General features: G+C 36.9%; 8 protein-coding genes across 10 annotated transcripts; 6 read left to right on the top strand and 2 right to left on the bottom strand.

Moving 5' to 3' along the window:
• Positions 1-11,836: 11,836 nt before the first annotated feature.
• Positions 11,837-16,100, top strand: LOC116736976 (interferon gamma 1-like). Its single transcript, XM_032589891.1, has 4 exons — positions 11,837-11,986; positions 12,880-12,954; positions 14,425-14,658; positions 15,852-16,100. The coding sequence occupies exons 1-4, from the start codon at positions 11,861-11,863 to the stop codon at positions 15,951-15,953; spliced, it is 537 nt and encodes a 178-aa protein (XP_032445782.1). The 5' UTR covers positions 11,837-11,860; the 3' UTR covers positions 15,954-16,100.
• A 12,833-nt stretch (positions 16,101-28,933) lies between these two features.
• Positions 28,934-33,611, top strand: LOC116736975 (interferon gamma 1-like). Its single transcript, XM_032589890.1, has 4 exons — positions 28,934-29,184; positions 29,978-30,049; positions 31,918-32,187; positions 32,636-33,611. The coding sequence occupies exons 1-4, from the start codon at positions 29,053-29,055 to the stop codon at positions 32,801-32,803; spliced, it is 642 nt and encodes a 213-aa protein (XP_032445781.1). The 5' UTR covers positions 28,934-29,052; the 3' UTR covers positions 32,804-33,611.
• A 20,822-nt stretch (positions 33,612-54,433) lies between these two features.
• On the bottom strand, positions 54,434-79,840 carry dyrk2 (dual-specificity tyrosine-(Y)-phosphorylation regulated kinase 2). Of its 3 annotated transcripts, none has more exons than XM_032589317.1 (7): positions 79,819-79,840; positions 66,392-66,495; positions 64,126-64,468; positions 63,878-64,041; positions 61,845-62,234; positions 60,869-60,959; positions 54,434-59,923 (listed from the first exon to the last, which is right to left on the bottom strand). In XM_032589317.1, exons 3-7 carry the CDS (start codon positions 64,448-64,450, stop codon positions 59,283-59,285), a joined length of 1,611 nt encoding a protein of 536 aa, XP_032445208.1. In that variant the 5' UTR covers positions 64,451-64,468; positions 66,392-66,495; positions 79,819-79,840; the 3' UTR covers positions 54,434-59,282. The 3 variants fall into 3 exon arrangements, with proteins under 3 accessions (XP_032445208.1, XP_032445206.1, XP_032445207.1); XM_032589315.1 differs by lacking the exon at positions 79,819-79,840 and adding an exon at positions 77,394-77,623; XM_032589316.1 differs by lacking the exon at positions 79,819-79,840 and adding an exon at positions 67,556-67,843.
• Positions 79,841-81,267: 1,427 nt separating this feature from the next.
• On the top strand, positions 81,268-89,091 carry LOC116736849 (F-box only protein 15-like). Its single transcript, XM_032589668.1, has 10 exons — positions 81,268-81,494; positions 81,576-81,647; positions 82,394-82,498; positions 82,583-82,801; positions 83,079-83,279; positions 84,607-84,727; positions 84,803-84,885; positions 85,929-86,074; positions 86,991-87,115; positions 88,535-89,091. The coding sequence occupies exons 1-10, from the start codon at positions 81,274-81,276 to the stop codon at positions 88,799-88,801; spliced, it is 1,560 nt and encodes a 519-aa protein (XP_032445559.1). The 5' UTR covers positions 81,268-81,273; the 3' UTR covers positions 88,802-89,091.
• A 1,024-nt stretch (positions 89,092-90,115) lies between these two features.
• Positions 90,116-108,167, bottom strand: LOC116737139 (uncharacterized). Its single transcript, XM_032590153.1, has 6 exons — positions 106,916-108,167; positions 103,255-103,568; positions 101,874-102,941; positions 95,109-95,188; positions 94,206-94,503; positions 90,116-92,793 (listed from the first exon to the last, which is right to left on the bottom strand). Exons 2-6 carry the CDS (start codon positions 103,541-103,543, stop codon positions 91,586-91,588), a joined length of 2,943 nt encoding a protein of 980 aa, XP_032446044.1. The 5' UTR covers positions 103,544-103,568; positions 106,916-108,167; the 3' UTR covers positions 90,116-91,585.
• A 769-nt stretch (positions 108,168-108,936) lies between these two features.
• tspan9b (tetraspanin 9b) lies at positions 108,937-119,825 on the top strand. Its single transcript, XM_032589670.1, has 8 exons — positions 108,937-109,074; positions 116,133-116,195; positions 116,385-116,504; positions 117,710-117,784; positions 117,861-117,956; positions 118,206-118,319; positions 118,430-118,513; positions 119,222-119,825. The coding sequence occupies exons 1-8, from the start codon at positions 109,018-109,020 to the stop codon at positions 119,291-119,293; spliced, it is 681 nt and encodes a 226-aa protein (XP_032445561.1). The 5' UTR covers positions 108,937-109,017; the 3' UTR covers positions 119,294-119,825.
• Positions 119,826-124,928: 5,103 nt separating this feature from the next.
• LOC116736375 (uncharacterized) lies at positions 124,929-132,953 on the top strand. The gene is made up of 9 exons (XM_032588796.1): positions 124,929-125,066; positions 128,180-128,245; positions 128,830-128,955; positions 129,137-129,211; positions 129,444-129,539; positions 129,958-130,043; positions 130,887-130,977; positions 131,057-131,140; positions 131,590-132,953. The coding sequence occupies exons 1-9, from the start codon at positions 125,007-125,009 to the stop codon at positions 131,710-131,712; spliced, it is 807 nt and encodes a 268-aa protein (XP_032444687.1). The 5' UTR covers positions 124,929-125,006; the 3' UTR covers positions 131,713-132,953.
• Positions 132,954-136,265: 3,312 nt separating this feature from the next.
• LOC116736928 (tetraspanin-8-like) lies at positions 136,266-138,272 on the top strand. Its single transcript, XM_032589819.1, has 6 exons — positions 136,266-136,945; positions 137,020-137,094; positions 137,414-137,503; positions 137,650-137,757; positions 137,836-137,868; positions 137,963-138,272. The coding sequence occupies exons 1-6, from the start codon at positions 136,754-136,756 to the stop codon at positions 138,080-138,082; spliced, it is 618 nt and encodes a 205-aa protein (XP_032445710.1). The 5' UTR covers positions 136,266-136,753; the 3' UTR covers positions 138,083-138,272.
• The last annotated feature ends 5,364 nt before the right edge of the window (positions 138,273-143,636 follow it).

The following is a 143,636-nucleotide window of genomic DNA, read 5'->3' as shown; positions in this document are numbered from 1 at the left end:
TTCAACTTATGTCTAAATTTGCTTTCTCTCTTTTTAGGTTTCTTCCACAAAGCGTTCAAAATATATGAAAGCCCTGAAGAAAATGGAGAGAAAAATAAAAAAGGTAAACATACAGACTACAGACTGACTGCTGAATGTTAGTTTAATTTAAAATCTAATAATGGAAACGTTTTATTTCACTGCAGAAAAGAGAGGAAGGAGCGCTGAAGGCTGTCAGAGAGTTCAGCTTCATCCTCAGATGGATTGATGAGCTGATATGAGAACCATCTTCTTCATCCTCAGTATAAACAACCTCATCAGCAGCAGCAACAGGTTTAACCTCATTATCATCAGTATTTTTCACCGTTACCTCCAGCTTCATTGTTTCCATCTGGTTTTACTGTGAAAAAAATTATTTTATCTGAATTTAAAATTTGATGTTGATACAAAATAGCACTTTAATTATTTAATATGTATTTAAAATGTGTTATATTAATGAAATGCAATGTTTTTATTGTATTACCATGAACATAAATTCACTTTAAAACTGATGTAAAATGTGAAAAATTCAGTGGAAACAGTTGAAAACTGAAAACTATGAGCCGAACTGTCAACATTTGTTTTTCTGAACCTCTGAGAAGAGCTTTCGCTCCCAAAAATATTTACTTGATACTTTTATTGTACTCACACAGGCTAACATAAGTTATTTTTGGGGAACATATTTAATATATTTGACAATGCACAAAGGAGTCTTGAGTTTTAGTGACTTGAAATGTTAATGTAAAGTATGAAGGAAGATGTTTTATACAACATGTGTGACATGTATTTATGTCTGAATTTATCACATACTGAAGTAAATAAAGCAGTATTTTATTTCTACTTGTTGACTGTTATCGGTTTGAGTGGCTCCGATTTTAATTTGGATTTGTCTCCCTCTGCTGGTCAGAACTTGGTACTACAGGAACTGGAAAACAAGCAGCTTTGTTTGTTGGACTCGTTTCCATCCGGATTCCTCACAACTAAACATTAGATGTTACATAATTGGTGTGAATATTGTATCTACTAATGTTTCTGTCCATGTGGGACGTTTTCAAGTCGTCTCATTTCCAGTTTTATGAAATGTTCCTAAAATCTCCAGTTGGATTCAGCTTACAGCTGGCAATGTTTTCACTATCACTGTTATCCTTTAAGTTATTTTAAAAAAGAGAAAAAATGAAAAATGTTTTTTAACTAAACTTTTATGCAAATTTGGTAAATGCTTTGACTCTCTAGATTATATAAACTAAAAAGCGGTTAAAAAAAGAAGATGAATTCAAGTGAAGGCAGAAAAACAAAAGCTCAATTAAATTCAAACCAAAGCTAATTCAGTTTTGTGATTAAAGGAATGCTTCTCTCAATCATAAAGCTGAGTCAATATCTTCCTCTTTACCTGGAAACTCCAACGAAGACATCTGGACAACCGTCGAAAACCCACAGTTGATCTCCACCCCCACATGCTGACACAACTTTGAACTTTTCAGCGTCTCTCTGCTGAGTCAGCCCCTCTGCAGAAGACGGCACCAAACCCCAAACTGTTTCGGGACACATTTTACACCCAACTCAGTTTCGAGCTACTCAGCATTTAGCAAACCAATTAACTTTAAATACCTGGATGACTGACTTCCCTCACTTTATCACTAATCTTCTGTTGATTATTGTGATTGATCCACAGTGGATAACAGAAGATTTTCATCACAAGCTTGTGCAAACATGTTGGAATTAGACTACCAACAAACTAAATGTATTTTTTCTCTTTCATAACATCATCACCACCCAAGGTAACAACCTTCGTCTTGTGAACACTCCATGTACTTGCAATACTTCCGTATGCAGTACTTGCAAATACTGAAGAAACCTATTCTGTTCAAGAAAAAAACAAGACTGAAATGTTGCAAGGATGAAAATCGGAAGAGTAAAGTTATTTTCACTGATGAATCCTCCTGATTGTTTGGGAAATCTGCAGATGAGAGTTTCTATTGGTTCTGTGTGGTTCCAGCAGAGAGAAACCCTGATATAGTCCAAGTGAGACGTTCCTTCTCTATCAAAGAGTGGGGTTCCTCCCAGTTCTGCATATTGGAAACGAGGGAAGGGAGTATTGAACGACTGTGTTTTCATTATAGCTTTGCCATTATAGCTTCTGCTTGTTCAAATTGAACTAATTTGTCTGTGGCAGTAGCAAACCTCGTTGGGGCTCATAGACTGCGGTATATACAGAAGAAGGGTCTAGCTAGCTTAGAAACCGACCCATAGCTCTGCTTTTGATCAAATCGAAAGCACCAAATCGAAAGCATCGTCTGAATTCACAGCACATCATTTATATCACCGGTTCAGCCTATGGAATGGTGACGCATTTTTTCCAGCCAACTGACAAATGTTTTTTAACTTATCCATGACAGATGCAAAAAACCTAGCTAGTTAGCAAGGGTGCACATATTAGCATCTAGTTAGCTGTAGCCTTAACCATCTCGAGCTGCAGAACACAATGAATATGTCGAATTTTTGCCTGACATAAAAGTCTGAGAAGAAAACAGACTATATAGCATATACAAGATTTAAAGTTTAAGACCTGTGATTAACATAATAAAGGCTAACTTGCATATTTAAAATGAATTGAAGACACTTCAAGGCCTTAATTTCAGATACATGAAGTAAAGACTTCTTGAGGCTGTGCAGACACCCTGTAAACTGATGCTGACTTAATTTGATAATAAATCAAATGCAACCTTCCACACTAAGGTATCTACATATAAACAGACAGAGTTTATATGAGATAAAGACTCAAGTCTCAGAACAAGAGTGTAAGTCAATTCTCAAGTCTTTAAGCTCATGTTGACTAAAGTGTGACATAAGTCTAAACCTCAAGCCATCATCTCTGTCACCTGTGAAAGTCTGCTGAAGACCTTTGCGTCTTTAGGTTCTCAAACACTATTAGTCTGCCCCCATAATTCGAGCACTCAGTCAAATCCAAAGCTGTTGGTTTACCAGTTGGTTTACACCTCCATTCTCACACTGTCATCAACTGGTATCAAAAACAATCCTGGGAAGATATGAGGCTACCTAAAGGTCTGCGGTAGAAGCAGAAAAATAAAAAAAAAGCCTGTATGAAACAATTGATTGACTAAACATAAAACTAGTTTGCGTCAGTAAAATAATTTTTGTTTTCCAAAAACATGACTTCTGCATGAATCTGTAAATCAGTAAATCCTTGACTTGAGGGATTCACCTTTATCTCACCCATTTATCAATTTGAGACTCAGAGTTATCAAACTACTGCATTGATGTTTTAAAAAAAATCTACACCAGAAGCGTTTCAGTTTCACTTTAGCAGATTCTCTTACCAACCAGAAGCATAGTCAAGCCTTCCTTACATGTTAGAGGATGTGGTGTGTCTCATGTGTCTGGCAGTTGGCCCGCAGGAACAAACAAACAAACAACAAAAAGTTACTAAGAGGCTTCTAGGAAACAATTACTGCAGTAATTCAGTTAAAAACCTAACAGATGACCACTTAGTTCCACTGAATTAGCATTTACCCAGAAAGCCAGCGCAGACTTTGCATGTGATGTGCATAAATGTGCAACTGGTAGAAATTATTCTATATTTACCAGAATGCTGCGGCACTGATTTTAAACATTCATTTTAAAATTACCCAATGCATGTTCCAACGTTGAAGGGAGATATGTGCATAATCAGCAAAATTGAACCAAAACTGCAAAATAAGAAATGTTTCATGAATAAAGCTGCACTTTGTAACATAACTTATAATTAATAAAGGACTGAAAAGTGATCAAAGACAAACAATTAACATGTGAAAGCAAAATTCAGCCACATTTATTTTCAGAACTCTACTATATGCAGATGATGCTGAAATCTACATTTATATTTCCAAAACTAACAACACTTCTATCAACACTTATATTTGTGTCACTTCATATTTTTGTTTTCCAAAAACATTCAGTCTTTGACACAAAACACCAAAATGTACCTGATTTGCAGGCCACAAGCAATTAAAAGTGGTCTTGCTTTGGTAGGTGGTTTTTATCTGAGCGTACATTATGCTTCCTCAGCTTTACAAAAGTGTGGCAACTTGTGGCCTAGTGACCCAGATAGAGGTTTCTTACAGATTGAAAGATTCTCTACTATACATTTGAAAGTTCAAACTCTGTCCAAACACCTATCCTCACTTAAAACTCCACATTCTGCTGAATTTCTTGCAGCTCAACAATAACTTTCAAATCTGAGAACAAAAGCTAGCGTAGGGGAATGATGTGGAAAAATTACAGTTGGGTTACAAATGAAGAACATTTTGTAGAACCAAAGACTGAGAGGGAGAGGGATATCTCTCTAGTCCAACACACTCCAACTTAATAGAAGGTCAGAAATCGTTTTGTTGCTGACTGTCTAAGGTGGAATAAGTCTCATTACTCCAAGTCCATTTCTGATTGGTCAATCAATCCTTCTTGATGACTCCTTCCCAAAAAGCGCATTCTCCCAAATCCAAGAATCTACAAAGAACATTTTCCAAAACCAATAGTTTGTGTTGCAAGCCAAAAACAGAAGTAACTCCACTTCAAGTGATTCAAGCCAGGTTGGGTAGACAGTGGGAAGAACCGTCCATGTTGGACCAAAGTAATGCATACATATGAGTTATACTGTGGTGGTTCTGTTAAATCAAGACTGGTTACGGATTTTGGTGGTGGTAGCTCCTTTTGGTGGGTATTTTTTACTGAGAGATTCACAATGATCTAATTATACATGGGGATTATCTCTAACTTCCTTAACTTCATCTCCAATCAACAACCAGATGGCTGTAACGAGGACACAATTTAATATTTTTATAGGACAAGAATCCCAAACTATCCATTTCAGTTTTTGAAATGGATAAAGCTGGTTAACACAAAGCTTGTGAGTTGAGTTCCCCAATCCTCCAACCAAAACGCGATTGATAACTTATAGTCTGTGCTTAGAAAATAAGCATATGCCAGATTCAACTTTGGAAAAAAAACATTTAAAGATCAAATTTAATACGAGATTACATAATGAGTGGATGTAAACTTCTGACAGCACCTGTACAAAGTAAGGGCTTCCAGGAAAAGCTAATAACTGCTGATATGTCACATACAAATTAAAATACTTCATTAATTGATTATCAGGCTAAACACCTGATTTTCACAAACATATTTGATCAATATGGTCAGAGTAGTTTGGTATAAAACACATTTTGTTACTTGAAAAGTAATATAAAAGCAATACATACGCTGATTCTAATTTGATCGAATTAAATGCATCGGGGAATTCTTAGAGAGTTTATTTTTACTCGGGAAAACTGTGATCTTGCCACAGTGACGAATCAGGTTTCGTTGAACGCCTCGTAGTGGCATTTTCCAGCTGCAGAAATGATGCGCCGATTCCATTTTTATTTAGTCTCCATCCATTGTATTTTATAATTACCATTTTTAATTTCAGTTGTGGAGTCCAGAGACAACGTTAAAAGCTTCTGTAGCTTTATAAAATCTGCGATTAATTAAATAGGTTTAAAAGTGCAGAATGCAGCGGTCGGGAAACACCAACTCTGACTGCCACAGTGACGACCAAGGTTTCGCTACACTCACTGTGGTGGTATTTCCACATGCAGAAATGATGCAGGGATGGTGCAGCTTACTAACGCAATCAATTTCTACTCTCAGAAGAGATTTGGCTTCCAGAGATGACTTCTTCCACTACTCCTACTCAACTCTATGATTAGATTTTTTCCAGCAGCTAATAGTAATACCAAAATCTAAAAATCATTAAATCATTCAGGAAGTGTCTAAAAACTGAGATGGCAATAATAGGGAAGCCACATATTTGTAGAGGTATAAATATATATTGGTATGAAAACAAAAAGTGTGTATATATGTGTTAATCTGACTGTATAATTATTCTTAGTTGAACAAATGGTTGAGGGACAATAACACTCCTTTTTGACATTTCTTTTTTCTTGGATATGGTGTTTTACAGTTTTCATTGTGCTTCCTTTACTTTTTATTTTCTATTGTGAGATTATTATGCAACACGTGGGAAGCTAAGCATTATTTGCGTATTAAAAATAATCAGATTTTCTAAAAAAGTGTAGTAAGGAAATGCAAGAAAGAAAAACAGGAAATTTGTGATGCCTAGTCCAAGTAAATGTTAAAATCAATGCAATGTATAAATATTTAAATAATAAAGTATGTTTCACTTGTACTGTTCCACCCAACTGTCTACATGTGTTTTGTGATAGTTGCAATAAACCCCACTGACAACTGAAACCCACAACTGAGTGGGTTTACTGATATCTTTATCAACAGACAGAAGCACACACTAAAGACGAGCAGTTATGAAGTAAAATAACTGCACAACTTAAAAGTACACACTTCAGTAAAAGATATAAACATTATACTAAGTGTTATCTTTTCTTTTCTCTTATCAAACAGAAAAATTATTTCTTAATTCTATATTTTTTATAATTCAGGACTTATTGGTTAACAATTAAGGAGTTTAACAATTTGCCATATTGTAAATATTCTTATTTTTGGCTCTTAATTAGAGCCAAATTGTGTTGTATTGAGTCAGACTCGACTCAATACAACACTGTGGGTGTAAGAAATAAGTTTCTTACACCCACACTTCTCTATCAAAGCAGTAAGCTAATGCTGCATGTAGTTTCTGTTTCGATATGATTAAATGATAATACAGCTTTCCCATTCCACTGTAACTGCAGTCAATCATGTGCTTACAGCACTTATAGAAAAGTTATTTTTCTGCTTTTTAAACTTAGCAATTTTCTGTGAATATTTGAAAACTTAGCTGCTTTTTGTTATCCACATCCGATATCTGAGTTGTAAGATATGAGCAGATGAAAAACTGCACTAGTCTCTAGCTAAATAATAATAACTAATAATATTTCTATACTCTAAAATGCTGGATGTTGCTAGTTTCATCTAAGTTTAACAAGCGTCAATGTTTGTTACAACACAGTTAATCGCAAAGGCACTTTATAAAACAAGTCATTTCAATTCATTCATCCATTCCAATTGAAAAATAAGCTGTCAAGTTCAGTTTATTTTTAAAGTTTGTTAAAAACAGGGCTTCTGCAGGTTTCACCAACTCAAATGTAACTTTTTAAGATCATTTTGAATTAAATTTGAGACCCACATCATGACAGAAAAGTACAAAAGATCATCGCAAATAAATAGATTGTATGGGTTAGTCAATGGCTAAGATGAACATCATCCATCCATCCGACTGGCCATAAATTTGAACTTACCCATGGTGGAAATAAAAAAGCCAGCTAGCTAAGCCCGGGGATATTAGCAGCTAGTTAGCATAGCTGCTACTACCTTGAGTCACAGAAGATAGAAAAAATTATCAAAATACGAGATTAAATAATCTGGCAACAACAAAATAAGATCTGTGATTAATATATTTAAGGTGTAATTTATATATAAAATATATATTTAATATATTTTAAAAATTAAATTAAGACATTTTAAGGGCTTTCATTTTAAATACATTAATTTAAGACTTTTTTTTTTTTTTCTCCGAAGAGCTTTTGCGGCGCTAGTGGCTCGTATTTTTTCAACAGTAGGCAGACAGGAAGGAGGGTGAGGAGAGGGGGGAAGACATGCGGCAAAGGTCGTCGGGACCGGGAGTCGAATCCGCGACGTCCGCGTTGAGGACTAAGGCCTCCAAACGTGGGGCATGCTAACCCCCTGCGCCACCACAGCACGCCCCAATTTAAGACTTTTTAAGGATGTGCAGACACTATGGAAAAGGTTTCTGTCTAAGGAAACTCAGCAGATTGAGATTCACTCCTCCTGGACGAGCATGTAGTGACAGTGGACAGGAAAAAACGCCCCTTTAACAGGAAGAAACCTCCAGCAGAACCAGAACCTGGCTCAGTCTGAGCTGCCATCTTTTTACATATTAGCTAAAAGTCATCTCAGTGTTAAATACCTTCATGAAGGGATGAGACTTCTGTAGCATCACGCTAACGCTTTTGATCAGACGCTCAGAAACATAAACTTTTACATTATTATAGATCTTTAGTTCACATGTCTAGCTTTAGTCTTTTCATCTGGTTCTTCAATTAATAAAGAATATTTTTTATAATGCCAGTTCTCCATTTCTCTGCCAACAGTTTTGTTTTTCTTCAGCTTGTAATGCGCTACCAAGTTCTGCAAGTTTTCTTTCGTTAACCATTACGCATGTGTTCAACTCTTCATACCAATATGGAAGCAGCAGGAAACGTGTTATACTACCCCCAAGAAGAGTTAGCTTTCACTGTGAATGATTTCTACAGCTGTGCTGGAAATGAGAGGGGTCTTTCCTGACTGACCACGCTCAGCTGTAAAGACTACAACTCGGGGTCCGTACACGTCAGAGCACCCACTCTGACCTGATTACTGCATCCACAAATAGGTATGATTCTTTCCCATCTAACGTCTCTCTGCTACATAGATGACTGTTCTACTCTTATCCCCATGTGGCACAATACCACCAAGCATCTGCTTAAAGACCCCAAAAAGGCACAAATTAGTCCAACAATTCATAATTCAAGGTTAAATCAAGGATCCCGATGAGAAAGCAACTCAATAAACAATCTGTGTATCAGCAGAGTCTAAATCTCATGAACACAACTTTCAGTGTGTGTATAATATGACAACTAATCATAATCTGGGTCAGAAACAAAACCTTTAAAGATTCTAAAAACTCTAGACTGATGAAGTTTCTTTAGTCTACAGAAATTTAACTAATAACAGTTTCTATTAAATAAAACAAACTGTTAATCCAGTGCATTTAAAAAAAGGTTAACTTACTGAAATTTAGTTGTGAGATGTTAGTGGGACAGATCTGGCTCTATCTTGTGATGTGGTTATGATGAAATATGATTGAGAGAGATTTGGTTTAAATAAAAATGTGATAATTGATCAATTATATAGTTCTGATATAATACAAAATACTTTGTTTGCAATACAATGATGTGATATGTTGTGTGTTTGCTTAATAAGTTAGAAAATAAACTGAATTGTTGGAGTTAGGGTTGGGTTATTCACCCAGTTGTTCATTCTGATCTTGAATTTGATTTCCTTCTTCTCTGGTTGTAATCCAAGTTAAATTATAACTGTCCATACTAAGGCGGACAAATCCTCCAAAAGAAACCCAACAACATGGAGTAGCACTTGTTGGTGGATCTAGTTCTCCTAGTTGTTTTGGTTTAACTGAAACAGTTATTTTATCAGATTTTCTGGAGCGCTGAGCAGTTATTTTCCCCAAAAGGCCACATATACGCAAATGTTGAGAAATGGACCATCTTCCAAACACAATGTTTCCAGATAAATAATTGATAATAAATTCTAAATATAAGTTTTATTGTCTTCTTGTAAATAAGACATTGCAACAGATCATGGTCTGCCATATTGACATCTGGAGCCGTATATTCATAAGTAAGCCTGTCATGAAAACAAATTTTCCTGGACGATAAATTGTCACAGAAATTATTGCGATAAACGATAATAATGTTATTTTAAGACAATTTTCAAATATTATTATGGTAATGGCATAATAACTCAAAGTTCAATAAGTCTAATGAACATTCAACACTGGAACTGGAAGACATTTTAAATATCCAAAATAAATAAAAGTATAAAACAGAAACAACAAATAAAATTATAGTCTGTGTAAACAAAATTGGTTAATTGAGACCAAAGCACCGAACTAAAGATCTGTTTCAGTTTTTGATAGAAAGAAAAGAGAAAATCGATAAATTATATAAGTGGAAATTATTGAGCTTGTTTTAATTAACCATGATTAATTGATGTACTGCTTATAACAGGCCTATTGATAATAGAAACTTTGGGAGCACCTTTTTTTGTTGAACTTTAGTTTTTTCATGGATGCAAATCTTATCTTAATAATTATTTACGGTTTTCTGAATTTCTAAGACATTTTTCAAATTAATGTTCTCTATTCTGAGCAAAAATGACTGGACATATGCTAGGATTGAACCCTTTACGCATGCTTGATTTGATCATTTTCCAGTGGTAATGGAGGACATGTTGAGTTGGAAGTAGCAGACATGCTGCAAAATGCCCAGGTCTGATCTGGAAGAAGCCTCTGACAGCCAACAAATTCATCCACTCAGAAAAGTCGGATAGATTTTGAATATTTTCTAGCAAAAATATTAGGTTCACACACTAGAGGAGGAACATCTACAGTATGACAGAACAGTCTGAGAACCTCAGCATGGCTTTAACTGAAAAGAGGGAACACAACAGACAAAAACTGGGACACAGTCACCAGCCTCCGTTGGAATCAACCCAACCAATCCATGCATTGTATTGCAAATGGATTGGTTGCAATAATGATTATCAATGTAACCATTAATATTCTTCTACAAAGTGGTCGTTTGGTCGGGGTGCAACGGCATCTTATTGTATAAGATCTGGAAAAATTAAAACAAGACAAAATTTCCTGTTGGTGATTATCTCGCTAGCATAGATGCAACAGAAAACGCTTCATCTACCCTTAAATAATTTGTTTGCGTTTCCGGTAGGAATGCTGACAGAGTGACAGACAAGACAATAAGTGAGCAGTGCAAGCAGTTCAGATGCTGAAGGAGGAAGAAGGCACCGTGCAAACAGCTAATAGCCGGATGTCTGAAGGGTATGTTGAGCTAAATCACAATCACAGTGAAAACTACCAACAGGAAAATGGTGCGTTTTGTCCTGCAGACTATGAACATTTGAAGTCCTTTTGTAAGGTCTGAAGAGATAAAAGAAATCAGAAAAAGATTGTTGGGTTTGTGGCAAAAATCAAAGAATAAAGGCTTTCTTGCAACATAAATCAGACACTTGATCTTGAAAATATTAAAATCTCATTTTGATCTCATATGTTTTAGGTATCTTTACATCCCTATTGTTTGTTTCTAATTAAGAATTTAGAGAAGCAGCATTCAGCCTCTATGCTAACAAACTTCCAGAAAACTGCTAAACAGCTGAAACACTGAGTTCCTTTAAATCCAGACTAAAAACCCACCTGGCTAGAGTTGCTTTTGAACCATAATAAATGAAACATTGACCAACTTATTTGATGTGAATTGATGATTTTGCTGATGGCACTCATCAAAATGTAATGTTTGTTACTGGTGTTCCCAATCGTTGATTGTATGACTTTTCATATTTTTGGGTTTTTATGATGTAAAGCACATTGAGATGCCTTGTTGGTGATGTGCTACACAAATAAACTTAAAAAAATAACAACTGTGCAAGAAAAAATTAAAATAAAAAAAACAACCGTGACTCAACAGTTTTGCAAAACCAGAGCGTTGTGCGACGTGTTTTCAGGGGAAAACTGGAGACTTTTCATAGACTTCGAGAGAACCTGCAGATGCAAACATGTAAGATGCACACCAACGAAGTTCTGCAACCTTTCAGAAAGCATGCATGAGGTTTGTGCAACGTTTAGGGCACCACAAAGATGTTTCAATGAATTCTGGTGGTCTTTCTGCAGTAAAACCACCAGGTAATCTCCTCGCTGCGTGTTTGTGTGCGCACTCTGAGAATGGGAGCGTTGGAAACGCGACCAGGGAGTCTCCTCTGTGTGCAGATTTAGAAGCAGCGAAGCGACTTTTTGAAGAAAACTCATGTCAATGCTGCAGTTTCTGGTGCTGCTGCTGAAAGCCCACAGACCACAACCACAACATAATCAGATGTACCATGAGGCACTTGGGAATGGAGGTAGCTGTATAAGTACAGGTACAGGTCAAAGCAGAGCATCAGTCGGTCCTCTGTTCAGAGCATCTAGTGAGTTTAAAGAACCAACATGCCGTCTTGCAGCGTCTTACTGGGTCTACTGGTCTTACTGGAGGGCGTGCTGGCTTACGCTCTGCCGCTTCAGGCCGTTTCAGAAAAGCTAAAAGAAAGTCACGAGTCCATCGCAACTGATCTGGTAAGTTTACTTGTTGGTGTCCCACAGGGCTCGATTTTTGACCCTTTTTCTTTCCTTTTTAAAGGTGGATGTTGATGTTATTAATTTTCAGTTAGGACGTAATTGGAAACGCAAGACAAGATGCTGAGATGGAACAAGGATTCAGAATAGATTAAAATGTTTCTTAAATTTCCAACAAGCTGAAAAATAAGCATTGCGACCAAATGATGTTTACAAACTACAATATTATCTGTTTATTTGTTAAATACAGAGAATAATATCTGTAAAGTGACTTTGAATTGAACCAACTTTGACACTTTCCCCATACCAGTCTTTTGCAGCGGTTTTCTGAATGTTATTACTCAGCTTGTGGTTTCCACCCAGTACAAATGAGGTCATGCATGTGACCATTGACTGACACTTATACTTTTAATTAATAAGCTTTCTGTAGCCTTAAAGCTACATAAAGTTATCCTACAGTGTCATGTGGTAAAGGTTGACAGGGATTTTTATCTGCAGTTTTTTTTGTTTCACAGATTTTATCAAATTGTTAGAGGAAGCACTTTGATCCCAGAGATAAGTTTACATCATGTGAAAGCGAAAACACAATCTGAACTTTTATGTATTTTCATCAGATAAGTTATCTCAATAATCTGTGACCAATCAGGGAAATTTCCTTGCTCTCACATGGCTTTATTTTCAATTTAGATTTTACTTCAAATTATTAAAGATATTTCACTGTATAGTTTCAATCTTCTTGGAAAGCCAATATATTTGGTCAAACTTAGTAAAAATACAAATAGTGCATTAATTAAAGAACAAATAATCCAGATTTTTAACTTGTTTAGATGTTTGGTCTCCTGTTTGTAATGTTGGATGGAAGTGAGTGTAATTGTGCATCATGTTTGCTTTAGGGCCTGACGCAGCTGGAGATCAACAGAGACCCTCTCTTTGATTTTATCATCAGAACCATCAACACCTCCTGCCAGGTAAACAAACAACATGGTGGTCGTTGTTTCACCTCTTTGTCATTTAGACGTTTTTGGGTCTGAAATGGAGCCGTTTAATGCAGGACTCTTCGTACCAAACAGCTTCAGAAGAATCCTTTCTGATCCATAATTCATGAAAACATGCAGCTGAAAATTTAATGTACTGAAAAACATCCATCATCTTCCACAGCTTACTGAACAATCTGTGAAACTACAAGAAGGAAAAAGCTGAAATAGTTTTCTTTTTCCCCAACATATTTGTGAACTAGTAAGAAGGAAAGTTTATTTCTTACTCTGATAGTTTTATTTTAGATTTTGTTTTTAGTTAAGCTCTTTAAACTCTGTCTTACAAAGCCAATACATTTATAATGTGCTGATATTATCTTTGTTTTATTTAACTGCAATCATTTGGGACTACATGACACATAAAAAAGACTCAAAGGCAGGTTAGTACATTTGTATTGAACATTTAAAAAAAAAAGTCAGGCAGCATTTTAAATATCATCTGGTCCTCGTATTGCCATATCTCTGCTGTTATGAAATGAGATTTACAATAAATCTAAGCATTAATGAAAATAAGTAGTATCAAGATTTTGACCAAATAGAAGTGGAAGAGCTGGAAGTTAAAATGGTCTGTAGCGCCGGGGTGTCCAAACGTTTGCCATGTGGGCCAAATTTCTTGACTAAAAAGTATTTGCGGGCCAAAAGAAAGATCCAAAATTTTAAAGTAATTTTTATGGCTGTGAATTACGGAGCCTTTATAGATGAAAAAAATGAATACATTTCTGCCAAAAACTCAGAAATTTTTCAGAAGGAAAGTTTTCAGCATTTGAGATTTAGAAATGTTTCATATCTTCTTGGAGAAAATTTCTGATACTAACCTAAAAAAATATTTTTTTCTATATCACATTTGCAAGTTTGTTTTTCTCCAAGAAGGTTTTGGGTATTACTCTCAACATGTTTTGGCAGAAAACTTTAATTTTGCATGTTTGCTGTATTAAAACAAAGACATCTAGTTTTCAGTTTGTTTTGGGTTCGATTGAATACTTTTATTTTCAAAACATATAAAAACAGGATTTGGGTCACTTTCTTTCAAAATGTTTGCTACATTTAGCCAAGTTTTTGCTGATTTAGGTGCAGCAAAGTTGGCTTTTCAGTAAAAGTCTCTTGGTTTAATTTTTTTTTTTTATAAAACAAAAATTAGAAGTCTCCATCTAGTTCTATGTGACGCACTTTGGACACATTTGTATTAATGTGATTAATAACAATTTAACTGGACCCAAAACTGAGCCCTGAGGATCTCCAGCCTATGCTTATGAATGATTAAATGTTTAACAATATATATTGTAATCTTTTCAAACAATTCTGCTGTAAACATCCGTTACTTTTGGTGTTATTTTAAACAAACGTAGACAGAAAAACAAGCCTTCTCTAATTCCCAAGAACTGTCTCTTCCTTCACGTCCCACAGAGAAAAGAAGACATGCAGCTGATGAACGCCACTCTGGACGTCTACCTGCGAGTCTTCTCCCATGTCCGGTATCACCACGGCAACCACCTGCTGGACAGGCTGAGCGAGCCGAAGCGGACCGAAGTAATAAAACATCTGGCCAAACTGGAGAATAAGGCGAAGGAGCTGAAAAGCCGACTGATTTGTCAAAATCAAAACATAGAGGATGCGCTCAGTGAGCTGGAAAGAATCAAGGTAACGTTCATTTTTCAATATTTTGGTCATATGAGAATCACAATTTTTTAAAATGAGAAGTCAAGATTTTGTCCAGAATTCTCTGAGGAAAAATTATTTAAATTAACTTTTTTTTTTTTTTACTGCTGTTGATGTGTCTTCTGGTTATTTCACTATCTCATATGTTCAGTAAGAAATTGGAGTCATCTAAAGTGAACTGATCCCAATCAGTGATGCGTCCGTTCAAACATGAGCGTCTAGAAATCCACCATTTTTATTTGTGATAACTTTTCTAAACAAGACTGTGTGACCTGTCTGGATTCAGCCTTCGAAAAGCAGAAACATGACTAAATAATATATTTACAACATGTTTACTAACAGAAAAAAAGGTTGTTTTGTTTTTGAGATCATTTACGGACAAAATTAAAAAACTGAACTGAACTAGTTTACTTATACAATCACTACTTTTATGAAGCGAGAACAAACTGCTTTAATTTAAACATGAAGGAGTCTTCAAGAACGTTTATGACTGTTGTAATGAAGTGTCATTTGGTAAATAATGACACTGTATGCAAAGTTGCCCTAAAAGTTGACTTGTAATCCAAATTTTAATAAAACATTCAAGTGTCATTATTTACCAAGTAATGCAAAATTGACACATTAGATCAACTTTTAATGCAGGCTTTAGTACAATTTTGCAGTAAAATGTCATTACTTATCTAATAATGCAAAGTTGACACTTTAATGGACTTTTAATGCAACTTGAATTAAAAGTCTCATTACTCACAAAATAATGCATAATTGACACTTTTAAATTACTTTCAATGCAACTTTTAGAGCAACTTTGTATCAAAAATGGCAATAATTACCAAATAATTAAAAGTTGACACTTTAAATTACTTTTAATGCAACTTTCAGTTCAATTTTGAATTAAAATTGTAATTATTTACCAAATGACACTTCATGACAACAGTTGTAAATGATTATAAAGACTCCTTCATGTTATATCAGTCTTGTGCGCAGCCCTTTAAATAAAGCGTTACCAAATCTACTTGATTAAATGTATCTGTAGATTAAATAGAAAACGCAGCGTTGTTGTTTTGATTTACACTCTTCCCTGAACCTTTCTGTAGCAGCAGAAGTTATTTATTGGCTGTAACTGATATAATAACGTGATTTTACGTGAATTAACCCGAGGTTTTCTCTGTCTGCAGGTGGATGACCCCATGGTGCAGAAAAAGGCTCTGGCTCAGTTCCTACAGATCTACCAGGCAGCTTCTGCTGTGGCAGAATCCAACGCTGCTTCTGCAAAGTAACCAGCAATTATTCACCAGTTTGACTAAAAATCGCTCTGCGAACCAACCAAATCGTTCTCTCACTTTAACTTCTTATTTATAATTATTTACCTTTGTTTTTATTTTTTTAAGTTATAACTTGAGTTGAGCTGCCTTTAGGCCTGTCACAATAACCAATAAATCAATTATTTACATGATAAATTAAAACAAGCTCAATAATTTCCATTCACATGATTTATCTCTGATAAAAGTCTTCAGTTTGATGCTTTGGTCTCAACTATCTTCTTTTTTTGAAGGATAATTTTGAACAGAGACTTCAGTATCCATTTTATTTGTTGTTCCTTTGTTTTCTTTATGTATGTTTGATTTTTAAAATGTCATCAGTGCTAAATGTTCATTACAATTGAAAGTTTATTGACCTTTGAGAACGTGTTCTTCTATTACTATGACATTATTACCATTATATTACTTGAAAATGGTCTCAAAACAATAATATTATCGTTCATCTTAACTTCTGGGAGAATTTATTGTCCATCAAAATTTGTTTTTGTGACGGGCCTAGCTGTGTTCGGTGTTCATGTCTACTTCCACTTTCACAATTACTGTAACTGCAGTTTAAGTATTTAACAGGTTACTTGAAGTCATTTCACATTCTAGTGTTTCACTTGACTAAGTTATATTTATTTTATGATTATTTATTAGGAGTTATTTATTTTTAATTTATTGTGTCGTTTTTATTTCAATAAAAGCAAAGAACTTTACCCAAAATGTTGATTTGTGACATTTTTTTAAAGTTACATTTGACACCCAGATCAATCGGTTTCCTATTAAACAGTTTGCCTTGTTGGATTTTAGGGGCTGAATGAATCGTATCAGTAAAGTTAATGTTAATCTAATCTACCCGACAGTCATTTGAGTATTTCTGAAGATGACAGAAGTCTGTTTTGTCGCTTTGTTCTGTTTTGTTCTTGAAATCTGAGTGAAAAGGAATAGTGGGAGTACAGGTCCCTGTGGTGCTCCTGTGCTGTTAGACTCACAATCCTTCATTCTCACTAATGCTGTTTTCACACCAGACAGTCCGAAAGACTCGGTTTGACATGGGACCAAAACTGCAACATTTGTTCCATCTCCAGCTGCTGTGGTTCTCTTTCTCTCTGCTCTGAGACAAATCAACCAAACCCTCTGAGCAACCTGTTCCCCTCCTGGCCTGTGGGGGCGCTGCACCACGAACCACTGAAGGACACAACTGAAGACACTGAGCGCACCTTCACTACTTTACCAAATGGAAACAAAAATTTAGTGGCGTCAAATTTTAGCGGTTGTAGATTTTTCTTTTGTCTTTGGTAATAAACCAGGAGTCATTTCTCCCGCTAGCGCTAGGCTAGTTTGTTTTGGTTGAATTTACCCAAAATGCCGAGCAATAGTCAACTTCCTGCTTTTGGAGACCGGACCGCACTTTCTGGACTAACGGACTGGAGTTGGATAAAAGCGGACTGCACAGAAGTGGTGTGAATATACATGAAGAGTTTCTGACCAAAAAATCAGGCTGACTTGTGTTAAATGCAGTGGAGAAATCAAAGAACACGATGCTAACGTTGCTGCTTGATTTACCCAGAAGGTAAATACAACCAAAACAAACACGCTAGGCTAGCAGGAGAAATGGCTTGTGGTCTTTTACCAAAGACAAGAGGGAAATCCTACAACCACAAAAATCTGATGCCATTCCATTTTTATTTGCATTTGGTGAAGAAAAGGAAGCAGCAAAATCTTCTGATTTGGTTTAAGACAAGTTTACTTTTACCTACGTCAATGTTTCTTTTTTAAAATTTTAAATAAAGTCAGTCTTGTCTTGTTGAAGTGGGTGTGGTGTTCTTCTATAGAGGGAATCGGTCTCTAAAGTTTAAGAACCAATTATTTTGTGAATTATTTAAAGTGTAAACTCATTTCCAAACGTATTAATTCAACAAACTGATTTTGGTTGAGTAATAGGGCAGCAGGTCTGCAGGCATATAAAGACTAAACAGGATATGAACTTGACAGCCGGTTTCATTTTAAATCTCGGCAACTAAAAGGAAACTCTAAAGTATGTGAAATATATAAATAAATAAATGTCTGAAAATATCAGCGGTACTAAATCCCACCTTCTGAAGGAAAACATTTATTCAGTGGAGTAAAAATATTTAAGATGAACAGAAGAAAAAGTGAGTGGAATGACTCTCCTGTGACATCAGACTGACATTGACAGGTTTCCCTTCTCTTCACCAATCATGTGAAGGGATTTCCCCTCCACTGCATGATGTAATAAAACACTACGAAGAGGACGGTAGTGGCTAACAACTGGTTAGAATATGTAACTATATAAATAAATAAAAAAAACAATCTATTTAAACAATAATCTAAACAACAAAATTAAGGTTTCTTCAAATTTCACCAACTCAAATTTAAGACCATTATAAATTAAATTTAAGACGTGTCCCACAATACAAATGTATGAAAAACAATAAGTTTGCACTTAGCCATGATGCACATAAAAAACTAGCTAGATAGCTAGCAAGAGCACATTAGCAGCTAGTTAGCGGTAGCTTCAACCGCCTTGTGTCAGAGAATGCTATTGTATTTGTAGTACAGAACTGACTGGTTCTGTACTACAAAAATCATATAAACAGGAATAGAAAATGTCAACAGATGAATAGACTATATAACACATGTAACCAGTTGAAAACAGTTGATTTTTACACATTTTTGCCCATATTTAATAATAAATCAATCGTTTTAATGAAGTTTGTGTAGAGTTTGAGCTGATTGGATGCAACAGGCAGCTGGTGTGGGACTCCAGTGCCAGTGATGTTTCCACTCAGATTGACGTTGTTTACTGTGAATAATCCAGTTAAATCAGAAATTCTGTTTAAGTTTTACTGAGTCTCCATTTAAAAAAAGTAGATTTTTAGCATATATATCTTGCTATCCAACAGCAAGCGTGAAGGGATGCCAGGTGTGTCCTTGAGTTTGGCTAACAAACCACTTTACCTCCCCTGTTTCTGTTTCCATTCACACCTCCTATGTCCAAACGCCCGCCAGTCGGTTGGTTGGTAATTCTTAATGTCACAGTTTTGGTATGTCGACGTCAGCGTTGGCGAGTCTTTAGTTAATTTGAGCTATAAGCACATTTCTTCAGGTGGGAAGGAAGAGGTCAGTTCTACAGAAGTTCTCGAAATTATGTTTGAAAATTTGCAGTATAAATAGTCAACCGTAAACCTGGATCTTAAGAAAAAGCAAACCAGCCCACTTTATTCTAAACTATTCATGTAAAACTAAATTAATTCTGCTTCAAACTGATCATAGACGTGTATATTTTGAATTTATTTTAAAGCGCTAACAACTACAGCTTCTATAGTAACACCTTTCAAACTCTGACATAATTTCCCCACTTCTTTTCGAATTGTGTAATGTTTTAAAAATAATGCTTCTGGTTGTGTTGCATGTTGAAGTCTGGCCAGCGATTACGCCTTCACCACGTCACTTAACTCATTTCACACTCCTCTGGTTTATGGTAAAAAGACCTTTCGGCTTTTTCTGTCTTCCTGCTGTCGTCACCTTCCTACACTGAGGAGCATCTAAATGCAGCGTCAAACCACAGCCTTTGACTCAGGCCTCGTCGTACAGGGGCAGCCCTCAACGCAACTCCGGAATTTCGCCTCGTTCACACCAAGAAAAACGTCCACTCTCCAAAAGTTTAGAAAATATGATTCATCAAAATGGACGATTTGTTGGCAGGGTCGTCAACAAATAAATAAAAATCATGATTTTTAAGGTATTCTGGTAACAGCATTAGATAAGCATGTAAGTAATAAAGCAAATTTTCACAGACAGTGATCACAAAGTGTTTTACTAGAAGAGTAAACCCAAGAAAATAGCCATAAAGAATGGAAAAAATAAACAATACAAACATGAAAGAATAAGTTTAACTAAATAAAACTCACTAAGGGTGATTTCACACCTGATAGTCTGGTAGACTCGGTTCGTTTTGGGACCAAAATTGCAACATTTGTTACATTTTCAGCTGCAATGGTTCTCTTTCTCACTGTCAAACCAACTAAACCCTTTAAACCAGTGGTCCCCAACCTTTTTAGTCGCGCGGACCGGTCAGCCCTTCGCAATTTTGCTGCGGCGGCGTCGTAAGTATCGAGTCCGGGGCAGGGGGCGAAATCCGCGAAGTAGGAACCTTTATTTTTTTACAATTATTATACAATGAAAAACTCCATAATACATTAAAACCAAATAACAAAACCTATTTACAGGCCCAAACATTTGTTTAATAAATAAAAAGTACTGTATAAACTTTTTTTTTTTTTTTTTACAAATAACTACTGTACTGTAAAATAATAATTTTAATATGAACTGAAAGCGGATTCCCGTGCCCGAATTGCGAGATCAGCGCCGCCCCACCGCGACCTGAGTCATTGGATTAGAACGGGAGAAAATAAAAAATGATTATGAAAAAACAAAAGAAAACAAAGTACAGTAGCACAAATAGTGACTCATGTGTATTTCACTGCTCTTCTGACTGAGCCGCTGCAGCCTGACTCCGCTCTGTAGCGGGTTTTTTTTTTTTTCTTCTAAAGCCCGCGGTGCAGGTGTGTTTTTTCGAGAGAAGAACATAGTTATCGGTAGCTGCTGTCGCTCTTTTTTCTTCTGGGCAAAAAGATTCTTATAAACCGACATGCCACCATCGATTGTGTTAAATATGGCAAACTGTTTTACGTACGTGTGCATATTATACCGCAACGTTGTTGACACACAGGTAGAGAAGAAGCAGAGAGACTGTTTAGCCAATCAGAATGCAGAACACAACGCACGATGCAAATCCGTGAAGCAGCGAGACCGCGAAAGGTGAACCGCGAAATAGCGAGGATTCACTGTACTCCGATGTTGTTTTGTTACTCATTCTGCTGCAAGTTGGCTCAATTTTGACGCGCAAGATGTAACCGGTAAAATCTGGTTTAGGATTTTCATAATAAAAGATCTGGAAGTAGTTCATTATTTCTTGCGTGGCCCGGTACCAATTGGTCCGCGGACCGGTACCAGTCCGCGGCCCGGTGGTTGGGGACCACTGCTTTAAACAACCTGTTCCCCTCCTCACCTATGGGGGCGCTACACCAAGAATCACTGAAGTTAAACGACACAAAACTTTTGGCTCAAGTCCACAAGCTATTTGTCCCGTTAGCATGAGGTTAGTGCTTTTGTTTTGGTTGTATTTACCCAGAATGCTCTGCGCTGTAGTCCACTTACTGTTTTTGGAGTGGTTAACGTTCACACATGCATTCAAACCGAACCAGAGTTCACTTCAACAGGAGGATTTCAGGCGGACCGGAGTTCGATGACGCATTCATACCTCACCAAACAAAACGGACTTTCTAGAGAAATGGACTGGAGTTGGATTAAAGCGGACTGAACATCCATCAACCCTTTACTTACAGGAATTTACCAATGGCCTCATTACTTCCTCTGTTCAGGACATAAAGCACTTAACTGCTCTTACATTCCAGCATTCATAAACAGTACTAATTCAAAAAGTTACGAGTTTATTTCAAAACTTGTCTGGGTTCTTTTTGATAAGAATCACCCAACTCTGACAAAGGTCTATAAGAAAACAATCAGAAACCATGGCAACCAGACTATCAAATGAAGCTTGTTCCACAAATCTGCAGCAGCAGAAGCAGAAAAGTTCATCTGTATGGACCAGATTCCTGTTTGCTTAGGATTCTGGAATTCGCTTAACAAAAGCAGGAGAAGAGCAGACGCTCTGTCCGACCAAGCCGTGTTTTCATCTACATTTTTTTATGCGCAATTTGAAATATCTACTGATTAAAAACGGTTGATGGAAACGTTGAAACTCAAAATAACTCCCTCAGTTTCACAAAAAAGTTTTTATTGCTCGATTAACTTTGGTTTTGGCTTTTCCGAAAGAGTTAATACGGTAAAGATGAGATGGAAACACAATTACCGAATAAGTTCTGACGTAACAAACTTCTACCTCTCATACTTCCTGTTCATTACAGCAATGAGTAACATCAACGTCTGACAGAATCACCATTTGTGTAGCCTGGTTTATTCAATCCAAACTACTAGATGCAAACATTTTCTTTCTTTTTTGCAATATTTCTCAAAATTCACATATTTCAATGGAAATATAGCTTGTAGAGCAGTTCTAATATTTTGATTTTGTCATTAAAATGCCTTCAAGAATCTTGTGGTATCACAGATTACATCAAGTATAGAGATTGAGATTCAGTGGACGGCCCTTTGCTTTATTAACCAACCATCCTTTATTTCTGACTTCTCTTTATTAGCAATCAGTTTTAGATGCATTTTCTGAAACGAAAGATTCATTTTAGAGGAATACCAGTTCTACTTTAGTTTAAATTTAAAATCAATAACACAAGACAATTCAACTAAAAACCTGTTTTATGCTATAAACGTCATTTTTTAACATCTGAAAACTGAGAAAGCTGAATGAAAACGTTGGGACTGTCGACCCATTAAAGCTCAGTGTTTAAGAGTTAATCAGATACACACATTAAACTAGAATTAGGCAAAATATGCAGTGAGCCAGGCATTAGAAACACTGCAAGTACACAAATAAATTCCTGTATTTGTAGGGATTTATTTGTTCATCAGGTTTATCTCTAAAATCTGAAAAATGTCCCAATATTTTAAATCCTAACCATCCGAATAACCTGCATTGTTCTCTAAAAGTTCTGCTAATGTTATTATTTTTTGCATTTTAAAACCTAAAGTTGACTGAATCACCATTGTAGGTAAAACAGTCAGAGCATTTTACCCTTAGTTCATCAGAAGTTTTGGAAAAATAAGATGGTTTATATTCAGGATCATATTTGAGAAGAAACAGTGCATTTCCTTCAAACAGAGACAAACTTCCTTTTGTGAAACTCCAGCGTTAAGCAGGGGATACCCGTACGCTCTAACACCCGAGTGTCCTCACCTTCCTGTTTCTTTGTCTGCTTCGTCTTTTCTAGTCAATGGCAGCAGCCTCCGTCAGACAACTGAAGGCTCTCGTGTTGTTCCTCAGAGCTGAATTTCATACAAAGAGGAAGAAAATAAGAAACTGAGTTAGAATAGAATAGAATAGAATAGAATAGAATTCAACTTTATTGTCATTGCACTGTCACAAGTACAAGCAACGAGATGTAGTTTGCATCTATCCAGAAGGGCTCTACGAGATATAAATATTTATTCACAGATGTACAACCTTCAATGCCGCTTCTCACCCTGAACACAGCATCGTCACACTCAAACACGGTGGTGGCAGCTTAATACTGTGGGAATCCAGAATAATAATGTTAGAAGCTCCAGAAGAATTTAGCCCGACAGAAAAAAAGCCTCAGATACGATGGATGGCTTAGATCAGGGGTGCCCAAAGTGCGGTCCAGGGGCCATTTCTGGCCCTGTGAAGGTTTTTCAGTGGCCTTTTTGACTCTGAATTTTTATCAAATCTGACCTACAAGCACAGTTAATGTGGATGGACACTTCTTCATCTTTTAGGGCAACATTTTTTACAGAACAATAACTTCTTCAAAGAAATATTAGGTGTAAAATATAGATTCTCAGAAGTTTTTGCGTTAATCTGTGGGTTTGTCTTATAATAGACACATACCACAACAATTTATGATTATGATTTGTTTTACACAAAAATCATTTGACTTTTTTATTAAGTAGATAAAATGAAAATTGGACAACATGTTCTTTTTAAACCTTTTGAACATATAATCATATATGTGACTTTAAATTACTTTTAAAAACTTTTTTACAAAGATCTGAGAACAAACAGTATCAGAAGAGCAAAAACTAGTTTGTAGGTGTAATTTTTACTTTTTTTGTGGAGTTCACTCCGAATCTGAGTGCAAAATCCCCACATCATGATACCTGCACCACCGTACTTCACACTGCGGCATTAATCACCTACAAGTTAATTATTTATGTAAAAATAAAAAAAGACTGAAGAGGGGTTTCAGCATTTTGGTCAACTTTTACCAGAAAAAAATTAAAGAATAAAAATAAAAATTGAAAGAAACTTTGTCACTTTAAGTTACAGAAAAAAGATCTGTGACTTATTTCTCAGTAAAAATATTTTAAATTCCTCCATGAATGAGAACAGAAACCAAACCTGTTATAAATGTCAGTCTATTTCCTAAAACTCCACCAACACAGGCTCAAACTTGTTCATTCTGATAATATTTCTGCTTTTTGAGGAGCTAAAAGTTACCAATGAAGCTCAAGATGTCTGTTAAAGTTAGATAAAAAATTATACATCAAATGAAATCCACCTTGATTCTAGTTTATCTGCTGCTGTTGTGTGTTTGTGTCGCTGAGTTAACCCTTCATGCAGACGTTTAACTCTGCAGAGCATTCTAAACCGCAGGCCTACAACGTCGCATTTCACCTGCAGTCCACAGTTTGGTCTTTGTTCTGTTTGCTGGATGTGATCAGTTTACTATGCATCCAGCCTGCAGACAGCTGCAACAATTAAAGAATTACTAACACAATTAATATAAAAATATCACAAAGAATACATTTAATTTAAAAAAAAACTATATTAACCTTTAATTAGGGGTCGTTACAAAGCAACTACTGCAAAATGTTTGACATACAGGAAATATGTTCAGTTATTTAATTCCATCGATCTGAAGTAAAATGTAAAAAAAAAAAATAAAAGTTTTTTTCCCCAACTATAAAGTGAAGTTAGTTTATAATAACTATAAATAATGCACTTCATTAATCAGGATTTAGTAGAAGAAAGTTACTGGTGAGAGAAAGTCATAAGAAGTCATGTTTTCAGGATCCAGAAAACATCAGGATGAAGGTTCTCTGCATGCAAAACCCTCTACAAGCTGAAACATGGTGGTGGCAGCATCATGGTGTGGAAGATGATGGCGCTAAACCTTATTAAAAGGCTGCAGAAAACTTGAGGTCCCAGCAGGACAACTGCCAGTTCAGATCAAGGCAGAGTCATGTGTTAGAATGGCCTAGTCACAGTCCAGACCAAAATCCAACTCAGAATCTGATTCAAGAATTAAAATCTGATCTCCACAGACGTTATGAATCCAATCTGACTGAAATTGTTGTAGTTCTGCAAAGAAGAGGAGCTGAATACATCTGCAGGATTTAATATGTTTATTTGCATGTAATGCAGAAACATTAATGCTAATAAATAAGTTTTGAGTCAAACATCTCGTCTCATTTACTATAAAGCTCTTTCTGTGAAGCACCGACCCTCCTGTGGTTTAATTTCCTTCTTTCATGGTTGCAGCTGATGCATCTTGCAGCAGGTTGTTTCCCACCCAAAACACGCGCAGCAGAGATGCGATCGCAGAACTGCGTCTGTTTAACATTCCAGGTAATTATCTCACTTCATTTGCACAGAAAGACGGGCCAGAATCAGAACCGGTTCTGCTCAGGACAGAACCTTTAGCGCCACTCACAGTCGTACTGCCTTTTCTTTCTGCTCTGCTGCTTCTCTGAAATGACCCACTGCAGCACAGAAAGGTGATATTTTCTGCATTTCATTCTGTTTTTCCATCATACTATGAGTCACGAAGCGTTCCTGGTGAAGCTGAACGTCACAAGACGAGAGAAAATATATAAACATACGTAAAATTAAGAAAATTATGGAACCATTTAGCATTTTCCTTATAAAAATTTACTGTTTCTTATCATTTTCTTCCTCCTTTATTTTTACACAAAGCAAGGTATGAACTTGATCTACTGCAGGTGGATATCAGTAGGTTATATGGATTATTTCCCTTCATGTTGATGCAGATCTCCATTTCAAACAAGCAGTAATCAGTTTGGAGCGTGAGAGGAAACCAGAGTACCCAGAGAGGAACCATGCTAATTATGAATATAAGCACTGTGTTGAAGTTATTTCAGTAATTCAATTAAACAAGTTATTTATCACACAATATTTGTGTCATGTTCTGTGTTTTCTGTGTGTTAATTTTGAGTTTCCTGTGTCTCTGAGTCTCCGTGTTGTCCTGTTTTCCCCTTGATCATTCCCAGGTGTGTCTCGTTTCTGTGATTACCCTCTGTGTATTTAATGCCACCTGTGTGTCTGCGTCCTCGTCGGGTCCTTGTCTAATGTGCGTGCTGCCTGTTGTTTGGACTGTGTTTTTTCTTTATTAAAATCAACTATTCATCCTACCTGGGTCTACAGCGTCTGCCTCACCACCCCTCACCGCACCGTTCATGACAATTTGATACACTTCAAATTATTTATTTTTCACCACACGTTTTTCTTCCACTCAACTTTCCATGGGTATCCTTGCATGCAAGATGAACAGCTATGCTCATCAGAAATCAGTTTTTCCTCATTGTGGAAGATATCAGTGATTTTCTGCTGAATTACAATCAAATGTGTCACATTTTGAATCAGTTTAACTTTTTCAATAAGCTGCGATCTGGGCAGATATTAATCGCTGGAGATGATTCTAGTAAAATTAGCTTTTTCATTTATGTCTTCACTGATAAACTGAAATATTTCACAGTTTCATACTTGGTCAAATTTAATGTTTTTGCAGTTTGACAGCTGAGATCTTAAAAAAAACAAAAAAACAAAAACAAGAACCAAATATTTTCATCTTGTTTCTACTGCAAATATCTTAATAGACTTAAAACAAGACAAAACTAACTAGTAGCTTTTCAGCTGCTCTGATTAAGATTTGGGATCCTGCACAAAACAGAGGTTCTGCGAAATGCATTGTTATATTTTATGAAGCTTAATTGTGTTGTGAAATATAGAAAAATTATTATTTTCAATGTTTTTTGAGCATTAATATCCGGGGTCAGAAGTGTTCACAATACACTTCAAAACATCTATAAGTATCTGTTGTCAATACCAAAAGAAAACAGATTTTTATCCAACTTCATTACACTGCAAAAACTAATTTTACCATGTATTTGTATCAATAAGTCCTGAATATAGACAAAAGAAATACCAGTTCCACTGGCTGATTTTTACTTTTGGAAGAAAAAAAATCAACCAGTGGAAGGTGTAATTTGTATCTATATTCAACAATTATTGAATTAAAACAAGCTCCTATATCTGGTAGAAAAGTTATTTGCAAGTTAGTTTTGTATTATTTTGAATAAAAAGTGATATTTGCACTAGAAACTATATAAAATACTTAGTAAGATTTAATGTTTTGGCAGTGTAGGTGAATTTTCACTGGATTATAGTTAATATATCAGGAGCAAGACTTTCCTGCAAAAAAAATTTAAAACTCTTTTCCAAATCTGACATATTTTCTTCCTGCTTTTACTTTATTTCCTTTATTAACTTCATAACAAAATGTGATTAGCTATAACTTATGCATTATTGATTTTGGGTCTATGAGGTGCATATGATGGGTAAGCTTGATTTAAGTAAAATCCTTAATATTTATGGAAATTTACTATTTATACATGTTATTGACTTAAATCAAGCTCCTATTTCTTGCCGAAAAGTTACTTTTATGTTAGTTTTGTCTTATTTCAAGTGTACTACGATATTTGCACTAGAAATTAGACCAAAAGTTTTTGCAGTGTAGGTCTTTCCTGTCTAAGCATTTGGAAGTTGTACCAAATTGTGCATCATTATTGCCGTAAACTCCAAAATAAAAAGCTTATAAATTCCAGAATTCACAAAGTGGTTCCTGGTTTCCTGGTTTCACAAAGTGAAACCAGGAACAAAATATGTCACATTTGGAAATTAGGGGGGAGGGGGTAAAGTGCAGTAAAGTCTCGCTTCTATATGTAATACTGAAAATTTCACTTTGTTGTTGAAATTCAAAGTCTACACCACAGGTGTCAAACTCCAGTCCTCGAGGGCCGCTGTCCTGCAGTTTTTAGATGTGCCACAAGTACAAAACACTGGAATGAAATTGCTTAATTACCTCCTCCTTGTGTAGATCAGTTCTCCAGAGCCTTAATGACCTAATTATTCTATTCAGGTGTGGTGCAGCAGAGGCACATCTAAAAGTTGCAGGACACCGGCCCTTGAGGACTGGAGTTCGACACCCCTGGTCTACACTGTGAAAACATTAAATCTTACCAAGTATTTTGTTTAGTTTCTGATGCAAATATCTCATTATACTTGAAATATGAAAACAATAACTTACAAGTTACTTTTATGCAAGATATAGGAGCTCGTTTAAATAAATAAACCTTTACTGTAGAAAGATTTTAGTTATGGTAAAAAAAATATCTTGCAATAAATAACAGTAGCACTTTTTATTTATATTCAATTATTTACTTAAAATAAGCTCAAGTAGAGTAAATAACTTGAGCTTTGCACTAGAAACTAGATCAGAAATACTTTGAGTTTTTGCAGTGTAGGCCTTTCCAGTCTGAACATTGTGGATGTTGTACCAAATGTTGCACAATTAGTGCCATACATTCTAAAATAAAAAAATATTCTTAAAGTTTCTATTATGTTTTGCATCAAAAGTGACAAATAAATCCAGCCAAACAGTTTATTCAAAGTGAGATCAGCTGTTTAATTACTCCTCAGGTTTCCCAGGGAAACCCTAAACGCACCAGACTGATCAGCGTTTGTAAAAGTTTCCTTGGGGTTTCTGTTGGATCTAATGCTTTCCGACGCAGGCTGCAGCCTAAACCACCTCAGCGTTTTCCAGCTGCTTTTGTCTTCATATGCAGAACATCAGCATCCCTGCTCCTTTCTGATCCCCCAAAATAACCAGCTGCACCTTTACTTCCCACTAAATCCAGGGGAGAGGGAGGAAACTATCAGAAACTTTATAAATTGTTGAACTTGCATGAGTGGGAGACCCCTCACCCACTTCTATGAAGTTTGGTGATTTAAAGGAAACTGCACAACCACATTTTTCACACTTAGATCACTGCTGCATCTCTGCATCACTCTCTCTCTCTCTCGCAGGCTGATATAAATAAATGCTTTCATGACAAGTCAAACAGTTTGAGCCAACTTCAGCGCGAGAGACACGACTGCCGAGTCGCTCCGACAGGGATCAAAAACGACTGGCTATTGCATCGGGATCGCTCCGGGAATCAAACCGACACCTCAACAGACAGTGAGAGGAGCGGCATGATGATGAGGATGGGCGCTGTGATGAGGAAGGTGGTCTGCCTGTTGGCGTGGCTGTCTGTGGGTCAGGTCAGCGGGTCGTACCTCCCTCAGGACATGAACAGAACCCTGCAGGACCTGCTGCAGCACTATGTGAGTATGAACGGCGGCGCCGCAGCCGAGCTGCTTCAGTCTGAGTGTGTGGAGGTCTTTGCTGCTTCCTGAGGCTCTCGCCACAAACTCACACACACACATGCGCAAACACGTAGACCTGTGTGGGTTAAAGGCCAACCTGCTGCTTTCATGCACCAACTCTGTGCCTCATTTCTCAAGTTTGTTTCAACAACTAATGCAACAAGTGTCCTGTAATCCAGCTACAGTAAAACATATAAAAAGGAATAAAATTTATTAGACTTTTCAGGATTTTTACATCTGCATTACTGGACTACAAATCTATACTTCAAAAACACAAAATCGTACTAGCGCAAACATGTTTGTATACTTGGACAAAAAAGATAATACTAACTTATTATTTCACTTGCAACATGGGAAAAATGTCTGATTTTAAGTGCAATAATCTGTTAGTGGAACTAGTACTTTATCTTTAATATTAAGGAATTATTTTCTTAAATCAAGCTCCTGTATCTTGATGCAAAGTTACGTTTAAGTTAGCTTTTTCCAAGTATACTAAAATACTTGCACCAAAAATATTTTTTTGTTGCTACAGAGGTTGCTGTGAACATCTGCAGAAATCATGCTTAATTATTTCATGAAATATTTTTATCTTATTTTGAAAGCCAAGCAGAATGCAAGTTTGAGATTCCCTTTCTAACAGTGAATGCACCATTAAGGCCTTCTTTCAATGCTAGTCTGTTTAAGTGTGCAGGAATGTTAATTATTTCTATTATTATAAAAACAAATATTTGTGTTTTTGATCTCTTTGCAGAAAATCTCTAAATCGGATATATACGACGGAAAGCACGTGTTCCCCAAAGAAGAACTGAAAGGCAAAATGGAGGTAAATCAAACATCTAAATCAATAACAGCTACAAAAATAAACAATAAAATAGTGTAAAGTCCTTACTTTGGTTATAAATTATGTAAAGATGTCTAATCTAATGTGGTTATTGATTCATTTAATTATTCTAATTGTCATAGTTGTGTTGCACCATTGGTGTAGAGCCATTATATTTAAAGCGCTGTTAGCTTAAAGTACAACATAAACAAAGTTAGCACTGACATTAATAACTTAAGATCCTTAAGTTATTAAGGATCTTAATCCTTAATAAGGATTATTAAGTTTGTGTTGTATTTGATTACAACACAAACAAATTATACATAATATTTAGAGAAATTAACCTTTATAGACGATCAAAGGCTAATCCAGGATTTTCTCTTTTGTTAGTATTTCAAACTGTAATTTGTAATTTACAGGTTTTAGCTTGACCCAATTTTTTTTTTTTTGAAAATAATCTAAATCCAGCAACACTGATAAACAGAAACTTTGTTTAAAAGATATTTACTGTTGAATAGTTACAGAAAACAGCAAAAATCATTATTTTATTAAAAAATAATCTATCAAAAGGCAGAGAGTAAATATTTCTGAACTTCAGAAAAGCCAGGCTAGCATGTTCTGGTTAGCTTGATGCTAAGCTAGCCTAACTACTTCAGCTAATATTTATATAGTGAAGCTATTTTCACATATTTATGTAAAATTTGGGATTTAAAGTGTATTTAAGTGACTAAATATTCCCATTGTGAGTGTGTGTGTATTAAGGGGCTGTTGAGTATTAGAAGCTGTTTTCTTGCCGATGCTACCAAGCTAGCAGTTAGCTGGTGTTTCTGTCTGCCAAAACATTTTCAGACACTGAAAAACCTGAACTTTATCACACAGGAGTTTATGTTGAGGTTATTGTGGTTTTTCTTTCCTTCAAACTGGAACTTTCACTCTCCCCAAACTGTGACATAAAGTTGGCATTTTGTTAGTTTCAAGAGCCGATTGTAGATGATTTCAAATGTTAAGCTCTTTGTGGCACAAGCCGGCATTTCTCATGAAGAATGGTGCGGTTTTCATGTGAAGATGGAGATCAGTTTCAGGTTTAGATCAGTAGAGGAACAAAATACAAAACAAATCCTGAACACAAAGGGCTAGTTTTATCAGAAAATATAACTTTAGATCATTTCTTCACTATGATTTGGGTAAATATGTGGAATTTGGCTAAATACAGCTAACAGTTTGTAAGCATGAGAGCTTATTTGTCTTTTTAGAGCTGAATTTATTTAAAGAATCTGGTGAATGTGTCACAAAGGAAACCCATAAATAAAGCACAGACTATCTTGTTGCATATGTAGACATTATTTCTGGTGTTCACTGGAGTTTTAGCACAGCTTTAGTGACCAGCTAGCGTGCACAGCCCCCAGGGGGTTTGCCATTCACTTTTTCCTTAGAGCAAAACGTTCCTAAGACCTCCTGTGACTCATTTAATGCCTCAAAAAGCAACAATTCGATCTAGTTTTTATTCAGTCTGACACTTTTTTTCCTGACCTCTGACCCTCCCGCTGCACCTGAATATGCATCTACACCAAATGAAACTGTCGCATCCAGATGAGCAAAACTGGAATGTGACATTCATGTTTAACAGGCAGTGGGTGGCATTCCCCTTCATGGCCCACACTACACTTAGTTTAACTCTTGTGTGGGAAACCACAGAGTTTTTCCACTGTGTGAAAAAACCTTTAGAACCTCAAGGCTGGTACATGCTAGTAAAGCAAGAGATCAGCAACTTTTTTGTTGCATTTAACAGGTTCAATTAACTTATTCGGATAGTAGTAAAAGTAAAAAATGGACAACTAAAACTCTTTTTACTAATTTTTTCATCTTTTCAGTCCCAGATGTTGTTTATGGGCGGCGTTTTGGAGGCGTATGACAAACTGTTTGGACACATGCTGAAGGGGCTGCCCACTCCAAGCCCCCTGTCTGCCACCAGTGGGGACAAAGCGGACACTTCGGGCCCCAGCACCGCCGAGCCGTCGGCTGCCGGCGACACCAGGTTCAACCTGATCAAAGTTTTACAGAAGATCAAGGAGCTGAAGCGGCACAGCTATCAGGAGCAACTCAAGATTCTCCACGGACTGCAGAAGCTCAAACACATTGAGGTACGGAAACGGTTCTTCACTTGGTTCTGCTGAAATCTGGATCTGGAGAAGCGTTTTCTAAAGTTATTTTTTGTGTTTTTACTAGCGAGTATCATGTGTGGCGTCTTAAATTGTGTGAATGCTTTGTAAATTTGAAGGACTTTCAACAATATTTGAAGTTCTCAAAGTCAAGGTTGATGTATGGGTTCAAAAAGGCCCATTTTGGGTTTATTAAAACGCCTTGTGAAGTGTTTGTGAAAGTTCTAAGAGATCTTAAAGACTTTTAAAGAAGCTTTGAGAACAATTACCTTATTTTAACCAAAATAATTGAAATAAGAGGCTAACAGTTTGAGTATTTTCAAGGTCTTAAAATACAATAAATCACCTTAATTAAGCATTTACAGACGCAGCTTATCACTGGATGAACTTGTTGATATTATTTGGAAACTGACCAGTCTTTCTTCTCCAGATGGACAACATCAAGGTGCAGGGCAAAGCATTGTGGGAGCTGCCGTGGATTTACGAGAAAGCGAACTCGCTGGCGGACAACGTCATGAGGAGGCGGCGGCGGCGGCGGCGGCAGACCAGGACCGGTCTCGCCAGGGAGCCTGAAAGACGAGCAAAAGGGCAGCAATAACAGCTACAAAAACACCAGCGCAATAAGGATGTCAGATAACAAAAACTGAAATTAAAGTGCCTATTAAGGATTTTGTAATTAGGGGATTCTTTCATACACATATATTTATTGACTAAACAACAAACTATCAGGCTAAGCTTGAAACATCTAATGTTGTAATGTTTTAAGTGGGATTTAATGTTCGTTTTTTTTTTTACTTGAAAACAAGATGCTGCAAAGATTAGGATAAATAATTTTACCTGGAAATACTTGATTTATAAACTTTAAAAACATCAGGGGGTAAAAACTGAGAAGATCAGCTAGATGTAAAACATAACCCTGGATAGAGTGTGTTAAACTCTGATTGGACAGTGGCAGAGAGGTGGGTGGGGCCAGATGGGGAGGAGACCTCTGATTGGTCAGACACTTTAAATGAAAGTAAACAGAGTCCAAACCAAGTTTTATTTTTCTTTCTTTCTTGAGATTGAGTGAATTTTGTATCACCAAACTTGTTTTTACTGAAGTGCCTTGGAGAGTTGATGTTTACAGTACAAAGTACACCAAAGTTTTTCATTATGTACTGTAAAGTAATTTTACTTCTCTGGACCTTCAAGCCCAGCACTGATGTACTATTATTACAGCAGAAGTACTGCAGTCGCCAGGGATTTCATCGTTTTTGCTGACATGTTCTAGTTTTTTTGTATTTATTTTGTATTTAAGAGTTTTATTTAATAGTGAATCACGATGTTATGACTGTTGATTATTTATTGTGTATTTATTGATTGGCACAAGCTGACAGGTTAGCATGAAATAAACAGAAAGCACTTCAGTTGAACGTGTTGCCTTTATTTTCTGTGGTTCAGAATTAGAATAGTCTTGGGTTTAGTTTTAATTTTAATTCAGTTTTAATCAGGGTGTGTTTATAAGTTATTAATTAAATGTTGTTGAGTTTTAGCTTAGTTTTTATTATTTGTAGTAGTAGTTTTAGTTTTTTAATACTTTTGTTAATTTTTAGGTGCAGAATTCAAAATGACTGAAGTATATTGTTATGATTATTTATACATTGGATTGAGCGTAATTTGCTGACAGCTGATGTAAACTGTTCGAAACGCTAATAAATAGTTTTATAAACACAAAAACTGACTTTTCATAAATAAGTTTCATAAATGTACGATGTTGTTCCAGTTAGTGGCATTTCTTCCCTATTAATAACGTTTTTATTTATTTATTTCAGTTGAGGAAAATAAAATGTTTTCTTCATTTCGGATTTTGTCAGTTTTAGTTAACTATAATAATGATGGATTTAATCTGAGTCGCTGTTTTTGTGCAGACACTCATCAAAATACATTTTAACATCAGATAAAGAAAACCAGAATCAATTCAACAAGATTTTATTTATTAAGAAGAAAATCTATCAAACCAACCTGAAAAAACAAATGCTCTCCTTAAATTAACAAAATAATTTGCAAAACCTTGAGTTAAATGAGCCAGATGTGATTATTGGCAAACCTGTAGAATGAAATCAACCTGATAGGACCTGTCTGGCAGCAGGAAGTAGGCTAAAAGAGCTCAAAAAGCAGCGCAGGAACCACAGAAAGAGGATGTGAGGATGGAACTGTTTGACTTTATCAGTTTCTCCTCCCCTTCTTCCCAACACTGTTTGAGTTCATTAAATTCTAACTAAGTTTAAATTTGGCCTCCATATGCAGAGCTGCTTTCAAATGTCACCGTAAAAGTTTCCAGTAACAGAAAAAAGTGGCTAAATATGGCGTCAGTCACTAAATTGGCAGCAGTGCTTGTTTTGTCCTGACCACAGCCCTGCGACCCCCCTCCGCTCATCCCCACGACTGGCCACGCCCCTAGTGTCTCTTAGCTCCGCCCACTTTGGTGAAACTGTCATTATAATTTGTTTAGGGGTGGAGTTTTGCTTTCACAGGGGGGTTAGTTACACTTTAAGGTTTGCAGACACTCCTCTGATGCTCCCACTACAGGTTATATTGATTTCACATTGATGTCTGGACTTTGACTAGGCCATTGCACCATGCTGTTCAGCCATTCTGTTGTTTCTAACAATGTCTGGACTAAGCCTCAGCTGTCAGACAGACGGCCTCACATTTAGGATGCAGAGGAGTTCATAGTTTATTTAATAACTCCATCTGTGGATGCAAAAAGCCCAAAGCATCAACCCTCCACCACCGTGCTTCACATTTGATAGGCTGACTGATTGTAAAATGTTGCATTTAATTAATACACATCTCTAAAGTTCAATTTGTTGCCAATATTTTATTAGAGGAAAGAGTCCCTTCCCAATTCTTATTTGTTTCATCTCTTCTGTATTTTCCTGTCATGAACTTTAACCTTTAACCTGCTACCTGGGACCTGTATAGTCCTCTGACAATATGGAAATCATCTATCAGTTGTTTATCTAAAGTCATTGCTGATGTATTTTTTTCCTCCAGCAAAGCAGCAAGGATGTACTTAAAATTACACACACAGTTTTTCCATTTTAGCGCTACAATTGTGCAAAAAATAATGCAATTTTTCACCATGATTTTATTTATTTGTTTTAATTTAAAGCATTGATCTGCAGATTTATTTTAATGTACTCTTGAATAGAGATGCAGATTAACTATTAAGCTGTTTTTTTCTGTTTTAATTCGGAGACGTTTCCCCTAGCAACCAAACTCAAACTTCTGCTGCAGCTTAGATAAGCTGGACGGACCCAAGCCCTCCACCCCACAGCAGCGATGTCACTTCCTGTTACATCACTTCTCATAAACCCGTAGACGTTTCTTACAGTAACTGCTGGCTTACCCACAATGCACTGCAGGCGCTATGTGCGTTTGTGTGTGAAGCTGTGACTTCTAAGAACCCGAGCTGTGCTTTCCCACTGCAGCGGCGTCTGTTTGTGTGGTCAACGAAAACCCTGAGGCTCCTCTCAGCGCCGCTGGCAGCGAAAATAAAAACATCAATTCTAATTCAGTCGAGCTGATTATTTTTCTCCTTTTTTTTCTTTTTTAGAGCAAAAATAAGAACAGTGGAGTTCTGCAAGGCTCAGTCTGAGAGCCTCTTTAGTTTGCAATCCTCCAGCTGCTATAATCAGCTGGTTTGAATCTCTTATTGCTATTTTTAGCTATAAACTGAAGCTTTAAACAAAACAAATTCATAAAGTGTACAGCTGCATTAGTTTCCATCAGGTGTTCATCTCATATTTCCAGATCTACATCCATTTATGTTCACTTAAGCAGCTACAAAATAAAGTGGAGTCTTCTCTCCATTTCTAGTCCCAAACATAAACTATAAAAGTACATTGTCTCTACATATTGTGTTTATTTTACTAATTCATCCTAACTTACAGTTTTCATGCTATTCTAATTTTGAAAATATTTGGTTTATCCCAAAGGGAAATTAAATCATTCTCTATACTTCAGAGAGTATAGAGAAAGTGCTGCAGAAAGTGTTGGCCTGACTTTAAACTGTCACCGGTTGCCATGGTTACCCTTGGCTAGTTCTCAATGAGATGCATCAAGTTTCTAAAAACAAGACAAATGTATCCATAATGAGGAAAGGCACAGGCATAAAACATTAATAGGGTTCTCCTAAAACAGTAAAATTTCATTAAAAAAACTGAATTCATATGAAATACGATCATTTCTGCCTATTTTGGTCTCAATTAGCAGCCATTTTGACTGCAGGGACTTTCGCACAGTTCTCTGGCTGGGCAAAATGAAAACAGATGCTAGTTTTCAAAAACTATTGCAGTTTTTAGACACTCTTGCAGAAAAATCCCATGAATTTCACAAATGAATCACGACTGAAATAGTTGCATTACTTCCTGTTTAGGCATTAAGCAACACAGAAGGTTGTTAATCACCCAGTTATTAAAGTCGGGCGAGTGGCAACAGGGGAAAAAACGCAGAACCAGGGTTTAATATCACTGCGTTAACATCCAGAGGTCACATTTCTCCAATGTTTAGATGCCTCTCTGCTTTATATGAAAAACAATGCTGGTGCACCTTTCCTTACCACTCTTTTTCCTTCCACTCAACTTTCTATGAATACTGTATTGAACTTTTTCACAATATTCAAATTTTCAGAGAGAATTTTCTGCAAGACATATTTCTCAAAATTGCAAGAAATATTTCACTGTATGTGAGATGAATTTACATAAGATGAGCTTCGCTTTCTGGGATAACAAAAATGTTGAAGTGTTTCACAATATTAACATTTTTTGAGCTGTAAAAATAGAAAAATGCAAGCTCTAGTAATTTTTAAGAAATATAAAAAAACATTTAGCAAACTTGTACTTTTTTGGCGTAAATATCTACAAAATATGTTACATTTCACTGAAGAAATTGATTATTGTTAATTGATGATCATTATATTTTTTATTATAAAACCTCAACAATAACGTGGTTGCTCTTTACCATAAAAATCAAAACAAATTTCCCTTAAGAGATATTGTTAAAATCTGTTATTGGTGTAGGATTAAAGATGGTCGCCACTACAGTAACTGCTGACTGGGGGTTCAAAACAAATGCAGGCCACACTTTTCAGATATTGAATTGCCAATAATTATTTTGCAGGGCACTGGATATGAAAGGGGCCTTTTGAAAAGTGCTATACAAAAAAACCTGACTGAAAACATTCAATTATGATGAACCGAAACTATCCAGAGGCGTTCTGTCATGCGTGAAGAGCGGAAAATTCAGGATAATTTTCTGGCAGTTTGGTTCGGATCCGGATAGCAGGACAGTTGGTGACGCAGGTGCGTTCTCACTTTTGTTTATAACGCGTCAAAAGTGGCAGACGAGGCTCTTAGGGTTGCGTTTTGTGTTGATAACAACTTCACATGTAGGTGATGTGCAAGAAAATGTAGTTTCAGAATATAAAACAAAAGAGTCGTGATATGCAGAAACTTTTTTTTTGTTTTATTTTGGTAAATGTGCTTTTGGACAAAGTGGAAAAAGCCGATCTTTTACAGATTTACAGGAAGCAGGATGGAAAGTCTCAGAAAAAAAAAGTCTCTGTGTGCATCGTAGGTGAATATTTTGTCCAAAAGCAAAAAAGGCCTCAAACTCAACACCATCGAAACTTAAAGAGCCAATTTTATCAGCCTATAGGTCTGATTAGGGATATAAAGTTCTCACATTAATCACTCCATACAGATCTGGACATACAAGCAAAGTTCATCCTGAAATCAAACCGCAAGATGCTAAAAGACGTCTCCAAAAACCCTGAAAGTTATTTTCATCAGCATCTTGCTAAGAACTACCTAAAATTTGAGAGGGATACATTAATAAATCCTGAATGATGTTCTTTGGACAGGTGAGTCTAAAACTGAATTATTTGGACATGTTTGGCAAAAACCAAATACACCGTGCCAGGAAAAGAAACTCAGACCAGCTGTAAAGCATGGAGGAGGAAGGGTCATGTCAAGTGAATCTGAAAATAGTCTAAATCATGAGCCTTTAAGTTTTACATATGATGTAATTAAAATGAAAACCACTTTATTTATCGTAATCGCAACTCATGGATGGCGACGCTGTGGGCAGGAACAATCTCCAGTAGCAGTCAGTGTTGCAACAAATCTAAAGAAGCCTCTGACTGAACACTGATGTTGCATGACAGTTTGACATGCTAACAGCTCAACATCCAAGTAAAGGGAGATGATATTCCAGAGTAACATGTCCTGAAATTTTCAGATGCTTATCAGCTGCTCCCAGTTGTAAAAACACAATACTTTGTTGCCGCGGTTACGCATTAAAATTGTCCAAAAATAAAAATATAAGAGAAAAATCCAGTTTTCCTTCCTTCAAAAGAAAACATATCTGCCACTCTTCCATAGAGATCAGACTTCTAGAGTTGGCAACTTCTCTACTTTCTAAAGTAAAATCTACAAATGCAATAAAACCTATTAAAATTCATGGTTATGACAATGTGTTGGAGTTCTAGAGATGTGAATACTTTGCAAATAAGGTAATGAGCTATCTGGCGTTCTTTCCTTATTTAAACAGGCAGAGATGTGGGCTGCTAGCTAACAGCTAGCTAAATGACAGCAGAGTTTCGGAGCGTCCCGATCGAAAATAAGTTAATCTGAAACTGAGAATGAGGCAGCATCTGCACCAAACACAGAGAGGAAATCAGCTCTATCAGGAGATAAAAATAGCCTCTGAAGGCAGTAGAAGATGAGAGATCTGAATGGACAGTTGGCGATGATTAGGGTGGAGGGTCTGTTAGCTCAGGGTGCTAAACAGCACTTCAGCAGGGCTGTAAAGGAAACATTGACAACACCGAGAGAAACACTAGGAGTCAACTTTTACCCCCACCTCTGTGTCTGTGGTCGCTGTCAGAGTTTGGGTTTCAGAGTGAGTCAGCTTGTTGCAGACGATGCACGACAGATAAAGACGCATCTAAACTCTGCACGGCAGCAAAGGTTCAGTAGATATTAGAGGACAGGAAACCACAAATAAGATGGTGCCTGATTGGCAGATCTGCAACAACAATGATGATTTCAGGGCTGAATGGGAACTCAAAGAGACATTTTACAACAAACGGGAGAAAAGAAAAACGGAAGTCAGGAACAATTCTGTTTCAAAACAGCTAAATCAAAGGAGAAGTATTCACAATGTAAACAAACCAGATTTCATTACAATTTGTTGAACAGAGACTGAATGCGCGACTATCTGTTTTAAACATCAAATACTAAAAATATAAATTCTTAAGAAATTTAAATAATGTCGTATCCCACGCAGGTGGAGTCCGGGAATCTCAAAATATGTGAAAAGTTTCGACATGAATGCACATCAGTACATTCGTCTTAAAATGAGTAATCCTATTTTGCTAATGCAGAAATCTGTTGAAAAACTTCCAACTGTAATTCAATTCAGTTAAAAAATACTTTATTTAACCACAAAGGGAAACTAAATGCTGTTGTAACTCAAATCATCCAAATATCTTCAAAGAGTTGCTGTGTATGATGATGCTGTGAGGAGGAACAATCTCCTGTAGCAGTCACTCTTTCAACAAATCTGTAGAGGCCTCTGACTTAAGACTTTCTGTATGAGTCTCATACCAATCCAGACATGCTAACATGTTCTGTTAACGAGATCTGCTAATCCACCTCACTTTCTTTTGCTGCTCCTTCTTAAATCTCTGTCTGGTTGGAAAGATGTTGGAGTAGGGGATATAAATCTGCTCTCTTCTCCTTTTCAGTAGTTCAGGTATTATTTGAGCTTTTGGGAAGCTAATCAGCTTCTTCCAGTTGTAAAAATAATATGTTGCTGCCATGGTAACACAACATAACAACTGTCCAAAAACAGAAAAAAAACACACCTTTAGCTTAACCTTTTCATGGGTAGAAATGCTAATTTAGCACACTTTAAGATCAGCTTTTAAAACTTTTTTTTACCCCTCCTGGGGGTCTTTTGTGGGCTCTAGTGTCCCTTATATGAAAGTAGGCTGACAGGAAATGGGGGAAGACATGCGGAAAATATCATCAGGTCCGGGAGTCGAACCCGCAACGAGGACTCAAGGCCTCCAAACATGGGTCAAACTATCCCCTACTCCACCACAGCACACCCTTTAAAACTTATTTTGATCAGTAAGACTATCTAAACTGGGCGAACTTTAGCTTATAGTTTCTAGAAGTAAAAAAGCTCATTTAAAGATTTTGGATGAGCTGTTTCATTGGCAACGGCCCCCAGCTTAGCACACCTTTTGTTTAGCTTTTCTATATATAAAGATACTAATTTAGCACACTTTCAGATGTTAAACTAATTTAACAAATGTCTAGTTCAGGTATTCCTTGATTATAAAAATTTAGGATCAGCCTATAAAAACGGGAAAAAACCCCAGTCTAGCACACCGTTAGCTTAGCTTTTTCACAAGTAAAAACTGAAATTTTGCACACTTTTTCTAACTAAACTGAAGTAAAAAACGTAACTAGAGTCATAATAAATATTGCAATTTGTTTTTGTCATCTGAGCTAAATCTTGAATAGTTTAAAAATAGAAAAAAGAGATCTGAATGAATTCTGTTATTCACAAGAACCGCCCACAGAAACAGACTGCTGAATCCACCTGCTGATTCCTGATAAGATTATGAGGAGAAACAGAAATACATCAGAACACCAGAGGAAATGATGACAAGTCTAACTATTTGATACTTTATCTGTGTCGCATCTTTCTTCCTTTCTGGTATGAGGGAGTCTGATTTCTATTCGTAGCATGTTCTTCTAAAATCAGACAATCAAACAGGAGCTGAATCATTGATGGTTGAAATAGGAAGGCTGTGTGAAACTACTAGGAAATCATTAGGCTGTGAATCGAGTCAAAAAGAGGAACAAATCAACTAACCACAGGAAAGTATTAGTAATCTTTATGCCAAGGCTACATGGTTTCACAGTTATGACATCAGGCCTAAGAAACATTAATAAATACATGCTGAACCTCCCAAGAAGCATGTCTACAGCTGTCGAAAATTGCTGCATGCATGCATAATAAATACATGTCTGCTCCTGACGTAAGCATCTTCATAGATTATTTTATAAAGTTTCCTCAGAATGAAAGATAAAACATTTCAAGGAGAGGACATCCCAGTAAATTTACCTCCAAAATGCTAAAAGAAATAAAACAAAAAAAAACTCTACAGGGGTTTCTAAAAACAAAATACAGCAGCAGGACTTTGGTTTGCAAAGTAGTAACAAGAACAAACCACAAAACTAGAACAACCTTTGGACAAAAGTAACCAAATCATGGAGAATCTGCAACATTTTACACTGTTTACCAGCATAAACACCTTATATTAGCTCTAAAGCAAAGTGGTGGAGGGTTGGTGATGTGGGCTTGTTTTCCAGTTACAGGATCTGCCATGATCTCCTCAGTGAACCAAAGTATTCTAGAGTCAAATGTGAGTCCATCGAGCTCATCAATGGCCTAGTCAAAGTCCAGATCTCCAGCTGGTTCAATCAATAACAATATATATCACAATAAACACGTGATCAATATCAAGAGAAAGTACTGATAGAATATTCAATAATATTGTTGACCTCTGACCCAGAACCGCACAGCATACTGGGAAATGTAGGTAGAGGAAAAAGTTTAGCCACTCAACATCTCCTGGCTATTTACACACACATGTTTTTTAGTATACATAAATTACATTAATTACTTTGTTATCTAGCTGTTTGTTTTTTCTTAATTTGGGACCTGAGTCAGAATTTCATACCACAAACAAGCAAAGGTGGTATGACAGTAAAATAATCCTTGAATCCAAACTAAGCAATGTTGGTGGAAACAACTAACTCACTTGCTCTTTGGTTACCTAGCAACAACAAGCAGTTCCAAGTCCCCCAGCCCCTACTTCGGTTACCTAGCAATAGCCTGCTGAGCAACTTGTGCAGCAGCAGTTTAAGGTTTCACCTTATAATTACTCAAAAATTTAAAAAAATGAAGTGAAGTGAAAATTGTGGATAAAACAGCAAAGATTTTAGATATTTAAAACAAAAAAAACAATAATTATTGATATCGTCTGATATGAAACAATTATATTGCGATATATTCTTCAGCCGTATCGTGATTTGTCTCCAAACTGAAACGCCATTATGTTTCAAAATATAAAAGCTGATAAAGGTGTGTAGATGAAACTTGGATGATTTTTTTTCAATGTGTACAAAAAAAGCTGACTCAGGCAGCTTGTTTTTAACAACAGCTCTTCCCAAAGAGTTTGATGGTTTCAGTGAAAATGCTGACTGATGAAAGCAGGTAACACCTTGGTGTCTTTGAACATGCATGAATGCTCTCACTCTCAGGGCTCATTAACATATGAGAAACACAATGTGGCATTTCCATGAAGTTGTGTGTTGTTTCCTCTTGCAAAGGAAGCTCTGAGCAGGTTCACTGCAACCACACACACACTGAGAGCTGTGCTCTCTGTCATACAATTCATACGCTGACTGCCAGAGAGCTGGAAAAGGAAAACTCATTAAAATGCTTTCTGCAACTTTGTGTTGTCCAAAATTCACAAAACGCTCACTTTTAATCTGCAACTTCATTTTGAGCATTTGTGACGATATATTATCTCAATTAATTGATTTAACTGCTTCCATAAATGAACTCTAGATGTAAACGTTGGCTTATTTCTGCAGCCCAAACCACAATATTAACAAATTATTAGCAGAATTCATGTTTAAAATATTCATTTTTATGCTCAAACTGCTGCAGTTCATGTAGCTTCAACCAGATGTCACTGCAAGACAACTCTGACTGAAAAATAAAAATATGAACATTTCAATGAAGTGAACATCTTTAAGTGGTTCTGAATTGGCCTGTTGCAGTAAGCAATAAATCTCATGATAAATTAAAACAATACCAATAATTTTTACTTTTCTTTTTTTTAACAAAAACTGGATGATAAAAGTCTTCAGTCTGGTGTTTTGGTCTCAACTAAACCTTATTTGGAGGGAAAATTTTTGTCATTTTAATTGTTGTTTTGTTTATTTATTTTAAATATTGAAAATTTCTTCCAGCTCCAGAGTTAAATGTTCATTACAATTTAAAGTTTACTGATCTTTGATAACGTGTTCTTATATTATTATGCCATTGCTGTCACACTACTTGAAAATGTTCTGAAAACAACAATATTACTGTTTATCGCAATGACTTCTGAGATAATTTAACTTATCATGACAGTCTTGGTTCTGTCTTTTACCATCTCACAATTTGATTTGATTCAGATTTTTTTTCTCAAAACAACCGTTCATAATGATTTCTGCTTTAATTTATAAGTGTGCAAAGGATCTTCATGATCTACTTTGGTCTGCTGACAAATGGAGACATTAATGTGTCTTTTTCACATTAATCATTAAATATTAATCCATGTTTACATAGAATTACAGTGAACTCTCGCTATTTCGCGGTTCACCTTTCACCGTCTCGCTGCTTCACGGATTTGCATCATGCATTGTGTTCTGCATTCTGATTGGCTAAACAGTCTCTCCGCTTCTTCTCTACCTGTGTGTCAACAACGTTGCGGTTTAATATGCACACATACGTAAAACAGCTTGCTTAATTTAACATAATCAATGGTGGCATGTCGGTTTATAAGAATCTTTTTGCCCAGAAGAAAAAAGAGCGACAGCAGCTACCGATAACTATGTTCTTCTCTCGAAAAAACACACCTGCACCGCGGGCTTTAGAAGAAAAAAAAATAAACCGCTACAGAGCGGAGTCAGGATGCAGCGGCTCAGTCAGACGAGCAGTGAAATACACGCGAGTCACTATTTGTCCCACTGTACTTTGTTTTTTTTCATAATAATTTTTTATTTTCTCCCGTTCTAATCCAATGGCAGGTCGCGGTGGGGCGGCGCTGATCTCCGCAATTCGGGCACGGGAATCCGCCTTCAGTTCATATTAAAATTATTATTTTACAGTACAGTAGTTATTTGTAAAAAAAAAAAAAAAATGTTTATACAGTACTTTTTATTTGTTAAACAAATGTTTGGGCCTGTAAAAAGTTTTTGTTCTCTGGTTTCAATGTATTATGGAGTATTTCATTGTATAATAATTGTAAAAAAATAAAGGTTACTACTTCGCGGATTTCGCCTAATCCGGGTTCTTTTTGGAACGTAACTGAAGCGAAAAACAAGGGTTCACTGTATTCCCTCGCTGCATCATCCATCTTGTTTTTCTTCTGCAGACAGTTTCCTCCATGGTTAAAGTATTGTAAAAATTTTACAGAATTTCTCACCGTACTGGATAAACATTTCGCATTTGTGTCAACTGAGGGTACAAAAACAGCATCATCTTGTGCCCTTAATACTTCAAATGTTGTAATTAAAACAGGCAATTTTAGGGTGATAAGGGAAATATCAATAAAGTCCTACCTATTCTGTCTAAAATCCAATCACTTTTATTCCCATCTCATCATGAAACTACTGGTTTTAATGTAATGGGAAAACTTCAGATATAATTTGGCCCTGATGTTATGTAAAACATGTTTTAATTCAAAGCTTACTTCTGACATCTAGTGGACACAAACAGCAACAGCAACTGGATCAATGGGTGAAGTCAAGCATCACCCAAGAGCAGTAACTTTAAGTGGGTAAAGAATGTTACCCTTAAATAAAATCTAATCCACCCAATTGCTTTTAAAGTTTTTAATGAGCAACTCTGAATACACAAAATGGAAGCAGTGAAGAGGAGAAGAAAGTCTAAAAATTTCAAGGCCTCCAGGATTATGTGTATCACACATTTTGACACCCACATTTTTCTGAGTGAGGTCTGAATTTTTGCTAAAAAAAACTTTCCTTCCAGTCTGGTTTCTCCATATTGCGGTGCTGATTATTAGATTTGAGCCACCAATCTGAGCACTCAGTGAGACTGTTGTGACCTCATGTAACTATGTGAACGAACAATAATTTGCAATAAAACAGTTTAAATCTGTGTGTAAATAAACCACTCAGTCAACCATACCATCAACTGAATATACTGTAAAGATTTTGGGACGCACTAATAATTTATGTACTATAAGATAGATTTTCTTTCTTTTCATTCATGTATTTTATGAAGACGTTTTTGAGATTAAGTATCAGCTAATTGAAGCTATTAACACTTTTTAATGAACTTAACTGCCTTGTACAATTCTGCCTCAAATAAAGAACCCTATATTAACTAGATTAGTCATTTAGAAGTAAGTATTGCCTTTAGAGACGCTGATTATGTAAAACTAAATCTGTAAAACTACGATGTTAAATGCAATTTGGTTAAAAAAATTTGGTGAGCTCCTTTTTGTGCACCAGTGTAAATAATTTATTTTGGGCAAAGACGTAATCTGATAAAGATTACAAATAAAAATGCAAATTTGATTGCATTGAAAGTATTCACTGGCACTCCACGTATTTTTACTTGAACTTCACAATTTTGCACTGCTTTCTGCTAGTCTGTCTCATAAAAAAGTAATAATAAAATACATATAAGTTTGTGACTGAACCATGACGAAACGTGGAAAACGTTGAAGGGTGCGAAGACTTTTGCGAGGCATAAAAAATGTATAACAATAATATTTAGGCTAGCAAGTTAGCGACATTTCTAACAGTGGTTAAAATGTTTTAAGCTAAATGCTAACACTAGCATAGCCACGCTAACAGTTAAATAAACTGAAGTCAGAATGTTAGCATTGACCTTGAAACATTTCGACGTATTTGAATGCCTAAACATAAAAAAGACTTAACAGAATATAAAAATAACCCAAACCTCAACTTTTTAACTTACCTTTAGTTTTGTTTGACCGGGGAAAAAACGTCTTCCTCCATGAGCTAACGTCAAGGGCTGCAGCTAGCTAGGACTTGGCTCCGTCCACATCAGATACTTAATTTTTTCATTCTGAAATATGGAAAATTGTTTGGTAAATGTTTAACTGATAGTTAACACATGCATTATACCCACTAAGGATACATTATACCTCTTTTTTACGGATATAAAGGCCAAACTCCCTCTTATTAGTACCAGTTCTGGAAGCTTCTCTCAGCTTCGACATTTCTCTGAGCTCAATCTGACTATGACGTCATACCAAAGCGATATAAAGTCGAAATGACAAAAAACATGTTTTAAAAATTGGAAAAAAAAAACACCGAAAAGTATGACAAAAATACAAATTCTAAGAAAAATTATAAAATAACAAGATACATACATACATACATACATACATACATACATACATACATACATACATACATACATACATACATACATACATACATACATACATACATACATACATTTATTAATTAAATAAAATAAAAAAATTCTGAGCTTCAAAATTCGAAAATTTGCAGGAAAACGTAATGTCAGAGATTTTTTCCAGCAATTTATTATGACTTTTCAAACTCAGAAATTTCCCCCCCAAAAAATTAATAAATTTTTTTAGATTAATTTAAAAATGAGTTTTTTTCCTCACGTTTTCTACTTTTCAGATTCAGAAAAAAAAACATATTTCTCTGTTTATTTTTTTTTATTGTTTGGTTTTCTTTTACTTAGTTGGAGTATTATGACGTATTAACAGGTAATATGATTGAGACCACATTCAAAGAATAAAATTCCCCATTTTGAATGACAACTTTTAAACACTAGATGGCAGCAGAGTCTGGCGTTCTGCACTTTAACTTTTATAAAACAGCTCTCTTTCTGTCAGAGAAACGTTGAGATCCATCCAGGAAATTTGCATTGAAGGAGCATCGGGGATTGTTGCAAACTTCTGTGAATCCAACAGGGAACGCCGGACAGACAGACCGGACCCAGCCTGCCTCTGCGTGAGGCGTTCGGGTGATGAAGACAGACGCTGGAAATAAACTGACCTCTGGCCTGACAAATCTGACACCCTCTGAGTTTTCCATGAACCCAGAGACCCCCGCAGCAGGTCGCTGTGTGCCTGCCGGGGGCCGCATTCAGCTGCAGGCAGACAGATGGGCACACAGGCAGGTACAGACTCTTTCCATGACTGGGGTTATATTTAGGGTTAGAGGAAGGTGAAATGCTCAGATGATACTTGAAAAGCTGCTGGAGTTGTTCTGACTGGCTAAACTGGGCTGGAGTGGGTCAGATCTGATGCTTTAATGCTGGTTGAACACTGAAAATGTGTTAGAAAAATTAGATTTAATTAGGTTTGGTTCTGAGTTGTTATTGTTATTCCCAGACCAATTAGTAGCTAAAGTTTAACAGATTAGCACTGATTTATTTACACCTTGTGTTGAAGGTTTCTAGGAGCCACATGCAGTTTCTCGAGATCTGAGCTGCTTTTATTGGCTATGTTTCAACCATCAGCACATGAAGTAAAACAGGGTGCTGTTTCCAAGCATATCAATGGAAAGTTTAGCGGAAGAAAAAAATATGGAAGAGAAGAAATGCACAAACTTTACTGCATTGACAGACCACCTCCAAGTTATGAGCTAAATATTTAGTTAACTAATTATTTAAATATTTAGTTAACTAAATAATTAGCTATAAACAAAATATTTGACTTTCTAACTATATAGTTAGTTTGAATCTAAACATACATAGCTAACTAACTAAATATTTAGTTTTAAACTAAATATCAAGCTTGCTAAACAAATAGTTTGAAATTAAATATTTAGTTCCTGAACTAAATATTTAGCTTGCCAAATATGTTTGTTGCTAAATATTTAGTTTGCCAAATATGTTTGTTGCTAAATATTTAGTTTGCCAAACCAAATATTTAGTTTTAGCTCCAAACAAATGTTTTATTTAGTTTTAAAATACAATTTCTGGCCTACTAGCTAAATAGCTCGTTAGTAAACTAAACATTTAGCTTGCTAATTAAATATTTAGTTAACATTTTGTAACTTTTATAAATGTGTGAATGCCATGCTCTGACTAAAAAACATGTTTTCTCTAATGAGAGGCTAAATAATTTAAATCTTTGCTGTTAGTTTTTGACCGTGTAATTTTACAATCGGCGCCCCACAAAAATAAACGCTTGAATAAATCACAGTGTGTGTAACGAGGTGATATCATCTTCGTTTTCACATCTGAGATGCATCACCGTGTAACGACACCAGCAGCCTCAGTGTGGTCAGCACGTTCCCATAGCAACGCAAACACGACACCGCCTCACTGCTAGCGACGAGCTCGACACCTGTTGCTGCGCTGCGCTCTGTTTTCTCCTGGTCGTGTTCACAAATTCAGCTCTGAAACCTTCTGACAAACGCCTCACCTGCTCAGGTGTCACCCCAGTGCATGCTGGGAGATCTGCACACCTCTGCTCCTCTCCAGCAGTGGAACCTCAGTCAGGAAACAGATTCCTCTGGACAGAGGAAACATTTACTGTTCCCCATTTCCAGTTATAGTCGCTCATTATATTCTTCTATACTGGTGTCCTTCGCCTTTTTATCTCTACTCAGGTTTTATTTCTTCTATCAATAATCAATAGTTTGTTTCTGAATGTGATTTTTTGGCTGTTTTTCCTGGATAACCTGGGTTTCATCATTCTACTCCTGGTTATGTATCAGTTTGGTTTTGCTTTGTTTCCCATCTGAATTTTCTGGGTTTAATTACATTTTTAGTTTAATGTGCAGCATCTTTTCTTTTCTACCAAAAAATTAGTTTAAAAAAAATGCAACTTTGTTTTTTCATGTTTCTCTTTTTTTGTTTTTCCTTTTCTTTCCTTTTTCTCTTTTTTTTCTTCATTCAACAATGAAAATAATGTGCAACTTTTTAAATGATTTTCTCCTTTCTTTTTTCTGTCTTCTTTTTACTTTATCCTTTTTTGTTTATTTTGTTCCTGCTTTCTTATTTTTCATCCCTTTTTCCTTTTTTTCTTTTTCTTCTCTCAAAAAATGCTTAATTTTAATTTTTCCTCTTTCCTTTTTTGTGTTTCCTTTCTTTATTCTTTTTTCTGCCCGTTTTCTTTTTCCTCATCCTTTTTCTGTTTTCCTTGTTTTTTCTTTAGCTTCTCTCAAAAATGAAAAGTGTTCACCTCCTTTTTCTCTGTTTTTCATCATCTTCCTTTCAGTTTCCTTATTCTCCTTTTCTTTTTCGCTTTCTTTTTTGATTTTCTTTTTTTCCTATTTTAAAATTTTTTTCCTCTCTTTTTCCCTTTTCTATTCTTTTCTCTCTTTTTTCCTTCTTTTCTTCCTTTTCTCTCCTTTTTCTTCTTCTTCTAAATAACGTCCGCTATGTGCAGCTTCCTCATCTCCTCAGATTTAGCTGATAAAGTTGAAGCCACGCCCATCCAGACAGTAAAATGAGTTTTCTGTTGCAGTGAAAGCGCTGCCGCATTACAAACTCTCCGGTCCGTGTGACATTTAGGCTGTGAGTGGATATTAATTTAGGCCCATAATTTCTGCAGCGAGTTGCACTCGATCGGGTTACAGCGTCCTGCTGAGCTCTGAACTGCATCCAGTTTAAAATAGACCTTCTCACAGGTTTATTTCCGTGTGCTGGAGGTAAATCTTCGTCTGTCCTCAGATCTGCAGCACATCACAGTCCTGATTCATCTTCTTCACCACTTCAACACATCCAAGGTTTTCCAGCGACATGTTCACTCAGGATGATGCATTAAACCAGCAGGCCTGCTGTGTGTTTAACGCCTTCATGAACCGTTTGTTTACATGAGAACCATAGGTGGGCTACTTGAAGCTCACAGGTGATGTTGCTTTGAAGGCAAATGAGGATAAAAGTGAGTATTTTATTTTCTAAACTAGAAAAGGGCATGGTGGGATCAGAAATAATCACAAATATGATCAATAACAGCTAATAAGGGTTTAGATTCAGCTGCTTTTCTCTTTCTAATCTTCCATAAAGTCCAGATTTGTGGAGCTAATAGTTCCTAGTAATCCAGTGAATCTCTGTAGCTCCTCCAGAGCTGCCATGACTCTCATGGGACACAAAATAAACCTTCAACATAACAGTTAGAGGGAACCAATCAGGTAAAATTAATTTTTTGCACGTTTTTATGCCTCCATTTGGGTCTCAACTGATTTTAAAATCAGTGAAGTGCTTAAAAAAACACACACCTGCTTTTTTAAATTATTTTTTTTGGCAAAAAGTTAATGTTTTTTGGCATCTGGAAAATGATTTGTTTCAAAAATGTCACATTCTAGAGGCTCTGCCCCGTCACCTAGCAATCCAGCTGAGTTCCAGCAGGTTGGGTCAGCTGGTTTTACAATGGCTGCTGGAAAAGACAGGGGATTTACTTACCTTCCAGAAACCATTTGCTGCTTCCTTTGTTGGTTGTGCAGGAGGCTCCACTTCTGCTTTTCAAAGATGTACAGTTGTATATTTATGTATCTGTTTGCAGCCATTTTCATGTGTGAGGGTAGATGTTGACTTTTGGGGCGCGGCCGGCAGCAGGTTACAAATTGAAAGTGAAATTCTGGAGGCATTGATCAATGTGAAAAGATGCTGATTATCATTTAATTTATTAACTTTTGGCCGCAAAAATGGGTTAAAGAAAAAATTTAATTCATGCAAAATGTTTCTGAATCCTCAAGTAAAATTAAATTGCACATTTTTAAATGAAAAGCTATTGGAGTAATGATGTAGCTAGACCTTAAGATTATTTTCTGTCATGAATTAGCAATAATTAGATGTTTGAGGCTGTATTTCCTGGATTGTTTGACCTGGAGTGACCCGGTTCTGTTGTGCAGTCCTTTTCTTTTCCATCAGTCAGCAGATGAACCCTCCTGACTCACCTGTAGGTCTCACCCTGATTGACTGACCCAACCAGGAAAGCGAGGTCTGACAGGTTGAATCATTCCCTCATCCCTCAGATCTGTTTGGACGACGTTCTCCAGGATCCAGTTTTTAGAAGTGGGAACATGTTCTGAGGAAACCAGTCTGGACCGAAGCTGCTGCCACCTGCACTTGAGCCAGGCAGCAGCTGCTCCAAGCTAGCTAACCCTGGCAGCCTGTTGCTCTATAATTAGCAGCTGTGTCCTTCCTGCTAATCTCCTCCACCTCTGCTCCAATCATATGGCTGGCCCTGGTTGCCATGGTGAACTAATTAACTCGTCAATGACCGATGGGAAACAAAGTGGCAAGAAGGAAGAAACCAGAAGTAGGGGGACACAACAAACAGATTTCTATTTTACATTTTTTTCCTGAACATTTTTCCTTTTCCCTGGACAACTATAAACAAAACTTAATATTTAAAAAAAAAAAAACAAGTCTGACTTCTGTATGATTATGTTTCTCTATCTTTGTCAGGACAATTTCACCTTCATTTACCCAACTTTACAGATGCAGCAAAATCTGATCTCAGGTAAAAACCACTGGATGTTTGCAGCCAGATTTATGTGAAATTAAATAAAAGTTGATTACTTTGTGTTGCACTTTTAGATTTTAAATAGCATCTTTTTGAAAGGCAGTGAAATTAATTAGGGCAGTGGATTAATTGGTTATTAAAATAATTGCCTATTCTGGAGTGCTGTGGTGGCGCAGGGATTAAGCACAACCCACATATGGAGGCCTTAGTCCTTGACACGGCTGTCGCAGGTTCAATTCCTGGCCTGGCAGCCTTTGCCGCATGTCTTCCCCTTCTCTCATTACCCTCTTTCCTGCCAATTAACTATCAAATAAAGGCCACTAGAGCAAAAAAAAAGAAACAACAACATTTCTATTTGTTGAAAGAACAACACACTCATACCAGTATTTAAGCCAAAACTATATAAAAATATATTCATTTTGCATTTAAGACAATAAAACTTTGGTTGTAAATATGTTTTACCCAGGACCTTTTTCTGTCTAATTATTAATCGATTAATTGAAAAAAATACTGAATAGATTAGCCCTACACTGTGTTGATGTTAAGTCAAGCAGAAAGGGTTAAACTTTTTACATGTTAATGTTTTTAAGCTGCAGATGAAAACTTTGCTGTAAATAATCAAGCATATATTAAAATTTGGCGGCTCCATTTTAGGGAATAAAATGTTTGATTTAGCACTTAGAAGGAGTTTAAATATTTCTTTTTGCATCTTTTGACATATTTGTAATGTTGTATAAGCTGAAGAGGTTAAGTGAAAAATCAGCAGAATGTGACCATTTTTATCCGATTAATTAATTAATTGTCAGAATAATCAATTATTTTGACTAAAATAATTGTTAGTTGCAGCCATTCTTTACATAAATGTTTTAAGAATCCACCCTTGTGCCATTGTTTTTGTTGTAGTTGCAGAATCAACCTGAAGGCTGGAAATCGAACCTGGGGCCACATTTTGGATACCTCTGATTTAAATCAGACTCATGTATTAGAATGGCCTAGTCAAAGCTCAGGCCTAAATACAACTAAGATTGTGAGGCAAAACTTGAATATAAATGTTTAAAAATGTTTTCCATCCAGTCTGAGCTCGATTTGTTTGGCAAAAAAAATGGATGTGCCAATTTTATAGAGACAAACTTGAAACTCTAAAAGCAGCCAAAACTGCAAGAAACCTACTATTTTCTTCCATTTTATTATTTATTATACACATTTTTACATAAAATGCCATTAAAATACAAAACAATCTGAGGTTTGACAGCATGTGAGAATAACATCCTAACATTAAAATAAACCATGATGCTGCAGGATATCAAAGGCTGATAGAAATATGTTAACCTCTTTATGGAAATCTTTATAGCTTCAGTGAAATATGCTGTGATCTGCCTTCACTGATGAGTCATTTTGCTGAGTTAATTTCTCTCTCCAGATGTAAAAAATGTTGAAGTTATTTTTAAAGTGACGCCTTCACTTCCTGCATGTCGTTTCCAACGCCGTCTGTTGTGATAATCTAAGCAGCGCTATCAGCGCTGGCTTTCATGATGTCAGGTCCCCCTCCCTGTCAACTCTGCATTTATTACAGAGCCTGCGTTGCCATGGAAACCCAGTGTAATCACTCAGTGTCCTCGGATTCCTGTAAAGTTTCTTCACATTTTTTTTGGTACTGCTTTTTAAAGAACATTTTTCTCTGTGTGGCTTAAGAAAAACAATCAAAGTGAGACTAGAAAAGTATATTTTAAAAATCTATAAATATTCACATATAAAGGCCAGTAATTAGATAATGTAAAGTAGTAGATTTGTCAACAATTGCCTTTATGTATTTGCAACCAGCAATGTGAAATAGTCATTAATGGAGAACCAATTAATTTCTTAATCAGCCCAATAAACCTCGTCAAGACAAAACACAGATTATCCATATTCTGGCTAACTTGTCAAGTCGTAATCCAACATTAAAACATCGTTTAGATGAAAAAAAGAAAATAAAAAACAAGAATAGAAAATACCATTAAAACTAAAATTTCAAAACACTAAAATCAAGTTTCAAGCACAAAAGAAGGAATCTCAGTTTAAAAATAAACCAGGATATAAAAATTTGAGTCAATATCAGTTTTAATATTGCTGTTGTTAGTCCAGTTTCACTAATCAAATTGATACTGATGTTATAGTTGACATATCGTTCATCCCTAATCCTTTGAAATAATAAAATACACAGACATAAAAAAAGGGGTGAGATTATGATGATCTATGATTTTTAAAACATTTTCACCAAAGAATTCAAACATATTGGAAGCAAAATTTAATATTACATTGATTAAAGTAAAGAAACAGTAATTTTAGATTCATTAAATGGCTCAAGAGTTTTTAGGATTACACCCGAATCCATTTCCATCAACTAATGGTTTGGGAAAATATAGAGATTTCTGTTTAAAACCAATATAAACTAAAACAAAAAGCCATGTTAGTTCCCTTCTCTTTAATGCAACCTGAATGCCCACTTGTGATTGACCCATTTTTTGATACTTTAAGAATCAGGAAAAAGGTGAAGTAATATTTTGAAATACATTTTAGATTTAAATGTGTATTAGCTAACGAAAAATCAACATTTACTATATATATTCCATATTTTGTAATTCTGTAGATAAACCATGGCTGAATAGGCTAGCTAGGTTAAGGGCTTGATAAAATTAAAGTGGATATTTTCTCAATTTGTTTTTAATAACACTTAATTATTCTTGAACTTTCTTCATCCATGTGCCAAATGGCTCAAAAGTTCATAGGTTAGCTTGCCTCATTTAGAAATCGGGTTATTATTTCATAATTTTTAGAAATGAATATGGAAAAAAAACAACAGATTTTTTTTCAAATTATTAACACAAAAGATGACAATAAAAGTGTTTTTATTAATAATTTTTTTCCACCACAATAAAATTTAACAAAGGCTCACTAGAAAAGTGTCAATTTCTGTGTTCTGTACAGCAGATACAGTACAAAATAAAACTGGCCGTGCGGTGGCACCACAGCCCATTGAATACCCCCAGCCCCGTCCCCAAATGTTTTATTCAAACACTTTTGCACAATATTTACAACTTAAAAAAAATCAACAATAAAACCCAGCTGGCAAACGATATAGAAACCTTTCACTAATGTCTGGCTGCGAAAACTTCTCGAAAGAAGCCAAATGGCTAATGAGTTAATTGGCTAACAGGCTAAAGCCGCTTTCACATGAACAACACATTTTTTATCAGAGTGCTACCAAGAGGTAAGTTAAAACATTTTTTTTATAGGAAAAATTGTCTCTTTATTGTATTTTTGCTTGTTTTTACTTTCCGACCGCCTATATGTGACTGCTGGAGTAGCTAGCATTTAGCTACTTTTGTAAAGGAATGCACTTTGGTAGATTAAACCAAATGCCCTGCATGTTAGTCATATAAATGACAACAGTAATGCAATCTGAGGTACAAACATCAAAAACAACCACATTAATACTAACAACTTGGTTGAGAACTTCGTTGAAGAGCTCAACGTAGCTGCAGAGAGCAAGAAAACCCTTTGCTATTTGCTACTAGCATTCAGTTAGCAGTAGGCTAGTGGTAGCTTCAGTAAGTAAAACCAACGTCAGTGCAGCAAACGGCTAGTGTTAGCTTCGCCCTGTCGTTGGCAAACGACAGTTGGCTGATATGTGTCTGTACATTGTGCTGCCATGACTAAAACTTCTCCCTTTCTGTTCCAACACACACAAACACGAAATGCTAACATCAGTGCAGAGCAGTTTAAAGCTACGATCTGTGGTTGGGCTGTTGGTCTCTTCTGCTGGATCTGTAAACATTGCAGAGGCCCATAGGTTCAGCAAGATAGCAATATGAGCGTCAGTAATGGCATTATGACAACTGTTTTCTTGGCTAGCGCTAACGGTGTTTTAATTTCAGTCAGAAGTCTAAATTTATAATTTATGTTCGTTCGTTTTTGTCTCGGAAGTTGGAGCTCGCGTTTGGGAATGACGTCAGATGCGAGTTGAGGACGTTCAACGGAAACGGCAGCCATAGCATACCGGAAGCTGGTCACAGGTAAGCTTGAAAATTGGATTTGCCCTGAATAGGTTTATAACTACAAATAATCATTCCTCTGTTTTTAATGTCACAATACTAGTAGAAACAACTAAAAGGAGACACCCCAACTGAGTTACTTTGACTGTTATAATTTCCTGTTTAATTTAAAAATGCAAGTAATGGACAAATCTAACTTTGTTGTGACCCTAAGTTTGGGGACAGATATTGAGCTGAGTGATCACAGACCAGCTGAATGCATCAAACTCTTCATTTATTGGGAAATGTGTTTAATTTCCCTTTGGGATCAATAAAGTATTTTTTAGTAGAATTTTGAATTTCAAGGGAAAACAGTCGTCGGTGACTGTATTTGAAGAAGAAGAAGAAATAAACAAACATGAAGGCAATCAGCTCCCTGCTGCCGACTAACAGCATCCAGGTTTGGATGCAAAGATTTGAAACAGGATTTTAAAGTTTTTTTCACCTGTTCTCAACTAGTACCCAACTGGAATCTCTGTTTAAAGCACTACAAAAACTACACATATAAAAACTTGCACTACGTCTTTAGCTTAAACTGGTAACGGTTCCACTTTGTCTTTGGACTTCAGGAACATCAAAATTCTTACAGCTCAAAATTTGGCATCCAAGTTCAAAGTACACAACAGTTTTTAGTTTTGAGACTTTTCACCAACCCCATTCTTAGAATCCAACATGGCTGAAACACATATAATTCATCTTTAATTCCCCCCCCATGTTTCTTGTTGCTGCTGCATTTTGATTTTTTCTCTGCAAATAAGTGGTAATCCTTTCATTTTTAAAATGTTTTTTATTGTTCCATTTGAGACATCACTAGGTAAAGTCAAACTTTGTACAAATACTTTTCAATAGGTGAATAGAGGAACTAGAAATGTTTTATAAAAGATGTCATTCCCAAATTCTTCAGAGGCAAACAAAAGGCAACTAATGGCACCAAATGTGTAATCCAGAAGTATTTTTGAAGCTAAACAGTAACAAATACATTAAACTTGAGGAATCCAACATTTATATTAGATTGTTTTTTCCAAATTAAGACAAAAATTAAAAATTAGACTGCAGTTTATTTTTAATTAAAATTTCCATTTTTTTTAGGCATATGACTATCATGTAATGTTTACTTGAAAATACACGCTACACATCATGGAGAATGGAAAATGAGATATTGTTGGTACTTTTGTGTTAGCCACTTCAGGCTGAATAATAAATGAATAATGACATCATGTTTGTGTGTGTTGGGAGGGCGTGGCATGGCGTCGAGATACTGAAGGCACAAAGTTACGACTCTCAGCACTCCGTCTCACAAAAAAACGTTAAAAAAACTAAACTAAACATACAATCAACTCAATTTATCAAAACAAAACAGAATCAACTCCACATTTTCTACTTTTCCCTCCTCCTGCACCAGGAGGGGGCGGAGCTTCCCCTGAGATGGGCGGAGCTTGTAGCATCTGCGGTTCCTCCTGTGCATCATGTCATTGTCTTTCACTTCCTGTGTGCTACATTACATCAACGGACACCGATTAGCCAATCCCGGGAACCTTTTCCTCCTCCTCCTCATCTTCATCCTCCACCTCCTCATGTGACTTTATTTTCAGACTGCGTTCAGATTTTGTTTATGTATCAATATCATGTGTGTTTGTAAGGGAACAAGTTTTAAGAGAACTTTTTAATATTGCACACACGCGTCCTGCAACAAACACACACACACATTCAAGTATACAGTAATAACTGCACATCACTGTACATACATAGATTAGACTTTTAAATATTAAAATGTGACAAATAAATTAAATCTAACATGCTTTACTTGTCGTCGCCCCCTCCCTGATGGTTAGCAACACTGATTTAAAAAGATCAGGATTAAAGTTTGATCATTGCTCTATTGTTCACCTACATCATCAGAAACCAAACCATCGACGGATCGCAGTGAGATCTGGAACATTGGTTCCTTCATAAGCTGATAAAAATTCAGGCGATGCCAGAAACAAGCTAACGGTCCAAAAACCAGAGAGAACCTTGAGTTATTAATATTGTGTGTTTAAATGTAAAACAAAACACCAGAAAATAATTATGAAACCAGAACTGGGCTGGCGATGAATCAATTTAAAGATTTAATTTTTGGATAATCTGAATTTCTTTTTTTTTGTTTTTTTAACCAGTGCCGCCATTTTGTTTGACTAGTGTGTTTTACAGTTTCTATTTGTTTTATGTTTAATAATAAAGAACTGAATTCTGAATTTACTTGGGTTGTTTTTGTCTGATCAAATTACAATAGGTCCCTATTTAATATCCACATAAACTTAACTACTGCAGACAATATTTATATTTTCCCAATGTTTTTCAGCATTCACAGTAAAACAGATATTAAAATTTTGAGTTATTTTATAGATTTGTTGTAAAACATGTCTATTTTACCCTTCTTTTTTTTTTTTTAAAACCATTAGAGGCCTCGATTTGAACTCGTCTGTAAATCACACTGAATTTACCTTCTGAGGTTACGACTCCTTCATCAGCCTGGTCAAGCCCCAGAAATTCACTTTTGGGATCAAGCCTGTTCTCATAAACAGAACCACTGTTTCTCTGTCCTCAACTGTCTCGCCTGCTTTACAACCTGAAAAACAAACTTAAAATCATAGAAAGTAGAAATATTTTATTATTCTGTCTGAGAATGATAAGGCCGGGCAGTGGAGAGCTGACATGCTATGGCTATAACGGCTAATGCTAGCCAAATGACGGATATACAAGGCAAACACTGAGTCAGCTAATGACAGCTATCTCTTTTGTGTGTGCTAGGCTAACTGCTAGCCAGTTACGTCGAAAATAGTTAGCAATATTGCAGCTAAACATGAATATATTGCTGTTTACCAACTCAGTTCGTGCTAGTTAGCAGTTAGCCAGCTAACAGGCACTACGCTAGCATGCTAACATGGCTAGCTAGTTGATATAACATAAAACTGTCTAACTAATTCTGTTAGCCAGCTCTCAGGTAGCTGTTTAAAACCAGGGTTTAGAGAGTTCTGATGCTGTGATTTGGATCATTGCCCAACAGAACCCCAAAAATGAAATGAACCAAAACCCAGACGCGGCTTTAGGGTTCAGAGACACACGCTACAATCAGTTGATGACATAAAACTGAAGATGAAACCCTAAAACTGTAGATAAAAACTTGTAAGACTGATGTCACTCAACATTTTTGGTGTTAAACTGATTTCATGACTCAGCTAAAAAGATTGTTATAAAATATTTTAAAAAGCCTTGTTCCCTCCATCAGCACCATGTTTCTGATGTGTTTTTGTGAGTTTGGAGCTACAGAGCAGTGTGATGTGTTCCGATTGTCTGAACCGCCCCACAACGTGTTGTCACTTTACCGTCCTTTTGCCCAAACTTCAAAACATCTCATCCGCTCCAGATGATTTGAATTTGAGGTTTCCGAATGCACCCAGGGTTCCTTAGTTTAGGCTGCATCCCAGCTTGGTTAGCTTCTTTAATAATCCAACGTCAGGACTTCATTTCACTTAAATGCACCGCAGCAACGCAATAAATAACCAAATGCGCTTCACAACTGGATAGACCAGTTTTATTCAGGTCCAGCTGGTTTCTTTTGAACTCAGCCTTTATTCCCCACCACAGGGGATGGGGTGTATTGAGTCTCAGCTAACTAGTTTGGGCAGCACAGTCCTCGGCTGGATGTTTCCGTTGGCGTCTGTAATGGCCGCCAAATTAGTTCTTGATTTGGAAGTGGTGGTGGTTGCGGAGGTGGAGGCAAGTTTGGAGACACAGGTGATGGAACTGTCGCTGTTGTTGACGGTGCGTTTGGTTGGGGTGACTTTCTCTGCTGTGGTTCCGGACGGAGGTTTGGGAAGCCGCCTCCTGAGCCAGGGGTGGCGCAGCGCCTGGCTCGGCGTCATCCTAAGTGCTGGGTCCCATTCAAGACACTGTTTGAGGAAGTCCAGGAAGAGCGGATCATCGCAACCCTTCAACGCGGTGCTCCAGTCCTTGCTGCCCGGGGCACCGCGTGTTTTACCCCGTCGGGAGCGTCCTCCGTTCAGGACCACGGAGCCATCGGGCATGGTGGTGACGGTGCAGTACCGCGGGTAGCCTTTGGACGACACGAAGTTCTTTGCTCGCTTGGAGGCTTCTAGGACCTTTGGACTGGGCATGCCTATTAGTTCAATGATGCAGGCCAGCTGGTCGGATTCGTCTTCGCCTGGTAACAGTGGGTAACCGGTCAGCAGTTCAGCCAGGATGCAGCCCAGGGACCAAATGTCGATGGGCATCCCATACCTGGAGCCTGGAGAACAAAGTCCAGCAGGTCGTTATCTTTCAGGAAGAAACAGATTTTAAGACATTTCTGCAACTCAACAAGCAGTTTATCCGATACAATGATTACTGCCATCTAGTTTCCACATCTTTCTATTGAAAAGTTGTTTTAGAGGAATTGGGGTGATAATCGGATAGACTCGGTTTGATTGGGGACTAAAAACTCAATATTTGTTACATTTTCAACTGCTGCAGTTCTTTCATACTGCACTGCATCAAACCAACAAACCCTTTGAAAAACATGTCCCCGTCCTCAGCTGTGGGGGCGCTGCTCCAAGAACCACTGAATAAAACAACAAAAACCTTTGAAGACACCGAGCGTGGCTTCCTTCTTCACTAAATGTTAACAATATTGGAGTCAGATTTTAGCGGTTGGAGGATTTCTCTTTTGTCTTTGGTAAAAGACGGGTCATTTCTCCTGCTAGGCTAATGTGTTTGTTTTGGTTGCATTTACCCAGAATTTCCTGCACTGTAGTCCGCTTCCTGCTTTTGGAGAGGTTTCTGGTCCGGTTGGTTTTCACATATGCATTCAAACCGAACCAGAGTTCACTTCAAGTAAACCGAGACCCAGATTTTATTTGAACCAGAGTTTGCTTTTTTGGTTCGATTACGCATCATACACCCCCAAACAAACCGGAGTTTGACTAAAGTGAACTAAACAGGTCTGGTGGGAGTATATCCTTAATTTAGTTTCTGACATGATTTAAGAAGACCTTTCACCTCTCGAGGTCCAACTAATATTCTTCTGGTCAAACAAAGCAATTAACTGTTTGAAATAGCTTTTTGAAACATCTGTAACTTGTATGGGCATTAAGAAATTTCCCAAAAGCTAATAAAAGGTTTGCTTCACACATTTAAATGTGTTTTATTGTGAGTGCGGATTGTTGTAGCTACTGCAGGTTGGGCCGTTCCTTACCTAGAATCACCTCTGGAGCTCTGTAGAACCTGGACTGGATGTAGGTGTAAACCCTCTGATGTTCATAGCAGCTGGAGCCGAAGTCTATGACCTGCAGAAGAACAGAGTCCTTTAATACGCTTCAAAAAACACAAAATCTTAAAAATTTGTTTTTCTAATCAAACAATGTCTAATTAAATATGTTAGTAGACATGAAAAAGGACAAAACTAACTTATAAGCAGAGGTGGGTACTCAAACATTTTACTCAAGTAAGAGTAAAAAAGTCTTCTGAAGTACTGAGTGATTTAATATTTAAAAATCATATAATCAGATGGATCAAATTATAAAGTTAAGTGGAAATTTTGGTATTTTAAGGATGAAAATGACAATAATTCATATAAGTAACAGAAATAAAATTTTTGTTTCATTCAACATAACATTTATAAAACTTAAACAAAAACTGCAGGTGTTTCTGTGTCCGGTGAATTTTTGGTTAAAACGTGTTTGTTCCTCATTCAGTGGATAGAAAATCCAGAAATGTTACTCAAGTAAAAGTAAAGTAGTACAAATACTCCTAAAAGAAATTTTTTTCAAAAAGGTTTTTCAAGTACATGTAATTGAGTAAATGTAACCAGTTACTATCCAACTGTGCTAATAAGTGACTTTTCACCAAGGTACAGAAACTTGTTTAAGTCAATAATTCCTTAACATTGATGAAAAAGTTCTAGTTACATCGGCAAATTATTTAACTTGCAATATGAGTAAAATATCTTGCTATAAATGAAATAATCTACCAGTGGAACTACAGCTTTTTTTATCAGTATTAAAGAATTGTTGACTTAAAATAAGCTCCTATATGTTGCTGAAAAGTTACTTGGGATGTTTGTCTCATTTCAAGTTTATTAATATATTTGCACTATAAACTAGGCTGAAATACTTGGTAAGGTTCTGTGTTTTTGCAGTGAGTCTCTAGCGGAGGAAGGACTCGTGTTTTACCTTGATGCCGCTGCGGCCCTGCTGCTTGAGCAGAATGTTCTCTGGTTTGAGGTCGCAGTGGATGATGCGGTTCTTGTGTAGCGCTTCTAAACACTGGAGGATGGAGTGGGCGAACTTCCTGACCAGCGGGAGGCTGAAGCCCTGGAACTTGTTCTTCTTGATGAGCTCGTAGAGGTTCATGCTGAGCAGCTCGAAGGTCATGCAGATGTGGTTGCGGAAGGTGAAGTGCTCCAGCATGTGGATGACGTTCATGCTCGAGTCCTTGTCCTGCTTCCTCAGGTGCTCCAGGATGCGGATCTCCTCCGCGGCCTGCCGGTGGAAGCGCTTCTCGTTGCGGACCATCTTCAGAGCCACGTGGGCCTGGGTTTTATGGTCGAAGGCCTTCACCACCTGCAGGAGGGGAAACGCGACACGCTGATTAATGTTTAATCTGTCAGAGCAGGTGGCGCTCACATCAACATGTCATCCAAAGCTGACCAGAAAAGAACAGAAACAAGCGTTTAGGTGGAAACACTAGTCATTTAAATCCGAATATAACCGGATTTAAATAAATAAACATTTAAAATACCAAAATATTAAAGTACAGAAGTTCCAGAAAGCACAAACAGCAAGACTGAGAAATTAAAAACAAAATACTATTTAAATTATAGCAAAAATAAAATGGGGTTGAAACGATAAATCGGATTAATTGTGATTAATCACTTCTTGAATTAATTGCCAACTTGTTCAGTAATTGACTACCAACAGGTGTTTCAGGAGGAAACATGATACATTATATTTAAATCCAAATATAACCACAACAAACATTTAAAATACTAAAATACAAAAGGTAACAGCCAGACTGAGAAATTAAAAACAAAATAAAATGTTAATTCTATCAAAAATAAAGTAGAGTTGAAACAATTAATTGGATTAATCATGATTAATCGATTGTTGAATTAATAGTCAACTAATTTAGTAATGGATTAATCGAGTGTACAGACTCAAAAGTGATTAACATGTTCAGAGCAGTAATTAAGGTAAAACTGTACAAACAATACATTTTGCATACAAGATAAAAAAAAAATGTATTTTTTAACTGAAGATGCATCATTTGCTACAAATGATGTTTATTTTCATCCTTTAATGGATTTCTACAATTGTATTAAAAAAGCTTTTGTGGATAAATAAAACATTTCCAGGATGTTGCTTTTTTAATCAGATTAATTGATTCCTTAGAATAATCAATAACTAACATTTTTGTTACTTGCAAGTCCAGAAATAAATGCGGACAAAAAAATTGTTTAAAAAAACCCAAACAAATTTAGCACAAGAAAGAGTGACTTAAAGCAATGAAGACATAAAAATATAAACAAATTATCTCCAAAAAACGAAGCAACGAGACTAAAAATCCAACACAGAAACTAACAGCAACAAGTTGCCAAACCACAGGGAGGTTCCAGATAATAACAGAAGCAGAAGAAATATGAGAACAGAAACCAGAACCGAGACCAAAACAGCTCAAACAGCCGCAGTGAAGAAAAACAGGGTCAAAAAACAGCAAATAACAGCGAAAACACAAAGTCTAAACAACAAACTGCTGGAAGATAAAACTGATTCAATACAAGCAAATAACACAAGATATCACAATATCGTGGTATTTATTATGAATAGTGATTTATAATCCACTGTTGTCTTTATTTATGCAAATACTGCTATATCTAATGTTTTTAGCTTTAATATGGATTTTTGCTGTTGCCCTCATGGATAAAACAGTTGAAAAACTGGCTTTTCAAATTGTAAGATTTGACAGCGCATTCAGAAAAACTGCAGCAGCTGAAAATGAAACAAATGTTGCAACTTTGGTCCCAATCAAACCGAATCCACCGGACAATCAGCTACATTAGCATGTAAATTAGCTTTGAGCTAATGCATTTCAACCTGTGTTTTCATGGGGAGTATTTTAGGTTTACTCCCCAGGAAAATCTAAAATATTTGAGGGCCGGAGTGCTCAGATAACTGACCAATCAAACGTGAAGCCAGCGTGTTCGTACCTGTCCGAAGCTGCCCTTTCCGATCACCTTCAGAACCTCGTAGCGGTAAGCGATTTGGTCATGTGGCACCTGGATGTAGGACCCCTGTTCGTCGTCATAGCCGCCGTTGTTGGCTGCACCCAGAACGCCGTTGCGTTTCTTTGCGTTCTGGCCTATGAAATACACTGAAACAACAGAAACAAACCAAATCAGACGACGTTCCAACGACACAACCAACCCAGACGGCGCTCCCGGTCGAAACGGATCACCTTCGGGGTAGTTGAACACCTCGTGGTGTTCGAAGGACGACAGCTTGGACATGTACTGCTTCATGGCCAGGTCGGGCGACATGGGGCAGGGCTTTGGCTTGGCGTCTCCCTGCTTGTTGGTGATGGCGATGGTCTGGCGGCCATGATGGGTGGAGTCGGTGGCTGAACTCTGCCGGTCCGGGAGCTGCAGAGCCGTTCGGCTGGAGCTGAGCGGGGTGAGGCCGTTGGGCTGCGTGCTGAGGACTGAACGCCTGTTGGAGTTCTCCTCAAACAGCTGGGTGATGTGGACCTGCGACTGAGACGAGACCTGGATGTTGTCCGACATGGCGGGCTTAGAACCTCCCTGGAGAAGAAAACAGAAGAACGCCATCAGCGTAAAGGAGAATGAGATAAACATTTCACACTGAACATTATATAGAATAAAATGTATATAGAAAACTTCTTATAATAGTGTCAGGTTCTTTATTTTTCGTCACTTTCTCTGCTTTTTGAGTCCATTCTTCCACTTTTCTTCCATTTGTGTCTCAGGCGTACGATGGAGTATTAGGGCAGTACTAAGAAAAATAATAAAGTCCTAAAATAAGGAGAATAAAGTCCAAATAATGGCAATGAAGTCATAATATTTTGAGAATAAAGTTATGTCACGTGAAAAAGTTGTAATAATGAGTAAAGTCATACAATTATGAGAATATCATAATATTTTTGTGATAATGAGAATAAATTCATATTTATTCTTGTATGGGCTTTAATTCTACATTAAATCTAAAACTGTATCAGACCCTTAACACCATCGGTACTCAAACACGGTGATGGCTGCATGTGGTGCACAAAATTTGAATATTGATACTTGGTCTGGGCTCCTTCTGCATGAATTCCTGCATTAATGCGGCGTGACACGGAGGTGATCAAGCACAGAACCAACATGATTATTGGACCAGATTTTGGTTCTTTTTACAGTGTGGGTCGGTGTTTATTTCTGATGCTGGTTCACATTTTCCTTACCACACTTTTTCCTTCCACTCAACTTTCTTTATAACATCACTATATTGTAAATTTTTAAAGCTGTGTTTTTCTAATCTATTTTAATAATCCATGAATTTATCCTTTTATTTTCCAAGATTTAAAACAAATGTTATTTTATCTCACCTTATTTAAAATCCCAAAGATGATTGTTATCTGAATATTTAATTTAAAAACAAAAAGATCATTTGATAATCCAACTTTTAACTGGTTTTCTGATCAGAGTTGATGAATACTGAAGGTTTCTTATACCTTAACTCCATAAATAACTAAACATACATGCTGCTGTTTTTTAAAACTAATTATTTCTTTAGGAGAATAAAGAGAAATATTAATATAACCTAGAAAAATAAATAAACACAAACATGATGAACACAGAATGAACGTGTGAATGCCGACAGCCTGATTACGCTCGTACTTATTAATGGATTCGAGTCGCCCCCCGTCGCCGTGGCAACCAGCACACCTGGTTCCTTTCAGACGAATTCACACACACACACGCGGTGAGGCGGCTCAGTTCAAAGAGGTGTGTGTGTGTGTATGTGTGTGTGTGAGAAACACAACATCAAACCGTCCCTCTGAGATCAGGTTGGTGTGTTTCTGCTGTCAGATGTGACAAACGGCCGACTGTGAAGTCGTGACTCCGCCCACACCTGAAAACAATATGGCTGCTTCGCTGACGAATCATCACAGGAAGGGCCAACAGGTCAGGGGTCGTGAAGAGTCTGATTTGAAACCAGTTCAGAATCGTCCGGTTGGAGCTGAAATCGTTACTTATAGATTCAACCAGAGGAAAGAAAAAAACGTTGCTGCTGCCGGTGATAAAAAGAATCCAGGTCCAAATCAAAATGGATCTGTTCCAAGTTCTGCTGAGCGACGAACAAACATGGAGTCTTTCTCTGGATCCAGGATGAAAAGCAGCAGAAAAACTGATTCTGCAAGTTTTCACAGAAAACCCAGTTTTCACAACAAATTTAGAGTTTCAGATGGATGGATGAACGGTTGGATGGATGACTGGGAAGCATAAATTTTCTGTTTTTCGGCTGCAGACAGCTCCGGGTCTTCCTGTTTTACAGTCGTTGCTTTCAGACCTTGCGTGGCGCCACCTGCAGGAGAATCTGAGTAGGGCAAGAACCCTGGTGATTGGTTGAAGTCAGGAGGAACATCAGCGATGCTGCAGCTGTGAAAACACCCTGAAGAACAGGCTGCTGAGTGTGTGAGTGTGTGTGTGTGTGTGTGTGTGTACCGTCAAGGGGTTGTGGTTGTTGTTGCGCAGTGGCGGCAGGGCGACGGGCGATGTTGTCTGAGAGCCGCTGTGACCAGGAGAGCAGACCGGCTCGCCCGATTTGCCTGAAGGACGCAGAGAGAGAGAAAACGTGAGGAATTTCTGAAATATCTTCAGATTATTCACTGTTTTTATTTCCCACTGCAGAATATTCATCTGCTTGCTTCTGCGTTGTGTTTCACATTTAAATATTTTACAACATCAACCAAGGACAACCTGAAAAAAAATACAAGATTATTATTTCATTCATTAAGGGAGAAGTTTCCAAACTTGTAAAGCTGTAAGCACATGAAGCCACAAAAATATTTAAAAACATTTGTTTTTAAACGTGTATCTTTTTTTATTTGTCTGCTCAATCATAAACGGATAAAACAGACATTTTATTCTTGTATGATATATCTGGTAAATGTGCTTTGGACGTCCCTCCATTAAGGGAAAGAAGTGAAACCATAATCACTTCCTTTTGTTAAATCTGAGGTCATTTTCACAATCCACAGAGATTTGGAAAACCAAGAAAGACCCAGTCAGACTACAGGAAGTAGGCTGAAAGTTCCCATGAAGCAACACGTCATCTTGTAAAGAACAAGATTCACATCAGATCATTTCACTGAAACTAGCTATTTGTCAAATGTTTTTTTCTAAATGTATTCTTAAAATAATTTTTATTTCAAAATGTTAAGATTATTTTTATTTATATTATTTTTTGTTTACAGGCATTATTTATTTATTTTTTTAGTTAAATTTTTTTTGAATTATTTTTATATATTTATGCTATTTTTAAAGCTTAATTCTTAGGAAGTATTTATTTCTTAAAATAAATGTCCAGGTGTAAATCTGACCTTAAATCAGCCCATAAAACGTTAAAATGATTCTGCCAGGCAGACGTTCCTCCACAGCACATAGACTGAAATTTGAATGAATCCAGAGCCTTTAGAGAAGCAGGTAATGTGCGGTTTGTCCCTTTAAATCAAGGTTTGATTGAATTCTTTCTTCCTCTCCGTCAAGCTCAGGCCGTTTTGGAGCAGCTTTGCTCTGGACTCAATCGGTCAGCAGATTGACTCGGCCTAAAGACGGATGAAGGTTTTATTTTAGCGCGGTAATCCCTCAACTCTCCTGAAGCTTCACCTCCTTTAGTAGAGATGTGACGACAGCACGCAGAGGTCAGAGGTCACGCTAGATGAGCCGCAGCAGAGGTTCTCTGAAAACTTTTCCTCCTGGCAGTTTTATCTGCTTCATGTCTTCCTCGTCTCACAGATCCAGTCGGGTCAAAAACGCCTCAGATCGTCTCCGACCAGCAGGAGATCTAAAGACGTCGCTCCATCTGGCCGGTTTTAGAGCAAACAAAATGTTTCTACGATAATCAGGCAAAAAGAAAAATTAAGAAACCAATAAAGCAAAAGGTTAAATCTGCATTTTGTCCTTCCAATCAGCAAAAACAAAAACATAATCAGATTGTCAGTTTTACTATAACAATAATAAAAAAATAGAGATTTTTGCCAACTGAATTTACAATAAATTTAAAGTGTTTCTAATTTATACGCTGGGAAAGCCTTAACATGTAAGCAGAGATACGAATAATTCAGATCAATGCTAAAACAGAAGAGTAGTGAGACGTTTTGCAGGCCGCGATACAGTTTTTGGCATTTTCCAGATGTTTTTATGATTACTTTTATTTATTTTTTTAATAAAATTTTTATTTTTAAGAGTTATTTAAATTTTTTAATGTAATTTTAAACTTTATTTGTAGAGGTGTTTATTTTTAAATTTTTTATTTTTCATGTAAATTTAATTTGTTTTTTTAGAGATATTTTTTGTAACTTTTTTAAAGAGTTATTTATTTTTGAATGAAATAAAAGATCACCCCCCACCTCCACCTGTTAATGAGGTCAGGTGACATTCTGATAACCAATCAGAGCGCGTCAAGGGGAAACAGGCGGATTCTGATTGGATCTATATTTTTAACAAAACCTTATTTCTTTTTAAAATATTTGTTTTAAGTTGTTCTTGCAGGTTAATTTCAACATATTAAAACTTAAAATCAGATCAAGGGATAGTTACGTGTTTTTACTGAATAATTTTCTGATCAGAGACACAGCGGGGTCCAATCTGTACTTCCAAAACCGTCTGATGCTTCCGGTCGGAGCACGCAGATTGTTTCTGCTGCTGTAATCTGGACGCTCGCTGTAATCCTGCTAATGAGGAGCGACGTGCGGCCATGACGGGTCCTAGATAAAGTCTGTTTGCTCAACCCGAACCCAGCCAGGGAGGATTTCCCCATCGGACTCGTTTCAGGACTGGTTCCTGCTGCTAGCCGGTCAACTCCATGACCTCCTGCTTGTAATGGCTGCATCATCGTTAAATATTAAACATTTGCTACTTTCACTTCCACCAGCCTCTCGGATGCGAGACGGTTTGTTCTGAAGAAGTGAACTACAGTCAGACATGTTCAAGGAAGAACTTAATGTTGAAATTATCCTGGAAAATATTTTTAACAAAAAGTGGATTTTTTAAAAAATATTCTAAATTCAAATATTGCAGGTTAAAACTGGAAGTCCAATCAGCTGATCTGAGAACCTGCCAACTTCCTCTTGATGAATTTAAGTTACAAAAACATATAAAAGAATACAGCTAAAAATAAAAAATATACCTCTAAAAATAGAATATATTTTAAAAAATCCAAACTTCTAAAAAATAAAATAGTGCATAAAAAATTAAAAAGTACCTCTAAAAATGAAGTTAAGAATGACATTAAAAATTCTTAACCCATTAGAAAATGTATGGGTTAAAATAAAAAAAAATAAATACTGGCTAAAAAATAAAATAAAAACTACCTAAAAAATATATATAAATATAAAATGTAAAAATAAATGGATAAAATATCAGACTTCTAGATATATTAACACTCTCCCGTTCCAAAAATATACCTCTAAAGAATATATTTATGTAAATTGTGTAAAAAATAAAAATAATGATAACACTGGAAAAATAAATGTCTAAAAATATAAATAGAAAAAATTAAACAAACATAAAAAACTATTGGAAATAGGATTTGGTATGAAAAACCAAAGAAACATCAGGGGTTTAGTTTTTTACGCCGTATCGACCGGCCTTCACATGGCGGTGGCAGCCTGATGCTGTGGGACACCTTTCATCACTTCCAGTTTTTATTTGTTTACTTTTGCACTGGATATCAGCTGTTCAAAGTTTCTTCTGAAAAAAATAAAACATTAACAGCAGCTTCAGGTGTGGTTCTGCTCCCAGCCTGAGTGAAGCAAAATGGATCCATTATTTCAGGCGTTACTGAATCTGCTTCAAACCAGAGCCGCACTACTCATGAAGCTAGAACCGAGGAGAAATATGGATGAGTTTGGATCTGATCTGATAGAGAGGATTTGATTTCATCTGCAGGAACTCGTCTGACTTTCATCAGCTCTGTAATCCACAAATCCTACCCTCAGGTGAAAGCAGAGAAGAAACTGTTTTTCCAGAGCCGGTTCGACTGGTATTCGTCACTGGGTCAAAATCCAAACAATCTCCCCGCAGGGGCCATTCTCTCTAAACGTCTGTTTGTGTAAAACCTGAAGCTGTGACACCAGAGTGGAACAGAACCAGAACACAACCCACAGTGGTACAAAGTGTCCCCCACTCCACCCAAACACCAAGCCTCGATCCGAACCTGTAAACAACTGGTTGCAAAGTTTCCAGACAGAGACGTGTTGGGTCTGAAAACCAAAACCACGCCGGGTCAGGCTTCGGTATTTAAGCTCATGTAACCTGAAACAGAACCAGACAGAGATGACAACAAAGTTACAGCAACGATCTGTGATGCAACATCCAAACAAACAGGAAAGACACCGAGTTCATCAGCCTGGTCCTTCCGCCTGGTTCAGAGTCTGATTCAAGAACCTTCCCAGGTGAACTTTCCAGTTCTTCCAGAAGTTTACAGTTAAAATCGTTGAGGAAAATATGATGAAGAAAAAAAACAAACACACGCAGCATCGTAGGAGAAAGCCGACAGTCTGGTTCACACGGCAAGATTTTAAAATTGTCCAAAACACACAGGAACCGATTTCACCCACCGACATTTGGGAAATCTCGTAAATGGTAAATGGACTGAACTCATATAGCGCTTTTCCAGTCATTTTGACCACTCAAAGCGCTTTACACTAGAGTCACATTCACTCACAAACACACACACATTTATACACCGATACGCAGATCGGTAGGTAATCGTAGAACCTCTCGAGACCAAACGTGAATTCAGCGTAAACAAACATGGTGGGTGAGAAGAAGCAATGGCAATAGCTTTCTGATTGTATTTAAAAAAATAACGACGTCTGCAACGTCCATCAGACTTTCTGGTGCGTCATGGCGGTTGTCTTGGCTTCTGTGTATTTTATGATGTGTTTCAGCTACCTTGCAAACTCAAAAGCTGGATTTGACGTCAGACCAATCACACCCTATTGTTTGGAATAGTGCTTATAAACATAATTTTAAGCTGTACTTCCAATTAGTAAATGCCACTTTTAATTTGTTCAGCTTAGAGTTGCAGGTGATGCATGCTACACTGATTTTAGGCCCTTTTGGATCTGTCTTGTACAATACGGGTGTTTCCACCACCGCTTGTTATTGTTAAAGCGAGGGAGCGGCATATTGAAACGCGAAGTCAGCCTTCGTAACAGCGGCTACTCGGACTTGCTCTCAGTTTCCCAGTGGGAAATCTGACAGGGAAGCTGGAATTTTCCATTTTCGAGTTTGACTGGAACGCAGCATTTGTTTCCGTCGGTTCTAAACGTCACATTCAATGGGCTACGTGCTCGTTGGCCGGAAACGCTGCGATACCTGGCCAAGACGATCCACCATGTTGAATATCCAATGTCCTTCCAAACAAAATTGTGTTTTTTTGACATTAGCGGAATATTGACAAATAGTTTTAACAATATTCATAACAATATTTTGTAATTGGAGCGCAGATCCTGCAAGCGCCTCTGGAAAAGCTTGTGTTTGTTGTTCTGCTAGAGATATAAAGACGTGTACATTTCCACAAATTAAGTCACATTTTGAGATTGATTTAGGAAATTTTCTAGAAAATTTTTTTTTGACTTCACAAGTTCAGAATTTCAAGTTTTTTTCCTAAAATGGGTTAAATTAAGTTATTTTCTTGCAAATGTTCTACTTTTGGAGCTCAGAAGCTTCAACATTTTTTCCAGAAAATTACTGAGCTTAATCTAAAAAAAACGAGAAACTGCTTTAGAAAATAAACCATTGCTTTGCATTTCCTACTCAAACGCTTTGCAAGAGCCAATCTTCCCAACATGGACCAGTCCAGCTTCAAACCCAAAGCAATTAGCACGATAAAAAGTTTAGCAATGTTGCATCTGAAAATACCTCAAGACCCCTCGAACAATGTACTCATGACAATTATAAAGCATGGTGGAGGAGGGGTGGTGCTTTGGGTTTGGTTACTAATTATCTTTTCTGTATACCAAAACATTCTTGAGACAAACGTGAGGTCATCTGTCCAACAGGATCAAACTGGATCTTGCCAGCAGTGACGCAACGTCACAGGAAGAGGACTGAGCCAAAACGTCTCCACAACAATCAGAGGAACTGCAGAGGTGAGACAGAAAGTGACTTTTTACCTTCAGTCCCACCGAACCTGATAAGGAGCAGCCATTTTTAATGCTACTCACACCTTTGGCACGTTTTAGATTTAAGGCCATCTTTAATTCAACCAGCATGTTTATTAGCCTGGGCCAAAGTCCAGACGTGAATCTGATAAAGAATTCACGTCTTTATCAGACGTTCCAAGTCAACGTAAAAGACTTGGAGCTCAACACCAGAGGAAACTTGTAAAAACCTTTTCAGTACAATAAGAAGAGGATAGCGGCTGTAAAGCCATCTTATTAAAATTTTAAATCAATAATAAAATCAATAATAAGAAATAAATAATTAAAATTAAAAAAACATATTTAAAAATAAATCTGACAAGCATACAAATGAGCTTAACTTGATGTCCTGATCATTCAAATTTCTTTTAAATCAAACTCTTAATCCTGGCTAATTTTTTAATATTTCCTCCTAAACAAACAGAATATCTTCAGAAAACAGAACTGGGCCACTTGAGGTAAAGTATTTGAAAAGCAAAACCATTTCAGCATTTTACGAAAAGAAGAACAGAAATTATTAAGTCATTCCAGCCTTTAAAAGCCTGTAATGTAACTGAAGAGAAGTGAAGTTAGTCACTTCCTAACCAATCAGTGTCATCTCTGCACTTTAAAAACAGTCCACAACTCACCGTCTGTCATGCTGACACTCTGTTTTGCCAAAACATTTCCCCTGGATTCCCTTTGCCCAGATAGTTTTCTACAAGCAGCTAAAAATACACGCGGCCCACTGGATTAGCTTAGCGTTGGAGGCGAGGAAGCTGCAGGTGTTCGTTTTATATTAACGTGTGACCCCAGCGCTCACATGCTGTCATGTTGGAGTCATGTAGCTTTCTGCAGGAAAGTCCTGGTCTTATGATTCCAACACAAGATGCGTCGGTGAGCTGATGGGCAAGCAAGACAGAAAAAAGGTGGGTTTTTGCTTTCAACAAGTTTACAGCTCATAGGAGAATATTCCTGTATAAATATCAACAGCATCTGCCACTGTGTGTGTACCGCTTAGCACCGTAATAAAGTTTGTTTTATTATCAAGTAAGGTCCAAAATGCATCTGTCTTAGGCTCTAACGTCCATGAGTAGTCTGGAGTTTGTCAGTTGTTATCATTAAATTACAAAATGCAGCACTTTTTTTGTTAATGCCAACATCAGCAAACATTTTAGCATTAGCATGTAGCCATCGCTCTAAAAAACTAGTTCTGGATAACAAGTTACAAAACGTCACGTTTGCAAACAGTAGCAAAACTTTTATGAAAACATGCCAATTTGACAGGAAAAGTTCACCAGAAAAAAATAAAGTTTTTTGCTAGAATGAGGTGGTTTTTCAGCTGCATCGGAGGAAACGTGGCGGCCATGTTTACATCCGTTGCCGCCATGATTTGAATGACTTGCTGTGTGAACAGGCTTATTCATGTATGATTTTAATTGCATTTCTTATTTAATGAAAAAGCCGAATATCAAAATGATTTTGCACACATTTGTCATGAAAACGGAGCTGTCCATTAATCTGCAGGCGTTATACTGCTATGAGTTAAAATGCTAACAGCAGCCAAGACGCCAATCTTAGCATCTCACCGAGACTAGCATGTTAGCTGCGAATACTACGCTAAGAGGACATTGTTTTTCTGTCATTAGCAATCTGAAGCTAACACAGTGTGCTATGCCAACTGTAGCTTTTGTAACATGAGCAAACAGGCTAATCTTAGCATGCTTGCTAACACTATCAGCTACAATGAACTATTTATCAATATTTTGATAATATTGAGACTTTGTTACAGTTTTTAACACTATATTAGTATTCATACCTTGCTTAGGACTTTTAAGAAGGTAATAAACAGTTTGTTTTTTGAAACTTGCAAATAAAATACCTGTCAGAGTCCAAACAGAAATCTTTATCCCTGATGTTTTCAGTTGATTTAATTTAAAAAACAACATATTTTTTATATATAAAACAAGTTAACTTAATGTAAGCCAGAAAAAAACATTACATTTCCTTTAATGTTCCTGCATGAAAATTAATGGCAATAGTCTCCTCAATCATAACTAAAGTGGAAAAAAACTCAAATCAAACTGGAGTCCACTTCACTTCCCAGTTCATTTCAGTTAAATGAACAGAAATGGGGAAAAAAAGGCATACATTATGCAATTTCATTTATAATTTAGTCCAGCTGCATTAAACTGTGATAAATGGATAAATTAGAGTAAACTTTGAAGGCAAGGATTTTTTTAGGTTTGAATTACACTATACTTCATTAAAGCTGGTTTAAAGTGTATTTTACATTGATTTTGCCTTAAGTGATGCAATTCTAACATGAATGAATTGAAAAAAGAAAACATGATCCAATTTACATTAAATCCTATTTTTATTAAATGGATGTTGAATCTGGAAAAAACTGAATCAACCAAAAGTTATGAATTTGGATTTAGGGTAAATTAACTCCTAACTGAACTGCATCACAACATGAATTATGTAACTGGTTTTAGCCTTTAAACAAATTACTTTAAACTGGAATAAATGGAAACGGCTTGAAATGGGATTGAATCTGGACTCAACTGATTTATTTTTCTGACCTCAGAATTAATTCATTTTGACTGACTGGATTAAAATGGTTACATTTTTAATCTGTCAATAATTCATTCATAAATACATTAATCACAAAACTATGACTTGAACTGGAGTTTATGACGCCGGTTTTTGTATTTTGATCTCAATGTTTGTTGAAATTAACTGTTTCCAGTCACAATTAAACAACCAATGCATCTGGATTTAATTAGAGATTTAAACAAGTTGAATGAGGGAGAAGTGGAACAAACTTAAATAAATTGGAGTTTATGTTATTTAGATTGTTGTATTGATTTTTTTGCACTTTGCAGGAAATGGTCCGATAAATTGAACCAAGGACAATCACATTAGGGACTACAGCCTTGGTGCTCCTGCTCTACCACTGATCCACAAGCTCACATTGGCATTCATTTGTTTTTCACTTAGAAATAAGAGTAGAATGAATTTAAGTAAGCTGAACTATATGCAATTCATTTTAGTTAAAATTTCAAAATTCTGGACAACATGTTTCAGTTCTGAATACTTTTGGCGTTTTCCAGTATGATAGTTCGGTAGATTCAGTTCTATTGGGGACCAAATTGCAACATTTGTTCCATCTCCAGCTGCTGCGGTTCTTTTTCTCACTGCTCTGTCAAACCAATCAAACCCTTTTCAAAACCTGTTCCCCTCCTCGCCTGGGGGGGCGCTGCACCAAGAACCACTGAAGAAGAAACTGAGCACAACTTTCTTCTTCAGGAAATGTAACAAAATTGGATTAGAATCAGATTTTAGCAGCTGGAGGATTTCTCTTTAGTCCATGAGCCATTTCTCCCGCTAGCGCTAGGCTAGCACTGTTTGTTTTGGTTGCATTTACCCAGAATACCCTGCGCTGTGGTCCACTTCCTTATTTTGGAAGGAATTACAATTTGAATAAGATGGACAGATAATCTGATTCCAACTAATTAAATTATGACTGGATTAAACGGGAGTGAACTAAACGATAAGATTTCAATTTGAATACGGTTTCAACTTCATAATTAGGACCATGTTTTTAAGAGTTAAACTGCCACCTAACTGAATGATATACAAGATTTTTTATTTTTTTTAAATAAGCCACTTTTAGCTGAATAATATTTACAAAACAAATTTAATCACACTTCTTTAGAAACATGGACGTGCCGTGGTGGCGTAGTGGTTAGCGCGACCCACATTTGGAGGCCTCAAGTCCTCGACGCGGCTGTCGTGGGTTCGACTCCCGGACCCGGTGACGTTTACCGCATGTCTTCCCTCCTCTCCTTCCCCCTTTCCTGTCAGCCTACTTAGTAAAAAGGGACTCTAGAGCCCACAAAAAGAGCCCCTGGAGGGGTGTAAAAAATATATATATAAATCTAGTCCAAATTTATAATTTAATTCGATTTATATATATATAAATCTGATTTTTACTTTTAGACATGTTAATAACCAGTCTGATTCAGATTGACTGGTGACTGCAACTCACTCCAACCACTGAAAAAGCCAAAATAAGAACAGCCCTGAAAGCTTAAATAGCAATTATCTACATTTGTTTTTTTATTTCTGGTGTTTTTTGTGCAAAACTTCAAAAATACTTAATTAATCCTAAAGGAAAATTAAATGCATTCAACTCATTATCCAAGATTCTCCAAAGAGTTGTTATACATGCTAATTAGCAAGCGCTAACAGTATCTTTAATAATCTGATGTACTGTATGCCCATGTTTTTATATCGGTGCATCTAAACTCCGAATATTCACATCACAACCTCTTAGAGGTCTGAACTGGAACAAAGTAACAAAAATTGCCCCAGAATTCAGGCTTATGACGCACCGCACCTTTAATTTGTGTCCAACATGAAGTATCTTTGTATCATTTAAAAAGTATTTCAATGCTCCATTAAATCAAACAACAAAAATTGTTTCGATTTATCTGTGTTTGGACATTTTAATAAGATAATTACTGTAAAACAACACGTGATATTCTTACCAAGTCGCCCATCCCTAATCTCAGAGTAGACAGCAGTAACAGCAGGTTTAATGAAAGCACAAAGCTGGCAGCAGCTACACAACTTTAACATTATAAAACACTTTATCAAGCTTCAAAGTAAGTTTAAAACGGAAGATATGTGTAATAAAAAGTAGATTTGAACAACAACTGACCTGATCTAGATCTGAAAAGGAAGCAGTCTTCCTGCCAACCAGCCTGAAGGCCAAAAATCACCAAGCAACCGAAAAACACGCGCAGAATACCCCGAACACCAAATCCGGCGTTACACCCCCCGAACCGAACCCCCACAGAGAGCCGTCCGAGCGGCGCAGCACCACCCCGGGAAAGCTCCACAAAGGAGGCGCAAACAGGCTCCACAGAGCCGAGAAAGGCAGCAGGAAAAGCCGCTTCTCCTGCCGCTGTCACCTCTCATCTGCGGGCTAAAAATAAACCTGACAGACAGCTAAGGAGACGCCCGGAGCTTCCCCCGGTTCGGCTGCTTCTCATCGGTAAGCTCTCCGAGCTTCTCCCCCTCCTCCCCCGGCTTCCACTTTAGGAGATTACGGATAAATTAACGAACTGGAGCCCGGGGAGAGGCAGACTGCTGCGGCCAGGTCAGCTAGCAGACCTCCCAGCCTTTCCTGTTGGGAGTTCCCCGCCTTCCTGACTCCCGGAGGTTGGATCAAACCGAGGCGGAGTAAAAGTCCCGAGGCTGCCGCGATCAGAGGCCGCTACGCCGGGAACAGAAGCTATGCTTACCCGTCGGGAGGACCGAGGCTCCGGGCTTCTTGGTTAACATGGCGCCGCTCCTCTCCTCTGGTCTCCACTGAGCAGGACACCTCCTCTTCCTCCATCTTCAGCTCCTCCTCTTCCTTCTGCTACTCCTCCTATGTCTCCTCCTCCTCCTCCTTTAAATCACCCTTTCTTACCAGGGGCGCACCCAGATGGGGCCCCACTCAGAATCTTAGTGGAAAGCCATTATTATAATTTATTTATAATAAAGTTTGATTATGTTACTACAGTAAATAGATGTGTTATTCATTTGTTTTAGTAATTACATTTTTTAAAATGGTGGGATTGTGTTATATATATGACATGTATGAGCATTAGGGCTATGCTAAAAGGAATTTTAAAATGAAATTATGAAAGTAAAGTTATAATATTATGACAATAAAGTCGTAGTAATTTTATGACTTCATTCTTCATTCAATAAAATCCTTTCAAATTACACAAACAGCATTTCTGCATTTTTAGTTTTCATTATTCCTTTTTATAACCAAGAAACAGAAAAAAATAATTATTTATCTGTGGATAGTTTTCACATAAATTATAAAAAGACACAGTTTCAGACTTTTAGTTCTTTCAGTTGCACCAAATCTTTTTGTACAATTTTTCCCTCTGGTTTTAAATTTTGTTTTTGGGTTTTTGCTCCTACTTTTTTTTTTTTTTAACTTTTAGACAGTTAATATGATGCGTAACCATGGCAACAAGCCATTTTTTACAACTGAGAGCAGCTAAATAACATCTCTAAAACTGAATGTGGTGGCTCAATGTTGTCTTTGCACTTTTTCTAATGCACTTTTTCCTTCCACTCAACATTCTAATGGACTCCTTGCATATAGCACTAATTGTCGGTTATTTGAGGAATAAAAAAAAAATCATTTTCTTGTTGGTTTCATTAGTCAACATTTCTTGGACTTCCTGAAGTACATAACTTATGTGCAATAAATTTAATATGGGTTTCAGTTTTTGAATTTAATTACTGAAATAAATTAACTTTTTAATTATATTTAAAAAATTTTTAGATCCAATAATGTAACTAAATCAACTAATTTTAAATAAAATTTTAGATTATCATGATACTTTATGGGCATAACTCAGGTTTTTAATAGTTCTTTGTCTTAAATTTCTTCCTTTGTGAAATTTAAAAAGACATGGAGCTACTTGGCCTTATGAACAATTTAAAACATAAGATATATAAAAAAGAAAATTAAGTAGTAATTTTCTGCCAAAAATCTCAGACGTTTTCAAGAGAAAATCTTGGAAATTGAAGAGTTTGAAAAGTCACAAATTTTGATAGAAATAAAATCAGAAATTTTGAGGTTAAGCTCAGACATTTTCTAGAAAAAAAGGAAATTTCTGAGTTTGAAAACTCAAAAAAATTTCAAAAGTTGTTTTTCTAGAAACTTTCTGAGATTAACAAAAAAATTCTAAGTTTCTGGTGGAAATTTACTCTGTCTTTTCAGTGACGCTAATACTGCGTTGTAAGAAAGTGCAGCCTATGTAAACACAGCGAATGTTTAGTTGGTTCAGTTGTATCTCTGATATTAGAAAACCATAATTTTTTGACAGATTCCTCTCTGAATAATCAGGTTTGGATAAGAAAAGAGCCGCAGCTCAGCTTAGTTAATCCAAAATATTTCCATTTGCTCTGTGTTTTGTACCAGTCCCTCATTGTTCTCATTTTCTCTCTGTTTGCTATTTCTTTGCATTTATTAATGAATTCTCTCTCTCTGATTCGTCAGTCCTCTCTGGGTTCAGACTCTGGGTCTGTCATAATTTGTAGTTTCTTTGTCGTCGTTTTCTCTCTTCGTCCTTACACATGAAGTGACGCCGCCGTGTAAAACGTGATCTCTTATCGTTTATATTTACATAACCTGAAATGACCCCGTTGGAAACTGGAAGACTGCTGGCATCATAAACGCAGACTTTGTCCCAAATCAACAAATCACCCGTTTTATGTTTTTGTTTTATTAGAAATATAAACTACAGTTGATTTAGCAGCTTGTTGCATAATCTCCTGTTATTGTTTATCAATGTGGAGGAACTTTTAACCTCTCTTGCTTCGGTCTGATGTTACAATCAAACTGAGGTCTGGACTTTGACTAGGCCGTTGCAGCAGCTTGATTTTTTTTTCTTTGGTCTTTGTGTTGTCTTTTTGCTGTAGATAACTCAGTTTGGACTAGAATTTGAGCTGTAAATCAAGCCCAGATCATGACTCTTTCTCCACCGTGCTTGACACCTAGTATGAGATGCTACGTTTCTCCAACTTGGTTTCTATTTTTAGAGACAAGAAGCCGTTTACAAACTAGACGTGTTCATTCTTTCCCCCAAATTTTCAGACAAAAACTTTATATTAACATGTTTAGGTGAAAATGAAGATGTGTAAAGATGCTGGACTCACCACGTGTGTCTCCGAGGATCTCCGGTTTTCTCCGCTCCGATTCCCAGGAGACTCCGAATGAGTGTGAGGTGTCTGAAAGTTTCCATATGAGGGCATCGTCCCGTTACGCAGCGTTCTGTTGTTTATGGAGCTGCCTGGAGACCAATAACATGTTGACATCACAGACAAAGACACGGCGCTTCACATAACAACAGTGTGTGTGTGTGAGTGTGTGATCTCAGGTTTCTCAGCTTTTAGTTAAATTACAAAGAGAAGCAAACACACAAACACACACACACACACACACACACACACATTGTTCTTCATATAAGATGTCAATTCAAGCTCTGCTAGCTCTGAATTGTTCTAATTTCCACCTGATCATTTGGTCGAATCGGTTTGATTTTTCTAGCTGCTGTTGTTCTCTTTCTCACTTTACTGAGTCAACCTGTTCCCCTCCTCGCCTGTGGGGGCGCTGTACCCACTGAAGTTAAACAACACAAAACATCTGAGCGCAACTTCCTTCTTCACCAAATGGAAACAAAGATGGAGTAGAGTCAGATTTTAGCGGCTGGAGGATTTCTCTTTCATCTTTTACTGAAGATCACAAGTCATTTCTCTTGCTAGCGGGTTTGTTTTGGTTGTTTTTCCCAGAATGCCCTGCGCTGTAGTCTGCTTCCTGTTCTGGTCCAATTGGTGTTCACATATGCATTCAAACCGCACCAGTTTGGTTCTCAGTTCAACTGAACTGAGAACTAAGTTTGTAGGTGGACCAGAATTTGCGTTTTTTAGTCCAATTACGCATTCTCACCTCCCCTAATGAATTGGAGTTCGATTAAAGCGGACTAAACATGGCTGGTGTGAATACACCCAATTATTCCCTCTGGTTTCAGTTGCTATGCAGCCCAAAAGACATATTGCCTTACTTTTTAAAAAAAAAAAACTTTTGCACAGCTGTAACCATGGCAACAAGGTATTGTTTTTACAACAGGGAGCTTAGCATTTGAGATTAGCATCTCAAAAGCTCAAATAATACCTGAACTATGACCCCAAATGTTGCCCAGGTTTTTAAGAGATGTAGAGAAGGAGCATCAATAGCATAGGAGCTATTAGCAACAATCTTCAGTCAGAGGCCTCCTCAGATGCATTGCAAGACTGACTGCTACTGGAGACCCTTCCTATCATGTCTCATCGATTGAGTTACAATAACGTTTAATTTCCCTGAGGGATTAATAAAGTATTTTTGAATTTTAGTTAATTTTAAGGCATGAATGTATTGAAATACTAACAATGCCACACTTTATATTAAAATATCTTAAATGATTCCAAAAACTGTTTATATTTGGACCAAGATGCAGATCTTAAACTCAAAAAGATTTTATTACATTACATGTCCAGGTGTGATTTAGAAACATCTCTGCTGCCATCTAGCGGATGATCCGGTTTCTGCTCTCTGCAAACAGACACCCTCTGGAAATGGCGGCGGGACGAGGCGAGTTTTTTCGAAGCTTTTTGGAGGGTTTGCAGCGGCAGCCTGCCCAACGGGTTCCGGAGACGGGACAACCGAACCGAGGCAGAGGTAGTTCGCGACCCGGGGGAAGGTTTCCCGGTCAGGGGAGAGGATTTTCAGGCCAAAGGAGAAAGGAGCGAGAGACGAAAGTTTCAACTCGAAGCTCGGGTAGCGAGACTGAAGCTAGGTGTCGTTTCTTTATGGTTCCTTAAATGTCTTTATTTATACGAATTTTGATAGATTTATTTTTAATTGCTTTGTTTTTCAGTTCTGATAGTGGACCGCAAAAAAAAGGCTCCCATAGAAAATCATCTCCATGCAAGCTAAACCTACTGGAAAGGTGAGCTAATTAAAGAAGCCACAATATCCGCTGTATTCAAGCAAACTCTTCTCTGATTGGTCCTAATGTTGAGAACGAGCCCTGTCATTGGTTGGTTTGTGAAGTGAAGCCTGCTCTGATTTGCTGAGTTATTGTTGGAGTTTTATGTACTGATGAAAGCGTTTGGCACTCGAATTAGCATAAACATGTTAATAAAAACGTTATTAAACTCCAAATTAAAGGAAAAAGCATGATCAGCAGTCTTTTGCACCTGACAGTTCTTATTGTGTATGTTTTCCATAGAATAATATGGCACTTCAATGTCTAGTACATGGGATTTGTAAGGATATAATAAAAAATACAGAAGAGGGTTAGAACTAACTAAAAAAACGAATTCTCACCTTAATCCAGGAATTCTGAAAAAGGTGTTAATCCTGAGATTAAAATCAGAATTTTGAGACTGAAATCAAAAGAAAAGTCAAAATTTTACAATTAAAGTCAGAATCCTGAGATGAAAATCAAAATTCTTAGATAAGGCAGAATTTTCTGATTTGAATTAGACATTTTTCTTTCAGTGGCCCTAATCCTCTTCTGTAAGAAAGGCTGATGGTTGCTAATGAGGGATGATGATGTAGCACGTGAAAGCTAATAGCTTCCAACAAAAATGTAAAGATAAAAGAATAGATAAAGTGATTAAAAAATAGTAAACAGAGCATGGAGTTGTCCCTAAACTTATATTTCTTAGAAAAAGTTGCCATTTTCTCCAGTCTTCCCTCGGAAATCCTGGTGAGGATCCTGTCCTACCTGGACCCGTCCTCGTTGTTCTGCCTCAGCCACGTGAGCAGACTCCTCCATCGGCTCTCCAATGACGAGTGAGTCCAAGCAGACCGTTTGGTCAGGTTCATGACCAAACGGAGTCTGAAAGTCCCTCTCCCTCTGGATTTTTGTCACTGCAGCGTCTTGTGGCAGAGGATTTACACGTCGGAGTTCGGCAGTCGGAACTGGAAGCTGAAGACATCGGAGAAGTGCGTGGAGGGGGAGGATTGTTTGACGAGCCGCTGGAAGAGGTTGTACTTTAAATTGATGGCCGGGCAGGAGTTGATCAAGTGGAGGAAACCCCTGAAAGACATCAGTCCGTACACCGGCCTGCCCCGGCAGACGGAGTGGGCCCTCAGGTCAGGGAGAGTGGCTGGAAAAAGTCAGGACTTCTTAGAATTTTTACTGAATATATTTATGCCACACTTTTCAGATATTGTAAAAGTAAACAGCCAAGTGTAATTTTTCTTGCACTGCTCTTTTTTTCCTGGTTTGTCTTATATGACAAAATGCAATGTATTTTGCAGAGTCAGCATTGTGAGTTTAGACAAACATGTTCCATGTTTGGTGAGAAGAACTAAAAGAGAAAAGTTGTTTCCGTTTAAACGTTGTATTTATTCCAGCTGTGTGTCTCAGAAGCCTGAATGTGAGCTGGGAGCTGACGCTGTGCGAGCGTTTGGGTCAGGAGCACACGCTGGAGCAGAGCCAGGCGCACTTCTTTGAGTCGTCTGTGATTGTTCACTGGAGCGATGGAATCCACATGAAGTTTCATCACATCACCACTATTCAGCTGCACGGAGTCAGGAAGGAGCCTCAGAGCAGCATCAAAACCAGGAAGTAAGATCCAGTGCTCTCCTGCTGTCCTGGCTTGATACTCAGGAGGAGATGGGAATGTCCCATCAGCTCCCAAAACGACCAAAGAGGGAAAAAAACTTGTAAAAGCTCACACTGGGTCAGCTAAAAAGCTAACTTGTGCTCCACTCGACCTTCCTTAGGTCTGAGGGAGGGTTAAAACTAAAATGGCTGCCAGCGGTCATTTTGACTGGAGCATTCAAACTTCACTTAATTAACCTTTCAAGGTTACAACAAAGATGATGTTTAATTTAACTAGCTTAATAATGTTTTTAAAAACAAAATAAGACCAAAATACACCATTTTTTACTTATTATGTGGTTTAAGCTTTTACCTGTATCGAACATCATCATCAAACTATTACAAGAAATATAGAAGAGCAAATTTTGTCAATCAATTTGTCTGAGAAATCTAATAAATATGTATCACAATAAATCAACAACTTTAGCTTACTGTATCACATAAGCAAATTTAAAACATAAATTTTTAAATTGCATAAAAATATCTGAAATAGATGATAATCAAGGAGTATGAGATAAAGTAACAGAACACAAAGTAGATCTCAAAAGTTAGTAAAAAGAACTATGAAAGCTTATTTGGTCAAAATGAAATAAGGCGTCTGCTGCAGCTTTCAGAGATTTTAATTTTTGTTGCCGTGTCTGCAAATTTTACTGGACGATAAATTTTCCCAGAAGTTTCTGCGATAAATGATAATATTTCTGTTTTGAGACCATTTTCAATTAATATAATGGTAATGGCATAATGACTCAGAGCTCAATAAACTTTAAACTCTAATGTAATTTAAGGCTGGAACTAATAGAAACAAGAAATTAAATTAATTATGAACTCTGTGTGAAAAAAATTATCCTTATAAAAAAGGAGCCAGTTGAGATCAAAACATCAGACTGAAGACTTCCGTCATCAAGTTTTTGTTAGAAAGAGAGAGAAAAGAGACACATGATAACTTATGCAAATGGAAATTATTGAGAACTTTTGAAAATTTATTATACGGTTTATTAATTTATTGATAATTCCTGGAAGTTCCAGTTTGTTATTAAGCCCAACAGCAGATAATTTTAATGAAAATTCACACAGTTTTAGGAAAAGTCAGGAAGCAGCAAGGTTTTAACTTCCATCAAATATAAATACAAACATAAACACACAAATAGCCATGGCAGTCAAAATGACCTCCTGGTTGTTCTAGCATTAAAGGGGGATTATTAATCTATATTTGTTCAGTAAGTACAATTTGTACCATTTTGTCCTCAAAGTCTCATTCTGTGTTTGAAAAGCCGAACATTTCCTCCTCCAGACCCAACTGGCGCTCCCTGATCTTAAAGCTGGAGACAGGAAGTCCGTTTCTTGTCATCGGCAAAGACAAACTGATCAAGATGTTGCTTCTGCAGCCGGGGGTCATCTTTGGAGTCTGGAGGGTAAACAGGGAATCGATGGGCCCCATCAGGGCTGAACCTGAATGCTTCAGGTTCTTAACGTCTGAATGTTTGTAGGGAAAGAACCAGGTGGCCTTCATCATGATCAGCCTTCACTTCCACAAGCTGGTGGAGAAAAGTCTGCTGGGCTCTCCAGCCTGGTGGGTCTCCTCCTCATTACTGGGCCTCTGCTTTTCTCTCTGCTTGGTTTATCCTCACTCAGTTTTCACTGTCAGACAAAGAAAGTAAGTGGAGAGAAAAACTAGATTTAGCAGATCAATAACAGTGCATTAGTGATGACTTAATTACTTAATCAATTTTTAAAACCCAGCTGGTTGTTTTGTTAGGTGAACTGACTGCACCATGTTTCCCAACTTAAACATTTCGAACTGAATTTGGTCTCAACTGCATCATGAATTTGATCAAAATGAAGTAAGAACTCCATCTGCTGGACGCAGTGCGTCACTGCTGCTGATTTCTTTCAATCAGCCGCTGATTGGTGCGAATTATTAGTCTTTATTTCTGCACAGCTTTAAAAAAACTGAAATTTAATCATTTTAATTTTAGGCATTAAAATATAAAATGTCTTTAATTTATTCATAATGCCATTTATTTCTTCTTATAGCATTGATTTATTGAAACTGCACCAAATAATCACCCAATCGACTGATTTGTCCTCTGTCAGGTCTTATTAGTGATTGGCAAAACATGAAAAATATATTTTTATAAATATATATAAAATGCATTAAAATGAAGACCTTCCAGCATTTTCAGTCTATAAATGTCAACCAACAGCATCTCTTTTGATGCCATTTTTACAGATTAATTAAATGTGATAAAGCTTTGGGGAAAATATTTTGACATATAATTTTATTTCCTGTAATGTTTAAAACTTGCCTTTGTTTAAAAACCTGCAGAAACACTTTTATTTGTTGTTTTCCTTAGAATAGGAGAAATGTAACAGATGTTAGATATTAGATACTAGATATTTGTATCTGTCCACATTTTGACATGAAAACAGAGACTTTAGCTGTTTCTATCAATAAACCTTTATAACAAGAACTAAATGTTGAGTTTGGGTCACTTTGTTTTTTAAGTCTAAAAGGACATTCTCAATCTCAACAAAATCATATTATTTTGCTTAGGTTTTTTTTAGTAAGTGTAAGGTAGAAAATCACAGAGCTCTTTTTGTCCCTTCTTGCAGCCCGTACTCTGAGCCCGTGGAGCTTCCTCCTGCGGACGATGTGGACCCCGAGCTGGGTCTTCACGGCTACAGTTTGCACTTCGTCCTTCACAACACCGGCACTGTGATCATGTCGGGACGCTTCCAGCAGCTGTTTTGCCACAAAGGTGATCAAAATACAAAAGCTGAAAGATTTTCACAATTTTCCGTTCCGTATTTTGTTGACTGAAATGTCAACAAAATCCAGGATTAATATCTTAAATCAGCGAAGTCCAAACTTTTTGCAAAAAACAACAAAAAACCCAACCTAAAATCAAGCAAATAAAGTAGCCATATTTTTTATTGTACATCAAAAACTTGAAAGCAATTTTTACGACGGTGTATTAGGTCCATTGTAGAAAGACAAAAATAATTAAATTTCTGCAAAAAACTCCAAAATTTTATGATTAATCTCTGAAAATTTTTTCAAATTTCCAAATTTTGTGAACATTTTTGATATGAATCTAAAAATCATATTTTCTTTTCTCGCAAATTTCTGAGATTTCCTACAAAAATATATTACGTACTGCTACTGTAACTTTGCATGTTTTCAGTTTCTTTTGGACTCAATTGAATACATTTATTTTCAGTAACAGTATAAGGATTTGGGGTCACTTTCTCTCACAATATTATCTATATTTAACCAAGTTTAAGACAGAATTAAACTGGTTCAGGTGCAGCAAAGTCGGCTTTTCAGTAAAAGCCTCCTGGTTTTACCTTTTAATAAAACTTGGTTATAAAAAGACAAATACTTTGTGTTATACTTCACATTTTCCTGTATAATAAAATCATGTTGCTAACAATTTTTGCCCTGATTACAAATTCAAAGTCTCCATCTGGATCTACAGGCCAAATTTATATCATTTTTTAATTGCAGTTGGGGGGCCGCATAAAATCAGTCCAAGGACCACAAATGGCCCCCGCTCCTCACTTTAGACACCCTGTCTTAGATGTTTTGTAAATGTTTGACTTTAGATTTAAAAACATCCTAAATGATGTTTTGTTTTCATCCCGTTTCTCTCGGTTCTGATTGGTGGAGGTCAGCTCAGATTCAGCACGGCCTGGTGAAGCTCAAGGTCATCCAGAGGTCAAATCTGTCTCAGCACAGATCACTATCTGGCAGCATCAGACTTCCCTGGAGACATGAGGACATGAAAGGAGCAGTGGAGGTAAAAACAAAACGACATTTTTTAAGCAGATACTCTGCCGCCACAAGGTGGCAGTAATGTGCCACTTTTCAAACCTTTTGGATTTTATTTAGTTTAAATTAGAAAAATTTAAATTAAATTTTGAGTCATTTAACATGATTCCTGTCACAACTCTGTGTTGCTACAAATATCTGCTGTTCGTTTTTGACTTCATTGGTAGAAGAATTCACATCTCGACCTTCAGACACGTCGAGATGTGAATTTACAGTCTCAGTTTGTTACGATGTTTCACTCCTTTGCAGCTCTGGCAGCTTAAACTCTTCTAGGAAGGTTTAGGAGTGTTTATGGTGAAGACGTTCATTTGTGAGGTCAGACACTGATGTTGGATGAGAAGGTATGACTCAGTCTCAACCCACTGTGAGGTCATTTCCTTCCACACCAAACCTGACCATCCATGTGGTTATAAAACCTGAGCGGAGTCGATTTCCACCAACATCCTTGAAATCTAACCAGAATGGTGTTGATGGTTTCTGCAAACTTTTAATATCTTTGAAATGAAGACATGCCTTCCCAAGCTGTTCCTAAGCTACTCAGGGATTTGTCTTGATTTGCTGAAGCATTAACAGTTCCTGGATTTTATGAGCCTGTGGGTGTTGGTGAATATTTTTGACACTGTAGTCGGGTCTTTCTCAAACTGGTCCCCTGGTCTGTTGGCGCCCCCTATCTGTCCGTGAGGTTCTGTGAGGTTCTGTGAGCTCAAAGTGTGACGCTACAGTTAGCTTACCAAAGGATTGTGTTTAAAAATAATAATGGAAGGCTGGCTGAAGACTGGGTCACTAAAAAGAAAACCTGAAGATACCGGTGGAAAGTTTCTCAGGGTGAGTTGCAGAACTTTTGTTTTTGAACAAAAGTTCAAAACGATATTAATATACATATCATCATAAACCTTGATCTTCTGGTGACGAAGTAGTGAGCAGCGTTGCGCCCCACGTCAACTAACTGCATCTTAATACCTACAATAAAATTATTTATGTTGGGCTGTCGACTGGCTGAAAGAAAATATTTGCTTAAGCCAAAGCAACTCAAGTCTGTTTTCCTTTTTTTATGCTTTGAAATTATAAATAGCCCTAAAACTTTATTAGTGCACCCAACACTTGTAGTAAAGAAATGTTTTGGTTTTAATGTGTTTTCCATCATTGGAAAGCTTAGAGTAGGTACTCTCATAATCTGTGAATAACTCAAAACGCCTCCAGTAGTATTTAAGAGACTAATATTTTCATTTCAGGTGGTATATATTAAGATGTTGTGTTATTGTGGGGCCAATTTCAGGTTTAGTGAGTGTGTGTTAAATGGGGTAAGTAGCTCTCGGCCTGAAGAAGTTTGGGAAAGGTTCTGTTTGAGGAGTCCAGTTCTGATGTTTCTCTGTTGCGTTTTGCGTAGAACTGCTGCATCATGAGCCTGACTCTGCTGGATGAGTTCCAGAAACCGTTCTGGTGCGTCAGCACGCCCATCCACATCACCATGGCCAAGACGGCCATATCCTGCGACTACAGCGGCCACGACTTCCAGATGCTGTACAGGAACGCGGACGGTGAGGTGAAGATGCTGCTGGTGTGGCTGGAGGAGCAGAAGCAGTTCTTCCTCATCGGCCTCACCGTCTGTCTTCCTGTCGCCAAAGTCAACAAGCGATTCAACAGGGAGTACTGAAGCTGGGCATCAGGGCGTTTCACGCAGAGTTGTTGGTTCCAATCTACAGGTTTGGTTTCTGTTATTATTGTTAGGATAGATGGACTCGTTTAAAAGCTCGTTTCTGAATTTAATGTGAATTTTTCCAAAGGGTTTCAGAGGAATTGGTTTTTAGTTTAGAGGAAAAACATGTTTTTCTTTACTTTCCGGTGCCAAACAGATCCAACATTAAGGTTCCTGTTGGAAATGTGCATGATTGATTTGTATTAACTGTTAAATATTAATTTAAATAAACTGTTCAATTCACCTAATACACACTTGGTGAAAAGCTTTTATTACGATAGTCAGAAAATGCTGCATTCAGTTTTCTGAATGTTTTTCATAAAATCTGAAGATGGAAACGGCTGGTTGCAGAAACTAAACACCACAATAGTGTTTTTACAACACTGGCAGAAAATGAAAGTCAGATTTTTACCTGAGGAAACGCTGGTGTGAGTGGTTCTTCGATAATTCGGTCTGTTTCTGCATTAATTCATCCAGAATCCAACCTCAAGAAAGAGGTTTATGTTTAGAAACATCAGGAAAGTGAAGCAGTAAATTGTACTAAATTAATTATTGTCTTTGATTTGTGCAATAATGGTTTTCCCATCAGCAGTTACCCAGGATGGCCTCTAGGTGTCGCCAAAATAGTTAATAAGCCTCTAGAGCTGCACACAGTTAGTTTATTGCTGATTTATTTGAACTTTTGAATTAAAAAAGGTGAAGGCCAAAGCTACTCTCTAACCTATTTGTTTCTAAAGTACTAAAATCACTCGTATATTAGCACTGAAGCAAAGCTTTGTTTCGTAAAAATGGTTTTATCAACATATAGAGACTGGGTTTCATCAAATCTGTCATACTTCCTTGTAAACTTGGAAATAAAACATTCTAGATAGAAGAAAAAACACAAAGTTCCTGCTTTCTAAGAATTGCATTTTATTTTGATTTGTCTAAAAGTCTTGGTCAACATTTCAAACTTTAATGAACTAAGTCCTTTAACTGCTGCAGTACTTGGAGCACCAAATAAGCCAGTGCAATGATTTACTTGTCTGTAAACACGACGTTGAGTCACAAACCAGAGCACATCGCAAAGCAACAAACACAGGAGCTACAGGTGCTGAAAGTGGAAGAAAGTCTCAAGCTGGAAAGAAACAAAATTCATACAAGACCAGGACTGAGAGAATAACGGAAACGGTTTAAACAACCTGTGAAATTTAGGACAGTATGAACCGGTGCACTCTTCAAAATAAAACATTAATGGTGCAAGAATACAGATGCATTTCAATACATTAGAACAGCATTGAAAAATTATTTATTTCAGTAATTCTGCTCAAAAATGGCAACTTATAGAGTCATTACACATATATTTTACATTTTCTTTTCTGTAACTTCAGATGAAACCCAAAGTTTTATTGGATAGAAACAAACTAGTAAACCAGAAAAAAGAACTTGAGCATATTCATGGGAAGTTGAGTGGAAGAAAAAAGGTGCACAAACAGCAGGGATTACTGCAGCCTGTATTGGGAAGTAAAGATTCACAAGACATATCCAGGCTACAACAGTCGCATTCCTTGAGTTGACCCGCTTCACCGAGGACAGAGGTCCTGCCTGGGCCAGAGAGAAAAAGGACTGGACTCTTTCCCAGTGGTTGAAAGTCCAAATTTAAGACAAAACCTTGAATTTCATTTTTGAAATTAAGGTCCCAGAACCTGTTGGAATCTGGTCGTTTGAGTTCCAGTGGGACGTTTCCGCAGTTAGTGAAGATTTTAAGAGCCTCATTGATGGTGTTGGACAGTCATCTACCAGGACATTTTGGATCACTTCATTCTTTCTTCTACTGATGTTATTTTTAGAGATGTTGAGTTCATTCTCCAACAGGACTTGGTACCCACACCAACCCACACAGCCAAAGGTACCAAAAGTTGGTCTAATCACCATGTGGTGCTGTTCTTGACTGTCTGACCGATATCAAAGCAACCTGGACTTCAGAGCAAATGCTGTACTGTAAGGGGCATGGACATAGTTTCAACTCATCCACATTTTTGCATTAAAATCCTTTTTCACCTGTTGGATGTAATGTACTTTTCTGACAAACTGAATTTGCTTCATTAGCTATAAGCCAGAATCATCAAAGTTAACTGAATTACATGCTTGAAATCTGGATTGGACATATAAGTGTTTGAACCTTGAGCTGGGGTCTTTCTGCAGGAAGTTCACATGTTCTCCCTGTACTTAGTTAGGTTCTCTCTGGGGAGACGCCAAGCGCAACTTCCTTCTTCACAAAATGTAAACAAAAATGGAGTGGCAACAGATTTTAGTGGTTGTAGTATTTCTCCGTCCTTTGGTAAAAGACCAGGAGCCATTTCTCCTTCTGGAAGTAGACATGTGTTTGTTGTGGTTGTATTTACCCAGAATGCTATAGTTTGCTTTCTGTCTTTGGAACGGTCTCTGGCCCGCTTGGCGTTCACATATTAATTTGAACCATGCCAGATTCTACTTCAACCAATCCAAGATCTAGGTTTGTAGGCCATCCAGAGTTTGCTTTTTTGGTCCACGTCAGATTTTGATAGTGCGTTCTCACTGAACTAGACTTTCTATTTCAAAGTGGGCTAACCAGGGTTGGTGTGAATGTACCCTCAGTCTACATCAGGTCTGAGACTGTTTGGTTGATTGTCCTGTGTGTCTCTGAGATGGACTGGTGACTCTCTCAGGATGCACCGTCACTCGTCGCTGTCTCTAGGTCTTTCAAATGACGATATGATTGATCTAATCAAAGAGACTGACAGGAGAAATAATCAGAGGAGCAGAATTTGTACCTCCAATATTAGTGCAGGGACTAAAGAAAGGCAAAAGTCTCTCCGCGAAGCAGCAACCAGTAAAGGAGTAGAGAAGATCAGCAGTATCTACGTTATAAAAGGAGACCAGACCTCCATCATAATCAACAAATACTCCCACCCTCTCTGGATTTAATCTTCTAGTTAAACGGACTATTGGTTTATCAAATGCCTCATATTCTTCCCCATTCCTTAGACAAATTGTCCAGAAACCACTTTCTGGTTGCAGTGTGAGTTCTCCCTTCCTTTCAATCGACTCGGTGGCGACTCCTATAGTCCAGTCGGTCTTCCCTTTAACCAGGACCTCAAAGTAGAATCTTTGATGGAAGAAACTTTTTCCTAAAACACTGACATGGTCACTGAATCTCTTTGGATTGTCTGGAACGTCTTTCCTCACATCTACATGATGGACCCGTTTCCCATTGTCAGATAAAACTAGTTCTGGATGTGCCGTATCTGGATCCAGAGTCACCTCAAATGCAAACTCCTTGATACTCCTCAGTGTTGCTTTGTTTATCTTGTCAACTACAGGAGTGATAATCATCGGAGCAGAGTTTCTGCCATTGCAGTTACTACTTGTATTAATATACAGCAGGAGATTTTTTTTGAAGGAGCATTTTTTGTATGAATAGATCAGATCTGCTGTATTTACATTATAGAAGGAGACGAGACCCTTGTCATAATCCACAAAGATTCCCACCTTCTGAAGACGGGACTTCAGAGGGAGTACAACTGAAGGCTTTGCCAAAGCTTCATAAACCTTGTCTTTTAACCATATAGTCCAGAAGCCATTATTGGGGCTGAGGCAGATTTTCCCTTTTCGGTTGATGGACTCGTGGGCTATCCCAACAGACCAATCAGTTTTCCCTTCAACCTGAACCTCAATGTAGAACTTTCCTGAGGAAAATGTCTCCTTTCCTACTACACTGGCACATGTGTCAAACCTCTGGGAGGTCATTGGGAGATCTTTGGTCACATTAGTGTCGTAAACTTGTTTCCCATCACTGGAGAGGACAAGATCGCGATGCGCCGTATCCGGATCCAAGGTTACGTCCACTGCAAACTCACGGAGTTTTTCCAACTCGGCTTCCTTTTCTCCAATGCCTTCTGTCACAAAACGTAGATGCCGAGGGTTGAGATCTGAAACAAAGCAAGGCGTCCATGAAGTAGCTCTTCCATCTGCACAAACAACTCTAGTTTTTACATATCAGAATTAGTGCTGCAATATATTTGTTTAATTTTACCAATGACTCTTTCAAGACCTGTTGTCATGGAAGTGGAGCTATGCAACAGGCTACCCAAAGGACACCCAACTGATCAGGGGAGAACTTTGGGAACTAACGTCCAACAAAATGGACGAAACCTAAACAACAGCGACTAACCATACCATCATTCTTTACTGAAAATGTAATGAGACCTCATCGAACAAGATAAAACGTCACCATATTTTTTGTTGAGGTGACTGCTATCTCATGAGCATTAGCCAGTTGCCATCGTTGTAACTTAACCCTCGGTCTTAATGTGACGTTCAGGAGGATCGCACCAGATGTCACGGTCGGACAGCGGGAAAGCGTGGGATTGTCCAGTCAAGCTGATCTCAAAACCACACACAAAAAGAACTTGTAAAAGCGCATGCTGGGTTATTGTGACCCCACCGGACCGCGCACAGGGTAAATTGATGCGCAACGGTTAAGAAGATGCCTTAAGTAGCCTTAAATCATCTGTTTGGCAGCATTTTGGCTTTTCAGTAGGAATGATAAATGGCAACAAAGTGAGAAAGACGAACAATATCTGAGCACTAAAAGTTGTTGAGAGACTGATGGAGGCAGAAAGCATTGATAAAACTGATTGCTGGTGTCTAGGGGTTCGCTGAGCTACTTCACAATCGCATGCTATCAGTAGCAACTAGGAAATGGTAAATGTTGTACTGAAGACATTGTATGGTTGAAGCACTGTCCCAAGGTCTGAAGAGGTGAATGAAATCAGACAAGAGTTTCAGGTGAAAATGAAAATGCAGAATAAAGGCCCTTTTGCAGCATAAATCTTTTAAAGTTTTATTGAAAGTATTTCATTTTGTTCTTGTTAACTTAATATCACCTCTCGTCTCGTCTTATGAGATTTAGGTATCATTTCACCCCTCAAAATGACACCCACATAACTATACAACCCAGTTAGATGGAGACAGAAGAGCCCAAGTCTGCTTGAAGACAACATGTATGTGCGGCACATTAATCTTGAAAAAAGATATTTTTTAAACTACAAGAAACTAAACATTTACGTGTCAAAGCAAAGTAAAATCTTTCAGTGTGATGGGATTTCTTCTCTACAGTAGCTCTAAGTAAGAAATCTCTACTTAGATTAAATAGTGCGTCCATCAATCTGAGCACAGGAGTTCCACTAGGGTGTGTGTTTGGTATCTTATTATTCCACTCACACAACTGTGCTGGCAAATTTAGCACACATTTGTGAGACTAAACGTCAATGAAACATTTAATACAAATGGTTCCACATTAAAACATTTCTGTTGTCAGAATTGTTTTATTTTCCCTTACCTTGTTCTTCGCAGAATCTTTTTAACTGTTCCACCAGGTTGTTCTGTCCAATCGCCTGTAAAATATTGATTGCTGCCTGCTTAGCCCCAGGGCCTTTGTATTGGCGTAGCATCAGATCAACCGTCTCCCATCTTTCTGCCCCCTCCAGGTCATCTTCTGGGATGCCTTTTTGACCATTCAAGATGTCATCCTGCTTCAAAAACCATTTAAATTGTTCAAAGTCATCCTGCTTCAAGTTCTTGAGAGTATTTAGGAGCTCCACAGAAAGTTTTTCCATGCTCTCACTTTTGGGGAACTTCTGGAAATATGGAGACAGAAAAAATATTTAGTTAAAATAAATGTCTTTAAATGAGATCCAACAAATATACTCCAAACAAGATTGTGCTTACTTCTGCAAATCAAGGTTGATTTTTACAGGATGAAACCTGTTTCCATGTCATGTACAAAGGCTAAATACACAACTCTAATTCTCAACGCAGAACACCAAACGAAAGTTTCCATTTTGCTTTGTTGATTGAATTCATGTCTCCAAATCAATGCAACTGATTGATATATTTCTTTCACTTGTTTTGTTTTACTGCCTGACTTACCTTCATGGAAATATTAGTTTAAAAACTCTATTCTGTAAATGTTTCTGGTTATATAATTAGCCCAGCTTTGTTTTGGGTGTTTTCTGTTTCAGCGACAGAACTAACAGTCAAAAATCTGTTTTTTAATTGTGTAAAACAGTTTTTAAAGTGCTTTAAAGAGCCTGGAACATCTCTGCGTTATTTTTACAGAGAGGCGTTTATCAAACAGAAAGCAAACCTCGTTCTTTGCTTTGCTAAACATGTTAGTTTCTGTTCTTGTGCCGAGTATTTCTATATTTTCTGCTACTGAATCAAGTGTAGAAGGAAAACTCACCCATCTCAGTCCAACCCAGCTGTTTAAATACAGCTGAATGTTTCTGTCCGCTAACGGTGTAACAGTTTCAGTCCTGCTTCAGTCTGACTTCCTGTAGACGTCAGCGTCTCTTATCAGCTCCTATGCTTGCAGAGGAGGAGCATGCTCTTCAAACTGAAAGCAGCTTCAGCAAACGTGCAGACAGTAAAACACCCATCATCAATTATAAATCTGCTCCTGTTGAAGCTTTAAAGGGGATCAATTATGCTTTCTTTTTAACAGGTTAGGATATCTATCCTGTTAAAGATAGATATCCTTTCTTTAACAGGATATCTCTGTCAAAAAGATATCTTTGTTAAAGGATAGCTCTTTAGTAAACACTTATGACGTGTTAACTGCTGCGATTTTCATGTTGATTTGAAGGGATCACTGGTGAGAGTAGAACAGCAAAACAATATACTTTATCAGTGTATTAAATATTGATTATAAGCTGTTCACTTCCATCATCTCTAGGAGACTTGAAACTATCCTACCAGGACTAATACATAATGATCAAACAGGCTTTATTAAACATCGACAAACTCAAGATAACATTAGGAAAGTTTTACATATTATGAACCAGGTTCACAGACAAAAAATAGAGACTTTAGTGCTAAGTTTAGACGCCGAAAAGGCATTTGATTCTGTGAGGTGGTCCTTTTTATATCAGGTTCTTGAGAGATTTGGATTTGATAAATCTATAATAAATACTATATCTGGGTTGTATGATAAACCAACAGCCAAAATCAAAATTAATGGAGACCTTACTGAATCATTCATACTCGAGCGAGGTACCCGACAGGGTTGCTGTTTGTCGCCACTCCTCTTCGCCCTGTTTATAGAACCATTGAGCCAATGGATCAGACAAAGACGGGATATAATTGGAATAAGGACCATAGGAGGCGAGCAAAAATTGGCATTATTTGCTGATGACTTGTTGCTTGTTATGTCTCATCCTAATCTGGTTCTCCCCAAATTAATGAAAATCTTATCAGATTTCGGTTTATACTCAGGGTACAAGGTTAATGTGAACAAAACACAGGTACTAACGGTGAATTATGACCCACCAGCTGAAATTAAAAATTGCTATAAATGGGAATGGGAGGCAGATAGTATTAGGTATCTGGGGGTGGTGATCCATCGTGACCCTAATGAAATGTTTGAAGCCAATTATGCCCCCTTGAACATAGCCATAAAGTCAGATATCCAAAGATGGAACGCCATACCTTTCTTAGACCTACACTCCAGGATTGAGTCAGTTAAATTAAACATTCTCCCCCGATTTTTGTATTTATTTCAATCCCTACCAGTTCCCGTACCGTCAAAACAATTTGTAGAATGGGATAAGATGCTGTCCAAATACATTTGGAAAGGGAAAAAAGCCAGAGTCAAATACAAAACTCTACAATTAAAAAAGGAAAAAGGGGGTTGTGGGCTTCCATGTTTACGAGAATATTTTTGCGCAGCTCAGTTGAGACCTTTGATATGTTTGTGCTGTCCGGATTACACTGCAGGATGGAAAAATGTGGAAGGGGAAACGGTCAAAACAATGCCGATTAAAGCCATAATAGCTGACACAAAATTACAGAGTAAAATTAATTTGGCAGATGAACCTATATCACAAGTAATGATATCTGCATGGAATGAAGCAATTAGAATCTGTGGTTTAGAAAATGCCTCTAAACTCTTAAGATGGTGCGCTTATGATTCGGATTTCCTCCCAAATCAACATGACGATAGATTCAAGAAGTGGATTTCAAAAGGCCTAACTAATTACTATTCTTTTGTCCATAAAGGGACGTTCCAATGTTTTGAAACCCTGAAAAGAAAACATGATTTATGTGCAGATGACTTTTTTAGATTTTTACAGGTCAGAAATTATTTTAATAAAGAGCTAAAAGTACATTTACATAATTTGAGATTTGTGGAAACGTTTATATTACTAACTAAATCAAAACCAGGTAAAACTATTTCCAGGTTATATGACGCCATCCTGCGGTGTAAGAAAGACAGCACTGATTATATTAAAGTGAAGTGGGAAAAAGAAGCCAGCCTGACAATCTCAGAAGATGATTGGGGCCACATCTGTAAGATACCATGGACAACAACAAGATCGAAGGTTTGGCGTGAATTCTGCTGGAAAAATATTATAAGATTTTTCATAACCCCAAAGCAGAAACGATACCAGGGAAGGGGTTTTACCTGCTGGAGATGTGGAAGGGATGATGCCAATCATTTCCATATTTTCTGGGACTGCCAAACCATCCAGCAATATTGGTCTCAAATCCATAATCATTTACAGAACATCTTCACTGCTAATTTTCCTTTAACTTTTGAATGCATATTTTTATGTAACATACCGGTTGACAAACTGAACCACAACGATCAAAAACTTCTGTTCATTTTACTGGCCGGGAGCAAAAAGGCCCTTACAAGGAAATGGCTTAAACGGGAACCTCCAACAACTGATGACTGGATAAATGTAGTGAAAGAGATCTATGTACTGGAGAGACTATCTTTTTCCATTAATGTGCAGAGAGATACTTTCTACAAGATATGGTCAAAGTGGACAGAATATGTCAAACCTGTTGTGTCTGATTTTTCGTAAACCTTGCTGTCATTCAGATTTATGCTCTAATTTGATATGTCAATTATGGGTTGGTACTCAGACCGCCCCGCCGCTCCCATTCAAGTTTTGGTTTTTTGTTTGTTTTTTTTGTTTTTTTTTCTCTCTCTCTCTTGTCTAAATTAGAAAACAGAGGAAGCATGTAAAAATGTGAATGTAATCGGTGTAATTATATAATTGTATTGTAATGTGCTTTCTCAATAAAAATGTTAATATAAAAAAAAAAAAACAATATACTTTGGTATATTTTTATTAGAATAACAGTCGAAATGAAGTTGAACGCAAAAGAAATGATGAAAAACTGGAGGATGCCGGCATCGATCCCACTACCTTTTGCATGCAAATGCAACAGCTACAGTAGCATGCGAAAGTAAGTCCAACCAGCCAATCGCTGAGCACTATTGTACCAAAGTAAGTCCAACCAGCCAATCGCTGAGCGCTATTGTACCAAAGTAAGTCCAACCAGCCAATCGCTGAGCACTATTGTACTAAAGTAAGTCCAACCAGCCAATCACTGAGCGCTATTGTACCAAAGTAAATCCAACCAGCCAATCACTGAGCGCTATTGTACCAAAGTAAGTCCAACCAGCCAATCACTGAGCGCTATTGTACCAAAGTAAGTCCAACCAGCCAATCGCTGAGCGCTATTGTACCAAAGTAAGTCCAACCAGCCAATCGCTGAGCGCTATTGTACCAAAGTAAGTCCAACTAGCCAATCACTGAGCGCTATTGTACCAAAGTAAGTCCAACCAGCCAATCGCTGAGCGCTATTGTACCAAAGTAAGTCCAACCAGCCAATCGCTGAGCACTATTGTACTAAAGTAAGTCCAACCAGCCAATCACTGAGCACTATTGTACTAAAGTAAGTCCAACCAGCCAATCACTGAGCGCTATTGTACCAAAGTAAGTCCAACCAGTCAATCACTGAGCGTTATTGTACCAAAGTAAGTCCAACCAGCCAATCACTGAGCGCTATTGTACCAAAGTAAGTCCAACCAGCCAATCACTGAGCGCTATTGTACCAAAGTAAATAATCTTACCTCTTTAGCTGCCTTGTATATATATATATATTTTTCAATTTATATTACTAAATACCATTATAATACTTCTATTATATTATAATACACCTTTGTTTATAAATGGAAATGTGTTCTGTGAATAAATGCTGTTCACAGAATCTGCTTAATTGGGCTGCTCATCACATGAACTTTGACCCCTATTGAACTTTATGACTACTCTTTACAATTTCAATCTGACTGGCTTAACACAAGTGTAGTTATATTGAGGTATTAAGATGTCATTGCTATATACTGTAGATGTATATTGTCACTTTGAGTTTATTTATACATCTACAGTCTGAACTTTATTTAACTTGTCACATAATTATAATCAGAATGAAAACTGCACAACGGTTTTGATTTATTACTCCTTTTTCATATCAATCGCATCAATTCAACAAACTTTATACACATTGTGAAAAGATAAACATTGTCTAGATAAAAGAGGGCTGAAATGAGAAAGCAGGCGTTCTTTGTCCTCGGCGCTGGAAAGAAGTCAATACTGGGAAGCAGATTGAGGAAACAGCAACAGACCGCACCCTGGAATCACGGGAGACTTGAGACTCCTCGCCGACAAGAAGGGACAAGTACCGGACTCCCAAGCCCTGGTTCCTGATCCGACCGTCGGTCTTGCCTCAACCCAAAAATATTGCAACAGACTTGGAGATAAGACAAAGATCCCGGAGGGATAAAGAGCTGGGTTTTTAAAGGATTTAAATCTGCTCTACTTTGCTACTATTCTAAAGAGGACTTTTCCACACAAGGACAAGGATCCCGACCAAGGTTTCTGGATGTGCCTGTTACTAAAGATCCATCAGCAACTGGGTGTGAGTTGAATCTGCCCCCCAAAAATCTATCTCAGAACTAGTGACATAAGTGAGGGAAAGGAGACAGCATAGTATGATTATACATGTGAATTTTATTATACTGCTCTTGAATTATATACAATTGATTATTGATCTGTATGTCACATATCCTTGCTCAAGCTTGCTTAATAAATTTATACTATAAAATTCTGATGAGGTTGGTGGACATTGGAATTAATTGAGTCATTTTGATCATTTTTCTGTTCTTTTAATTGAGGTAAAACTAATGTACATGATTCTAGGAAACAGGAGGCTTCATAATTTCCTTTGGTGAGTGTAGATAATGACCCTGGGACTTACATCTAAGTCACTAAATTTAATCTAGCCGGTTCCAAGAGCGAGTTATAATGTAGAAAGTGAGCTACCGTTAACAGAAGTGGTTATTGGAATTATGCAGCTGCGAGGGCTACTCAGCTGATTGTTTCTTAACTGTAAAGGGTCATAACTTCTGGATTGGAGGTAGTTAGAGCTAGACGAATCGCTTTCGCCACCAGTTTAAACAGATTATCTCTCATGGAGTACTCTTAGGGTAATACCCAGGTCTCAGAGATTTTCCGGACCTGTTAGACGGAGAACTGGTCAGTAGTCAGTCCAAAGGAGTTGTGATGAAGAGGGCGGGGCTGACTATTGTGCAGTAACAGTAACCTCCTATTTAATAAGATGCAGAGATTTTCATTGGGATGATCAGGATGGACGGGATTAGAAGTGAACAGATTGGCGAGAGGAAAGAGACGGTTTGGAAAAGTTCTTAGAAAAAGAGATGGATAGGATGAGATTCAGAAAACCCGGAGGGAAAACAGTGAAAAAAACCGGATGTTGCCATCTGGTGGCAGAAAGATGGTACTACAATAAACCTGTGACCCTTTCTCAAATGTTTCACATACAAATAATTACAATAGCTGAATTAAAATTATGTTTTCAATTTAACTATTTGCAGGCCTTACTGGCGTTTAGCTCTTAATTTAAACATATGTATCATCTGTGGGACATATAAAGTTATATTTTATTAATTTATTTTCAAACTGTTTCAAAAATACACGCCTAGTAAATATTTGTGAAAATATTGACAGACATATCTAGAATAAGATCTGACCCAGTGATATCCAAAAAGAAAAAAGAACAAACCCTTATTTATTAATGATGGTAAGAATAACAGAGAAACGTAATGTTATGTATAATTAAAAAAGGACTTGCTTTTATTACAACCTGAACGTCTTGTCTACATAATTCGTCTGTTTACCTGCAAATAGTTTATCTCGTCTCCTGGCAATATCTACAATACAGTCATGACAATTACAGCTCAAATTGTTTTAAAAACAGGAAAATTATTGTATTTGTATCAAACCACTGTGTCTGGTTATTCCAACTTTGATTTTTCAGTATTAAAGAGCGAACGTGTTTGTAATAATGTGATGTTATTAAATGAAACCAGTAATTATTCTCTCTCATGATGGTTAGCTTCCGTTTTAACTCGTTTTTTATTAGTGACTGAGCTAAATGAGTGACGTAGCGTTCAAACTCCCACACTGACGCCTGAAACTAAATGTTGACTGACAGAGTTTGAATTTTATCACAGCGCCAAACAAAGTTTCAACAGGAATATTAAACCTCTGACAGTAAAACATGGAGAAGTTGTGTGTAAAATGGAACATTTTTAATTATTTTGATTTTATGATGCAAGTTTTACACAAACACCCACTAGATAAAGTATCGTATAAAGAAGTGTTAGGACCAAACTCTGAAAATAAAAAATAAAAAAATTACATGAATAAAAGCATAAAATTATGACTTTGTTCTGATATTATTTAAACTCTGTCAAAATATTATAATTTTATTCTTGTATTAATATGACTTTATTCTTGAAATATTACTTTATTGTTATATAATAACTACAACTATACTCATTATTTTGACTTTATTCTAATATTATTTTGACTTTATTTTCACAATATTATAACTTTATTTTCATTATTTCAACTTCTCATCATTTTTACTTTATTCTTTAAATATTTTTTATTCTCATATTATTTTGATTTTATTTTTCAAATATGACTTTGTTGTCATATTAGTGCAACTTTAATCTTGTATTAAATCTCATGCGACTTTATTTTTGTAATATTATGACTTTAAACTCCGCCGTACAAATGGAATCATAAAAAAACAACCAGTTGAATTGCAGATGCTTTAATTCATGGAGTTGGATGGCGGTGACTTTGGGAGATGATCAGAGGTTTGGCGTTCAAGCCGCCGTGATAAACGCCGGGACTGAAGAACGGATAAAGTTTCTCCGTGAAGGAGCAGTCTGAGTATCGGTGGATCTCTTCTGCAGAATCAACGTTGTGGAAAATGATGGAGCCCACCTTGTAATCCACAAAAACACCGACTTTGTTCAATGGAGTTTTTACATCCAGGTTCAAACCGGCCGCCTTGATCGTATCTCCGCTTCGTAATCCGACGGCCCAGTAGCCGCCGCCGGGGCTCGACGAGATCGACCCCTTCCTGCCAATCGATCCGTAGACGACGCCGACGTCCCAGGCCGTTTTTTCTCTCACCTCAGCCTCGAAATAAACTCTCCCAGAGGAGAAACTCTGCCTGCCCAAAACGTTGGCCGCAGTGTCGAACCGTTCCGGGTTATCGGGGAGATTCTGCTTCACGCCGCCACAGTGGACCCGCTTCCCGTCTGGAGATAAAACCAGGTTGGGATGCGCCGTGTCCGGATCCAGAGTCACATCGACAGCAAACTGCTGCATTCGGATCAGCTTGGCCTTGCTGAGGAACCTCTTCATTTCTCCGTCAAGCAATTCCTTCAGCTTGTCCACGGAGGCCATGACGGTTTCGCCATAGGACGGCTGATGAACGGAGAACTCTGTGAGGTCGGAGGTTTCCACGTCCTGGAGGAACTGCAGGTTGGTATCCGTAAGGAGAAGACGATCCAGCTCCGCCTCGCTCTTCGTCAGCTCTGAGATTTCCTTCTCCAGCTTTCTGATGAGCTGCTCCGCTTGCTTTTGGAAAGTCTTCTGCTTCTCCTCGACGGCTTTGGTGAGATGGGACAGACTTTCCTGGACCGACTGGATTAAAACTCTGAAAGTCTGCAGACTCTCTGCGGTCTGTCGCTCGGCAGACTTCCTGCTCAGCTCTGCTGAACGCTGGATCTCACAGATCTTCATCTTTCTCTCTTTTATTTTCAGCCTCGCTTCCGACTTCATTTCCCTCAGTCTGGACTTCTGTCTTTCACTTTCACATTGGGAAGGAACAGCAGTCAGGCCTGGATTGGAGCAAAAACAGAATCAGTTGGACCACTCATATATTTCTGAGATTAAGTGATGGCTTCAAACTTAAATTGTAACGTTAATGTCAGAATTCTGACAGGAAAGTAAAATTTCTCACGTTAAAGTCAGAAATCTAAGATAAAATGATTCCTTACAAACCTAAATTCTCAGATTAAAGTCAGAATTTTGATATTTAATGATATACAAATTTAAATTATGAGATTTAAATCAGAAATCTCAGATTAAAGTCAGAAATCTGAGATTGTCAGAATTTTGGGACATTATAACAATAACAGTTTTCATATTTACCATTTTCGAACTCCCCTCTTTGCGCCGATCTTGTGTTTGACAGACGTTGTGCCAGATCATTTCTGCTGATCTTCTCTAAAACCTGCAACGATCTCCTCACCGCCTCGGCCTCGCCGTACCTTTGGACCATCAGGTCCACCGTGTCTGTCCGGTCCGCCTTCTCCAGCCGGGACACCGGGATGGACCGGGGGTCATTCCCATCAGCCTGAAGCAGCCACTTGAACTGTTTGAACTGGTCGCCTGTCAGGTGCTCCAGGGTCTTCCACAGATCCTCTTTAGCTGTCGCCATTGTTGTTTAGGCACCAGCTGAGACCCTGAAAACACAAAAAATACACAAAATACTAAATTACTGAAGCTTGTCTTTGATTTATTTTTAAAAACTATCATAATTAAACAAATGTTCACTATAAACAATGAATTTGGTTTGGTTTAATCTGACAGCACCCAAAAACCCATGAATGTAAAACATTTGGATAAATTGGTATTAGTTTATTCTGAAGTTTGGGACCAAAGTCACAACATTTGTTCCATCTCCAGCTGCTGTGGTTCTTTCTCTCTGCTCTGAGTCAAACCAACCAAACCCTCTGAGCAGCCTGTTCCCCTCCTGGCCTGTGGGGGCGCTGCACCAAGAACCACTGAAGGAAACGACACAATAAACCTCTGAAGACACTGAGAGCAACTTCCTTCTTCACAAAACATAAACAAAATTGGAGTGGTGTCAGATTTTAGTGGTTCAAGGATTTCACTTTTGTCTTTGGCTAAAGACCATGAGCCATTTCTCCCGCTAGCGCTAGGCTAGCACGTTTGTTTTGGTTGTATTTACCCAGAATTCCCTGCGCTGCAGACCACTTCCTGATTTTGGACCGGACTCCTGCGCCCCAAGGGAGCATTCGCACCAACCCTCTTCAGTCCGCTTTAATCCAACTGCAGTCCATTTGCCTGGAAGGTTCTGTTCATTTGGAGAGGTGTGAATGCTAATCAAACTCTAATAAGAACCAAAAAAGCTAATTCTGGTACAAACCTCGGTCTCAGTACAGATAAGTGAACTCTGGTTCGCTGTGAACCAGAGTTCGAATGCTTCTGGTTTGAAGCGGACCAAATGGACCGGAGACCGCTCCAGAAGCAGGAAGAGGACCACAGCGCAGGGCATTGTGGGTAAATGCAAGCAAAACAAATGCGCTAGCTTAGCACTGGCATGAGAAATGACTCATGGTTTTGAGACAAAAGAGAAATCCTACAACCGCTAAAATCTGACGCTAATCCATTTTGTTTCCAATTTGTGAAGAAGGAAGTTTTCATGTTTCCTTCAGTGGTTATTGGTGCAGCGCCCCCACAGGCCAGGAGGGGAACAGGTTTTTCAAATGGTTTGGTTGATTTGACCAGAGAACCACAACAGCCCAAATTGTCAAGTTTTATCAAGTCTGGTTTCCTGTGCGATTCCCCACTTGAGAGGGAAAGTCTCTACTGTGAATCTTAACTGGATTTCACTCAAAGAGCCTCCACTGTAGCTGATCCATCTTTATTTTTATATGATGGTCATCATAGTTTTTAGCCTTCCAGCCACATAGCTGAAAGAAACGGAAACACATTTATTACATTTTGAAATTAAGATAAATACATTGTGAAATAATCAAACAGATTTCCACCCCTTTAAACTAATTATTCCAAAAGTATAATAAATAGCAAATATTTTATAGTAAAATTCAACACCAATAAATAAATTAGCATATTTATCAAAATTTCTTAAATATATTTTTAGTCAAAATTCTATTCAACATTTATTCATTTTTCACTTTCTACCATAAACAATAAAGACAAAGTGATTTTTTTTTTTAATTACTCACTTGATTTGATTTGAATATTAAAACTGTTCAGTACAACAACCAATCAGAGTCCATGTTCTGCTCCAGTGAGACTCAGGAAAGCAGCAGCAGCAGCATTGTGGAGCTTACCGGCTGTCCTCCACAGTTTGTAGAAACTTTTGCACAGTTCTGAATTGCCAGCACTGTTTGCTCCTGTCCTTCAAACAGGAGTGACGGGTCAGTCACACCAGTCCTACCTGCGCTCTCTGGTTGAGTCCACCTGGTTCTCATCACTAACCAGCGGAGAAGCTGCAGAAAGGTGCAGCAGAGGGGAGTGGCTACCTGGCGCTTCGCCACGAGTCAAACTGAATCTACCAGACTGTCAGGTCTAAGGCTGAAAGGTGAAAAAGACTTTTTATTCACAAACGATTCATTTTTTCACTGCTGAGGCTTAAATAATTCAGTATCTCCAGTTTGTTTTATTCCATGCACTTTGTCACATCCTATTGCTGTGAAGAAGTAATAAGATGCTTTATTACATCTTGTTACTAATTTTATGACAGAAGATTAGAATTTTATAGTTTTATCATTTTAATTATGACCTAATGTGCTGTACTCTAAACTCCTGCTTTCTTTTGCTATGGTTCTTTCTTTGGCTGCAGGTACCACAACATATTTCACTTTACTGTGTATAACTGCAATCTAATCTAATCTAATCTAATCTACACGTTTACTGGCTCAGTGAACTGATCTCTGGGCCTCAAATTGCAGAAAAACTACAAAAACTCTTTAATCAGCATTTACCTGATTTATTATTACAGTGATTTTTTTGTTTAAGTCAAACTGCTGGACGGGTCAATAAACCGCGGAAGCAAAACGAAACCGAACCTTTGGACGGGAACTGAGCGACATCCTGATTTATCCCATCAGGACGGTTTTTATCTTCACTGGAAGCAGAAGTTATCATATCTGGACCATAAAGTTTCCCAGAAATTATTGTAGGAAAGACACAGTTGTCATTTTGAGACCATTTTCCAACTAATAAAATATCAATAATGGCATATTAATGCAAGTACAGCAACTAAAAGATCAATAAACTTTCATGTTTAAAGAATATTTAACACTGAAACTGGAAGACATTTCAAATATCCAAAATAAGTAAAAATAAAACGATAAATAAAATGGATTTTGAAGTGTCAACAAAACAAAAGTGAGCTTTTTTTTTTTAAAAAAGAAAAGTTTGGACTTTTATAAAAAATAAAAGTGCAAACTAACTACTGTGTATTTGTAACGTTTTTATAAAATAAGAGGCTATTACTTTCTCCTGTTGGATAGGATTGTTTTTTATATATTAATAGATAAAAAAATCAAACTGCTTTTTGTATTTATTCGGGTTGTCTTTGTTTAAAATGAAATGTGTGTGAAGCATTTACGTGACAAAGAAGCAAAAGTAGAAAATAAAAGTGCAAACAAAGCGCTGTTTTTTACTAAAAGCCTCTGTTACATTTCAGTAATCTAAGCTACAAAACTTCTCCGTAATAAAACAGAAAATTATATTTATGTCAACTCTGAAACGGATTTTTTCAAAAAGTAACTTAGCAGTTTATCTTGTTAAATTTTTCACATTTCTGTTGATTCAAACCTGAAATTTTTAAAATGACATGAAGTAGAAAATAGGGGAAATACGTTTCTTTCACATTTCTGTGGCACATTTACGCGGTTTATTTTCTTTTTTTACATTGGGGATTAGAGAACAAACAGCGACTGTGAAATTCACCAGAAAGCAGAAGCTCATCCGCAGGGATTATGGGATTATTCCTGCAATCCAATAAAGCAGAAGAATATAAATGTTTACTTACTAAAACGGGAGTCCAGACTCGGTTCTTCCTCGCATGTGCTTCCTCTTTTTCTGTCTGCTTCATGAATGACCTATAAAAGGGAGGGACATAAAACCGACTGGCTGTAATTCTTTAAAGCTGCCACTAGATGGCGATGAAGTCTCATTTCTACAGTAATTATTTAGATGAGTAACTCTGGAAAAAAATTACTTTTAGGAGTATTGTTACTCCACAATAATTTTGTATATACATTTTATATGTTGAAAATAAGAAATCTGTTCAAAATTGATCAATTAAATTAATCTGTTCAGAATTGGGAATTGTTCAAAATAAAGAATCAGATTAGCATCTTGGAATTTGTTCAAATATGAATCTTAGAATCCGTTCAGAATCTAGAACTGGATCAAACACATGAATCTGTTCAAAATTCAAATTTAAAAATACTTTATTCATCCCAAATAATGAATATTTTCAAAATAGTGAATCTGTTCATCTTTGGAAATTAGTTGCACTTCAGTTTGAAAATGGCCTCATAACTCTTCACAGGTTGATTGTTTCTTCTCTGACGTCATTGCGGATATTTTCTCCAGATATTTTCTCTCTGCTTTTATTCTGGAGGAAATAATCTGACAGGAAGATCAACTTTAATTCCCACATGAAAACACCTTAATTGGAACTACAATAAAAGTTTATTTCATTACAAAAATGACACAGATTGTGCATAAATGCAGAAGAGGAAGGAAAACTCTTAACTCTTGTTGAAGTTGTTAAAGGTTGTTTTCATGCTTCAGATAACAGAAGCATTTTCCCACCACGCCTCCATCTGAGCCGCTGCGTTCTCCGATCCGTCCTCAACATTTCAGAGAAACGTTTCATCTGTTCACCGCAGGCTCGGCGAGATCTCATAACTCTAAACGCATCACAGCGCAGAAACGTCCTGAGCATCAGCTTCACAGACCAACTGAGAAATAAACTTCATTCATACCGACCCGGCCGGCCGGGTCCATTAACAAACTGGGAGGTTTTTCTGTGACAGAGTCTTTAAAGCATCTTTCTGAGGTTCCTGCTGTTTATTTTTATCATTTTCACTGATTATAAGATCAAATCTTTGTGTTACTGTCTAGTGAAAATATCTGAGTACGCTCGAAATGAGACAAAACTAACTTCTAAGTAACTTTTCCTGAAGACAGGAGATTTAAGTAAATAATTCCTTAGTTTTGATGAGAACTTTTTAGTTTTTATAACATGAAAAAAATGTATTTTTATAAGTGAAATAATCTGCTAGTGGAACTAGAATGTTTTATTATAAAACATTCTGGAATCAGTTCAGAATGTAGAACTAGATTAGACTCTGGAATCGGTTCAAAATAAAGAATCTGTTCAGAATAAAGAATTTGTTCAAAATAAGGAATCTGTTCAGAATAAAGAATCTGTTCAGAATAAAAAATTTGTTCAAAATAAGGAATCGGTTCAAAATAAAGAATCTGTTCAGAATAAAGAATTTGTTCAAAATAAGGAATCGGTTCAAAATAAAGAATCTGTTCAGAATAAAGAATCTGTTCAGAATATAAATTTTGAGATTAGTTCTGTTTACATAAATCCAGCTCCTATTTCTTGTTGAAAAGTTACTTATGAGTTAATTTTGTCTCATTTCAAGTGTATTAATATATTTGTACTAGAAACTAAACTTAAATTACCTGATAAGGTTTTCTGTTTTTGCAGTGCGGATCGGGGGATTTGAATTTAAACGCCACATCAGAGCATTTATGTTGCTCTACCACTGAAAAACCCATTGAAATAAATCTGATTTATTTTAGTGTTTTTTGGTAAAACTTTAGTATTTTCTGCATCTTTAAGCTGTGTGAGCAGGAGGAGCGGCAGGGGGAGGAGCCTGCAGGGGGCGGAGCCTGCAGGGGGAGAAGCCTGAGGAGGGAGGAGCCTGCGGGGGGAGGAGCCTGCAGGGGGAGAAGCCTGAGGAGGGAGGAGCCTGCGGGGGGAGGAGCCTGCAGGGGGCGGAGCCTGGGGGGGAGATAGAAAAGCAGCCAGAGGAAAAGCGTCCAGGTGATACCGGCTCTGACTGCTTCTGCTGTTGCTGCTGCTGTGAGGAGCCTCAGACTGAAACCATGGCGGTTAATAAGTGTGTCAAGAATCTGCTCTTCTTCTTCAACCTGCTGTTCTGGGTGAGTCTCACACATAAAAATCATCTTTTAGTTTAAATTCAGATTCTTTTTTTAGTTTTTCTACCTGCTCTGAGGTGGTTTTTGGTATTTAACATCTCAAATGAAGCTTTTTAAATCAGTTTCTGTTCTCATCCTGATCACGTCATGTTGTTGTTTTTATATATAGACTTTTGTAGAACAGGTGTTATTTATTTCCTTTTGGCCTCGCCCTCAAACCAAACCAGCTGAGTTTCAGGGTGTGGCCAGGTTCTCTCAGAAACACTGGAGTCCATTTAGAGCCGTTCCCGTTTCTGCAGAACCAACTCGTCTCTCTCATTCAGCTGCATTTCCCCCTAAATGGACGCTAATGGACCAGGCAGGCGGTTCTGCCGCTAAATGAGATGACGCTCAGCTGAACATGGTCTCCTGGTACTTAACCACTTCCTGGAAAGTTTTATTCCTCATTCCACCATTCAAAGATGCACTTTTTAAATGCTTGTTTTCTCCTAATAGATGCACAAAACTACATCTGCAGGTTTTGTTTTGATGAGAAAAATGCCTCATAATCGCTACTTATGCACTTTTTATTGCCTTGTTGCTGAAAATGTGCTATATAAATAAAATTACCTTTACTTAAGAACGGATGTGACACTACGTGCTGAAAGTGTTTCGCTACGGTTCAAATCCACAATCTTACCAGATATTTTTGGTCCAGTTTCTAGAGCAAACATGTTGGTATAAGTGAAAAGAAACAAACTAACTAACAAGTAACATTTCAACAAGATAGGAGCTTGTTTTAAGTTAAAATGTTTTGTTTACCTAAAAGAAGCTTTCTGAAAAGTTATTTTTAAGTTACATTTATCTTATTTTGAGTGCAAAGACATTCACACTAAAAACAAAACTAAAATTTGCAGTTAAGATGTGGGTGTTTGAATTTCCTTCTGAATTTATGATCTAAACTTCACATTTCTTGAAAATTAAATGGTAGAAATGAAATAATCTTGAAAAAGTCTTGACTTTTGTTAAAAAGTGGAGTTTTAAGCCGTTTATTTAATGTCTTCAGCCTGTTTTTGGTGAAAGCCGAGGAGTTTTGCTCGTAAACTGGGCCTGCTGGTTTAGTTTTGACGCTCCTGGGAGTAATGGTGAACTATAACCAGTTCTGAACCTGTAAACTGGTGGAACTGGTTCTGAAGCTTCCTTTTTGCTGTCGCCCTCCAGCAGCCTTTCTCGTAAAGTTTACGCCCTGGCAGGCGTGACTGGCTGCTTCCGGTGGACAAAACATTTTAACGTCTCCAGAAATGTTTGTAAAACTCGTCGTAAGGCTTCGCTGGACGTTTTGATCCAGTTTGAGACGCTGCAACCAGAACAAACGGTGAAAGTTTTGAGCCGAAATTAAAGTCAAATTTATTCAAATGACTCATGATGAACTTGTTGCTAAATATATTTGGAACTAAACTTCAGACACAAAAAGCAATATTTTTATTAATAAAACTAAAGCACAAATCCAGTTCTGTTGCTCTGACCTTTGACCTGAGGCCTTGTCAGTCCCTGCAGGCAGTTTTGATAATTATATTGATTCAAATTCACTCTGGTTTGCAAATGTTGCACTTGCAATTTTCACCAGTCAACGCAACTTTTGTGGACGTCGATCACCAACATTTTCAATCTCCTCCTAATTTAACTTCCTGTTCCAAGATGGGGCTTTTTTGTTTTTGTTTTTTTAGATGTTTTGTAGGATTTGCTTCTACTGTTCCTACAGTTTATTTTAACTTGAACAACCAACATGAACTTCTTTAAAGATACCAACACAATTTTATTTTGATCATTTTTAACCAGTGAAAACGTAAAAACGACCAAACTAATACAGGAATAGATGAAATATAATCACATTTCTGCCAAAGCAGAGGACATAAAGTGTAGGTGGAAGCTTTTATTATAAATAAGCTGCTTTATTTATTTTAAACCTACAGCAGAAACTTTCCTGCATATTTTTCTAAAATCAATCTCTAGGGAGAAAATCATAAATTGTATGTATATGTGTGTTTTTAAGTGAAAAGGTGCTTGAGTTTTAAACGGTTAAGTTTATGATTTAAACTTTTTATTAATGAAATGGTTTTGCCTAACTGAAAGTGCTTTAGTGTTTGAATTTTAGATATTCATTCCTAAAATCTCTTATTTTTCCTGGCAGTTATGTGCAGATATTTAACTCATTTATTTTGTCAGTGCAGCTTTTATCTGTGGTTCTTCCCGTCCTTCCTCCTGAAACGCCTCCAGATCGATGCTAACTGGATCTCGACCCACTCGGCCATGTTGGACACCATGTTTTCACAGAATGATGGAAATGTTGAGGCGGCTCCTTTATTTACTCTGAAACCAGTTTGAGTTAATCTGGCTGAACTGGACCTGCGTCTGTTTTTCACCTCTGAGTTGAGCAGAAATCCCGGCTCTGTTCTGATCCAGTTCAGAACGTAAAAACATTTGGATTCTGACAGGAGATACGTTTTGTATTTAATATGTGAAACTACGGCCAGACTGATTGAAATCGTGACTTTTTTCTTTCCTGCTTTGACGTTTGAGAGCAGAAACGATTATGATCTGCAGTCGGGAGAAAAAACTAACAAAACCTCTTTAATGCAAACAGCCGAGTGTTTCTGAAAACTCTGCAGGGATCCAATTCTGCAACGTTTCCACTTCAACGAACACGAGATTTTATTTTTACACATAATTCAATCTTAGGAAAGATGTAAAGAAAAAATTAAAATACAGCAGCTATCAAGCTGGGTCGACTTCTGATGACTTGAATGTGTTCATGTTTTAAACATTTTAATATCTGCAAATTTAAACATTTTAATATCTGCAAATTTAAACATTTTAATATCTGCAAATTTAATCCTTACGAATAGAAAATGACCTCATTTCCCAGAAAATCATTTTTTATAAGATTTAAATGTGAAAGTTTACCAGAATATCAACCATTTGATGAAAAAAGACTTTAATGGATTAAAAATTACTTCAAATATGAATGAATTTTTTTAAATATAAAGGGAAAAATCTAGATTAAAGATGTAATGTGGCTAATCTTTCTAATTTATCAGGACTGAAATCACTGTTTGTCTTTTCCCTCCAAAGGCAACATGACTCTGTAACTTGAGTTAAATCAGATTTTTAACATAATAATAATAATAATGTTTTGCAGAAGTAAAGAGCTTCTAAGAAATGCTAAAAATACAAAATTACTCAGTTAAATGCTATAATTTTTAAGCATAAATACTAAAATAACTAAGTTCTTATGTACGAACAATGAAAATATTATTTCCACTGCCACTTTTTTTATTTATTCCAAGATATTTCTTGTAAAAAATGAAAGATTTCCTTTTTTAAAAAAAACAGATTTGCTCAATAAACTGGACAAATACTTTTTTGCAGTTTTTCCTGATTCAGTTTAAACCTTCATTTTCTTCCTTTTTGGCAGATTTGCTGAGAATTATTGTGGTTTTAGTTTGGTCCTTATATTTGATCATTTTCTTGTTTAATTTGTGTCAAAACTGCAGAAAAGTTGACAGAAAACTGAACATTGTGACCAACTTGTGGTGCAAGAGCTCAAATTTCTCCAGCAGTTTTAGGGTTTGACCTGGTGGTGGTTTCTGAAACTAATCTGGATCCAGACGCGCCGGCAGATTATGAGAACATGACTGAACACGTTGATCAGAAGCCTGTTGCGAAAGACCGACGGCCTGTGAGTCACTGCGGAGGGACGAAGACGCCCACGCAGCGAAACGCTCTGGATTATGAATGAATGCTTTTGTTTGAGATGAACGGATGAAAAGATACTGAGAAGAAATGGACCTGGGACAAGAACAAAACACGACTAGGAATCCACTTTAATCCACAGAAAATAATCCGGATTTTCAGGATGTTTTCCGTTTAATCTTAAGGAAAACATCCTTTAATCTCGGTCTTTTCTCATTTAATCTCAGTATTTTCTCATTTAATCTCTGTCTTTTCATATGGAAGTAGAATTCATGTTTTACAAGATTTGTAGATTATAATATGGATTAGTTTTACCTGATCTCAGTTTAACATGCGATTTCTAAGATTAAGACGTAATCTAATGCTAATGTCATGACAGGACCACCAGTTTATTGTAATCCAGATTATCTAAATTTAGAATTTTAATAAACAATTGTGAGAATCTGTGTTGACAGGATTCTGGATCTTAATTTGCTGTTTTTATGTTGCAAATCTGAGATTTAAATCTGACTTTAACTATAATCATATTCATTATATTGTTTTTGTCCCAAATGTAATCCAGGTAATTCTTGTCGTTAGGTGCTGAATTATGTTCTTAGTGGTGAACTAGTAATCCAGAAATTATCCTGACCAAACGGTCTAATCCATGTTAAAAACAAATCCATTCAGATTATGCCCTAAATATACTTAATCCAGATTTATTCCTGTCAGTCCTGGAACTTCATATCATAGTAAATATTTTTGGTTTCTTTATGGTTGAAGTTTGATTTTTACACCGTTAATCTGGATTAATTGTAATATTCCTTAATTCTAGTGGAACATTCATGTTTTTATAGTTTCATATATAAAAAAAGCCTGAAGTTTAAATTCTTCTTTTTGCTTTTCCTCAGCGGCCGTGTTTGTTTGTTGATTCAGTGAGGTTGCTATGTCCCTCTGCAGGTTTGGTTCTTGTTGTTTCTGTGCGTTTGCGTCACAGTAATCCGGTCGAGTTTTCTAGAAAGAGCTCTGGAATGACTTCTTTCTTTGTTTAGAGTAAACATCTGCTGCTTTGCTTCTGGGTTTCTGTCCAGTCAGAAAGTTTCAGCTGAAACTAAACATCATTTTACAGTTTTTGGTGTCGAACTGGGATTTGAATGTTTCCTCAGACGGGACGACGGTGGTTTTTCCCCCGGCTGTCGACCAGCAGCTCGTTCTGTTTGTAGATAAACCGGATCAGTTTTGACTCCCTGCGGTTTTTTTCCAACAACTAAAACTCAGCATTTGGTTTTTCCCACCTCAAAAAAAATAAATAAATACTGGGGGATATTTAGATGAATGTTTTTAGTTGTACTTTAATGTTGTTGTTTTTTTTTACTTCTTTTCATCTGTTAACTGGACTACAATGCAGGATTAATGACTCAACTGTAACTGATAGAAAATCCTCCTTGGATGACCTTTCACCTCCAGAACCGGTTTGCTGAGTTGGCCTTTATGTCTGCAGGCGTTTCCTGCTGAAAGGCAGAAAAGATGCTGAAGCTCATCTGATGAAGGTGTTTCTTTATCTCCAACAGAAAGTGCTGTTTTGTGTTTAAATGAAGATAAAGAAGCACCTTGATGCTTTAAATGAAGTTGTTGCAATTTTATTCAGTAAAAGTTTTTCTAATGAAAATTAACCAGCGGCCTGAAAAAGACCAGAAACTGAACAGAACTAGTATTCAAGACTAAAAATGTATTTGCATTGTCTACGTTAAAACTAAAGGACTGAAAGTATTTGAATTTATTTTAAAAAAATGCAGTGATTTACTCTGTATTGTTTTTTATTCTGTAAGGTATAACAAGGTATCATCTGCATAACGAATGCTTCAGATAAACAGGAAGGTTTTTGTGGGATTTAAGTCACAAAATGTTTTTTTATATGTAAAATTGGAAATGTTTACTTTAATAAAACCCTTCTCAATTTTAATTCTGACTAGAACAAAGTTTTAAGTACAGTTCATAGTACTTTATCATACTTCTAATCGATTATTTATTTTATTTAACTTTATTTGGCCAGCAGTTGATGTGGTTGTACTGGATTTACTGGTTAATTGAGCGCAGCAGAGCGTGGGAATCCTGTCTATCCAGTGAACAGGTTTGGGTCGGGCGCTGCTGTTTGGATCATGTCTTCCTGTTTTTGTAGTTTGTCTATTCAGAGGTTTAGAAGTGATTTATCAATAACCTCTTAATAACACTTTCAAGGATTTATTATGATGTGGAACAGAAAATCCTGAGTTATTACAAATGTATAAGAATTTTATTTTTGTCTTATTCTCTTAAATGAACATTTTAAGCAGACCAGCTGACTGCAGTAACTGTAGCGATTTCCTGTCTGTCCAGCCGCCTCACCAGCCATCTCCATCAGTCAGACTGGCTGCCTGGTTTGTTTTGCTGCTCTCCTCTTCAGATTAAATATTTATGGTGTAAAATCACTCGCAGCACCATGTTTATGATGGTTTGTGTGAGAGCTGAATAATGCATGTTGGAGTCACACCCACTGAGCAGCTGGAAACGCGCCGTGACCCGAGAGGTTTGGATTTCAAAAGTTTGAAATCGACACCCAACCCGATTGTTGGGTTGGGCGTCCGACCCAACAAATAACCTGTTGACTTAATTTCTTTATTCGTAACTAATGGATTCAAATTCCAACATGGCGGCTGCCTTCCAAATACAACTATCCACACGAAAATCCATCTGATGTTTCACACATTGATCTGTGAAACTGATTGGAATATAATGTGAAATGAATTAGCTTGTGTTGCTAATAGTGGTTAGCATAATTGTTGAACGTAATAGTTGGTACAGGAAGTTCTTACCGTTTCACCTAATTTATCATCCCTGATGTATGGAAGCATTTAACTGCCAGAGTTTGAGTAGATGTTTTGGGTTGGTAACTGATCTGTTGCTAAATGTCTGGTGTGCCTCCTACTGACCCTTTGCAACTTCGTCACTTAATCGTTCGAGGCGCCATGATGGACGTTGGAAGTGAACGGAGCGACTGAAATTTTCCAAAGTTGTTTTTGCCAGTTTATTAATGGATTCTACTTGTTTGAGTCGAGCTAATTTATCCGTGAACGTAACACACCTGGTTGGAGCTCATAGACGGAGATATTCACTAAAGTTTGAAACGGCTAGAAACCGACAACCACCTCCTAATTTGTTGATCAAATTACAAACTTTCAATAAATTCACACCACATGATTTTTATAATTGTGTAATAAACTGTGTCTCCCCTTAAAGTTTCCTTGCTCTGAACAACCTGCAGCAAACAAACTAATGTTGAATCTTTTTCTTTCTCTCTCGTTCCTCTTCAGGTCTGCGGTTGCGTCATCCTTGGAGTTGGGATTTACCTGAAAGTCACCAAAGGTGGAAACAAGGTGAGACTCCGTTTATATTGAGAATCAATGCATCATCTTCCTCTCTGCATGCTGGAGGAAATAAACATTTCAAGTCATTTTCATTCAACTGGAAGTTTTCATTTTTTATTTCTTTACATGACTTGACCAGTTCTGAAGCTGCTGGATCCCATCTCAATGCCTGATTAATTCCCACCTCCTCCTTTCCAGATTACAGATCAATATCTTCCTAGTTTCGACCTCATGATCGCGATTGGGGTGATCATCATGGTGATCGGCTTCCTGGGCTGCTGCGGCGCCTACAAAGAGAGCCGCTGCATGCTGCTGGTGGTAAGAATCCGTTAGCATCAACTTCCAGGTCGTTTTCATGCAACGACGGGTTGATTTAACTGCAGGTCAGTAACTGATCTGAGGTATTTTTTTTAACCGCCTCAATAGATCTTCTCAAAACATCACCAGACCAGCAAACTTCTAGAGAACAGCAGAACACTGAACACATCATTTATTTATTTATTTTAATTAGGAGTTACAGTCAATTAAATAAATTGACTTGCAAGAAAAAAATAAAAGTACTTGCCTGAAAAGTAGACGGACCAAGAATGCAAAATTCTGTTTAATCTGACGCATGATGACACAACAGTCAAGCTTCAAACCTCAGGACGTTTTGCAGATTTTGATGTAACTGGGGTAGAAACATTTTTACAGACAAGGACTCGTCATTAAAACATTCACCAGTTATGAAACGAATAAACATCACATTTTGTTAAATTCCATCAAGCGAATATCAAATGTTAATAAATGTTCCAGTTGCTGGTAATAAAAATAAACTCTAATCAGGTGAGTTTTTAGCTTCAACTTAAAGGAACTCTGTTTTTCTGCAGTTTTCTGGATGTTGTTCCAGATTTGTGGCACATAGAAGCTGAAACACTGGAATCGTTCCTCGGGTGATAGAAGGCTGATTTTGTAACTGTCTTTATGTGACTCTGAAGGTTCAGCCTGATCTCTAGTCTCCAGCTGTAATAACTGAAGCTGTGTGACTCTAGATCTGTAACTCTAGATCGTTCCTCTTTTAAATAATAACTTCAGTTCTGTTTCTGTTCAGCTGGAGAAAGTTATTGATTTGTTTTTAATAATCTGTTCTGTGCTTGTACGGGTTCAGATTCAGCCTGTTGTAACCTGAGCTAGTAGGAGTGTGTAGATTTTAAATGGGGGTCCCAGGATCGAACCTTGGGGAACCCCACATGTGACTGCATGGGTATTTACCTAAAGAAAAGGGATTTTATGCCAATAGGTTTAATTGGGACTGATAATGCTGACAATTATTCCCTCCAACAGCGCCACCTGTTGGACACACAAACAAACCTGCCTGCTGTTTGCACGTTAAAATGTGTAGCTACTATTTTAATGTCATTATGAAAGCTGTGCACAGGATGATGTGTGAAACAAAGTGCCTGGACTGTAAGAAATGTACCAATAAAGACATTTTGGATTCTGATGAAGAAATGAACTGCATTCGTTTTGTTCCATCTCTGCAGTTCTTCATCTTCCTGCTCCTCATCTTCGTCCTGCTGCTGGCAGCTGGCATCGTGGCAGCCGTCGGGGGGAACACAGTAAGATGGATTGTCCCCTACTCCTTAATATTTTTATTGTTTGGAGTTTGAAGGACTAAACTTTGTTTCTGTGTAGGTGAAGGACTGGCTGAAGAAGAAACTGGAGGAATTCACCCCAATTTCATCCCAGAATCCAGAAGTGATTGCCGACATGGAGAAACTGCAGCGTGAGGTATTTATGCAACAAACTTTATAAATTTGATGTCTGAAGGACCAAAGTTTCATCTCTCTTGTGCTTCACTGTAACGTTCCCGGCTTATTTCTGTAAAATAGGCCATTGCATCACTTTTAGTCCCTTCACCAGCTGACGACAAAATGTTTTTCTTTAATAACAGGATTATATTTGGCTCTTCCATGCGGTGTTGGACGTTTCACTATTAAGTTAAATGAGTGAAACTAATTCTTTCTTTTTTGTTTGCAGCTCATGTGTTGTGGACTCATGAAGGGACCATCAGACTGGACCAAAATCCCAGATTCCTGCAAGTGCAACGCCACTGCTCCAGCTAACGTGTGCAACAGTGGAATCTATAAGGATGTAAGATGACGAGATGTGAAGAAATGATGCACTAATCTTTGAAAATAGTTTAATTTTAAGAGCTTTCTCGGCTCGTGTTGTGACGAACGCGTCTTGTCCTCGTCCCGCAGCCCTGCTACGACAAAATCATCAGCTACATGAAGGACAACATGGCGGTGGCGTTGGGCATAGCTTTCGCAGTCGCCGCCATTCTGGTAAAAATGCACACACTGAGCTCTAAAGATGTCAAACACTTAATCTCACTTAAACCATAAACATCTAACAGCAGACAGCACAATTATTCACACCACCTGCTGGTGATACTTGGTACTGCCCCAGAATCAAGTGATCTCTTCGACTTGGTCCATGTTTTTTACAGAAGAGCATTAGGGCCATTGGTTTAAAAAAAAATATATATATACATTTTTGCTTTCAAAATTCTGACTATTGTTTTTGCACAGAATTTGGATTTTTTCGCCTTAGAATTCTGAGATTTTCTTGGATTTAATCTCAAAATTCTGAGATTAGTCAGATTATTATTTTTGTCAGTTGCTCTATTTCTCTTACGTTGACAATTTCCCGGTGTTTGACACTCCATCCTGATATTTTAAAGTGAAAATAACATTTTATATATTTTTTCCTGAAACTGTTTAAAATAGTTTATTTAGGTTTTAATGTGAATTTTGACATTTTTGTGCATTTTGTTTAGTTTGGTATTATGTTCCCTAAAACCGTCCCTCTGCTAGCCTCCTTCGGTCGAACGACTCTTGGGCAGTACTATCGGATTGATACCAAAAGAAGTTGTTTGTATTTATTTTATTTATTTATTTTATGCTTCTACATGCCTACAGACCTGAAAAATCTTTTGGCTCGTCTATTTTAGTATTTCTATGTTTGTTAAATTGGTACATTTGTCTCTGCAGCTCTTCGGCATGGTCTTCTCCATGATGCTCTACTGTCAGATTGGGAGGAAAAGCGCCGTCGACACCGCCTGAGTCGCCTGAGTCGCCTCCAATCAGCCAGTTCTTTCCTCATAACTCCTACCCAACAACAGAACTAATGCAGTTTATTCTGAGCTTTTATTGTGAAGGAGCATATTACTATTAATGCCAGTATACATATCGGTAAGACGTTTCAGGAGCAGGAAAGATAAAAAAAATGGTGGTTTGATTTGCTCAATATTTTTTATGTTTGTGTGAAACTAAGCTATTATGTGAAATTCTTAACATTCATCAGTATAGAACTGTTTGAGTTTTATTTAAATAGCTGCCTCAATAGCTGTTATTGATAACACTTCAGCAAAACCAAAGTTAATTGGATTTGAAACTTTTTTTTTTTTTTAACTGGGCAGCACCAGACTTCCATATATTGTTGCATGTGAATGGTTATTTCTCAGGAACTTGTACAGTTCTTTAATTTACTTTTAAAATCTATACTGGCTTGTTTTTGATTGTTTTCATCCATCTAACCATGTAACATAAAATGTCAGTTTTCTATTCAAGAGAAATAAAGCTACATTCAAATAAAGCCAGACTGGATGCATTTAATTTGGATTGTATTGGTCGTTGAACTGTAATTGACAAACTGTAGAATTGGGTGAAACTGACTGATGGGAAACTGTGAAACGCTTATTCTCTATTTTATTTATTTTTGGGGGGGGGGGGGGGGGGTTTGGCAGAAATTGACTTTAGCAAATTAAATGCAGGTGAGTTTATTGAAATTTTTCTTTTGACATCAGTTTTCTTCCATATGTCGTAAATTGTTAAATGTAACTTTCAGAATGTGTAGTCTAGATTATCTTTTTTTTTTTTTGTCTTTTTGCAGAATTGTCGCCTTAAATGTTTTAAAAGAAGTCTTTAATGTCTTTTGCTTTTACATTATTATATTTATATAGTTTTTTAAAAATGCCTGGCATTAAAATTGTCCTTTTTTTTTTTAATGTTAAATCAGACTTGATGCTTATTTACTCTGTACTTAAACCTTTTCACGATATTTTTACTCATGAAGTAGTTTTGTACTTTGGGGCGGGCAGGGTTCTTTCCTCTATTTTTTATTTTATTTTTTGTACTCGAGCCGCCTCTCGTCAGATCCTCTCAAATTAAGATTTTATTAACAGACCCCCCATGTTTGTAGCAACCGGAAGGACCTCTGCAGTAAACCGGAAGTCTGGTGTTTCTCTGCTAGTCGTGAAGAACCGACAAAATGGAAGCCGTCACCTTGGAAACCAGGATCGGGTTCTTCGTGTCCGATTAGCCGAATGCTAACATCTGTTTACAGTCACTGCTCACGTATCTTTGCTAAATCTCAGAAGGAAAACATCCAAGGGGATCCAAACGACTTCGTACTGAAAGTATTTGGCCCATCGTGGCTCCTGGAAATGGAGGACTCTCTGACGTCATGCTGCTGGTAAGCTAACTGCTAACAACTTCGTTATAAAAGCGATGGAGACTTTATTCACAGTGTTGGATTACGACGGAGCTAAATCGGGACAAAATTTGTTCAAAAAATATATTTGAAATGGCTAAAAAAATAATATTTGAAACGTAAATTATTTTGAAACTGAAAAGAAAAATTATGGCCCCAATTCAACTCCATAGTTACACAAATTTGTATGGAGCGTGAAGAGTGTCAAATTAGTTTTCATGTTGGTAACTATTGCATTATCTTAAATAATTTTGCTAGATATTAAAATATGCTCCATTAAAATTAATGGCGGCTTTAAAACGTTAATTCCATTGTCCATTTATCTTTATACTTTATTTAGTTTTCTGCCTTTTGTTGATTCAATTGGGATTTTTATTTTTTACAAAATTTTACACATCATTACATTTGTCAGCTTTTACCAGTTTTTGTATTTTATTCTTTTGCTGCCAGTGAAGGAAAACTGACATCATGTCCTCATTAGAGGACAAATGTGCCTGTGTGTCACATTATTTTTGAACCCCAGGAAAACCTGATCTTAAATTATTTAAATTTTCCTAGATACTCGGAGCAACTTAAAAGCTGAGTATAAATCTCAAAAACGTTTCAGTTATTAAATAAAAAGTCACGTCAAAGTAAAGGTAAGATTTTCAAATGTTATTTACAGGTATGTGAAATTAGTTAGTAATTAGTTTAATTACAATTAAAAACCTAAATTTCAGAAATCCACTGGTTTCCCTACCGCAGCTCCTTATATCCATCTGATTATAAGGGTGTATGAGTCTAATTTAATACAAGCAGAGCTAACATTAAATTTGTGTTCTGCCTCTGCTAGTATTTAATAAGCTCTGCACTGTAGGCATAGCAATGTGTTCATTATAAGCTACAAGTATTTTTTCTCTGTGTGGATATAAAATGTTAGTTTTTGTTTCAGTAAGTGTAGTAGCCAAATGTGACCAGTAGGTGGCACGCTAGTAACAAGCACGGCGCTCCTAAATGCCTGAAGAAAGAAGTGTCTGTAGCTCATTTATTTATAGAATAAAATGGAGCCGAGGCTGGATTAGTTTTAAGACTGAAGCCACAAAGTTTGAAGGACACATTTGAGAATTTGGAGAACTTTAACGTGACTTTATAAGGATTTTATTCCTTGTAAATGTAGCTTTTCTTTCTGCAGCTCTCTGGCTCGGCTTCGTTCATTTTCCTTCATTTCGGGTAGATGTGCACCAAAGAATTATTCTAACGCGACAACAGATGGAAGCAGCTTTTATTGTGAAAACCCCAATTTTTAGAGCTTAATTACTTAACTTTATTTATTTAGTTTTTATGTTTAGATTTTAAAGGCTTCCACATGTTGTGTACAGCTTTTATTAATTTACTTTTTTAAATATTTTGGTTTAATATCATCATCCGTCTAAATTGTCACACGAGTCACAACTTGATTCAATCTTGTTTTCCATTTAAGAGAAATAAAATTAGTCATCATGACTTTATTTTTGCCTTATTTCAACTTTATTCTCCTACAACTTCTTGTTATACTGTTTTTAAAAAAATCTTATTACTTCTTGTAATTTTGGACTTTATTCTAGTAACTTTTTTAGTTTATCTTGGTATAAAATATACAAATGGAACAACTTCTCGTATTAAACTTTATTCTTGTTTGACTTCTCATGCGACTTTATTGTCATAACATGACTTCTCATGAAATAATACCAGAATAAAGTCGTAATATGACAGTCAATATTTCAAGAATAGTCATTATTTTATTTCTGCATTATTTGAACTTTATTTTTGTACGATTTCTCGTAATGTTACGACTTCTTCTACGAGATTATTCTTGTTATGACTTCTCATAAAGTTGAAATATTACAGGAATAAAGTCGTAATATGAGAAAAAGGTCAATATTTCGAGAATAGTCATATTATTCTTGAATGACTTTTCTTAATCTTTCATAAAAATTTTCTTAGCAAGGATTATTACGAGAATTAAGTCCTACTAATGGCACAACTTATCGCATTATTTAAACTTTATTCTACTAACAGTATAATTTTATTCTTGCGATTTTTCTTTTTTTTTTTTACGTGGATCTAATATTTTGTCGTAGTTTGTCTCCCCCTACAGGCTGAAATCTTTTTTTTTTTTCCTGTAATGATTATTTGAGCGTTTAATTTTAAACATTCTCATTCATGGTTTGTGTTTTGTTTTAAAACGTCAAACGAGACGAATGCTGGTGCTGACATTGGCAGGCTGGACCTGAAGTGGAGCAGCTGTGATGGTGTTTATGTCTGATCCGATGGATGGACGCGCTTTGCTTTACCGTTTTGAACAGCTGACGTACGTGTGTGTGTGTGTGTGTGTGTGTGTGTGTGTGTGTGGGCGTGTGTGTGTGTGTGTGTGGGCGTGTGTGTGTGTGTGTGGGGGGGGGTGAGCTTTGGAAACAAGCAGCAACATTAATGTCTGCAACACGCAGTCGGCCTCTCCCCCTCTGGTTATTTTTAGTCTAAAGTCAACACAGCCCGGCTCTTAATGACCGCAGGATTCCTCTCTGCTTCACTCTGCTGCTTTGCTACATTATTCACCCTAAAAACAAACTGATTATTGGTGTATTTGGTCATAAAGTTAAACAAAACTGCACCACTGACGGAGTTTTCAGCTTTCAGCTTCGCTCAACATTAGCTAGGCGTCTGGATATTGTATTGCCCTCCTTCGATTTGGATCGCTGCTATTCTTTGTCATAAAACTATAAAAAGTGGTGTCAGGTCCTCCCAAACAAGGGTTTTGTTTCTGCAGACAGACCCCACTGCTGTATTTTATTTATAGAACCAGCACAACCTCTGGAGTAAATGGGACGTCTGGTTTTTCTCTCCGACACACTTAAACCGAGGAGATGGGAGCCATCACCTGGGAAACCAGGAGCCGGATCGTTGAATGTGTCAGATTAGCTTAACGCAAATATCCATCCATGGTCGATTCCCGCATATACTAGCAAAAGGTCAAGGGGTTAAAGTGTTTGGATCGTCACAAGTTGGAGAAATCTAGGCTTTAGAGCTGAACACCTTGTCCAGAATAGATGAAATTCCTCAAAAACGTTTCAAAACTAATGAAAATTAAAAGTTCAGCGTGTGAAAAAGAAAATGGAGGCTTGGAGAGTTTGATGTTGGAGGCAGATTTAGATCGTGTGGCGGTTTAATCTGGGTTCTGGATGTCTGCTTTCCAATGGAGCAGCTGAATCCAAAGCTTTTTGGCAGGCAGAATGAAGTTGTGCCTTTAGCTCTTTATACACCAAGGATTGGGCGAAAACAGCTAGCATATGGTCTGAAAACACAGCATCAGCAGCGTATCCATAGTTACATTCCCACAGCAGGTTCTCCCCCCAACTCCGATTTCTTCACTCCAAAAAATCAGATTTGTGCCTCGTCCACATGTGGAACTAAATCATTGCATTTTATTCGACTTTTACGCCATTGATGTGAAACATTTTATTCTGCACCAGAAGAAGATGAATGCAATAAATCTGGACAAAAACAATGGCTGAAAATTATAATTATTAACATTCTGAACTTTAGCATATCACTCTTAGCTGTGACTAAGAGTCTCTACAGAAACTCCGCAACACAGGTTTCCTCTAAAGGTAAGATGTTTCTCTGCACATTTGGCACTGAGCAAATGAGTTTGATTGACAGCGCTAAGCCCCGCCTCCTGACTCTGTTTGGTGCATGTCTTCAGACAGAAATAGTAGTTGGAGAATCTTGGTTTTTGTTTTCACGGATTCTCTGACTCACTACATGGCAACAGAGTAAATAAATACATAAACGTATTTTTGTAAAGGTTACATCCTGCAGCTTTAATGTTTTATGCGTTTCGGACACAAACACAATAGCAGGAAAGCGGCTAATTGGTGAGAACAACAACAACATTAGCATCATGACTGGTGATAATGATCCTGCTACAGTTTCAGATTTTTCAGGAGTCCAGCTGTTGTTGATATGTTTTAGATAATCAGATCTATTGTCGTCATTTAGAGCCGCCATCTTTAATCACTTCTGTTAATTAACCTCCTCCTTTCTCTCCTCCACTCAGCTGGTATTCCAAACTTGGTCATGTTCTTCTTTCTGCAGCCAAACACTCCCGAGCTTTAAACAACATTCACACACACACGCACACCCCCCACACCCCCCCCCCCCCCAACACACACACACACCCCTTCTCTCTGGCTCTCTCTCTCTTGTCCACACACACTCGGCTCTTTGCTCTTTCCGCTCCAGCTCGGCTCTCAGACGGCCGTCATCATGGCTCGCTGCTGGAGTTACTTAAGAGGACTCTCCATCTGCGTCACTGTGCTGCTGCTGGTAAGCTAAATGCTAACGGCTAACAACTCCATGTAAAGTTTTCATCTGTAACGTCAGATTAACCAAACACAAAAATCTAAATGTTAATTTTGGTGACTATCTAATTATCATCCTAAAACGCTTTCAGAGTAGACATCACTTTGTTTTTCTTTTGGCTTTAAATGCATCATTAATTATTACATCATCAATATATTTTACTTACTCTTTTTGTGTGGATGTTTGTAATTCAGATTTTTGTGTTTATTTAAGTGTGTATTTTTTTTAAATGAAGAAATGAAACAACACATTTAATCAGCTTTCACCAATTTACTTTATTTAACTTAAAAGTGATAATATTGAGCCACATTTTTATTACAATAAACGAAGTGAAAAGCTATAAAAAATTAAAGAAAAATACTGTCAGGCTGTTGCTGCTTTATGTACTTACAGTTCCTTTTAAAATTAATTTTAATATTTTTTCTAGTTACAAACCCAAAGTTTAAGATTTTGTGACAAAACAAAATAATTGATAATTATAATGTTTACAGAAGGTTTTGACCAATTTTCATTGAAAAGTAACGTTTTGAATATTCTTGGACTTGACTCTAGACTTTGACTAGACCAACATCCATCCCACCATCTAACAGGTTTTCTTCCAGGATTTTCCTGAATTTATCTCCATCCAACTTTTACCAGCTTCCTCATCCCTCCTAAAGGATAAAACCCCACAGCATGATGGTGCCAACGCCATGTTTTACCATGAAGAAGACGTGTGTAAGCTGATGTACAGTGCTGGTTTTGGGTGTAAACCAGTACATTCATGGGCTGGTAGAAAACAAAGAAGAGTTTGCATTGGTCTGTCATGTTAAATCCCTTCTTTATCATAACAGAACAAAGTAATATTCTCTTGTTTATCCCTTGCAAATATAATAACATCTAGTGCACAATATTATAGTTTCTTTATTTTTGCTGGTTTTTAACCTCATCTGTGGGTGTTTTTATTTAGATTATAGCTCTTTCTTAAGTAGATTTTTTTATCTCCTGAAATATTTGCTTCACTAGGTTGTCAAGCAAATTCTGGAGTTCCTCAGGGAATGATTTTAGGACCTCCTCCCATCTAAATTGTTTTTGTAGAAACTGGCAAATATGTATTTAAAGCTAAACTATTTAAATTGTTTAAAAAAAAAGTCTATAAGAAAAAATTCAGATGTAATTAATGTCAGGAGTTAGATCAGTAATGAAACAGGAAAATCACCAGTTTTGCAGATGATACTGTATTTTCTTTAACATGTGTTCAGATTTTTCCTGTAGAAATTAAAACTCCTTTAAGTGTCACAGTAAAACCTTCATGTTGTTTATATTTTTTCTTATTTTTACCTGACATTTGTGACGTTATTAAATCAGCCAACCTCATGCGAGAGGATCCAAAGTTTACCAGCTCTGTGTTGGTCGGAGTACAAATTTTGGAAATCTGTTATAAATAAAATGAAATAAAAACTTATCCATGTTTACAGCTGTGCTTATTCTGATCAATCTAATATATTTTTACTGTTATGGTTTTGAACATACGGGTATGCCTGAACATGTTTGTGTCATTAGCGGTTTGTTTTTGCTCATTTCCTCTTATCGTCTTCCTGCCGACTGTTTCCTCATTTCGTTCGTTTTCCAGAAAATTCTCACCTTTTTGTTTCCACCTCGTGTATTTTACGACATTTCTTCACTTTTATCTCAGCATGTTGCCAAATCTCTCCTGCCGGCTGCTTGTCCACGTTCATTACTGCAGCAGGAACACCATGTGTGATTACATTGGCTTCTGTGGCTATTTTTATTTTAATTTCTATCGTTTGGAGTCACTTTTTCCTGCTTCCTGTTCCTGTTGCTGAGCTGCTTATCGGCTGATTGCAGTGATTATGTTGAATGTTCCTTTTCAACTTGACCGTAAAGCTCATGAGACTTTCACTCCCAGGCTTAGGATTTTACTGTTGAGGCTCATTTTCTGATTAGGTTCAGGTTAACCTAACCGCCTTGTTTCATTTTTCATGTTTTAATTTGGTTTCTAACTGGATTTGAAGAGCTGTTGGTGTTTGTATCACATTGTGTTTGCATACCTTTATATCTATTTTAAGTCTGTTGTTGCCAAAGCAGTGAGGAATGAATCTGCAGGGACTCATTCAGTCATTCATGTCTAAAACCAAATGTAGCTGAAACCAGAACTGACTTTTTAATATTTTCTAGATAAACTTTTCTCTTTTTTAATTTTGGTTAAGATTATTTCCAGTTGCTGAATAGATTTTATACATGTCTCTAAATCTTTTTTGGTCTTTTTTTTTGTTTTAGGTTTCCTTTGAGAGCTTTTCACAATTGTTTGCTGGAATTGTGTTTTCCAGGCGTTGGCCGAAGAAATGACTTTTTATGTCCTAAAGCTGTTTTGTGACCAACTTCATGGTCTTCTGGGACTTATTGTCCGTTTTTATCCCCAAGCTTTGACTTCCTGGTTGACGTTTTTAAATGTTGCTTCAACTTTCCAAAATTAAGGTCTTTCTAATAATGTCTGCTTGTCGCTCCTGCAGCAAAACGCTGCAAGTCTCTAAAGTTGTACTCGTGTAAAAATATCACCACATTTTTTTACTCAAGTAAAAGTAAAAAGTAGCCGTCCAAGAAATTACTCTAGTAAGAGTAAAAAGTATTCAAGTACTGAGTAGCTGATCAAAACATCAAATATTTAAAAATGGCATCAACAAATGGAACAAAGTATAAAGTTATATTCAAAATTTTGGTATTCTAAATGGCAAAATTTCAGAAATAAAGTTTTTCTCAGAATTTATACTTTTATTGCAAAATTTTAACTTTTCTCTCTGATTTTTTTTTCTCAAAAGATTAAAGTCAAAATTCTGAGATTAAATTCAGGATTCTTTCTTTTGTTAAGGTTTTATGGTGATTAGTGGTTCTAATCCTGTTCTGCAGATTATTCTGGCGTTTAGCAGAAACGTGGACGTTTCCTTTTCTCTCTGAAACAGTTTGATAAAACTGCAGCTGGGAGTCGCTGAGCCTCCAGCGCTCCCAGCTGATGGGGCGCCGCCGTTAGGCTCCGCCCCCTTCGGAAAGCGCCTTGACTCCTCTCTCTGGCTCTGCAGGTGTCTGGTGTTGTGATGATCGGTGTTGGATTCTCATCAATTGAAGGAAACGTACCTGTTGCCGAGGTAACCATGCTGACACTTAAACACAACCTCACATTTTATGGCTTTTTTCTGCAATATTTGTGAATTTTATTGACTATTTTATATAAATCTCGCCTCAGTTGATCAAATGAAAGAAAGAAGTCTAGCTTTTGATTTTTCCCTGGGTTTGTATTGAAAACATTAGAGCTAAAATTTGTTTATTTTAATGTTTTTCTGGACGAAATCAGGAAAACATGACTTGCTAATCTGAACATTTAAGATGTCCAGTGTTTTGTTTTTACTTGTTTAGCCCTGCTTCTTTTTTCCTTTCACTCAACTTTCCATAAATATGCTTTAATACAGCCAATGTCTGTGACTTACTCTTCATTTGGAGTCTCTTTGGACAGGTAATTGGGGCCGTAGTTGTTTTCAAAATTATTTTTACTTGTTTTACATAACATCCTAATTTTCTAAGTTTTATATTTTTAATATTCTTAAGCCAAAATCGTCAAAGTTACTGAAATAAAATTTTCGGGTTGGTTAAATGAATCTCTCTCATATGAAGCTAACATTACCTGTATAGTTAATTCTGCCAGTGACTGTTTTTCTTTTTTAATCTGTTTCAGTTGTTCGACCAGTTATCGATTAGCGACGGTGTTTTGGCTCTGCAGGTGTTCGGCCCGATCACAGTGGTTCTGTCTGTTCTGGGCATCAGTGCTGCGGTTTCAAACCACAAACTTTTGCTGCTGCTGGTAACTTAAAATATATAGTTTTAGTTGTTTTGTTTTCAACATCCAGATTGTTTGGGTTATTTTAAAATATGTTTATTTTAAATATTGATCTCCAATTATTCTTCCAGCTGTTTTTAATAATAATTAAAACATTTCTTTCATCAAAATAATTATTTTAACTTAATAATTTGATCTTCTGCAGTTTTCTGCTCTGATTTTTGTGGAGTTTGTGGCCCTGATGATCGTCGCCTCTCCGTTGGTTCACGTTGAAGCCGAGGTAACGTCTTTTCTGAGTCACTGCTGCCCCCTGCAGGGCCGCAGAGTTCATTACAGTAATTTCATTTAAATTTGCATTTTAACTAAATAATCAGTTTAATATTCAACATGTGTTCTTGGTTAGCAGATTATTGTCTAGTCTTGCAGTTTCTTCTCAGTTTGTTCAGATTTATCTGGCTTTGAGGTTCCTCTCTTTGACAAGGTGTTTGTTGGTTCTGGTTCTGGTTCTGCAGGTGAACTTCGCCGTGGAGGACATTTTCCTGAACGTTACTCCTCTTCACAGAGCTGAGCGCTTCATCCAGACGGAGCTGCAGAAACTCCAGACCTCAGTGAGCCACATTACTAACCAGGAATTCAGGCTTCAGTGTTTCTGTTAACTTTCATTTTTAAAGTTTATATTTTTTTTTTCCATTTTTCTTTAACACATTTTTTTACTTTTATTTAATTAATTTTTTATTTTTAAATTATTTTTTTCATTATTATAATTTTTTATTAAGTATTTTATTTTTTAGCCAGTTACTCTTTCGTTTTAAGTTTTTAATATTTTTTTAAAACTATTTTTAATTTTTTAATTTAAATGATTATTTTTTGTATTTTTATTTAATTTATGTTTTATTTTCAGTACTATTTTTAACTATTTTAGAAATATAATTGCGAGTTTGCTTCCTGTTGCAACCTTTTTTTTCTGATATTGATTAGCAGTAAAAATCATCTTCATTTCTCTGCGGTGAATATTTTGTTTCCAAGGATTCCTGCTGCGGTTTACGCAGTTTTGAGGATTGGGGGAATCACCTTCCTGACTCCTGCTCATGCTCGCCCCCTGCTGGCCTGAGGTTAGATCAGCAGCAACAATAAATTATGTGACAAATTTTAGTTTTTGGAGGAATTTTTAAATTCATTTATTCCTTAGATAATATAAATTAAATACAGTTTATGGCATTTTGTGTAATGTATTTTTTCTCTTACCCATATAGTTTTAATACTGATTATGATGCATGAAAATAGAAATAGAAACTAGAAGTTGAAAAATGCATTTTTATTTGGAACCAATCATGCTGAAGGAAAACAAACTCCTTTATTTAGTTCAACAGAAAAGCAAAAGGAAAAACCTCCCAGCAAACTGACCAGGCAGTTATGATGTTTGCATAAAAGCAGAAAGTTTTATGAAAGAATAAATCCATTAAAATGTCCAGGGACTCAGGAGAGTTTTGGCAAAACAGAAAATTGACATAAACACAACAAAAGTTAGAAATGTATTTTTTACTTAGCTATTCTTTTATTCAATAGTCTCACAGAGTCAGAAATAATGAACTGTTTTAATTAGCAGGGTATACAGAGCAGGATATAGTTAACACAAGTTCATCACATGTGAGTAAATGCTGCCCCCTGCAGGCCACAGGCTGAATAAAGCATTTACTGCAGAACCTGGAAGGTTTCTCTCAAAACAATTAGGACCAAACTAAGGAAAAAATAACTATAATACTTGGATAATAAAGTCGTACAAGAATAAAACTAAGATAATAAAATCTAAATATTTTCAAAAGAATAAAGTTAGAATTTTATGAGACTAAAGTCATAACATTACGTCATCTCGTAGTATTATTACTTTATTCTCGTAGATATATATTTTATTATCGCATCTCTAACTCACTAACTGTTTCCTCCCCGTTCCTCAGCGCTCACACCAGTAACTCCAGCTCACTGGGATCCTGTGTGATGACTGGAACAAACCCTCATCCTTCAGATAAACTCTGGGTTCACTCTGAGGTATCGCCGCTTCATTTACTCACAGACTGTTGATGTTCTGTCCCTCCTTCCCTCTGGATCAGTTTTTTCTGTCGCTCAGCCCTGCGGTCCCATCCTGAAGAGCTACCTGGGATTCCCCATCAAACTCCGGATCGGAATAATCTCCGCCTTCGCCACCATCACGGTAAACCAGCAGCTTCTAGTTTCTTCCTATTATTATTTTCACCGTCTTATGGAGCTAAAAAACTGAAAATATTACATTCAAAATGTCACAAAGTGTAAACTGGATTCTGTCTGATGTTCTTATACATTTAGATAAATATCTATGTTTGGAAATTTGTTTTACAAAAAGAGGATGGGAAATTATTTTACAATTTTAAAAAACAAATTGATTCCAACCAAGAAAAAAACAGATGTAAAACCATAATTCTGGTTCTTTTACTGTCATTTTGTGAAAATTTAATATTTCTGGAGATATTGTTAAAAATTGTTAAAAATTGAAAACTGATGAAAATGATGCATATTTCTAAAAATATCTACATTATGATGATTCATGAGTCGTTTCTTGAGGTTCACACCTGTGTGGGTGTGTCTGGGTGTGTGTGTGTGTGTGTGTGTGTGTGTGTGTTGTAGATAACCGCCATCGTTCTGTGCCTGGTTCTGGGTCTGGAGGATCTCTGGAAGAAGCCTCCGGTCGAGACGACGGTCGACGACTTTAACAGAGTCAAATACCAACCCAAACCTTCCCTCTCCTGACCTCTGACCCCTGAGCCAAACAGGACGAACACTGATGCTAACATGTAGCCTTTAAGTGGAGCTAGAGAGAACAACACAGGAAGAGCTGTGAGGTTATGGACTCAGAACCAGAAACGGGTCATTTGGACTTTTTGTAGTTTCCACCATCATAGCTTTTAATTTTAGTTTTTCACAGATTTATGTGTTTAAACACACAACTGAGAGCACAGGTTAGAATTTTCTCTGTAATGTAGATTCACTCTCCCACTGATGTTGGGTAGAGTCTCTCTGATAGTCCAGTGGATTCGGTTCGATTTGGGACCAAAGTTATAACATTTGTTACGTTTTCAGCTGCTGTTTCTCTTTTACAAACCAACCAAAAAACCTGTTCCCCTCCTCACCTCTAGGGGCGCTGCAAGGAGACCCATTGAAGGAAACAACATGAAATCCACTGCGCGCAACTTCCTTCTTCACAAAATGAAAACAAAACTGGAGTAGTGTCAGATTTTAGAGGTTGTAGGATTTTTCTTTAGTCTTTTACAAAAGACTATGAGACATTTCTCCCACTAGCGCTAGGCTAGCATGTCTGTTTTGGTGTATTTACCCAGAATTCCCTGTACTGTAGTCCACTTCCTGCTTTTGGAGCGGTCTCCGGTCCACTTGACGTTCACATTTGCATTCAAACCGCATCAAAGTTAACTTTTTTGTTCAGTTTCGCATTCACTTCTCTCCAAACAAACCAAACTTTATGGGACTTTGGATTTCTCTTCTCCTTCGAAGAACTGGAAGAGTTTATTCAAATCATTTGGTTTCCAGATATTTGGTTACCAAAATTTCTTAAAGTATGAACCTTTAGGAATAGTTCATGCATTTCTGATAACTGCACTGCAAAACCACCAAATGTTACCAAGTTTTTGTCTAGTTTTTAAAAGTCCAAATTGATAACTACATTTATGAAAACATAAAGTTCTAATTAGAACAATTTGCACATAAGATTCATTTTCTTTAATCACACGAATTTCTGTTGTTTCTTTTGTTGTTTTCTTGGGAAATCTGGTCCTAAAGGGGCTGAAGAGACTCTGGATCAGGATTCCTGCTTTTAATGATGATCATTTTATAAATGGGAGCCAGTGTTGAAAAACTGCTTAACCTTAAAATGTCTCTATGTTTGCAGAATATGTTTTAAAATTTAATATATAGAAAAAAATGCTGTCTTCTTTTCTGAAGTGTGCTTTGTAAATAAAATGAACTTTAAAGTTAAATCAGTGATTTTTCTGCAGTTACATCTAAATGCCACAATGTGGCAGCAGCGACTGATAAATGGGAATTTTTCAAATCTGAACTTTTTTTCTTAATTTTAATGATTAAATAAAAAAGAAACAACACATATGTAAAATTATATTTAAAGTTATAATTATCTCCTAACCTTCAGTCAGTTTTGATCGAATGAAGGGAGAAAAACATCAATAAAACATCAATAATACATCAATAATAACCACGTTTTATGTTCAGGAAACAAAAACATCAAAACACGTCAAATATGTTGGCCAGCGTTCCATTAATTACAGTTAAAAGGCAACTCTAACCAGGTTGGTGTTTATTTATCACGCCATCGCCCAGTTCACCCGCACGCTTCTCGGAGCACCTGGGAGTTTGCAGCTGAGTGGAGCCGCATGCAGTGTAATCTGGGGTTAACCACATCACTCTGCATCAGATTGCTCTAATTCTGCAGTTCTCTAGAACTACAAAAATCAAACTGTGGTGAACAATGCAGAATATTGTGCTGACAAACTGAACTTTTCTTGTTTTAGGACAGTCAGGATTACCAACATGTTTTCTAAATGTCAGAATAATGAGGGACTAATCACTGAAATTATTCATCTGGGAATCCCAGATGATGATGTCGTATCTTCGCAAGCATCTGACAGGAAGTGACACGTTAAGAAAAAGAAGCTTTGTACCTTTAGACTCCAGTTGAACCTTAAAATCTACGTTAGCTGGTCTGAATAACGGATTGTTAAACTGGACCATGAAGGACAGTAAAACCTTCACCCAGAACCCGTGTTCACCTGGACAGGGAAGAGCATATGAAAGAGACGACCAGTTTCATGTTATTAATGTTATAACTGAACCTAAACACACCAAATTCCACAGCACATCGAAATGTTACAGTTGTCATAGTCAAGTTAGCATAACTGACCAAATTTCCTCTCCTCAGCTATTTTTATTTTTTAATTGAAACATTTTTCTGACTTTGTTATCTAAGTTTTCTACGGCTTACGTGGTTTTTGTTTGACAGTTGTCAGACAGGAAGTGGGTAATCAGAGGGGGCAAAGGTCAACAGGCTGGGACTCAAACCCTCTACTAAGACCTCTGTATACGAGCCGTGGACGATTATATTTCTGAAATCTGACTTCTGTAATTGCTCGTTAGTGTAAAACCTTTCTCCATGAAACTGATTATGTCTGTTCTTCTCTTCTCTCTACTTTTCTCTTCTTGATGAAATTTCCCTTTTAGCTGCTGCCACTAAATGGGGTCACTGGTTTTGCTACCAGCATGACTTGCAGAAATAATCTGACTTGATCAGCAGCAAGAAATGTTTTTGAGCCAGTCGCTGTCTCTCTTCATCTCCACCTGTTAGCAGATTTTTTATTTTTTTGTTGCTGGTGTGGAAACCACATTCAGACAGACGTTAACATTTTGTTAACATTTCCTCTTTAAACAGCCAAACTGTTGTAGATTTTGCTCTTTATAGCTTTAAACCACTAAAAAAAACATTTAGAAGCAGCTTAACGTATTTTTTTATTGTATTCTGTAACTTTGCCAATAAAATATGTACATTTAGGGAACAAATGTTTTTATTTAGCCAAGTTGCAACTGTTAAAAACAAACTGTTTGGGTTTTCAGTGTTTTACCTGTAATAACAAATTATCAGCATTTCTCAAAGGAAAATTTTCGATACTTTTTACAACTCCCAACCTTCACAACAAAACAACCAACCAAACTGTCAGAAACAAAACAGTTTAGTTTTTTAGGTAGTTAGGCATGTTAAAATTAAAATAATCAAACAAATGTAAATTCTCATCTGAGCTTCTAAAATGATTTGATGTTGGTGTCAGTCTAACATTTTTATCTCGTCTATTAATGTGTCCAAAATGATTTTGTCCGTCTTGCCAGTTGTTGTGTATTATTGTTAAAAATATTTCTTTAATTTTGCTTGAAAAAGTTTTGAAGTGTGGAAATGAAATCCTCAAATGAATGAGGTCGTTCACTGCTCTAGTTTATGTTTTATTTTGACACTTCCTCTTGCTGATCATTGGTCGGTTTCACTGATTGGCTGCAGATTTGCTCTTTATGTTGAAATGATTCACCTCACTGTTCAGATTGTCTGCATACCGACACACTCACCTTCGTCTCTGCACAGTTCAGTTCTCTCTGTCTCTGCGGTCTAGTCAAAGTAAGACAGAAAGTATGGAAAAAAATAACTGCTGTCTGAAGAATGGTTTTATATTTTTCAGCTGTGTTTTTGGGGTGAGTAAAATACCTTTGATTTAAATTAATTGATTATTTTTGCTAAAGTTTATATAATGTTCATTAATAAGAAACACTTTGAGGCCAGCAGGTAAAAATAACCAGAATTTTGCTTTTCATGGCAAAAATGCTAGAAAGAAGAGGCAGAAATAAAAATATCAAAATATTCATTTACTATTATTTTGATGTCTACGTACTGATATTTGATATTTATGTTAGATTATTTTATGATGCCTGAAAAGCAGAGAGACAGTCCTGGCCTTTCTGTCTATTTGTTTAGTGCAAGAATTTATTTATTTTAAACTGAGTTCATGTATTTAAATATGTATAATTTTTCAACATCAGCAGTTTTGTCCAGATTTTTGAGGTGTTTGAATCACTTATTTTTCATATAATAAATGTTTTTATGTCCAGCATCGTTCAGTTTGTGTCGCCCTCTAGTGTTTAATGCAGAAACTACACAATTTCTTATGCAATAACTAAACATAAGAAATTACCATTTTTAAACTAATTTATTTAAAAATCTGCCTTATGTGGATCAAATATGTGACTCACCAAGTAAAATGATTACGTTCTAAAATATTGAATTATATCTAACACATGATGATTTCTTTAATATTCACAATTTTATTTTTGGAAATGTGATTTTTTTAAATTATTTTTTTGATTTTCCTTGTTTTTGTTGACTAAATCTATGCATAACTTCTTCTTTAGGTTTTTGGGATTCTCTTTATTTGCCTGTTATACAGAACTGGAACTGGGAAACTGGTAAAAAACACAACAAGCTTCACTGTTAAATCTTCACATTTAAAGTCCTAACAGTCACTGTTTCAGAAGAATATGTACTACTTGAGGAGATAATTCATATTTTTAAATGAGATCCTGTGAGTATTTGTGTTCAGTATGTAACCTGCTGTCCATAATTATTTGTATCCTTTATGTCTACACATTTGTTTGACTGCAAACCTTCAGAAAAATTACTTTAAATCTTCTCATCAGACTCACTTTAGTCCAGACTTTCTCAAACTGGTCTGCAGACTTTAATAGAGCAGAAGAGGATTTTTTGTTTCTGTCAAAGCAACTCGTGTATTTTTTTCTTTAATTGTGCTTCTAAATTACCGATAAACATAAAATGTTAAGGCAAACACTTATAGTACATAGCAACTTCTTTTTTGATTTCCATGTGTTTGACATCATTGAAAAGCTTAGAAAAAACTCAGAACGCCCCAAATAGACTTGATAATAACAATAAGTGACGATAAGAGACTAATAATTTCCTTTCAGGTTGTATATATTGAGTTGTTGTGTTATTGTGGGGTAATTACGTGAGTGTTTGTGAAATTTAAGGTCCTGAAAAAGAGAAACGCTGCTTTAGTCCAGCGATTTAAAGTTTCTCTGATGAACTAGAACATCTAATAGTTTTTGGTGCAGTTAAACTTCTACTTTGAATGAAGGCCAACGATGCCAAGATCAACTGATGGGAAGATACTGACTTCTAATCTGGCGCCACATAACCTGGTTGCAGAATTGGATGGACGGATGTTCATGTTATGTAACAATCAGCTTCAGCTGTAAGTTTTGTGTTTTTGCTCTCACTGATCAGATGGAAGAACTGAACGCCCCCATGATGACGCGGCTCTGGGTGTTTGCCATCAGCCTTGTCCTGATCTCCATTTTTGGCAGATGTGCAACGTGGACCAAGAGTAAATGCTGCTTCATAGCTGTATGTGCACCAGTTCAAGTATTTCATTCAAATAAAAAATAAATGTAAAATTAATTTGATTGTTTTCTGTGCAGTTTGCAGTCATCAACGGCGTCGGAATGGTTGTGATGATCGTCTTTGGGATTAATGTTGCTGTTTTAAAAAGCCAGGTAATTTACTGCATGCTTTGTTTGCTGCAGAAAAGATAAAGTTATTATGGAAGATCAGTCTGGGGAGCAGGCATTGAGCTGAAACCAGAAGTTTAATAAAAAGACAATAAAACACATTAAATATTACATAAAAAAGAGTTTTAAATGTAAAAGTCGTGAAATGAATACACAGTCTCCCATGATTCCAGTTAATGAAGCTGCAATGACTAAACTTAAATTAAATATTTCTGTTCTGGATTTCCTGATTTATGTTTGTGTGGATTTACTTTTCACACAAAGAAAATTGGCTAAAATAATTTTATCCTTCTTTTCTGTTTAGGTCATGGAAAGAGGTCGAAGTGCTGAATTTGCCAAGGAGATCCTGAAAAATGACGCAAAAAAAGATTTGCTAAAAACCCAACAAGAACATGTAAGACCAAATGGCTCCCCCTGGTGGTGTTTTAAAGGAGGCACATACAAACATTTTTAATTAAAGGCGTGATGGATGCTACTTCTTCTGGACAAATAATTATATAAAAGTGAAAGCATCTGTTACGGTTTTGTCTCGTGTTTCAGCTTCACTGTTGTGGATGGACTGGAGTCCAGGACTGGGGTTCAGACATCCCTGACTCTTGTCACTGTATAGACTGCAAACCTTCACATGAATGTAAACCCAGCCCACAGGTGAGCTTAAAAAGGTTAAACAATTATCATGTAAAAAAATCTTATCTGCAAATCTTTGAAATAGTTTTTTTCTGACAGGGATCCACCAGGCCATCAGACGTCTATTCCAAGGTATTCAGTCAATCACCCGACTAATTTAGCTTCACCTTTCTGTCACATCTCCAGCCTGCAATCCGTAACTTTCTCCCCACTTTCTCTTCTGCAGCCGTGTGGAGAAATCATTGGAGCTGATGTTGAACATGTGGCAAATATTGTTCTCGGCATCTTTTTTGGATTTGCTGTAGCTGCTGTAAGTTTCTCATATTCTCTTGTTTTAAACTGTTAAATGATGTGGAACAAGTCAAAAGTAAAATATGACCAGATAAAAAAATATCACAGCTACTGGAAAAACGTACATAAAAATGGAGGCAGAGCAGGAGTTCATCTGACAAATTGGACTGTGAAAATAAACTCAGACCATCAGGACCTGAGAACGTCTTCATCTGTTTGATTCCCCTGGATTAAAAAATAAAAGACTTTCAGAACAAACTTCTATAGCTATCTACATATTGTATGAAAATACCCAAGTAAAAATACAGATTTCCTGAAACAGTCTGTATTACAGCATATCTGAAGAAGCTTCTGACTGAAGACACTCTGCCTTCCCATAAAAAGGATGTTCAGGGTTTTCCATAATTTTCTTGATTTTATATAAAGTTCTTTGCATCATCGTCTCCAGAGGTTCCACAGTTTGTCCCAGAACTGAACCAGCCTTCTTTATCAGGTTGTTGAGCCTCTTTTAGTCCCTGGTTCTGCTGCTCCTGCCCCGACAGATGATGGCAGAAGAGATGACGTTCAACAACAGACTTAGAGAAGATGTAGCTCCATGAGGCTGGCAGAGAGCGATCCGATCCGTAGCCTCAGCCTGTAGGGCAGCTCCAGCTTCCTGTCGCCACTTTCTCAGTCTTTCCTTTACAGGTTGTCTCTGAATAAGGTCGTTAAGTTATGAGCAGAGAAAAACACGGTTTATAACATACTGTCATCTATTTACCGTTGTTAAAAACTTGTGTTTTTAACAGGTATGGAGCCTGAATGTTTCTTTAAGCTGAGGCGTTTTAGCAGGACGACAGAAACGTGAAAATCAAGAGCAGAAAATTTCTTTGTTTAGCACATCGTATTGTGAGAATAGAAACTTCCTTTTTCTGATCACTTGTTTGTCTACTTGCTCTTTCAGATGATGAGTTTGATCATCGCCATCAAAATGATTACGCAGTTCAGTCGTCATGACAACGTCGGAGAGCCAGATATTGAAATGAGGGTTTATTAAAGTTAATATTTTGGAGGGTTTTGTGCCAGGATGCAAGAATATTATTCTCACTTTTTCTTTGTTTTGGTAAAAACTTTGACATGAAAATGCTTTGCAAACCAAACATGTCACTGTGTTTTATTCTGATTTAATTTCATTCCTAAATGTTTGTTGGAAAAACGGCTGAGCCTTAAAATGTTCATGTTCTGTTTGCAGAATCTTAAAAAAAATACAAAGTTCAATATAAAGGAAAAAAAACTATTTTCTTAACGATTTATAAATAAAACGAATTTAATTTATCCTTAAATCTGTTTTTCTGTAGTAACATCTGGTTACCACAAGGTGGCAGCAGTAAAATCTTAATTTTCTTAATTTCTGTCACTACATTGAAATGAAACAAAACAAAATGCTCCATTTACAGTAATTTCTAACCTTCAGTCAGTTCCTCAAACTTCACTGATCCCTGCAGGGAAACTTTTCTGTCCAAATATAATAGAATCAAAATCATTTTCTGAAATCATTTTTAAACATGGACCAGAGCTTTGAGCAACCTTTGTTTTTTAACAGTTCAACAAAAAGGTCATTGATTACTTTCAAACAAACACAATGAATGTAACACATCATAGAAACGTAGTGGAGAAAGTACAGATACTTAATGTAAAATGTAAAGGAGTAAAAGTCAAAAGCAGCCATGATTACATCTAGTTAGTGATTTATTATTCTTTATGCCTTCCCACCTGACAGGCCTCACTTATATATATATATATATATATACATATATATATATATGTATATATATATATATATGTATATATATACATATATATATATATATATATATAACCTTTTCTTTGACCAGTTGAGATTAAAACCTCTCATAAAGGCCAAAAGGCAACAAATAAAACTAAAAACAACAAATGGTTAAACAGAAGAGAAAAGCTTAAAACGGATTCGTTCTTCATTAGTTCTTATGTAATTAAACTGGTTTTGATGGTTTATTGATATCTGGTAAAACTTTAGATTAAAGCAGGGAAAAACAGCTGAACCCAATCGGTTTCCTGCTCTTCCTCCTGGAGCTTCAGTTTAATTTTCCCCCTGATTTCACGCGTCCAAGTTGAATTTATCTGATATTCTGCAACTATCAGATGAAGAATGACAGGATTTCCTGTCACACTGGACTCTGAAAGATAAAGAAATCGTGACATTTTCCCTTGAACTTGTTGCTATGTTCACTTGAACCAGGAAAACTCAGTAAAGTTCGTGTTCAGAGACTTTTATTAATGTTTTTAAGTTATTAGTGTTTAGCACATAAGCAGAAGTATGCCGACCACTTCTAGATTTTTCCTCAGCTCTTCCAAACAAGCCAACCTTGTTCAGCAGTTTTTGTGTTGAACTTTAACCTTTAACGTTGGAGTTTGAGAAGGAGCCGTCGGTTGTTTCTGAGTCTTTGACTTTTAACTAAACCTGTCAGGACTTCCAGTCTGATCAGGAACAAAACAGATTTTATTAACACTAAACATCATCAGTGCAGCAGTAACTACAGAAAACCGCAACACAAATCTTAAATATTTTATGCATTTAAAGCACATTAATATAGGAAATAAATATAGTTGTGAGCGAATCTGCCATCCTTATCATGGAAATGCAGTTATGAAACATTCGCACTATAAAAACTAATTCATGATCATCCTCCTGCTTTGGTGCAAAGGAAAATGTTTGACTTCTGTTGCATGTAGGACATTAAATAATTCATACTTTTTAACCTATTAGTTAAAGTTTTGTTTTAATTTAAAGTTAGAAAATAGTCAGAACAAACTGGAAAGAGACAATTCATGGCTCTCATGAGATTCTGTATTTTTTTTTACGCCTTTTTGCTCATATTGCTGCAAAACCTGGTTGTAAGGTAATTGGAGACGGATACCTTCTTGATTTTTACACCTTCAGCTTCTGAACATTTGAGGAATGCTTAATATTAAATATATATATATATTTTTCTGCAGCTGCTTTCCATCTCACTACATTTACTTTTCACGCTGAATGAGTTAAACTATAGATTAACTTTGGCTTTCTTCCTCCCACACATGAACAAAAAGAAAACGTCTTTGCAAACCACCATGAGAACATTTCCAGACATGCATGGATGTTTACATTGTTCTGTTTAATCCCATAAAATCACGACATTCCAGTCCCTGTTTCTGCCTGTTGCACACAAAAACTCTCTGAAGCAAAACTGTCATCAGTAAGAACAACAATCATTAAAGCTGTTTTTGTTAATGCAGCCGCCATTAACTCTCCATTGGTTGACGAGATCTTCTCACAGATTTTAGGGTGTGGTTGTCAAAGCAGAACAAACTGTGAAGAAGTAAAACGTCAGAAACTTTGAATTACCCACAAAGGGAAGATTAACCAAGAAATGTACTTATGAAGTATCCATTCAAGAAAATACTCAAATAAGAATAAAAAGTATTTAGTAAAATGGTAATGAGTACATAAATTTGGAGTGAATTTTTAAAATGCCACAAAAACAAAAAAAATTCGACAGGTTTTGAGCGAATCAACCAGGTTATTAAAAGCTTAATTATATCAGATGTTGACGCTACGCATGGCTACAGTAAACAGGAAGTAGCGGCTACAGTAAACAGGAAGTAGCGGCTACAGTAAACAGGAAGTAGCGGCTGCAAGTTAGCATGAACCACACGTCTTAGATCAATAGACAGACTTCCCCTCTGAGCTTCAGGCTTGGACTTCAGAGTTTCATGCCTCTGGTAAGGCACAGAGCCACCAGTGGATGGGAGGATTTACTACCTCAGAACTTATCAAGGAAATGTTTCCATCTCCCCTTTACTGCATTATTTCTTTTTAAGAAAAGCCAAAACTCGCCTCAAGTAAACTGAAAAACGTTTCTGGAAGTTAAAATTCAGGAAGTTACTTCAAATTGTGTCATTTCCATCAGTAAAAACAAAGATCTACCTTATCTGATTTTAAATTACTATTACTTAATGCGAGATGCACTAGCCTATTATCTTTGAAAAGCATTAGTGGAGCCTCCTGCACAATCAACAAGAATGTAAGAAGTGGTTTCTGGATGGCAAGTCAACAAAAACAACACTTGTCTTTTCCAGCAGCCATTGTACAGAGCATACACCAGTAAAACCAGCCAACCAAATGTGCTGGAGCTCAGCTTGGGTTGCTAGGTAACAGGCGGAACTCTGCTGAGGTTGCTAGGTAACGGATCAGCGTGACTCAACAACCAGGAAGTTTTTGAAACCGCTCATTTTCCAGATACCAAAAAAGATGTTGGGTTGTTTTTAGAAGCAGCAGAGAAACAAATGGAAAAAAGTGCAAAAGGTGAATTTTGAATCCTAGATTCGCTTTCAGCAGCTTTAAAAACCCTGCAAATCGGCTTTTACTGCTGGCCGTTCAACTGCTTGTAATGTGTTGTTGCTTATTATCCTTCACTGTTGTGCTTTTTTTTTTTTTTTCTCAATAGTCACTGTTTCCCAGAATGCAATGCAGGTGTCGCCAATGTATCCAGCACTGTAAAAAGGGAGGCAACATTTCCAGTCGGTTTTTGGTTGCTTCATTAGGATTGTCTGTGAGAGGATTTTTGTATAAACTCTTTGTACATGAGCCGTTCTCATTCTCATTCTCTCCCTGCCTGCTCTTTTCCACATCGCTGTGTTGTTTTGTTTTCTGTTCTGATGGTTTTACATCGAAGCTCTGAAGTTCTTTCTGTTAAAAACCAAGGATTTTTCCTTTTCTACCTCTTGTTAGTTCCTGTAATATATTCTTTCGTTGTTTGGATTCGGTTCTATTGTGTAACAGTGATGTATTTCATAACTGTATGGGGAGCCGAAGAGAAAAAAACTGGCTGATATTGTAGTTTTTCCTCCTTTGGAGGAGGATGTTGGAGGGCTGGTGCATTACATACCCATACACTTCTGGACAGAATCCAGAACCCGGTTTCTGGTTTCATTTCTTGCAGCAGCTGGATTCAATTTTAATCAGCTGCAATCATGCAAAGGTTTCATCTTCTCACGGTCTGCTCTCCTAAATGGCTCAGTAATCTACCAACAAAAGAAACAACTTGCAACAAGAAGAAGTAAAAAAAAACAAAAACTTATCAGACATTTCTATGAGTGGAAGCCATCTTGTTTGGAGAAACTGTAAACTGGCTCCACCCGCTCTGTCCAATCTGACAAATCAATCTGATCCTTGACGTCAGTCAAAAACATTTAAACAGCGATGAATCACATCCCCAGGTCGTAAATAAAAAGCTATGACCTGCAAAGCAATTTATTGCCATAAAACTACTGATAAAAATGTTGCAAGTCGAGGACAGTGGGGTAATAGGATGTTGAGCAACTTCTGGCAAAAAAAGGAAAAGTGTGTGGCCGTTACTCACTGCTGTTACCTGTAAGCAGGAATCAACTTATGTGTTTAAAACCTCAACTTTACAAACGGTTTCACAAATTTACTTACAATTTAGGGGGATCTGGATTGCAAAATTCACTTTTTGGACACTTTTGTACTTTGTGTTTCTGTTGGTTCTAAAAACACCTGAAGCATCTGGCCGTTTTTTCAGTTAATATAA

The sequence above is a fragment of the Xiphophorus hellerii genome, chromosome 17 (genome assembly GCF_003331165.1).
Source record: "Xiphophorus hellerii strain 12219 chromosome 17, Xiphophorus_hellerii-4.1, whole genome shotgun sequence".
Taxonomy (NCBI): Eukaryota; Metazoa; Chordata; class Actinopteri; order Cyprinodontiformes; family Poeciliidae; genus Xiphophorus; species Xiphophorus hellerii.
This window is presented reverse-complemented; position numbering and strand designations above follow the sequence as displayed.

Excerpts from the sequence above, each read along its gene's own strand:
- LOC116736976 (XM_032589891.1), top strand. The coding sequence starts at position 11,861 with ATGCCGTCTTGCAGCGTCTTACTGGGTCTACTGGTCTTACTGGAGGGC. Across the intron at positions 11,987-12,879 it reads AGTCCATCGCAACTGATCTG|GGCCTGACGCAGCTGGAGAT; the intron begins GTAAGTTTACTT and ends TGTTTGCTTTAG. Across the intron at positions 12,955-14,424 it reads CCATCAACACCTCCTGCCAG|AGAAAAGAAGACATGCAGCT; the intron begins GTAAACAAACAA and ends CACGTCCCACAG.
- LOC116736975 (XM_032589890.1), top strand. The coding sequence starts at position 29,053 with ATGATGATGAGGATGGGCGCTGTGATGAGGAAGGTGGTCTGCCTGTTG. Across the intron at positions 29,185-29,977 it reads AGGACCTGCTGCAGCACTAT|AAAATCTCTAAATCGGATAT; the intron begins GTGAGTATGAAC and ends ATCTCTTTGCAG. Across the intron at positions 30,050-31,917 it reads AACTGAAAGGCAAAATGGAG|TCCCAGATGTTGTTTATGGG; the intron begins GTAAATCAAACA and ends TCATCTTTTCAG.
- dyrk2 (XM_032589315.1), bottom strand. The coding sequence starts at position 77,433 with ATGTTAACCAAGAAGCCCGGAGCCTCGGTCCTCCCGACGG. Across the intron at positions 62,235-63,877 it reads GAAAGGGCAGCTTCGGACAG|GTGGTGAAGGCCTTCGACCA; the intron begins GTACGAACACGC and ends CCCCTCCTGCAG. Across the intron at positions 59,924-60,868 it reads AGCTCCAGAGGTGATTCTAG|GCTCCAGGTATGGGATGCCC; the intron begins GTAAGGAACGGC and ends TTTGTTCTCCAG.
- LOC116736849 (XM_032589668.1), top strand. The coding sequence starts at position 81,274 with ATGGCGGCGGGACGAGGCGAGTTTTTTCGAAGCTTTTTGGAGGGTTTG. Across the intron at positions 82,499-82,582 it reads CATCGGCTCTCCAATGACGA|CGTCTTGTGGCAGAGGATTT; the intron begins GTGAGTCCAAGC and ends TTGTCACTGCAG. Across the intron at positions 83,280-84,606 it reads AGCAGCATCAAAACCAGGAA|ACCCAACTGGCGCTCCCTGA; the intron begins GTAAGATCCAGT and ends TTCCTCCTCCAG.
- LOC116737139 (XM_032590153.1), bottom strand. The coding sequence starts at position 103,543 with ATGGCGACAGCTAAAGAGGATCTGTGGAAGACCCTGGAGCACCTGACA. Across the intron at positions 102,942-103,254 it reads AAGAGGGGAGTTCGAAAATG|GCCTGACTGCTGTTCCTTCC; the intron begins GTAAATATGAAA and ends GCTCCAATCCAG. Across the intron at positions 94,504-95,108 it reads GCTGGGTTGGACTGAGATGG|AAGTTCCCCAAAAGTGAGAG; the intron begins GTGAGTTTTCCT and ends CCATATTTCCAG.
- tspan9b (XM_032589670.1), top strand. The coding sequence starts at position 109,018 with ATGGCGGTTAATAAGTGTGTCAAGAATCTGCTCTTCTTCTTCAACCTG. Across the intron at positions 109,075-116,132 it reads TCTTCAACCTGCTGTTCTGG|GTCTGCGGTTGCGTCATCCT; the intron begins GTGAGTCTCACA and ends GTTCCTCTTCAG. Across the intron at positions 117,957-118,205 it reads TGGAGAAACTGCAGCGTGAG|CTCATGTGTTGTGGACTCAT; the intron begins GTATTTATGCAA and ends TTTTGTTTGCAG.
- LOC116736375 (XM_032588796.1), top strand. The coding sequence starts at position 125,007 with ATGGCTCGCTGCTGGAGTTACTTAAGAGGACTCTCCATCTGCGTCACT. Across the intron at positions 125,067-128,179 it reads GCGTCACTGTGCTGCTGCTG|GTGTCTGGTGTTGTGATGAT; the intron begins GTAAGCTAAATG and ends CTGGCTCTGCAG. Across the intron at positions 128,246-128,829 it reads GAAACGTACCTGTTGCCGAG|TTGTTCGACCAGTTATCGAT; the intron begins GTAACCATGCTG and ends AATCTGTTTCAG.
- LOC116736928 (XM_032589819.1), top strand. The coding sequence starts at position 136,754 with ATGGACGGATGTTCATGTTATGTAACAATCAGCTTCAGCTGTAAGTTT. Across the intron at positions 137,095-137,413 it reads TTGCTGTTTTAAAAAGCCAG|GTCATGGAAAGAGGTCGAAG; the intron begins GTAATTTACTGC and ends TTTTCTGTTTAG. Across the intron at positions 137,504-137,649 it reads TAAAAACCCAACAAGAACAT|CTTCACTGTTGTGGATGGAC; the intron begins GTAAGACCAAAT and ends CTCGTGTTTCAG.